Source organism: Pleurodeles waltl, chromosome 3_1 (genome assembly GCF_031143425.1).
Source record: "Pleurodeles waltl isolate 20211129_DDA chromosome 3_1, aPleWal1.hap1.20221129, whole genome shotgun sequence".
In the NCBI taxonomy this organism is placed as follows: Eukaryota; Metazoa; Chordata; class Amphibia; order Caudata; family Salamandridae; genus Pleurodeles; species Pleurodeles waltl.
The window spans coordinates 1,754,873,607-1,754,995,502 of NC_090440.1; the positions used below are offsets into that span (position 1 = coordinate 1,754,873,607).

At 46.1% G+C, this 121,896-nt stretch overlaps 1 long non-coding RNA gene across 1 annotated transcript; it reads left to right on the plus strand.

The window, feature by feature from the left end:
- The first annotated feature begins 18,568 nt into the window (after positions 1-18,568).
- LOC138283424 (uncharacterized) lies at positions 18,569-102,752 on the plus strand. Its single transcript, XR_011201251.1, has 3 exons — positions 18,569-18,644; positions 91,075-91,146; positions 102,488-102,752. It is a non-coding gene; the product is annotated as an uncharacterized lncRNA (long non-coding RNA).
- The last annotated feature ends 19,144 nt before the right edge of the window (positions 102,753-121,896 follow it).

Consider the following 121,896-nt stretch of genomic DNA (forward strand, 5'->3'; position numbering starts at 1 on the left):
CCAATGTTAACCAATGAGGAGTTGCACAGAGGTACCTGAGCACCTCCTGCAACGGTGCACAATGTCAGCGGAATTACCTCACTTCCACCTGTCCCTCCACACAGGACAGGCGGGCGCCATTTCAGGGGGAGAGGTGGCACAGGCCCTGGATAATAACTGCATCACAGTTAAAATTTGGACATACAGGACAAATCCCACTTAACCATTACAAATTGACATCATGCATCATGCCTCCAATGTTCAGTTTGTGACCGTCTCCTCACTCTTTTGTCCCTTAGATTGCTACAGCTGCGGATGAATAGGAGATGGAGACACACCCCGTGTACAGACCCCTGGTGGACTTGGCAGCAGTGGAGGACAGGCACATCATCCTCACCTATAGACTTGACAGGCCCACAATCACAGAGCGGTGTGCCCAATTGGAGCCTGACCTGATATTGGCTATCCGTCACCACACTGGGATCCCCCCTCTTTTGCAACTTCTATCTGTGCTCCATTCCCTGGCAACTGGTTCTTTCCAAGTGACAGTGGGATTGGCAGCAGGAATGTCACAGCCAATGTTCTCAATAGTGCTGACAAGAGTGTTGTCTGCCCTGAGTAAACACATGTGCAGCTACACAGTTTTCCCCCAGGTAGAGGATTTGGCCACAGTGAAGGCTGACTTCTATGCAATGGGATATATCCCCAGCATAATTGGGGTGACTGATGGAACACATATGCATTTGTCCCCCCGGTCAAAATGAACAGGTGTTGAGAAATCATAAGAGTTTCCACTCCATGAATGTACAGATGGTGTGCTTGGCGGACCAGTACATCTCCCAGTATCCTGGTTCGGTGCATGATGCCTTTATCCTGAGGAATAGCAACATCCCATATGTGATGGCTCAACTCCAGAGGCACCGGGTGTGGCTAATAGGTGAGTCCTGGCTCCCACCCAGGGGATGTTGGTGTATGGGTATGGCGTATGCCATATGGGATAGTGTGTGGCTAAATGTTGTCCCTCGATATTTGCAGGTGACTCTGGTTGCCCCAACCTATCATGGCTACTGACCCCTGTGAGGAATGCCAGGACAAGGGCAGAAGAACGTTACAATGAGAATATAATCAAAATCGAAAGAACCTTTGGTCTCTTGAAGGCCATGTTCAGGTGCCTCAATCTAATAGGTGGATCCCTATGCTACTCACCCCAGAAGGTCTGCCAGACAATCGTGGCATGCTGCATGTTGCACAACCTTGCCTTGAGACGCCATGTGCCTTTTCTAGAGGAGGCTGGAGATGCCCGTGTGGCAGCAGTGGACCCTGGGGACAGTGAGGATGAGGAGGTAGAGGATAAGGATGAGGACAAAGGAACAGCAGTGATACGACAATACTTCCAATGACACACAGCTAAGACAGTGTTACTTCACATTACATTGTCATGATCTTCAAATTCTTTGGCACTGGTATGCTGTTATTTCCCACTTCTGTGCCACTTACTGTACCCGTTGGCAATTCATTTTGCAGATTTTGGTGCCTCACTATCGCTCCTGATGTGATCACTGCAGCAAACTACAAGTCTTTCCTATGTGAACAATTACTGTACAGTTGGATTGCAATGTTTGAACCTGATTAAGCGAATACATACTTTAAAAATTTAACATACTGCATACTTGTATTTTTTCCAAGGGTGTTTATTAAAGTGCTAAGAAGAAGAGGGAAAAGTGCAATGGGATGGGGTGATGATGGAGGAAAGTCCAGGATATTGTTCCAGTCTATTTGTAGCACAGGTGCATTGTCCAAGGGGACATAGGAAGGGGACCAATTGGTAGTTCAAGGTGGACAGGGTGACTGAGTGGGACACAAGGGTGACAATCAGGAGAGTCTCATTTCCTGGTGTGGGTCTTGGCAATAGTCTCTGCCTTCTGCCTGGATCGTTGGGAACGTTTGTGGGTGGTTTACCTTCTGCGGGGGGAGGGGTGCTGGTGGCCTGTTGGTCCTGTGGCAGGTCCTCCTGTCCACTAGCGGCAGCAGAGGTGGAAGGCTGTTCAGATGTCTGGCTAGTGGCAGGGGCCGCTGGTGTGACACTGTCTCCCTCATAATGTTGGCATTGTCTGCCAGCACCCCTGCAATGGAGAGCAGGGTGGAGTTGATGACCTGCAAGTCCTCCCTGATCCCCTGGTACTGTCCCTCCTGTAGTCACCTGTTCTCCTGCACATTGTCCAGGATCTTGCCCATCTCAGTGAGTGCTTCCTGGAGAGTCGGTTCCCTGGGCCTGTCCTCCCCCTGGTGCATAGCAGTCCTCTCAGTTTCCCTGTTGTCCTGTGCCTCTGTCCCCTGAACCATGTGCCCACTGCCACTGACCCCAGGTTCCTGATTGTCTTGGGTGTGAGGTGTGGCCTGGGGTCCCTGTAGAGGTGGACACACTGCTGATTGACGTGTCCTGGGGACAGAGGTATGGGTACGCTGGGTGTGTGCTGTGGTGGTGTTTCCAGATGGGGGAGGCTCTGTGGTTGTCTGTGACTGGGCCTCGGTAACTGACTGTCCAGAGGTCCCTGATGGGCCAGGTTGGTCATCCAGATCCAGGTGACCAGAGTTGCTGTCATCACTGTGGGCCTCTTCAGTTGGGAAACTGGATATTGCTGGCACCTCCTCTCCACTGACATTGGCTGGGATACCTGTGGGGATGTAAATGCTGTGGTATTTTTTCTGTGGGTGACATATTTGCATCAGTGGGTTGCTCTATTTGGTTATATTTGCCCTTGCAGCTTTCACATGTGTAGGTTGGTATATGGTGGGCTAGCTGATTTTCTCTAGTGTACATGTTTTGCTGATAGGTGTCAATGCAGGGCTGTAAGTGATGTCTATGCATTGGTGGGGCATGCAGGGCTTGGCATTGGGATGAGTGGGATGTGATGGTGGGGTGTGTGGGAGGTGGTGGAGTGATGGGAGTGAGGGTGAGGGTGGGGGTATGTGAGGGCATGCAGGTAGGGGGGTGATAGTAGTAAAGAGTTGACTTATCAGAGTTCAGTCCTCCTCCTACTCCGGCCAGGCCCTCAGGATGCATGATTGCCAAGACTTGCTCCTCCCATGTTGTTAGTTGTGGGGGAGGAGGTGGGGGTCCACTGCCAGTCCTCTAGATAGTGAGCTGGTGTCTTGTTGTAATGGAATGTACCTTCCCCGTAGGTCGTTCCACATTTTCCTGGTGTCATCCCTAGTTCTTGGGTGCTGTCCCACGGTGTTGACCCTTTCCAGGATTCTCCACCATAGCTCCATCTTCCTAGCTATAGATATCTGCTTCACCTGTGCTCCAAATAGCTGAGGCTCTACCCGCATGATTTCCTCCACCATGACCCTTAGCTCCTCCTCTGAGAATCGGGGGTGTCTTTGTGATGCCATGGTTGTTGTGTGAGGTGTGTAGGTGAGGGTGTGTAGGGTAATGTGTTGGGGTGCGTGATGTGGGGTGCATGAGTGGTGTATAGGTGTGAGTGGTATGTGGTTCTGGTTGTGTGAGTGGTCTTGCTGTCTCTCTCTGGTGGCAATTATTGTTTTATAGTGGTGTGGGTGTGGTGTGTGTATGGGTGTCAGGTGCGGGTTGTTTGAATTGTCCAATGTGGTGTTGTTTTGTTTGTGTGTGTGTATTTTGAGCATGGCGGTATGTACCGCCAATGGTTTACCGTGGTTGAATGTCCGCTGTGGTGATTCGTGGGTCATAATGTGGTGGGCGTAGTTCTGTTGGGTTTTGATACCGCCAGTTTATCACTGACCTTTGGTGTGGCAGACTTGTGTCTGTGGCTGAATAGTGACGGATTGGTGTGTGTCATAGTATGGGGAACACATATCCGCCACCGCCGCGGTATGTTGGCGGCATTCAGCATGGCAGTAATTGGGATTTACCGCCAATGTCATAATGAGGGACAAAGTGTGCTTTGAGCTCACTCCTTTCAATTATTGGGTTTCTACAACCAGACTTTTTCAATCATATCTTGGTTCCATCCATTGTAGTATTCATCTCTAACCTAGTGCAATTGACTGGTCAGATGCACCCTTCTGCCACCTGTTAAATGCTTGCATAAAAAGCATGAGGAACTGCTTTACAACCATAGCCCTCTCTATCCACTCCAACTGGCTCCCTCTATTGAGCGTTGCTCTATTTTTCTTCTGTTCTCTCTCACTTCTCCCTTCTGCCCTTGTGCACTTTCCCTTCACCCCTTTCGGCCACCCTCTTGTATCTACTTCTTTCCCCGTATACTCTTTGTTCCCCTCCATTTTGCCCTCTCCTCCCCTCTATTCCTTGTGTGCTCTTTTTTTTTCCCAAAGAGCTGCCAGAATATGGGACTTTTTTTTTGTTTCATGGGAAGGAAAGGTAAACTATGCTGAAAACACCCTTGTCTTCAATGCCTTATTTATTCTATATCAAAAAAGGTCAGTGTCTATGATAACTTCATTAAAATTCTGTCATAGAAACTTGCCCTCCAACCTTTATTTAAAACTGAGGATGATATTGAAGGTAAGCGAGTCTTCTATATGTCCCGCCTGCCATGTCTTGTCTGGCTTTAAAGTGCTTACACTGCATGCATTAGTACTTTAAACCCCATACTACTGGCTTTCATTTTCTGTGGTGCCCCACTGGGAGGGACTAAGTGCTGGATGTGAACTCATTTGTTGGTACAGACTTTTACCAATGTTTAATTTTTTTTAGGAGAACAACAGTGGTAATTTGGGGAATCACAGATATCAGGCTTCCAGATAATTAATAGAGGCATTGAGGTTAAAGGATGCTACTGTTTGGGTACATCATTTTGGGCTTATGTATGCATTATACATCTTGTCTGAGGACAGCATAGACATTGTTTCTTGTTTTTTTCTGACTTTTGCTGTGGGTAAAAAAAATACCAAGATGAAGCGATATTGCATATGAGTACGGCATGTGGTATAAAGTTAGGAAAACTGACCTATGACATAAAACACCTACAGCAGGGAATAATAAATAGGTTTAGCCAAATCCAAGCCACGCCAAACCCATTCTAGGCAATATTATTTTATTATGTTATTGACATTTGTCCAACACACAATCTGGAATTGTTATGGCATTGCAATTTTCTTAGTAGTCCAGGGGTGACACTTTCTGAATATTTTTCAGGTTTCCTCAGTAGGACAGAGTCTAATGCAATATAGAGCCTCAACAGTCTAGACAAAGAGTGCACAGAACTTTAGAAAGCCAAGGCACATAATAATAGTGAGACATGCATGGAATATGTCAGGAGCAAGAAAATTAGATGGTGCTATCCTCGTAGTTCAATATTTGAGAAGGCCAGCTGCCAAAGCTGGTGAATTCCGAAATGTCTTTTAAGGAATTCTGTTTTGGGTTACTTTTAAAGGAAAGATTAATGTTTCCTATTGGAAATGCATCTATACAGCATTCCGTATCTTTGGAGCACTTTCAAAGCATGACTGCTTCAGGGTAGATATTTTGAATCTTTGGATGTACAGTTTAAGCAGAGCCTGAATACCTAAAGTTCTGTTGTTATCATAAAACTGAAGGTTTCAAGAAAAGTGCTTAGATTTGTTCAAACGACCATACTTGTATGTGATGCGTGAAGTCTTAAAGCAGGGTGTTAGAAATTGGTGTCTAGTTGGCAGAGGTATATACCCTTGTCCAAGTAGGGACCATAATCCTAGTCAGGGTAAGTCACCACAAAGCCTAAATTATCCTGTGCTCACCATTTGGTAGCTTGGCACAGAGCAGGCAGGCTTAACTTAGAAGGCAGTGTGTAAAGCATTTGTGCAATAACTTATACAGTGACACTGAAAATACCATAAACAATGCTCCACACCAGTTTAGGAAAATAGATAATATGTATTTGAATAAAATAAGACCAAAACGACACAAATCCAATATGCATAAGTAAGATATTACTTTTTAAAGGTTTAAAGGAGGCTCATTCCTTAAGAACCAGTGGTTGTATCCTTATAAGACACAGTACCTGGGGTGCGTCAAAGATAATGGTGCACGGGCGCTGCAGATGAGGAGATGCATTGAAAAATAAGGTACTGCATCACATTTTCCGGCACAGCACAAACAATGCATTGTTTCTTTCCATGCTGCAAGGTGATGTGTCAATTTCCAGGAGCACAGCCTTGGTTCCTGACTGTGATGCGGGGTATTTTGACGTCCAAGGATTATGCGTTAAAAATCTTTGACCCACTGGTAAGAAGCAGCAGGCACTGCTTCAATCCATTAAGTGATGTGGTGATTTTTCAGCCACAAGGCAGACACTGTGTTGATTTCTGCAGGCATTGCGTCGATTTTCTGATGCACGGGGAATTTTTTTTCTTTTGTGAAGTCTTGTGGCCCTGAGACCTCAGAACAGGAGGCAAGCTCAACCTAAGCCCTTGGAGACCACTTGTGGGTAAGGTAAAGTCCTTCCATCAGAGGCTGGGGCCAGTAGGCAGCAGGGCAACAAGCAGGGCAGCAATCCTTCCAGCAAAGCAGTTCAAATGGGTCCTTTGGGCAGCCAGGCAGCCCCTCTGACAGAGTCCAGTTATAGATCCAGAAGTGTCTGATTTGGTGGGGTCAGAGATCCAGTATACATACACAAACATTCCTTTGATGTGGGGAAAACTTCAAAGAGGTGTTTTGAAGTGCACAAGGTCCCCTTTCAACCCAGCCCTGTCTGCCAGGATCCCTGTGGGTGGTTATCAGTCCCTTGTGTGGGGTCAAGCACTAGCCTTTGAAGTGTACGTGAGAGCCCATCCACCCTTCATGCCCATGGAGACCCATTCAGTATGCAGATGTGGTTGAGCGTCCTGTGTTTATGGCTGTCTGGGCGGAATGCACAAGGAGAGCTGTCAACCAGCACAGCCCAGGCATGGACTGGACACAGGCTGTAAGGCACAGACAGCAGTAAGTGCAGAGAAAAGCCCACTTTTTAAAAGTGGCATTTCTAAAATAGTAATATTAAATCCAACTTCACCAGTTAGCCGGATTTTCTATTACCATTTTGGCCATACTAAACATGACAGGGCTACTCCTTTCAGATTAGAATCTACCACTTAAAAGTATATAAGGGCAGGTCTAATGCTGGCCTATGAGAGGAGCAGGGCTCACAGGAGAAAAAAACAAATTTGTGAGTTTTTCATCACTAGGACATGAAATACACATAAGTACTTGTCATGCCTTTTACTTACATAGCACCCTTCCCTATTCGTTACCTAGGGCCTAACTTAGAGGTGACTTATATGTAGAAAAAGGGGAATTTTAAGGCTTGGCAAGTACTTTTAAATGCCAAGACGAAGTGGCAGTGAAACTGCATACATGTGCCTTGCAATGGCAGGCCTGAGACATGGTTAAGGGGCTACTGATGTGGGTGGCACAATCAGTGTTGCAGGCCCACTAGTAGCATTTAACTTACAGGCCCTGGGACCTCTAGTGCACTTTACTAGAGGCTTACATGTAAATTAATTATGCCCATTGGGTAGGAGCCAATGTTACAATTTTTAGTGGAGAGAGCACATGCACATTAGCACTGGTTGGTAGTGGTAAAGTGCACAGAGTCCTAAAACCAACAAAAGCAGGGTCATAAAAAAGGAGAGAGGGAGTCATAAAGTTGGGGGATGACCACCCGAAGGCTATTGGGTCTAACACAGGGCAATAGTTCATGGGAATCCAAACTACTGAAGAGAGGTCTGGAGTGATATGCTGATATGTTTTTGTATTTGATACTATGCTACTAAGTGGAGGACTGCTTTGAGGGAACAAAGGCAACATTTAGTCAGACCAGTCAGCAGTGCAATTCCATAATCTACACATGTGATCACTGTAACCTGGACATCCAGTTGAAAGTCTTGTTTTCAGAAGAAAGGCAGGTGACAATGTTCTTGGATGTCTATTTGATGTGTAAATAAAAATGGAGAAGGTTGTCAAGATTGACGGCAAGAGAATTAGCTCAGGTTATAGTCTTTGACCCATGTCTTTGAGCTGGTTTGGAAATTCAACTAGAAGTTACTGTTTTTCCATTATGGAGAAAGTCAGTGTTTTATGGCTTAGCTTTAGTTTCATTTTTAACATCCACTTCTGTATATGCTAAAGGAATAAGGTAAAGGTCCTGAGGCTGTTGAAGCATTCAGTTTTCGTGTAAATTGGATTATTGTCAGCCTATTGCAAAAACAGAGTTACCATGTTTTGTTAGCATCTTGCCTAGTGGTTCCACATAGAGATTAAAGAGTAAGGGTGCATGAATGGAGCCCTGGGGTACTCCATAAGGGACTTTGACAGGCTAAAGAAAAATGTTCCTATTTTAATGAATTGTCTCCTGTGAGTGATAGAATCTAAGCCAGTCTAACACTATCCTTCAATACCCATTCTGTTTGTTAGGATTTTAAGCAAGGCATCATAATCAAAGAATGGGGATAGGTCAAGGTGAACTACCAAGCAGAAATGTCCTTCGTGAAGGATGCAGATACATAATTTTAAGGCTGGAAGTGTCCATGAAATGATTGATACAGGTGTATTTTTCTAGTCGGCTGGATTTAAATCGCTTTGAGAGGAAAGGGAGTCCATTGATGGGACTGTAGTTTTCAAACTGGGTCTGGATTGGAATAAAGCCCTGGTTTAGGGAGGAGTTGATGGTTCACAGGCAGAGAGCGGTGAGGGCATCAGAGTGATATTTGGCTAGAGGAGGTAGTAAAGGCTCTTGTAAACATGAAGCAAAATATGACCACAGGAGTCAGGACAGAAGGTGGGACCTTTATGTTAAGAAGAGTCCTTAGTACAAACCACCAGCACTTTGTTAGGGCAAAAAAAAGGCTTCTGGAAAAATGCTGGCATTGAAACCACTACACATTTCAAATAGAATGCGGTTATACAGCTAAGATTTAAAAAAAAAAGGAAACAAAAGCCCCACAGATCTGAAATAAAGTTCAGTGGCTTTGTCTTTGCAATGTCTGTTTTCAGCATATCAATGGTAGCGCAGTGAAAGCATTTCAGGTGGCCTCAGGATTTATTTGAAGAAACCTTGGATTTCTATGTCAGATGGAGGTGGTTGTTTGGTTTTCTCATCCATAATTTTCATGGTTTTATTTGAGCTAGATCATTGCATTTGGCTTCTATGTTGGGAGGATTTCACGTGGTGTGGCTTCTGTTAATCAGTTTCCTGGTCATCTTGGGTTTGAGGAGGTGGCAGTGGTGGGCAATTTCTTTTTTCATTAGCACTTGCGTTTTCTCGTGTGTTGTTCACCTCATAATTACACCAGTTTGAGGTCTGCTTGGAATTTCTTATTTTCTTGGTGGCAGGAGATAAATTGCCCTCGATAGGTAAAGCCTGTTAATATATACTGTTAAGAGTGTGAATTAGTATGTTACTCTGTTATGTGAATGTGTCAACGTCAATGATCTGTGGGAGGAAGTTCCTGGGGAGCTATTACGAAACGCCTACATATCTTCTAAATCGAGAGGCATGTTCATTGTCCGGTATATGGATATGTATACATGGAAAGTAGTGCCAGCAGGTGCTGTTGGGTGCCTTAATAGTGAGTACGTTGATTATTCTGTCAGTATTGGATGTATGTTAGCAGTGCTGTTTCAGCAACTGCATGACAGTGTATGGTGTGAACATTTAGAAATGATTTTGTGCTCCCAAAAGTATTTTTAACAAGGTCACACCATGCATGCGATAGCCAACAATATTGCATATCTGTGTGGGGTTGGATGTGTGTGCCATTTTATAATGTGTACTGTTGAATGTTATGCATTTGGCATGTGTTGAGAGGTCTGTTATAGCCAACAGGATGGAGTATCAGTTCTGTATTGGACGTGTCTGCAGTGTTCCGCCTAGAGTGCTATGCATGTGCCATGCCGTTAGAGATGCAAAGTGCTGGATGTGTGTGTTTTGACCTGCTTAACGTGCTGTTGGTCGGCTTGTAATTTGAGATGTGTGCTATTGTCATCATGGAGATACCACATCATGTGGCAAACCAGTGCTGTATCAGTTGCATGTGCAGTTTGTCCGTGTCCATATGCCTGTATGTGTCTTTTTACTGTTAAGTGCTGTTGGAAGCAAGGTGATACGCAACATTAGGTTGAACGTATGTGGTTCATTCTGCCTAAAACGTGGAGCTGGACATGCGAAGTTCGAGTGGGAGCAATGTGGAAAATATTAAACCATTCCCTTACCTATACATTTTAAGGGCACACGTCCCAACAGAAAAAGTCTAAAACAATGAATGTCTTCATAACAAATATCTATTCCCAATGTGTTTTTTTTTTTTTTTTTACAAAATATCTTCAGTCCATATTAACTTTCAACCAGAAAATGTTTTTTTGTTTCAAACCTAATTCTCGTTTCTACAAGACTCTTGATGCTTTATTGTCTTTTTATGGTGGTTTTTCCAATGGTCAAGAATGAAACGCTATCTTCATACAGTTCATAGTAGGAGTTAACTTCCCACCATAAGAGAGATTCTGACAACCCTAAAAGTTTGGGTTGATTTCCGGCCTGCCAGCACTACCTTCACACAGTCCATAGTAGGGGTTAATTTCCCACCATAAGCGAGATTCTGACAATCCAAATATTTGCAGTTGAGTTCCAGCCAACCAACACGTTTATTGTCAATCTGGGATTATCTCTGTGACTTCATCAGGGCAGAAAGAATTTACACATGCCTATGTTAACAAAATTCATAACAACATATACTATACCACCACCAAAAAGTCGCCTAGTGATGAGAAGAAGTAAAAAGTCAAATTACAGGAAAGTCCTAAGAAATTCAATTTGTGATATGATTGTTGTGTGAAATAGGGTGCAATTATATTAGGACCACATATTAGATATTATTCAATCACCAGGGGTAAACACCACTTCCCACACAAGCTGGTAGAGCCAAAAAACGAACTACTGTATGTTAGCTCAAATTGCATGCAATAACATTCTGTTGTGGCCTGTGCCCTTAAAACGTATGGTCATTTCAATCTTCTGATTGTATAAAGGGGAGGTGGGCCTGTCTTGCCTTGTACGTGCACCAATTATACATATTTGTGAAATGTAAGATGGGTTTATTGTCTGGGAACGCTGATTACCTATAATACACCCAGAGTTTGTGAACGCATTCCCTTGCCTAGTTTGGAGAGCTGTTATTATGTAGAATGTACTCTGAAAGAAAACGGTTGAGTGCATTCAACTCAGTTTCCAGAGTAATCACTCTGGAAATGTATCTGAGCCCAAAAGAATATCCAAACAAACATGCATTCAAGATGCGAAAAGAATGCTCTTACTCTGGAAGCACACTGGAAACTGGATCACATTAATCTAATCACATTTTGATCATCAGTATAAGCCATTCAAAAAAGCCGATATTCTTTTGTGTTCAGATCTCACACATCACAAGTCATCGATTTCAGTAGATAGCTTTTAGGCAATTTAATACATGTTCAAAACATATTGCCTATTTATTGAATTAGAGAAAAAAGGTTTTAAATAGATTTCCGCCAATGATTTAACGAGTATAAGGTGTTACAGTCCAATGGTCTGTTATGTGTGTGTTTAAAAGCTAAAGTGTATAATGACCAATATGCACCTGTGGAGCAAATCAGTGTGGGTGTAATATAAGCATACATGTAAAAAAAGGAAGTATCTAGTGGTGGAAGGAATGGAGGCTGTGAGGTAAAGAGGGCTGAAAGAGTTCTTTTAAGCCCGAAGATGTATTACATATCTTTCTCATTACATTAAACGTGAGGTGTAGTCTGTGTCCAAGTATGTAAAGTATCAGACTGACACGCAGAGACTCGTGCCAGAGTGCTTAAGGCCCCCACACAAGCTCCTAATCCGCAACTGAAGTTATTAAAGAAGGGGAGTGGGTAATTAGTGTCAGCGTACAGCACACCACGTGACAGAGAGGCTGCCAGTCAGGCGTGGTTCCTCTATGTGGGTGGAGGAGTGTCGCTGCCCCACTAGCAGCAACCGCTGCAAATCCTTTTACATTTGCAGCCCCTTTTTTTCCATGTAAAAGGGGCAGGACATTGGGGGTGACGAGCTGAGGGGAGTGCACCGTGCACTCCACTCAGAGTGCATGTGTGTTTGGCCAGCCTTCTTGGGCCAGCCAAACACACATGAGCACAGGGCTCTCTCCAGCCCAGCAGCCAGCCCAGCAACACAGTTGCTGGGCTGGAGAGAGCCTGCACAGGCTCCCAGTTTGCCTCGGAGCACCCAGCCAGGACGTTCCCAGCCAATCCTGATGCTGCTCTGAGCAGTGTCAGGATTGGCGCAGGGCAGGCTGGGAGCCTGTGCCTGTAGCAGCGATGGGAGAGGAGCGCGGCGCGGGAGCAAATCAGGTACTTTTTTAATTATAATTTTTTTAAAAAAATGTCACGCCCCCACCCCCGCACCTTGCGCCCCCCACTCTGCACCAGCCACGCAAGCCGCTCTTGCTGGCAGTAAAGAATAGTGGTGTCCTTGGATGGGGGTTGCAAGTGGACTTGGCAGATGGGGAGGCGGGGATCAATAGGCGCTGTGAGGTACCAGGGAGACCATGCGTGAGAGGAAATACACAGGAAGAATTGGGTCCTCTACACCCACATCACCTTCAAATACCTGAGGAAGTTTTGATCCTAAACCCAGCCAGAATTTCATCAGCAAGATAACGATGAACTTTAAGGTAGGGAAGCGGTATTAAAACAAACAGGAACAATAGTGCAACAGACTAATTCCAACAGAGATTCCCAATAAGCAAAAACACTACCAAGAAGCTCAATGATTCAGGGTAAACTGGTGCAGAGAGGTGTGGCATTGGAGTGTTTAAATGGTAGCCGTGGGCTGCACACCAAAACTGAATGATGTTAATTAATTTCGAGCTGCAACGAGAAGAATGGATTGAGAAACCAAATCCGAGTACTCATCTTGGTGTAAGAACAGGCGGCTGGCATTTCTGCAGACCAGGCAGAGGTTGTCAAGCAATAGAGACTTTATGGGTAACAGCCAATCCCAATATACCAAGGTGGTGTTCTTGAAGTTCAGATAAGGTATTTTACCTTTAGAGGCATTCACTGTTAAGTGAGACAGCAAGTAATTTACTTCTGATTGCAGCCATTACCGCAGAAAGACCCCTTTGTCTGAAGTGCATTTTGTGTTATTCTGCCCTCTTTAGTAATAAGTACAGGAAAAAATGTCTCATTCCAACCTTTTGAAATATGGGTTTTAGAAGTAACATGGCTGCATTCCGTATAGGCAAATCGGATACTCTGGCTCCATTGCTTTCAATTGTGGCCTATTACTTACCAGTCACCTACATTACTAAATCTAAATTCTTAACTCTTACACACTGGTGATCTCCTTTCAGAACTGTAGTCTTGGAATTATTATATGCTATGATTTATAACATATAGTTCGATGAATTGGGTTGCAGGATCTTATTAACTATTGGTATAGATTGTATTTACTTGCCATGTATAAGCTTTTAAATAATATTTTTTCATGTATTGCTGTGTTTCATGTGTAATAAACCCAGAGTAAACATCTTTGATTGATTGAGTGATTAACAGCCACCACAGAGGGGCACAGGTGAGAAGGAGGAGTATAACATGGGGTGCAAGAGCTTGGGAATGACATCCCTCCAACATGGAAACCTCCATGTTATTATAGCACACTGTGGATTAGCGTGTAACAATGCGACCACTAATGAACTAGTGGTTCATCTACTACCGCTCTTGTCCCCGCACTGGGATCAGTCCTCTGACAGTATAGATGGGGAGCGTGAAGAGTGTGTTTTGTAATTGTTCAGCGTAGATTCACATCTTGAGGGGAATGTTTAGTTCTATCAATGAGGTTTCCCTCAATTAAGACCTATTGTATGTGGGGTGTTACTTGGTTCCAGGAAGAACAATTACAGCGATCCACTTGGGTAGGATATGCAAGCAACACTAGGCTTGCTTCCAAAAAAAAAATACGTGTAGTGCCTGATATAGGTCAGTTGCTCTAATGTGTATTTTTGAGGTGCAGGAGAGGTACTCAGTTCTCATGGATGATTGGAACGTTTACCTGGATAATCATGTGTTAATTACAGGGAAGGATATTTGTGATTTCCACACAAGTGGCTTTATAGGAAACAGTTATTGTGTTGCTTAGAATGAGACTTGTAATTGTATTTCTGATGTTTGTGTGATTCACCCTGACGTGGTTTGCAACAAGAATAAGAATTTCCTCAGGTCCCAACAAAGCATTCATGAGGGCCTCCCAGGTACAGTTTAGATGGATCATAAAAAGTTACAGTCAGTCAATAAGGAAATTAGAAGAGGAACATGAGGGCTTACCCAGTCCTCTTTGAAGTGTTGCGAGGATCAACAAAGAAACAATATAATGAACCTGGATGCTTGCTTAGTTAGGATTAAATACTTGCATTTTTGAGTTTTCGTATTTGTGAGGTTAAACCACGCACAATCTATAGGGAACTAAGGAGTACCTTGCTTTCAGGATGGTAGTGGTAAATTCTGCTAAGTGTTCTGTCTAGTGTATTTTGCTGATTAGTTGTGTGTATTTCTATATTTTGGTGCTATTGCTGGGTGGCATAAGATGGCTGCTGCTTAGCAAATCTGAGCTGAGTTGGTATATATATGGTCTGTCTAAATAATTTGGTTGGATGACTAATAGGTGGGGCAAACTATCCCATAATGTATATCATTTCACAGAGCTGAGATGGCTATCTTTACGTTATGATCAACACTGAGAGAAAGGCCATTAGAAATGATATCACCAATATCCCATAAATAATGTAATTTTGTTGCTGTTTTGATATCAACTTATTCGATGGAATGCATCACAACTGAACGTTACATTTTCATTTGCAAAGTATTGTGCTGATAAGATTTCTTTCGGAAAGAATTGGCAGTATGCATTGTAATGCTACCCTGGCATTCTGTTGATGTATTGATCTAAAGAAAGAAATCTCATTACATTCCGGCTACGTCTCAGTGAGTATGGGTAATAACGTGTCAGCCTTAGTTTTGTATGTATAATATATTTTCCATTTTTATTGTATAAATTCAGGTGAGCCGATTACGTTCATTAGACAAGTGGGGACTGAAGGATTTTCTGGTGCATAAAAGTCAACTGAAGGAGGGTGATGTACAAAACGCTAGATGGGAAGGTCACTGGTGACCTACAGATGTAGCAGTCCTTTTTTAGGCCAGTTGAGTCATACACCAGATATCTCACCATTAAGTAAACATGAGGTAGGTTCTGAGTCCACAGCTCAGTTATAATTGGTTGGGTTAGTTTAGAGAGACTAGATCCACAGATGGGTTTTACTGATGTTAAGGAAGTGGTTCTCATTGTGGATTAAAATAACCTAGCAAATACAAGCCCCCTATAAGACTATTTGGAAGGTCTTCCCAGGAATAACATAACCAACAAAGAATGTTGTTCTGTTCCAACGAAGAATATGTCTAACGTTCTCCTAGGATCAGTTCAAGAACCTATCATCACATGGATCATACAACACATTTCAGTGGTCCACCGTGACATGACAAATAAAGGAACAAGAGAATATTCCAAAGAAGAAGAATTGTGAGATCTGCTGATCACTGACTTGTTAGGAGAACATGGGCTTACTAAGTTTTTGGGCGTCATTTGTCATATTTGCCAGGTTCACCCAAGTGTTTTTCTGGAGGATTCATGAGAAACTTAGCTGGATATTCTGTGTCAGGGCCTGGATTAAAAATGCATATGAATCAGAACTATTGTGAACCCACAGTGTTGTTGAATCCCCTGGAATCACATGGAAACTTTGCCTACCTTCACAAAGGGTGAATTTTTCATCTTCACGGTGAAGTTTAAAGGTCCGTTCACCACTAACCCTGATAACAAGGACAATTGAAGACCGATTTCTGGCCTTCCATGCAGCACCAAGAAACAGTGAACTTTTCTAAACATTCAAATCATTGATTATTTTTGCATAAATAATTGGCTTTCAAATTGGATTATTTATTTCTTGTGCAACAAAAAATGCATTGCTGAACATCAGCAAGAAGGGACCATCGACTCATAGCAAAGGCCAAACACTAATGTATTTGATATTTAATACTATCAGCCACAAGGTCATGCTCAATCATATGCCACTGATGCATTTGTAAGTGAGATGACCTTACATTGATTCACTTCTTTCCTGAATAGATGCAGGTCAAAATGCATCTCTTCTTTCTTATGCCACCACTATCTACTTCGGTGACCTGCATGAGTCAGTCGGTTTCACACAAAGCCTTTTAAAGGTCTACAAGGTCCTACTCACGGACATCTTGGAAGCCCAGTACATGATTCCCATCAAATACTGGGACAATGCCCTGATCTAGTTCAATCTAGAGTAGAAAACAGGGGAACAACATGAAGTGGAAAATGGCCCAAGACTGGACAACTGGCAATGCTTTAACAGCCAGATGATGGCTACTGCTTGCGGGCCATTTGGACTCCCCAGCACTCCCCTTTTCTTGACCAGACTGAATGAGGAGCTCGCTGACAGCAAAAGTAACGTCCCACCCGCCATGAACGCTTCCACCACCTACCCAAGCATTTAGGAAAACTCTTCCTCAAACTTGCCCTCACTCTCGCCATAGCCCACTCCTAAATGGATACAAATAAAAGGTTTTTGTTATGTAGTGCTTGCTACCACAGACCTGCTGTATTCGTAAGACAAAATTAGCAGATATTGTCATTGCCGAGCTGAAAAACATTCAATTTGGCAATGGTGGATGGATGCCTGAAAAGCTGGCCCTGTCCTGTCAGAATTCAAGCCTGTGACTTGCAAGTTGTGCATGGATCCACAGAAAAATCCCATTAATGGTGCTTAACTTACTGAGCTATCCTATCAGCAACATGGCAACAGTACCAACATGGGGCATACAGAGAGCAGATATAGGCAACTGACATAACAGATGAAAACGTGTGTTCTGACACCTTCTCTGCAATGATATAGAAAAAAGGTTGATAACTAAAAAGTAGGTCACATGATACACATGCGGGGGAATACAGAACAAAATGAAAGGACTATAATATTACCAATTCATAAAGCACACCTCACAAAACGAACGGTGCCTTGGTATTTACAGTGTGCTAATGTTATTTCTCTATATCATATACATGATCGAGTCAACCCTGCTGGCATTCGAACAAGTAGTGCCCTGCAGTTTTACACACCTCTCTCTGCAAGTATGCTATACTTGGGGCACGATTTACAAAGGAGATCGCCTAAGGAGAACAAATACCTCAATTAATAAGTGTAAATTGATACAAGATATGCAATAACACGCATACACAAATTTGTGAGTAACTACTCAGTTCACAAGCTATTAACAGGTACATTCCCGCTGTGGATATGGTTGGAGATTTGCTCCAGTAAAGTGAAGAGTAAATGCCTATGAAGTGTGGGGATGGGGAGGGAATACACAAAATTGATAAGAAATTGTTTGCTTCCAAGGAGAAACAAGAATAAGTTCGCGATTGCAACTACATTTGGGTATCACATTTACGATTGCTATATTTCATGCACGTGAAAACGCTTTAGCACGTTCGTAACTTGGATTTCACAAATAGTTCCAGCACTAATCCTGGGAATCTGCTGGAATCTGCTACTGCCCCCGCGTGTGCTGGCATTCTCTGTAAATTCCTTAAAAGTCTGACACTTACTTCGGCCAGATTATGAGTGCCCCATTACATTCTGATATAAGGCCTAACACCTGTTACTACACATGTGGAAATAATGAGCATTAACATTTACCAGTTGTAGTGAATACCCTAGCACATTCTGGGGCACTTTTAACTGGGCCTTTATGCATAAACCTTACAGAATACATTTCTGATTTCTTAAAAAAAGATGACCAGGCTATTAGCACTAATAAACCAAATTTTTGTTAGAACTATGATTTTTTTCAGGTATGCTTACTTTTTTTCACTTGTCCTCGGTGGCAGACGAGTGTTTATTTCTCAATAGTTTCATTTCCTTGTCAGGGTTTAATGCTGACGCGTAGTGAGAACCCCTCCCCCCCACACACACACACACACAAATGGGACTTGTATCAGTAGGGGATGACGTTTGTGCCAAGGCCCTATCGGTTCCAGAGGAAGGCTTCCTTGAAAAGACTGCGAGTTGTACGGGGCTGATTATATGTTTAGCCTGCACCACAGAATGAAACATTTTTGATAATTAAATACATTCCCAACTCAGTGACGTTCAGTTTCTTGATCTAGGAAGGATGACAGACAGAACGGTCCTTGCCAGAAAACATGGGAGAGCCCTGTCATACGTGAATGTCTACAATAAACGCAGAGTAAACTGGGGTTCAGTTTCTATCACCAAACCGGTCTGGCATAGATCATCACCCACTGGTTCTTGCCTAGGGCAAGGTATGCCTTCTGAGAATGTTTAGAATTGCATCCCACAGCATGGCAACAACAGACCGGACACCGGCTATGAAATGAAAAGAAGCGAAGCAAAAAGGAATGCCAAGAATGACCTATGGGGGCGTCCATACCTTGGTGGATCTCAGGAAGAGCCTGCCTGCACTTGAACTGAGGGCGCCTCAGCTTGTTACTGATATTTCACGCTGACACGACGGAGAGGACAGCTGGGATGAGGACTTCGGCAGCACCTGGCCTGACTCTGGAATACTGCAAAGCATTACCTTTAGGGTGAGGCAAAGACACAGGGTCTTATGTGTTGTGTTGTGCTACGTTGACTGTATTTTAATAACACGCTATAACCCATGAGCGTATACTGGCGCTGTAGCAAGTGTGTTAGGCTGGCCTCCGGAGAGCTTACTTGAAGAGCCAGGCCTTTAGCTTCTTTCAGAATTCAAGAAGGGAGAAGAAGGAGGATCTGATGTGTTGTGTGAGGTCATTCCATGCTTTATGAGCTAAGTATGATAAGACACCATCTCGTTTTCCGCTTTTGTGTAAGCATGGGGTATGTGCTAGTGTGAGTCCGGCAGAGCGGAGATGCCTGGAGGGATAATAGAAATTGTACATAGCTGTTCAACTAGGCGGGCCTGTGTTCTGAAGTGCTTTGTACTTGTGGGTGAGTAGCTTGAAGAGTGTACTGTTGTGTATTGTGAGACAGTTGAGTTCCTTTAGGTGAGGTGTGATTTGTGTGTGGGAGAAAAAACGTATCCAGAATATTAGACACCCAAAAAATTGAGCACTCCAAAAACTTTACCTCATATGGTTCTTCCATAAATTGAATTGCATGTCAAGGCATCTCCTCAAACACCTTCCCAAACCGCATTTAGCAGAGTAAAACAGTGCATTAAAAACGAGACCCACTCAATAACTGAGTTCTAGATCAATGATAAAGTTAAAAGGGTTTTGCTACAAGAGGGACAGTTTCAGCTGTCTGTCACCTGCGCAGGTGAGGATGTTGAAGTTGTGAGCCCGAATGACGTCTGCCAGTGAGGGCATGTATATGCTGAAAAGGGTCAGGCTGAACGATGAGGCCTGTGGGACTCCGCAAATGAGTTCATGTGATTCTGAGGAGTCTGGTGGCATGTTGACAGTTTGGGTTCTTTCAGAGAGAAACATGCAGATCCAATGGTGGGCATGTCTTTGAACGCCTGTTAAATGGAGTTGCTTAGTCAGAATTCAGTGGGAAATGCTGTGGAGAGGTCTAGAAGAATGAGGATTGCAGTTTCCCCTCTGTTATGAATCAACTGAATGTCATCTGTGGGCGGTCTCAGTGATGTGGTTTAGTCTGAAACCTGATTGTGTGGCGTTGAGAAGCAGGTTGTTGGTGAGGTGATCAGAGAGGCATCTGTTAATGACCTTCTCCAGGACTTTTGCTGGGTATGAAAGGAAGGATAGTAGTTGGTGAGTTTGGTCGCTGAGGGCTTCTTCAGGAGGGCATTGATGGTTGGGTGCTTACAGGATTCCGGAAAGGTGGCAGTATTGATGAAGGTGTTAAGGTTGGGAGTAAGGGTCTTGGTGATGGGGGTTGATCCTCTGTCGAAGACGTGATGGTGGCAAGGGTCCGATGGGGACCCGGACTGTATGGTCTTCATCGTTGTGTGGTTTCCTCCTTTCTGATAATGACCCACGTAGTTATTGTGTTGTCTTCATCCATCACCAGAAGTTCTTCGGCAAGGTACAAGGTGTCTGGCTGTAGGGTGAAGTTGTTGTATATGGGTGTGAGGTTGCTGCAGAAAAAGTCTGAGAGATTATCACACAGACCTTGAGTTCGGCTGATATTGCTAGCCACAGCAATAGGTGTGGTGAAATCCTTGACAATGGCAATGACTTATTTGCTGTTGGAGCTGGCACTGATGTGTTTGGCTAGAGCATTCCACTTGGGTTCCCAGATTTGTTTGTGGTACTGTCTCCGTGGTGGATTTGAATGCTTCTTTTTGCACGTCCCCCTGGCTAGTTCGTCATCTTTGTTCTAGTTGTTTGCATTGCCTTTTGATCATGTGTGTACCAGCTGACCTGTGTCCTGGTTTTTGCTATGTGGCTTCATTTGTGAGGGGGAGGGGCAGAGTGTCGGTGCAGATGGTGATCCATTTGCAGAATTTGTTGATGTTGCATGCTAAGTGGCCAGTGTGCTGCGGTTGATTTTTTATGGAGGATGGAATCCCAATCCACCTCAGCAAACTTACTCCCAAAATTCAGGTTCTTCTGAGGTGACAGTTGTTGATTGTGAGCTGCCTATGGCGTGCTAGGTGTAGGTGATGGGCGGGTGTGTTGACCATGATGTTATTGGTGGATGTGAAGATGGGGTCCAGGAAGTGTCCTGCGGCGTGGGTGGGATCTGAGACTCGTTAGGTTAGCTGTAAGTTTCTGAGGCTCTCTAGGAGTGTGGCTGCGCTAGCATCAATCCGGTCTGCTGGAACTAGTGTCTCCTAGGAGGTTGTATGTACTGGAGTTGATGACTAATAAGGTGATGAAGCCCACCCATGGAATTTTGACACAAACCCAGATTTCCTAAAGGCAATCATTTTTGGATTGCACCAAAGGTGCACGTACCATGGAGAGGCTTAACAAGGATAAATATCTTTATTTCTCCTTGTTATTTCCTCTTTGCAAGCATTAAGTATTCTGCAGCACAAATGGAAAGAGGAATATGCCTCCAAGAATTGTTTTTGTGCAGAAAGGTATCCCTTCCTTGCTTGCTTCACAACAACACTTTTCCTGGATATGACCCCTCTTCCTCTACTGTGCTTATGCTCAAGGTATTTAAATGTCTTTTCCATGTCGCCTATCTTTCCTTCCTTTTTTTCCAGATTTCGGAACAGAGGCATTAGTTGTGCAATTGTTTATTGATGAGGAAGGGTTTGGCAAGTAGTTAAATCTAAAATGGGTGCTTTTGACTAACTGGTTAGTTGAAAGCCACATCGAGACGGTGCCACCACGTTCTGTCAATCATCTCTATGGGGTGACTATAAACTGATAATGGCATATAGAAAAAAAGGAGCAAGCTTTGCACTCTTATGCAAGAGGGTTTGTGAAGTATGATAATTTATACCAAACAAACTCATGAAGGCAGAATATTATAAGAACAGCTTTGATGCAAACTGGTTTACTTGAGGACAGTGGGAGAAGATGATGGAAGTGATCATAAACAAGAATGACAAAGGGTTCTGGAGCCTTGTGGGGACAAGCCATGCACAGTATTTGGAGTTTCAAATGTAAAATGTTTCATAAATGGCGGCTTCACTTTGAAGCAATAGGTGGTTGTGCCACTGTTTGCTGTCACAGAGTGACATTTTTTGGACTTCTTGCTATAGGTGACATCGTTGAACCATCTACTCACTTCTAGTACATCTTCAAGGGCCCTGGACCCCAACGGGATTCTAATATGTATCTTTTAAATGTCAGGCTCATTACTTGTTCTACAGTCAATAGGTAACAAAGGTTGTAGAAAAGATCTAGTAGGTTATAAACTCCTTGTTTGGTAGAGAGAAGTAATAATTACCCTTCCCTCAACCAGTGGTTCATAAAGAGGGATCAACAGTCGATACTTATTGGCCATTTCTATTTTAGTTGAGGAAGCACAGATGCCAACCAAGAGCCTGATTTAGAGTTTGGCAGAGGGATATCTCGTCTGCCGACATATAAATTACATAGGATATATTAGGATTTATATTTCGGCTGACGGAATATCTGTCACCGTTGTGACAGAGTAACCCCTCTGCCAAACCCTGAATCAGTCCTCAAGTCTTTCTGTATGCCTCTTTAAAGACTACACTAAGGTCTTTGATAACATCAATTGCATGTTACTCTTGAGAAAGCCAGCTCAATCAGGTATAGGTTGAGCACTATTTAAGCGATTGACCTGTAATGAAATTCATGAGCCTTGTGCTTTGTTGCAAACATTTGTGCCCAAAAAATAATTCTGGGAACAGATTAAAGCAGAGTTGCATAACATCCGCTCTGCTGTCCAATAGTTTCCTAGAAGATCCGCACGATGCAGCTAAACAGTTTTGAAGCACAGTATATTGACTTTTGGATGGAGTGAACCCTCACCTTAAGCTGAGCTAAATTGACTTTGCCATTTAGTATGAGCCATTCGTGCAAGCTCCCAAGCACTGATACACGTAAACTTGGACTCCCACTTTACTAAGAGTAGATGTGACGGCAGAGGGCAAAGTTACTAGCCTCGAGTCCAGACCTGGCAAATCACACAGTACCACCGTGAGACACACGATATTGGCTCCCCTCACACGGTCTACGGGTGAGGAGTCAATATCTCACAGTGGCATGGAAAAGGAGCTGAAAATCACTGTTCACAGTTGTTTTCAGCTCGTTTTCGGAGGCTTTTAATTGTTGATGCCTATTAATGGGTGTGACAACAGCCCGAGGACATTGGCAGCACCCTCAGCAATCTTTTTTTTGTTTTTTTTTGAGGCGGGGGTTTGGGGGCAAAAGTGCCTCTTAGGTGCATCCCTTCCAAGGCCCTGGCCTCTCCTCATACTGAGAGGTTTTTGGTGAAGTTGGCAGGGATGAAAGTCTACAAGGTAAAACTCCGTTGGTTAGCGACTCCTTGGAACCTAAAGACCATTTATTGGAATCCATTATTTTCAAATATTTCAGTACTTAATACAGGAACATCACTTAAACCACTTGCAGGCCGATCCAGTATTAAGCATTTCAGTGCTTAGAGCGAAAGCTAAACAACACATTAGGCGATGTTGTTAGAGATTTTATACATGCGCGGAGATAAAAAGTGGAACACCGTAGTAGAAGGCTACGTATTTTTGTCACCACAGTAATGCTTTTGGATGTGCTTGACCCGTGTTTGAGACAGAAGTTCATATGGTTGATATCACTACAGTTCATATGGTTGATATCACTACAGTTGCCAGTGAGGTAATTCATTGCTAATTTGACTGCTAATTCAGAGATAAAAGGACGCCTTTATGTATTAATCCAAGCAATGGTTTTCTTGGCCTTCCCTCTCTATCCTAAATTACATAGGGGGTTATTCCAACCCTGGCGGTCATCGACCGCCAGGGTGGAGGACCACGGAAGCACTGCCAACAGGCTGGCAGTGCTTCCCTGCCCATTCTGACCGCGGCGGTAAAGCTGCGGTCAGAAAAGGGGATCCGGCGGTTTCCCACCGGATTTCCCCTGTCTGGGCTGAATCTCCATGGCGGCGCTTTCCGACCCCCTTCCCGCCACCCTGTTTCTGGCGGTTTTTACCGCCAGGAACAGGATGGCGGGAACGGGTGTCGTGGAGCCCCTGGGGGCCCCTGCACTGCCCATGCCACTGGCATGGGCAGTGCATGGGCCCCCTAACAGGGCCCCAGCATGATTTTCACTGTCTGCGTAGCAGACAGTGAAAATCGCGACGGGTGCAACTGCACCCGTCGCACCCCTGCAACACCGCCGGCTCCATTCGGAGCCGGCTTCTATGTTGCAGGGCCTTTCCTGCTGGGCTGGCGGGCGCTCCTTTGGCGGGCGCCCGCCGGCCCAGCGGGAAAGCCAGAATGGCCTCCGCGGTCTTTTGACCTCTGAGCGGCCAAATGGCGGTGACCACATGGCGGGCAGCTACCGTCGCCCTCCGCGGTCAGAATGACCGCCATAGTCATTTGGTAAAAGGTCTCTTCCCCACAAATTTTGGGAAACCGCAGATGCAATAGATTTGTGCTTTTTTGGTGCGACGATTTTAATGTGTGCAGGTGAAGCCAAACACAAACAAATAATTTACTAACGTCTTTCCAGGCACCTACTGCAGTTTAATGCACTTACGTTTCTCAGGTGGCTGTGGGAAAAAAAAAAACTATATTTATGTCTTGTTAATGAGGGAAAGCCTTGCACGAGAGTCCACTATAAAAAAAAAAACACACACACACACACATATATATATATATATATATATATATATATATATATATTTCTTCAATTTGATCTGACAATAACAGAAGTTATCACTTTCAAAACCTTTATTCCATTCCAGTTCTTGAATGTCTCTTCAATTCAGGTCAAAACTTTGTAAAACATAAAACAGCCACAGCCAACACATGTTTCTGCAAAGCGCTTCTTCAGAGCTGTTAAATCAGAGAATACAAGATGTTCACGAGTGTATACATTGGTGGCACAAGGAAAAAAAACTTACAAGACAATCATTAATTGGGAAATGTATACAAACTATAAAAATTGCAAATCCTGTTTACCTAAGGCCTGCAAGATACAACTCGGTGAGAGATGTGTAAATAATGTTCATACATTAGACAATAATTCCAGTTACCCACTCACATTTCTGATCAACTAAGAGAAAAAAATCTTTTTTTTGGGGTGACTCATATCTGAACAAAAAACATTACAACTTCCTAATCAAGTGTCAAAATTATCCCTTAACAACTTTAATTTGTGCAGTTATTTTCCTTAAGGGAGGGACTGATATTCTACCCTCAGTGTTATATCTGTAGGACAAAGTCCCTATATACATCCTAGACATTAGACTTCTTAAGTAGTCCCTTTATCTAGTTCATTTGGCAAAAAAAAAGCAGTAGCTATGATGTCAGTTAACTCTCCAAATCAAGAGAACTCAATAAATTCACCAATCCTCTCTCTGAAGCCACCAACAGCCCCCAATTGCAAAACCTCTGTGACAAACTGGCCACCTTCTTTCACTGCAAGATTAAGGACATTTATAACAGCTTCCTCCCACAGAACCTGCCCAGCATCAGATCCCACGACCGACCCAGCCCCCCAGAACCCACCCAAACTGCCCACAGCTGGTTCACTCTCACCACAGAAGGGACCAAAATCATCATGAACAGCGTTCACTCCGGAGCTCCCACAGACCCCTGTCCTCACCACGTCTACAACAGAGCCAGTGCATCCATTGCCCCCGATCTCCGCAAGACACTGAATTGCTCTATCAAAACAGCCACCTTCCCCAATGATTGGAAACAAGCCGAAGTCTGTCCTCTCCTGAAGAGAACCACAGCCGACCCATCAGAGCTAAAGAATTTCCAGCCCATCTCGCTACTACCTTACCCGGCCAAAGTCCTGGAAAAAGCCATAAACTCACAGCTGCGACAATTCATCGAAGGCAACAACTCTCTGGATACCTACTAGTCTGCCTTCCACAGCAACCACAGCACAGAGACATCTCTCCTTGGAGCCACCAATGACATCCGCAGACTCCTCGACTGAGGCCACACCGCAGCACTCATACTCCTCAACCTCTCAGTTGCCTTTGACATGGTCTCCCACAGCACCCTATGCACCAGACTCCACGACGTAGGAGTCGGCATAAAAGCCTTGCAATGGATTCACTCCTTCCTCACTGGAAGAACACAGAGAGTCAGGCTCCCGCCCTTCATATCCAAATCAACAGAAGTCAGCTGTGGAGTCCCTCAGGGATTCTCCCTGAGCCCAGTGCTCTGCAACATCAACATGGCCCTGCTTGCAGCCATAGTCAGAGGTGATGGAATGAACATTGTGTTATATGCCGATGACACACAACTCATCATATCCCTCACTGAAGACCCGGACAACGTCTAGAGAAATTTCACACCGGAATGAAAGCCATCGCCGCCTGGATGAGGGAGAGCTGCCTCAAACTCAACTCAGACAAGACCGAGCTCATGATCTTCAGAAACTCCACTACAGCTTGGAATGAATCCTGGTGGCCCACATCGCTCGGCATCCCACCTACTTCGACTGACCACACCCGCAAACTGGAAATCATCCTCGACTCCTACCTAACAATGACCCAACAGATAGATGCAGTCAACTCTTCCTGCTGGCACACCATCCGCCAACTCTACAGAATCTTCTAGTGGATTCCGGACAACTGCTGCAAGATAGCACACACGCCCTAGTCACAAGCAAGCTTGACTACATCAACTCACTGTACACTGGCACCATGTCAACGAACATCAGGAAACTACAACTCATCCAAAATGCCGCCGCCAGACTCATCCTAAACCTCCCCCACCAAGAACACATCTCCAAACACCTGAGACTCATCCATTGGCTCCCAGTGGATAAGCAAATCAACTTCAAACTACTCGCCTACACCTAAAAGGCCCTTCACAAAACTGGACCGGCTTACCTACCTGAATCATTGCATCTCTTTTCATAACCCCGCCAGACCCCTACGATCCACCCAGCAGACACTAGCCATAATTCCACGCATCCGGAAAACCACAGCTGGAGGAAGATCTTTCACCTACCTTGCAGCCAAGAGCTGGAACAACCTACCCACGTGCCTCAGACAAAGCCCATCACTCACCATCTTCAGGAAGAACCTCGACATAGTTCTTCAATTGAGGCCCAGACCTCCACCAGCGCCTTCAGCCCTCACAGGTGAGTAGTTGCACTTTATGAAAACTGATTGAAGTTACCTTTTCATAAAAGTGTACCTATCTCATCCCCAGCTGTAGCTTAGTGTTTATTCATTTGTTTGCCATCTCACTCTCTCATAATGTAAAAAAGCTGAAATAAAAATAGAAGGCTAAAATGAGCAGCACCGCTAGTCATCAAGTACAGAACACCATGTTGAGCCAGGTCATAATACCTACCCTAAAACGCAGGATACTATCCTCCCCTCAGTGGACCTTTGTTTAATTATCTAGTAACAATACTAGTTAAAATACTATAGGAAGTCCTTAACCAACAATACTAATCTCCTCATGACGGACCACTGTCATGTATTTGTGTAGGAGGCTGGCCTGGCTTGTAGTGGGTACCAAGGGGTACTCACACTCTGTACCAGGTCCAGTTATCCCTTATTAGTGTAGAAGAGGTGTTTCTAGAAGCTTAGGCAGGTAGAAGGTAGCTATAGCAGAGCAGCTTAGGCTGAACTAGGAGACATGCAAAGCTCCTACTATACCACTGTGTCAATATCATAAGAAAACACAATACACAGATATACTAAAAATAAAGGTACTTTATATTTATGACAATATGCCAAAAGTATCTCAGTGAGTAGCCTCAGTATGAGGATGCCAAATATACACAAGATATATGTACACAATACCAAACATATGCAGTAATAGCAAAAGGAAGTAATGCAAGCAATGTAAAGTTACACTAGATTGCAATAGGAGCACATAGGTATAAGGGCAACACAAACCATATACTCCAAAAGTGGAATGCGAACCACGAATGGACCCCAAACCTATGTGAGCTTGTAGAGGGTCGCTGGGGCTGTAAGAAAACAGTGAGGGTTAGAAAAAAAGCCCACCCCAAGACCCTGAAAAGTAGGTGTAAAGTGCACCTATATTCCCCAGAGAGCACAGAAGTCGTGATAGGGGAATTCTGCAAGGAAGACCAACACCAGCAATGCAACCAAAGTGGATTTCCGGACGAGAGTACCTGTGGAACAAGGGGACCAAGTCCAAGAGTCGCGACATAGTCGAGATTGGGCAGATGCCCAGGAAATGCCAGCTGAGGGTGCAAAGAAGCTGCCACCGGATGGTAGAAGCTGTGGTTTCTGCAAGAACGAAGAGGACTAGGAACTTCCCCTTTGGAGGATGGATGTTCCACGTCGTGAAGAAGCTTGCAGAGGTGTTCCCACCAGAAAGACCGCAAACAAGCCTTGCTAGCTGCAAGGGTCGCAGTTAGGGTTTTTGGATGCTGCTATGGCCCAGGAGGGACCAGGATGTCGCTACTTGGATGAGGAGACAGAGGGGGCACCCAGCAAGTCAGGGAGCCCTCACAAAAGCAGGCAGCACCCGCAGAAGTACCGGAACAGGCACTTGGAAGAGGAGTGAACCAGAGCTCACCCGAAGACACAAAAGGGAGTCCCACGACGCCGGAGGACAACTCAGGAGGTTGTGCACTGCAGGTTAGAGTGTCGGGGACCCAGGCTTGGCTGTGCACGAAGGAAATCCTGGAAGAGTGCACAGGAGCCAGAGCAGCTGCAAATCACGTGGTACCCAGCAATGCAGTCTAGCATGGGGAGGCAAGGACTTACCTCCACCAAACTTGAAGAGTCACTGGACTGTGGGAGTCACTTGGACAGAGTTGCTGAGTTCCAGGGACCACGCTCGTCGTGCTGAGAGGGGACCCAGACGACCGGTGATGCAGTCTTTTGTTGCCTGCGTTTGCAGGGGGAGGATTCCGTCGTCCCACTGGAGATTTCTTCAGAGCTCCTGGTGCAGAAAGGAGGCAGGCTACCCCCAGAGCATGCACCACCAGGAAACAGGCGAGAAAGCAGCAGGATCAGCGATACAAGGTTGCAGTAGTCGTCTTTGCTACTTTGTTGCGGTTTTGCAGGCGTCCTGAGCAGTCAGCGGTCGATCCTTTGGCAGAAGGTGAAGAGAGAGATGCAGAGGAACTCTGATGAGCTCTTTCATTCGTTATCTAAAGAATTCCCCAAAGCAGAGACCCTAAATAGCCAGAAAAGGAGGTTTGGCTGCCTAGGAAGGAGGATAGGCTAGCAACACAGGTAAGAGCCTATCAGAAGGAGTCTCTGACGTCACCTGCTGGCACTGGCAACTCAGAGCAGTCCAGTGTGCCAGCAGCACCTCTGTTTCCAAGATCGCAGAGGTCTGGAGCACACTGGAGGAGCTCTGGGCACCTCCCCTGGGAGGTGCAGGTCAGGGGAGTGCACAGGCAAGATGGTACTTTCCTGCAATTTGCACAACAAAATTTCAATCTAACGATGCAGAAGATCTAAAACTAGCAAAAGAACCACATAAATGGCTGCAATGTGTTTTATAATGTTCCCACTTCTCTATTTTTCAAGCAATGCTGACAATTTAAAACATGACCATAGAGTGCAAAATATCACCCTCCGCCATTCTAGACTTGCACTCCAAACTACCTGATACAATGTTTCACACCAAATATCAGTAACACGCTGTTACTCATTGGATGTAGAGTTTCATCCCCCTCCCATTGGAGACTCGCAATCCTAACCATCTGATACGATGTTATGCACCAAATATCAGTAACATGCTGTAGTACCCGAACGATGCATCACTGTCAGTGAGTTATTATTGTAGTCAAACCCAGTTACCAATTAAAAGAAAGTTTATTTCACCACCAAATTAAGAACTGCACAACCATAGGATCTCTTGATCATACACTGAAAAGTATTAATGACTCCTACTGTCACCAAATCATTTCAGCCACGCTACCTAGCTGCTCAAAGATGCATTATGCGCCATTGCGTTCGAACAGAGTACCACTATTCGTGTGCGAACCCAATTAATTTTTAAACCTGATAACAGAGAATACCACTTGAGATTACCCCCACATCGAAAAACTTCGGATATTTCATGCATACACTTCAGGCTAGCATCAACCCTGTTCATACTCAAAGTTCCTCACTGCATGTCTCAGCATTACTTATCAATTTCAAATGCATGTTGCAGCACTGGATCGATACTTTTAGGTCAGTAAACCTGTACCTACAAAACTACACCCTTAAATACAACTTCATCTGTCAAATCCACCTACAACTGTTATTTTCAAATTTTAAATCACGAAGATCATGGAGATTGCTTCTGTACCTCACAGCTATTCACACAATGTCAATATACCTTGTTCTTGAAAGAAACATAGACTACCTTCCTATTAAAACCAGCGTAAACAACCGAAAAAAATGTTAAACCTAAAAAATGAAATTATAGAAGTTTAGTATAGAACATAATGAGAATTTAACCCAAGCCAGACAGTCTATGAATCTCTCAAACGATTACAGAAGAACTGCCTCACACCAAAGAGATCTTTTTTGGTGTGTTTTCTTCCTTGCACAATATCTCTTGCATGCAAGAATAAAGTGGTTAATTTGGAACAGTATTTTCGCCAGCCAAGAGCATATTTGAGCAGTTCTTCTTCTGCAGCTAACCCCCCATAACCCACAAACCGCACGCCACGCATGGCTATTGGCCCTGGGTGGCATGGGTTGCCCATAGGGACTGGCCTGTGGCCAGGCTCTGTGGCCTACTCCCTATAACCACTCAACCGCACGCCACTCATGAAGTGCGGAAATGTGATCATATTCCTGTGCATCAAAAATGTGTCTTCTAGACGGCAGGAAATGAGTTCAGTAGGTCCTTTTAGTAAGCTGCCTATCATCCTGGGAAAATGTCGGGAAGACATTGTATACCACTAATGTTATGGGGGCCAAGAGGGTGTGGCTTCTTGGCCATTTTACATACTTGTAATTTTTAAAACGGAGAAGACGAACTCTGGACTCAGCAGAACATGACAAGAATGAACCCACTAATCGCAGTCACTACATGTGAAAAAAGCAAGGATGCAAACACCTTCATCAAGGATAAACAGATAAATTTTTAAGGTGGAAATGCAGAGAAAAAACACTTGGGGGGTCATTCTGACCCCCGCCGGTGGCGGAAGCCGCCCGCCTGGTGGGAACCGCCAGAAGACCATACCGCAGTCAAAAGACCGCGGCGGTCATTCTGACTTTCCCGCTGGGCTGGCGGGCGACCGCCAAAAGGCCGCCCGCCCGCCCGCCCGCCCGCCCGCCCAGCGGGAAAGCACCAGCAACGAGGAGTTGCTGGTGTGCGACGGGTGCAGTTGCACCCGTCGCGATTTTCAGTGTCTGCTAGGCAGACACTGAAAATCAATGTGGGGCCCCACGACACCCGTTCCTGCCAGCCTGGTTCTGGCGGTGAAAACCGCCAGAACCAGGCTGGCGGGAAGGGGGTCGGAATCCCTATGGCGGCGCTGCTTGCAGCGCCGGCGTGGAGGATTCACAGGGGCAGGGGAAAACCGGTGGGAAACCGGCGGTTTCCCTTTTCTGACCGCGGCTTTACCGCCGCGGTCAGAATTGCCCTTGATGCACCGCCAGCCTGTTGGCGGTGCATCCTCCAACCCCGGCCCTGGCGGTCCATGACCGCCAGGGTCGGAATGACCCCCTTGGTTTGCTTTGACATGTACAAGAAATTAGGATGATTAGTACTTTACAGAAGGGGAGATTGAACTTGGGCACCTGCTTTGTTTATATCTGCAAGTCCTTCCCGTTGAGGTTTGATTTCTGTCAAATGAGCATCGTGCCAGAATGTATCCTGCCCTGAATATTCATCCAAGAAGAGGTTACCATATTGTGCAGAATGTCTACCCAAACTGGAGTCCTTTTTACTGGTTAATTAATAAGTGTTACCTTGTTGGGTATATGTATAGTGCATCTCCTACACTACAGCTGCTTAAAGGACACAGTGGTAATATCGCCAGTGACTTTGTGTGTCTGTAACTTTGCCAATATTTGTGTTACTCAACCATCTTCATCAGATAACTTTTAAAGGTGGAACTGCAGAGAAAACACACTTTGTTGTCATCTATTATTTTTGGTCATATCGGGGACTACTGGAGGAGCTTCAAGGCCCCTGCTGTCCCAGCCAACTCTGCAGCTCCTGCAGGCGACAGGATTTGCTCCTTCACACAGGGAGCTGCTGAAAATGCAGCTTCCTGCGTGTGGGAGCAACATTTTCATAAGCTTCCTTGCCTGTATGTCTGCCGGCGGGGAAAGAGATGAAAACTACTCTTTCAGCAAGAAGGAGCATTTTCACAGCTCCTGCTTGCTTGAGCATAGTGTTTGCTTTTGCTTGGTGGGAGCTGTCACAGCTCCCACCAAGCGAAAGCGACCAGCTATCTCCTGAGGGTAGGCACCTCCGGATAAAGCAGGAGCCAGCCCCAGGGGTGGTGGTCCCCATGGCCTTAAATGGCTCCAGGAGGGGAGCCACAAAGCCACCCTCCTTTCTTTAGCATGGGTGGGCCCCGGGGAGGTGATGGTCCCCGGGCCGTATATGGCTTGGGAGGGAGACCATGCAGCCCCCCCCCCTATTTTATAATTTGTAATTGGCCCCAGGGAGGTGGTGGTCCCTGGGGCCAGGAGTCTGCGCAGACCCCATTCTTTACATGCATTTTTCCCTAGGGAGGTGGTGGTCACCGGGGCCTCTGTAAGCCTCAGGAGGGGGGAATCCATGTGGCCCCCACCCCTTACTTAAAAAAGGCCTCAGGGCCCCGGGGTCCGTGCAGCCATCCCCATATATTTTTTAGTATGTAGCCCCTGTTGAATGTCATTTATTGGAGCATTTTTAAGTGGTGTGTCGTACAGTACAGTGAAGGAGAGTGTTGTAGAGTGTAAGAGTTATAGAGTGGAGTATTGTATGGTGGAGTAGAGAGGAGTGTTGTAGCACAGCGTATAGTGGATAAAAGTGCTGTACAGTGAAGTGGTGTGTAATGCGTCATACACAGGAGTGGAGTATCATATAGTGAAATGGTGTGTTTTACAGTGGACTGGCACGTCGTACAGTACAGTTGAGTGTTGTACAGTGGAGTGTTATAGAATGTAGTGTGGTGGAGTGGATTGCCCTCAAGTAGAATGTTGCAGAGTTGCAGAATTCAGCAGATTTTGCAGAGTGTAGTAGTGTGTTGTACAGCGTAGTGGCATATAGTGGAGTTCAGGTGAGTAGAGTTTCATACCGTTAAGTGTTGTGGAGTGCAGTGTGGTAAAGTAGGGTGGTGGAGAGTCTTGTACAGTGTAGTGTGATATAGTGGAGTGTCATCATTTGTGAGAACACAATGCATTGTAGTGTGGCGAGTTATAATAAGTGTTTTCTGGTTAGCAAGGTGAAAACAGTGTGTATTGAGAAATTTTACTTAAAATAATGTGAAGTTGGTGCAGAAATTATAAATGTAATTTATAACAATAACTTTACCCATTCTAATGTTTGTGTAGTTTAGGTTTGGTTTGTATATAGCAAAAATGTTTTCTTAACTATAACAAAGTTTTAACCTTTGTTTTTTTCTTAGAATGTTAATTCTTTTTTTTTTTTTTGGTAATAAGATTGTGTTTCAAAATTTAGAGTCCAATATTGCTGAGTGTAGTGTTAGTATGTGGACTGTCATACATTACAGTAGAGTAGACTTTCGTTCACTGTAGTGTCATAGAGTGTATTTTCATAGAGTGGAGTGGAGTGGAGTAGAGTGGCATAGCGTATAGTGAAGTAAAGTATCAGAGTGTAGTAGCGTCTCATAAGTAGAGTCATGTGAAGTGTATTACAATTGAGTGGCGTAGAGTGCAGTCGAGTAAAGTGTCATAAATTTAGGTGACATCTTACAGAGTACAGAACAATGGTGTGTCCGAAAGTGTTGGAAAGTCTTGTAGAGTGGAGTACAGAGTAGTACAGTGGAGTGGAGTGGGATAGCATGGAGTACAGAATTGTAAAGTGGATTGTATGCTGATAGAGTGCAGTACAGGGTCGTAGAGCAGCATAGAGTGTAGTCCATTTTTGTACAGTGAAATTTTAAACAGTGGAGAAGACTGTGGTAGAGTAGAGTGGTGTGGAGTGCACAATAATAGAGTAGAGTGAAATGTAGTTGATTATAGATGTGTGGGATAGAGTGGATTAAAGTGTCATAGTGTGTAGTGTTATGTTGTAGAGTAAAGAGGCATGGTGTGGAGTACAGTGTCCTGGCATAGCAGAGTGTAGTAAAGTGTGATAGACAGGAGTGGTGTGGTGTACAGTGGAGTGGACTGGCATGTCATACAGTGTTGGAAAGCGGCATACAGTACAGTGTTGTAGAGTGGAGTGTCATGGAATAGAGGAGAGTGCAGTGAGTAGAGTGGAGTGGTGTTGAGTGGGGTAGTGGAGTACAGTAAAGTAGATTGGAGTAGTGTGTGATAGAGTTGAATGCAGTAAAGTTGGCTGGAGAGGCACTGAGGGAGCTGCTTAGAGTTTTGTACAATGGTGTAGAGTGCTGTATAGTGGCATAGAGTAAACTAGAGTGTTGCACACTTGCACAGAGTGCAGTACACTATTGTACAGTGGACTGCTATAGAGTGGAGCATCATGTGGTGAAGTGGAGGGGCGTATAGTGTCGTTCAGTAGAGTAGAGTGTTTTAGAGCAGAGTAGATTGGAGTGGTGTGGAGTGGAATTGAGTAGAGTGTTTGGCATACAGTGGGATATAGTGGAGTACAATGGAGGTCTGTAGACTGGAGTGGCATACAGTGGAGTGAGGTAGAGTGGAATAGCATACAGCAGAGTGACATGGCATCCAAAGAAATAGCGTACAACTGAGTAGCATGGAGTGGCCTACACTGGAGTGGCATAGAGTGGATTAGCAAACAGGGGAGTGGCATACATTGGAATGTCAGCAATTGGAGAGGCGTACACTGGAGTGGTTTAGACTAGAATAGCATATAGTGGAGGACGTAAAGCACAGTGGTGTACAGTGGCATGCCTTAGATTGGAGTGGTGTACAGTGGGTTTGGGTAGGATGGAAGAGCATACAGTGGAGTGCTGTAGAGCGGAGTGGCATCTGATGGAATGTAGTGGAATAGCATGCAATGTAGTGGTGTACTGTGGAGTGTCACAGAGTGCCATAGTGTATCATGGAGTAGCGTACATTGTAGTAGTATATAGTGGAGTGGAGTACATCGGAGTGGCATACAGTGGAGTGGAGTAGAGTGGAATACCATACAGAGGAGTGGCATAGAGTAGAGTGGCATAGAGTGTAATAGCATAGAGGGGAGTGGGTAGAGTGTAGTGGCATACAGTGGAATAGCATAGAGTGGAGTACAGTATAGGTGCATAGAGTGGAATATCATAAAATGGATTGGTGTACAGTGGAGTGGGGTAGAGTGGAATAACATGTCAAGTGGAGTTGCGTACAGTGTAATAGGGTAGATTGGAGCAGTATACAGTGGAATACCATAGAGTGGAGTACAGTGAAGTGGTGTACAGTTATTGTACCCCCTTCCCTTCTCTTCAGGTCACCCCCACAGTACAGGTGCTCCCATTTTGTGTGCCTACCCTCAATCCCCTGCTCCCCCACCCCTTGTGCACCATGCCGCCTCAATCCGCCAGTGTGAGTCTATTGTCTGGTGCTGTGCCAGGGACCTCCAAGTGAGTTATGCCTGCTCGCCCCTGAACTACCTCTCAACCTGTATATGTCAGATGCCGGGGAAGTACCTGCTAGGTACATGAGGTATTAATCATCCTATGGACCTGAAGGGGCCAGTGTGTCTTCCTGAAGTGTTTCTTCCAAATTCTCCAAGATACATACCAGAGTACTCCAAGCCTGGGCAATCCCCAACAGAACCTGACCCCGCCGGGCTTCTCGATATCTCACCATCTCCTCAGCTTTCACCCATCTCAGTTCCTCCCACCTCCAGGCTGCGCTCTGGGGGCCTTGCATCGCTTTCCAATATCTTGTTATCTCTCTCTCTTTGCCAATAATAGTGCTAAGTACTAGAACTAGTTATTCATTTTATGCTGAGTTGTGTGGGGATAACCTCTGAGCAAACAATGTGTGGCATCATGGGGGACTTCCCGTTCCCGTTTGATGACCTCCAGACCACTGAGTCCCACAATACCTTTGAGGCTAGACAGATCCAGAACATGTGAAAGAATTCCACCACCTCCTCACCACAGCATGGGCATCTGGCCTCCATCACACCAAAATGACTCTGAACCCTGCCCTGCGCCAAAAATGCTGTATGTAATACGTATAAGTTTATGAGCTTGAATCTAGCATTTCTAGAGACTTTAGGTATCCAAGTCAGTATGTCTCCCCATCTGTAATTAATGTACCTAAGTTCTCTTCCCATTTTCATTTAAGAGCTGTGAGGGGTCGACAAAGACCTGCCCTCATCTTCCCATATAGGCATGTCACCGCTTTATGTGTGCCAGTAGTTATTGTCAGGTATTGACAAATACTCGAAGGGGGAGGCTCTGCGCGTGCCATTTGCCAGTACTTATTGATCGCCTCAATGATCTCTTTTTGGAGGGGAAAGTGCCCTTGGGGTAAATTGTAGTGAGCTCTAAATTCCTCAAATGGTAGAAGGGTGTCAGCTTCAAATAAGGTTCCCATGGAGGTTGCCCCTGCTTCTATCTAGCTAGAGAGTCTTCTCCAGTCAGTCTCCTCCATGAGGTAGTACTGATAGAAATTGCATTGGGGTTTCAGGGGTGTAAGGTATAACACAACTCGACCTGCGGAGATATAGCATCCAACAGTTGCATAGCACCTTTAACTCAGTAGGGGAGGACGTGGCAGGAGGGTCAAGCCAGAGCACAATCCTGGCTAAGGACTGAACGTCTGGATTTAAGGGTGCTACTTCTCTGTCTGGCATTGTGTGTTTGGCTATCCATTGAGTGAGCCATTGCATTTGCCCCACCAGGTAATAGTCCTCAAAATCGGGGACGGACAGTCCCCTGTCCACCACAAGCCTCTGAAGTATTGCAAGTGCGAGCCTTCGTCTACCAGATCCCCAAAAGAAGCCAACAATCAATGAGTTCAGCTCCTTGAAGAAAGCACTCAGGATCCATAGTGGAGTGTGACAAAGAAATAAAGTAATTGGGGCAGAGTGATCATTTTCAGTGGGACAGCACATCGTCCTATTACCGAGATGGGTAACAATTCCCAGAAGGTCATGTTGCTGCAGAGCTCTCGCATTGCTCGCCCTACATTCCCCTCCATAAGGTCTGCTCTACCATGATACACATGCATCCCCAGGTAAGCAAGGCTGCATGCCATTGTAAGCCACTAAGGTCCAGAGGGGTCGCCTGGTCAGCTGTCATTGGGAAGAGACTGGACTTTCGCCAGCTGACTCAGAGCCCTGACATTGAGCCAAAACTGTCCAATAGGCTCCTTGCTCCTTGAAGGGCGTCCTCTGCATCCCTAAAAAAAAAGATCATCTGCCTATAAAGCCAATGTAATGGGTACACCCTCTCGCCCTCAGGCCTCTATAGGCATTGCCCGCCCATGCTAGACAAGCGAGCGGCTCGAAGGCGAGGGCAAAGAGAAGTGGGGAGTGCCGACATCCCTGCCTGGTTCTCCACTCCACTCGATAATCTACTGAAATGGTTGTACCCGTGTGCACTCTTGCTTGCGGCATGGTATGGAGTAACTGTGTCCAGGTTACAAAGTGCTCACCAAGGCCAAATATTCCTAACACTTCATATAAGTATGGCCATTCTAAGCTATCAAAAGCTTTCTCAAAATCTACAGCGAAAACCACTGCGCGGTTCTTTTCGTAAGTGTCATAATCGAGTGTTGAGAATAGCTGACATATATTAAAGGCTGTATGCCGCCCGGGAATGAATCCCATCTGATCTCGTTCGATTAGTTGAGGCACATGGCAGAGTAGGCATGTGGCCAGGATTTTGCTAAGTATTTTGTAATCCAATGATAGCATCAACAAAGGTCGGTAGGATGCTACATCGGTGGCTGGTTTCCCTAGTTTCAGGAGAGGAATGATAAGGGCCTCCCGAGCCGACGAGGGGATAGTCTAAATTTTCTTGGCCTCTTCATACATGTTGACCAGTCGTGGGTCTAATTTTGCCATATATATTGAATAAAATTCAAATGGAAGACCATCCAGTCCTGGGGTCTTATTTTGTGCAATACTTGTGATGACCGCTTTAACATCAGAGAGCGTGACTGCCTGTCCCTAGATCTCCGATTCTTGATTCAATATTGATGGGAGAGTGAGATGTGATAAGAAATCTTGGATGTCTGTCATTGACGGCCAAACTTGGCTTGTAGATAGGTCTGCGTAATAGCTGCAAAATTCTTGATTGATTGCAGCTTGGTGATACACTGTGTGGCCCGAGGGTGTACGCAGTTCAACTATGACCGCCCCTCTTTTCGCCGGGCTCGCCAACCACACCAAGAGGGAGCTCGCTCGATCGCCCTCCACATGTGTTCACCACTATATAAGCTTTGTGATCATAGCAGCGCAGCCCTTCAACGTCTACTACCCTTTCTCTCGGTCCTCTTTAACTAATGTCTGGAGATCAGGGTCATCTTGGAGTCCCTGCTCTGGTGTCTGCAGCTCTTGCTCCACTTTCTCTATGTCATGGAGTAGTGTGCGGAAGAGTCCCTTGGCTGCCGAAATGCATTGTTCCCTTATCACTGCCTTAAAGGCATCCCACTCTAAAAGTCTTGAGTCCATGGCTCCCTCATTTACCTCAAAATAAGCAGTTATGTCAGCACTAATGGCATCCTTAAAAACCTGTTCTTCCAGTAGATCCGGCATGAGTCGCCATGTGGGTACCAGTGGTCAGAGACATGCCCATCTAAGTCCTAATAGTAAGGGATTATGGTCCGAGATCGTTCTGGTCAGGTATTCAGTCAGGTGTGTCAGTTCATGAATGGCTGGGGAGCACAGAAAGGTGTCCATCCTCATATGTAAATCATATAATGGAGAAAAAAAGGAGTAATCTCTGCCCCCTGGGTGGTGAGTTTGCCAACAATCAACTAGTCCCCATTCCTATTGCCAGTGCCAGAATGCTCTAGCAGTTTGAATAATCGGCGAGACCTGCAGCCGGGGGTTCGATCTGTCTAAAGTTGTATCAGAGGTACAGTTAAAGTCTCCACTCAGCAGGACAGATCCCATAAAGTGTGGGGTCAGGCGCTCAGAAAGGGACATCAGAAACCCAGATTGATCAATGTTATGGCTATAAATACTCCCAATCACTATCTCCGGCCTATCTAGTCTTCTGATGATCATGACGCACCGCCCCAAGGGATCTATAATGGAAGTGATATGTTGATAAGGGACCCCGCGTTTGATTCATTTAAGGCCCCCCGTGCGTAAGCCGAGTAGGTAGTGCAGAAAACCTGACCTCTCCATCTGCATTGAAGGGCGTGCCCCTCTTTGGCATCCAGGTGTGTCTCCTGCTGCGAGGGCTACATGGATCCCTCTTCTAGTGAGATGTGAGAATACTTTATGGCGCTTGCCCACTGAATGCATCCCCCTGATGTTCCTTGTTAGTACTTTCAAATCCAGTAAGTTAGCCATCAGGAGTGTAGTGTGTGATGTACAGGCAGCTGCAGGGGTTCCAAACTCATCTCTAGGCCCCCCCATCACAGTAAATCAATATGTAGCAGGCATAGGCGGCATAAAACAGTCCCTTTTTTAACTAAAATAAACACTTCCCAACTCCCAATCCCCAGGACAATCGGAGTGACCCATTCGCCAAAACTATCGAACAAGCAATATCAAACATGTTCATGCCTTCTAATGCTCAGGTTAAGGTTTGCGGGGTGATAGTTCAGGCAGTCTGCAGCGCTTCGCTCCGGGCATCTCAGGCATCCATCCGACTCCCAATTCCACATATCATGGAAAAAGCTTTAGTAATCTAGCCATAGGGGATATCTTATTGCATTATCGACATCAGGTTGTATGGAAACAGGGTTTTCCATCAACTCCAGGGCTTCGGGGTAAGTGCCTACTGTGGCACTTGAACAGACGACTAGATGAGCTTGTCGGCAGTTCCTGGGGTGTCCACTGGGAGAATCACACTGGAGGGTAGTGAGGCAAGAGACTCACTGTCTGACTCAGATCTCTCCTTGCTCGCTTCCTGAGATGGGGACACAGGGCCTGGTGCAGCAACCACCTTCCGACCCTCTCTCTCTGCACCTCTCTTCAGTGGGAGGCCCAGTCAGTGCAGCCGGTCTCCTTCGACAAGAGTGGGGTCGGTGTTTCCTCTTCTGTGTTCGAGGTAGGTCGCACGGGCCTGGGCTAGGCTGCATCTTTGTCAAGGCCCATGCATTCTGGGGGGTAGAAAAGAATTGCACCCCGTCAGTGTCACTATTCGAAGTCGTGGAAGGAACTGCACGGAATATGCTATCCCCAGTTCATGGAAATTCCCCTTTACTGCAGTGAATGCAGCCCTTTGGCGCTGCACCTCTCTGGAAAAGTCTGGAAATATTGAAACTTTATTGTTCTCCACCACAAGGTTTCCACGTAGCCGAGCCTGCTGTGTAATGTAATCTCGATCCCTAAAGTGAAGTAACTTTGCCAAAACCGGCCTCGGGAGAGAGCCGGGGGAAAGGACCAAGCTGGTACCCTGTGGACCAGTTCCAAGGCAAACAAGGGGGATAGGCCCTCCGGGGCTACCTCACGACTGAGTCAATCTTCCATTTAGCGCACCATGTCTCATCCTTCAATTTTTTCGGGGAGCCCCACCACTCTGATATTATTGTGGCATGCCCTGTTCTCCATGTCTTACACTCTGATCTCTAGAGCTATTAGGCGAGATTCCAACAAGTCCATGCGTCCCCCCTACTATGGCCACTCCAGGGGTGATATCGGACAGCTCCCTCTCAGTCGCAGTGACTCTGCCAAGTGATGGTGGTCATCGCGCAAAAGACCCAAATCAATGCTTAGTGTGCCAATTCTGACCTCTAGGGCCTTTCTGGATGCTGCTATGGTTTATAGTTGTCACGATGCTTCTCACCTTCAGAAGGATTTGAAAAAGCACCTGGTCTTCTGTTTGAAGCGGGTTATGTATTGCAAAACGTACTGATTACCTTGCTGTATATCACATGGGACCTCCTCTGTCGCTGCTTCCAACCCAGGCCTTTCAAACATCTGCTTGAAAAGTTTCAAGAAAGCAGGATAATTATTCAGGACAGGATCTTCCGCGGAGACCAAGGGAGTCGCCCAAGCTAGTGCATTGATCAGATAACCCACCTTAGCCTTATCGGAAGAAAATTTTAGTGGGCGAAAGGGAAAGAAGACTGTTAGGGCATCCAGAAACTCTTTTATCTTCTGAGGATTCGCAGAATATATATGTGTAGCAGCAGACACAGGTGGTACATCCATTGACCGGGAGGACAGGACTTGTCTTAGTGCAGTATTTTCAGCCAGCAATTGCTGTAACTCTTGAGCTTGTTGTTGGACTGTGCAACATGGCTTGTGCGTTTTCCACTACATCTCCCTGTAGTCCTTCCTTCGTTGTCTCACAACGCAGATTATTTTGGTGTTGCATTCTGTCACGATCTGCACGTTGCTTCTCACCTTTGACTGAAGGATTTGAAAAAGCACCCGGTCTTCTGCTGGTTCTGGACTGACCAAGATAAGGGTGGCGCTTTCTAGTAGCCACGGTGCTGCTTGGCAAGAAACTCCTAGGCAGACCGTACACTCCAGAAGGAGTCCCAGAGGGAAAACCCTAATTAATGTGGGAAAAAAACTCAAAAAGGAGCTCCTGAAAGAGAAAAAAACAGAGTGAAAAAAGGAAAAATATTGGAAAAAAATCTCAATCAGAGCAACAGGAACTGGAGAAAACATGACGAACAGGAGCGAGGATCACCACCAGAAGGAAGTGTTTGCAACGCAAAGCAGATCAGGACTGAGCGACTTATATACTGGAAGACAGGAAGTGACAACACAGGAAAGAGTATACAACACCATCTTGGATTGGGAAAGGCCCATGGAAAAGAATAGGGAAAAAAGTAGTAGTATAAATGAAAAAAGGAATGCTGTGATAAAGGAACGGAAAGAAGACAACATGGAAACCAGCAAGAATACAGCATGGAAACCAGGAGAAAGAAAAGACGAAGTGTACAGAAACCAGAAGAAAAGAAGGAAAAAGACAAGAAGAGAAGTCCACCACCGACAAGCAAGAAGAAATGTCATGGAAATAGGTAAGTACGACGCGACTGGGAGCACGAAATGCGCTTCTCGAAATGCACCGTTAAAGTGGTGCAACAACCCTGAGGACAGCGCTCAGATAATCGGATTCGCAGTCCGACCGTGGCTGATAAAAGAGACACCGCAGTTAAGTGCGCGTCACAGTAGTACATCTTGGAGTGTAGGGGTAGCGGGTGCTGTCACTTTTGTTGTTGGCAGTGTTTGCTCTGAGCTTGGAGCCCCCCCAGGTTCCATTCCCTTTTTTCAGGGCCTAGCCCATGACACGCTTTTAAGTCACTTGTAGCCAAATCTCAGGTACCCTAGGTTTTTCTGGTTTGCAGCTAGTTCAGTAGGGAGCCCCAATTTCCACTGGGTTTCCTAGTGGTGGGTCATCTCCATGGCAGAGGAGAGTGGGTCAGGTCCATTCCAGTCATTTGGTGCTAATGGGGAGCTATTTGTAATTCCATGTGTCTGGGGCCCACCAACGCTGACCCGTGGTGCAGTCTACCAGGGTTCGGACCCACCTCCTTAAGTGGTCATGAAGTAAGAGAGCAAGCTGTGAAGTCAAGGTTTTTGTGCTACGTGGTAGGGATCCCCAAACCCCTTCACTCTCGCCTTCTGCCACTGCTATTCCAGTATTCTAGTCAAGAGATCCACCGAGGGGTAAATGGACAAAGCGTCTGAGATCCTCGGAGCTGCCTCAGCAGCTGCCTCTCTGCTGAACAGTCACTGTATATCAGGCACCACTCATGTGTAAGTTGGCTCTTCTCCTCCTCACCTCTGATGCCTCCATGCCATCTGCATCTCCGATGAGCAGGGGGATATGGTTGATGACATTAGGATCAGTGCGAGTCTGTCTGCAGGTTGCTATTCACTCTTCTCTGGTCGCTTCTGCCTCTCTGTGCACCCGCCAGCAGCAGGCCCAGTGCCTATCGGTCACAGGTCATGGTGCTGTACAGCTGGCAATCCATCCGCTAAGGCAGCAGTCTGAGCACCCCGGGGCCAGGGGACCGACTCCCGTCAGTCTATGAGCCCAGCTCCTCATTTACTCTGGGCCCCCAGCTCTCAGTCCATGTTTTCCATGCAGGGGGAGGAGTCCCCCCCAACAGGGTGTGCCCCCCCTCCTCTGTGCAATGCCTGTGCTCTCACAGCTCCCAGGCACTGCAGTCCCCACCTTGCTTCTGGGCTGGGCGCAGAGGCAGTGGCATGATCTCTCCAGGGCCAGAACCCTGTCTTTCCCCCTTTCAGACCCACAGCAGCCCAGGGACCCCAATGCCAATTCTATCCAGCACAGGTGTGCCAGAGAACAGCCTCCAGGGCGAGCTAGCTTCCCGGTGTGAAGTTTGTTCTTCCGCGGTCCTGGCCCTCATCTAGGTGACGGTCACCATTTTGAGTGATTGTGCAACCAACGTCCCCAGGGCCCCCCAGGTGCCTATCGCTATGTCAGATAGCCCTGGGGTCCAGCCTGGGTTCCCAGGAGGGCGTGTTGCCAGTGTGCTACCATTTCTGGGCAGTCAGGTCCCCATCTGACCTCCGGGTCGGCCGCTGAAGGCGCAGCACGATTCCTTCAGGTTCAAGGATACAGGGCACCTCACTGTTACTGCATGTGGCCCTACAGTTGTCCAGGGCCCCCAGTGTCAGTCCAACCCATATAGGCGCACCAGGGAGCAACCCCACTCTCCAGGGTTTGCTATCCCCTGGCATGGTGTCGGCTCTTCAGCAACGCCGGAACGGCCTAGGCACTGGCCGCCATTTTAGACTTTCATGCGGCAACCACCTGGGTCCCAGTTACACTGATCATCTGCATTCCCCGGCTACCATCGAGGAGGGCCCCTCTACAGTTAGAGGGGACTAGGAGGCAGCCCCCCACGGCAGCATGAGCAGGATGGGGGTATGATGGGGCCGAGCGCACCAGAGCTCCGGAGCCCTCTGTCTTACTCCATTCATTGCTAAGCCACGCCACCATCACCCCCCTTGTTATATGTATTTTTTGTCTTTATGTTGATTAGAAAGGTTTATTGAGAATAAAACTGCACCATATTAAAAAACAATATTTATAAATCCATGGTACATAGGAAGTGCCGCTTACAATTCTCAAACTCATCGCTGCCCTTAAAGACTGCGACGACGTATACAGAAAGAAATTGTATGTGTATCTATAACTTAGTTGCATGTATAATTAACAAATTGTAGCAAGAAGAAACGATTAATAAAAGCTTAAATAAAATAAATGGGTAACATGAGTGCACTCCTTTGCCCACCCCGTTTCCCAGGTACCTACAAGCAAGATTTATCGAAGGCTGCAGAAGCATCATACAATAAATAACAAGGCACACTTAGCGACCCACAACAGCCCTGAAACAAGCCAGGCACAAACCTTGCAACCATTGGATGTCTAGCATGAACGATTTCACTAACTACTACACCTCCCAAAGGTTGTCAGCATTCTCTGATTGGTTCAGTTTGAATATACATGTGCTCGAAGTGTTCCCAGAGTTATCAACGACCTTCTAGCTTCAGCCGATGCCTGCATCAACCACCCTTCCACTGCAGAGACTTCCTACGGAAGAGCACAATTGTCCATGGAAGAAGAACCTGTTGTCTCTGACTCTACCGTCCCACCCTCCCTAACACTGCACGAGCGCAAGAACGATGGACCATTGCTTCTCCCACAGTCCTGCAGAGAATGTTAGTGCTGTAAGATTGGGTTAATTTGATTATGGAGTGTTGACTGGAGACTATAGAACTAGTGCTCCTTGGTGCTGTGGGCAGGTTCTTAAGTAATGGGATATTTTATAAGTTGTAGTGTAAAAGCGAAAAAAATTTAGCGAATACAGTTGGAAAACTGTGCTGTATAATGAGTAGCGTTACCTTTTTTTCGTTTTTTTTAGAAACACTCCCTAGTCAGGAGAGCCGTTCCACCCCTCTTGGAGAAGGGCAGGCCAGCTCGGGGTAGTGCGGGCCTCTTTGAACATTATTGGCATTTTCTCTTGCCCGGCCCCGATGGGAACAGTTGTGATTTCCCCTTCATGACTAGTGAGCTCCTTGGAAGCTCATTATGTTGGTGCATGTGCAGCTGAAAAGGCATGATTGAATGTTTTGACTTTACTTTGTCAGAAACGCTGAGATTTATGTGCGCCTTGTGCTGTTATTTTCACACCTACGACCAGGTAAGAGGCTGTTTCAGGGCGCATGGCATTATAAACAACTACCAGGCATTTACATGCCTTGTACCCCTCAAGTGGGACACAGGAATGACTTCGGAGGACTGGCTGGGCATATAGGGTGAAACTTTGAAACCCCAAAGATGTCTTATTTATGTTAAAGTATTCATAAAGTGCTTTTCCAACCCAACGATGTCACAGCGTTGAACATCTTGAAAGCATACTCTGAAGGCAGGCAGAATGGAACTGGGTTCCAATTGATAATTGAAACCCGAATACACTTGTATCTCACAATAAGTGTGCTGCACAAGTCAGTTCACCAGATGTACCAGCACAAGGGTGCGCGGGGTAAGGAGTGCCCACATGTAGCAGTCTGCCAAGTAACTAACCATGTTCTTCCTTGTACAGAGCTTGACAACAAATTTAGGACCTGATTTAGAGTTTGAAGGAGGCGGTTCATTCATCACAAATGTGACGAGTATCATGTCCGCCATATTACAATCCCATAATAACCTATGGAGATCGTAATGCGGCAGACAGGATATCAGACACGTTTGTGGCAGAGTAACCTGTCCGCCAAACTCTAAATCAGACCCTTAGGGCCTGATTATATTTTGGCGGAGAGAAATACTCTGTCACAAATTCGACGGATATCCTGCCTACTTTATTACGATCCCATTATCTCCTATGGGGATCACAATATGGCGGATGGAATATCCGTTTGTGACAGAGTATTCCCTCCGCCAACACCTAACTCGTCCGCCAAACTCTGAATCAGGCCCTGAGGGCCTATTTTATGTCTTGGCGGAGGGAACTACTCTGTCACAAATGTGAATCAAATCCTGTCTGTCGTATTACGATCCCATTATCTCCTGTGGGGATCGCAATATGGCGGACGGTATAGCCTTCATGTTTGAGACGAGCCCTTTGTGTGCCCCTGCAGGATGTAGAAGGGTTGATGTCTCACATTTGCTCACAGGACGGGTTTTGCCTCACTGCCTACTTTCTTTGCATCTCAAGGGTGAGGTGACCTAAGCCCCACTTCGGTCCTCAGGTGAGAGGGGGGAGTGCCTTTGCATCTTGATGTCATACCTCATGTTAGGAACGTACGAGAGTATGATGGCTTGATATCATACAAAGGGGAGCCTGCTCCGGATATCTGGGTTGTGGTGGCATTGTTTTCTCTCTACATTTTCTTCTTCTTTATTACTGAGCCAGACTGCACATGACTTTGGGTTATGCTGATTCCTGGCCAGCAGGCCCGTAGGAGGGCAATATGCGCTCCAGGTGCCTATGTACCCAAGAATATACCTGGGCAGACCTGCACATAGCTATCCTGCCTTGCATGCATCCCCAGTTACTCCCAGACCTCGGGTAACCTGTGAGGCGCCTCCTAAAGAGGTTGGCACCAACCACTGCCACTTGTCAGCTACAGCATACGGAGGGGGGGGCGGCGGAATAAGGGGCTACACACGGGTCCCGAAGAACTGCAACTTAAAATAATTGGTAATTGCTGAATAAAAGAAGTCCACCGTTTCTGAACATGTGGTAGATAAACCCTTGTTTTCGAAAGACATTCCTCTATGGGTTTCTGCTGCAAACAAGTCTATTTTAAATTAAGACTGCCCTAGGTTGGAGACTTAGAGCAGTGCCACCCCCTGCCATTATTATGTCTAGCCTCGCGCCAGCTGAACTGCCCTGCCGCCTCCTTAGCCCTGGCTGTGCGCACTGACTTTGCAGCTAAAGGGCCAGGCTCTCTTATCACGTGCAGGGGGTATATTTGCAGCACATTACACATTTTCATTTTGTTCTTAACCGAGCTGTTAACTCGCCAAGATGCCTCGTACATTTCCGTTATCTTTTTCCTCACACTCACTGGACTCCCGGCGGCTTCCGGAGTCGTCTGTTGATCTGCGGTTGCCTCGCTGGGTCCCCTGTGTGTTTTTTATTTGGCGGAATTAATCCCAGAGCAAGTTGCTTCTTCTGCCCCAATTAATCTCTGCCCAGTCGTTTAAATTATGTTAAAATGCTAGGATGGGCTGTTCTGCGGACCTATTCAACACACCTTTCCTCCGAATGTGGAGCTATAACGAATGGAGCTAGAAAACAAAACAAACATAGTCGGGTAGACATACAAAACATCTCTGACAAGAATAACCTCCCTTTGAGAACTTCATTTTAAACGGGCAATGTTATTGAATGGTCAAACTTTTTGCACATTCAGTAAAAAGGGGACCCCTGCTAAGGATAATGTTGCCGGGGCAAAGAAAACTATATACTAGAAAGGACGAAACCACGTCTAACCGTCTATTGTATCACTGGTTATTATTTTAAAAAGTAATACATGTGAACATGGCTTAGAAGGACTAAGGCGGTCATTCTGATCGCGGCGGGCGGCGGTCGCCGCCCGCCATGCGGTCACCGCCGAATGACCGCACCGCGGTCAAAAGACCGCAGCGGCCATTCTGGCTTTCCCGCTGGGCCGGCGGGCGACTGCCAGAAGGCCGCCCGCCGGCCCAGCGGGAAACCCCCCTCAACAATGAAGCCGGCTCCGAATGGAGCCGACGGAGTTGTAGGGGTGCGACGGGTGCAGTGGCACCCGTCGCGATTTTCAGTGTCTGCAAAGCAGACACTGAAAATCATTATGGGGCCCTGTTAGGGGGCCCCTGCACTGCCCATGCCAGTGGCATGGGCAGTGCAGGGGCCCCCAGGGGCACCACGACACCCGTTCCCGCCATCCTGTTCCTGGCGGTAAAAACCGTCAGGAACAGGATGGCGGGAAGGGGGTCGGAATCCCCATGGCGGAGGATTCCCTGGGCCAGGGGTAAACCTTTCCCGCCGGTTGCCCTTTTCTGACCGCGGCTTTACCGCCGCGGTCAGAATGGCCCTGGAAGCACCGCCAGCCTGTTGGCGGTGCTTCCGCGGTCCCCGGCCCTGGCGGTCATGGACCGCCAGGGTCGGAATGACCCCCTAAGTCTGGACTGAAATCTTTTATTTGTTCAATACATGATTCCAAGATAACTTTTTAGTGTCCAAGATTCCATCTACATGGTTACATAAACAATCAACAATAGTCTTGACAGGGTCTCTTGAATAGTATAAAAAAAACATACTGACTCATCGTCTAGCATACACACCAAATCCTCATTCATTCACACAGAAGACTCTCATTAATATATATGCCATATCTATATTTACAAGGTCATTGTACTGCAGGCAAGGTCTTCTTTCTACATAGGTATCACTATAGTTCATTACATTCATTTATTTCCCAAAGCTGGTAATAGTGTATGAATCAACTTTTTTACTCAACTTGCAATATTCTTTTAATAAATTATGTAGAGGCATGCACAAAATCGACTTTTGATTAGGTGGTTACAACCCATGTCAAAATATTGTTGTTTATGTAACCATAGGGGAGGAATCTGGTATACTAAAAAGGAGTCATGTGTTGAACAAATAAAAGATTTGTGTCTAGAAAGGGGGCCTGATTTAGATAATGGAGGATGGGATACTCCGTCACAATGGCAGCAGATATCTCAACCGCCAAAATCTAAATCCCATTATTTCTTATGGGATTTATGTGAGAAAGGGCCTCTTTACATGGATAGCCCCAACTTTTTGCCTGGTATTTGATGAGGTTTCAAAGTTGTTAGTGCCAAGGGCCCCTGCTAACCAGGTTCCCTGGGCCAGGTCTCTTTCCCAAAACTGTTGTGAATAATTGGCACAATTGGAAACACATTTATAGCAATATGCCCCTACTATGTCCTTCTCAAACCTGGGACATAGTAAGTGAACAGAGCAGCCATTTTATATGCATGTGCTGGACACTGGTCAGTACGAGTTTCACAGCTACATGATGGTCACTCTGCACCATGGGTTGTTTGGTTTCAAACAACTCAGAATGATAAATCCAAACTGGTACCAGTACTAGATTTATTACAAATTGTACCCAGGGGCCACCATAGAGGTGCCACCTGCAAAATCTAACTACCCTGGCATAGATGCTGGCCGGTCACAACCATCCTGCCACCATCAGACAGGATTTTGGAACCCCTGGGTGAGAGCCTATGCTCTCTGGGCCCTGATAACAAAGCCCTACCTGGACAGAGGTATTACACTTCCTCACCTAGGAATTTGCACTTCCCTGCCAGTGAGCTTCAAAGGGCTTACTGCCTTTTGAAACTCAACCCACCACCCTGCTGGTAGCAGCAGATGGATTATCCCCCATTGCAAACCAACACTTTTGCCAGGAGCAACAGCGGGAAAACACACAAAGGACAGGAGGAGTGGCCACCATCAGCTTGCACCACCCCTAAGGTATTGCATGCGAGGTGATCTCTCCATTTCACTTTCTTCCATGATAGGAAAATAGTTTATCAGGGATAGGGAGTGAACTCTGCCCACAGGAAGTGGGTGTATCCGCCCTAAGCTAAATGACTCATTGGTCACTACTAGGTCCTCCCCTAAACACCCATTACATGCAGTATTTAGTGGGCACCATTGGACCTACAGATCAGATTCCAAGAACAAAAGAAGACCAGCAACAAAGAGGAAGACCCAAGGCATTCCTGCTGCACAAAGAAAAATGTGTCAAACCCTACCTGCTGCACCCAGGACTCGACAATCGCCACTGAGGGGTTGCTCAGACATTGGACAAACTGCAAAAATCTACAGAGGACCTCCACTCTTCTAAAAATCACTGAAGATCTCCTTGCAGAGTAGAGGCTTTACTCTCCTGCAAAAAGACCAAAAGACCAGTGAAGTCCAGTTCACTGACCGGCTGCTGACCCAAGAACCAGAAATCGCAGCCAGACCAAATTTAATCTGACAGACTGTGAGGACAAAACCTGCAAGTGTGCCAAGTTTGGTGGCACAGCGACCTCCAGTGGCTGAACCGTGCAATAGCCCCAGGTACTGGTCACTCAACATTGGACACCAGGAGGGAAAGCCTACTCCAGACTCCAAAAGGACTTGGAGGAAACCCCAGTCAAGGGACTTCAGAAACCACCAGAACCACCCACCATAATTGCCCTGCTGACCTGCAAGTGATCCTCAAACTGACCTACCTCCTGCTTCCAAGGGCACCTTTGCACACAGCTCTTGGCTCAATTATCTGCTCTGCACCCGATCTCACTGGGCCCTGCTTCAGAGAACCAGCTGTACTCTAAGGGTCCCACACCCTTTGCAACCTCTACACTCCAAAGGGACCCACCGGACTCACCTTGAAGTCCACCTGTGCATTCCTTTTCCAACTAGTCCCCCGCAGTGGTCTCGCACCAGCTCCAAGGACTCTTCAGCAGCTCGTCCCACCAAAACCAGAATCCGCCCAAACTCATCCGGCTGACACACAGGACTTCTTGATGGCCTTGACCTAAGAACAAAAGGAGCCATTGGTAAATGCATTGCCTGTTTTATATGTATTTGTTAAAGTTTTCTCCCATTTATTCTTATGGTACGCACAAAAAGACTATTTTTGCTAAACTTTGAAAAATTATAATTAAAAAAGTACTTACCCGATTTTGATGATCTTGGTCTTTCAAACTTTATTAAAATTTGAAGTTTTTTTGTTGAATTGGTTTCGAGTTATTACTTTGAATGTGTGTCTTCATTTATTGATACTGTGAGTACAGCAAATGCTTTGCACTTCTCCAAGATTGGCCTAACTGCTTGACAGAGCTACCATAAAAATTAGAGCATTAGGTGGTCTGGTTTTTACGTCTGTAAACCAATGTGTGGTTGCCCGGACTCTCTGCACAGTTTGCACAGCTTTGCACACTACATAGAGAGCTAGCCTCCTACGTTTGGTGTCTCAACGGTGGGATAAAGAGTTTACATTTTCTGATACCACTTTGTCAATTTGTGAGCACATGAATAACTCTGCAAATTGTCTTTAGCTTAATTGTATTTTTTTTAATTGGCTAACTTTTTTGCAAAATTTTAAACTAGCTGCTAGGGCCCTGGATAGGTCCCTACAACAAGAGTTAGAGTTACAAAAGTCCTTACTTTAGTTGGCTTTATCCAAAGGGTGCTCCTAATTTATAAAAGGTCCTAACTTTAGTGGTATAAGCATGTCAGATGCAGACAACCAGAGCCAGGAGCTTGACCTGGCCCCTTACAAGGCATATACCTACGCCCAGGTAAGGAAGCTCTGCAAGCTGTACAAAATTGCTACTGGAAAATATGCTAAATTGACCAGCTTAGGGCCCTGGTAGCTCAGCATGAAAAAGGCCACTCAACAGAGGAAATAGATGAAGTCTCTGATGGAGAGGTAAACACTATGGACAATGGGGATGGAGGTAGCTCTTCTTCCTTGAGCATAAATGCACCTGCAGAAGAGGACCTGGTTTTAGCCAGGTTGGCCAAAACACTTGCCCTGGAGACTCAGCTTTTGGAACATGAAACAAAAATAAAAGAGTTGGGCCTAGGACCCATCTCTGGTGGCAGCATACAAGTATTAAAGGAAAGACCCTTTAACCTCAAACTCCCAAAAGGAGTTGCCCCTTCCGTCTCAGAAGGGGTTGATATAGCGAAATGGTTTCCTGCCATTGAAAGAGCCTGTAGTGGGTGAGAAATTAAGAAAAAAAACACTGGGCACAGTGTTGTGGTAATTATGCTCAGTAAAGTGCAGGGATAGGCGGCTCCTGACAATGAATGAGGCAGAATCTAAATCCTATGACCTCATGAAGGGTACCCTGATTGAGGGTGTTGGATTTATAACTGAAGAGTACCGCTTAAAATTCAGTGAGGCTCGAAAAACCCAGATCCAGACTTGGATAGAGTTTGTGGACTATTCAGTACAAAATGCTGGATGGTTGGTTAGCTTGTAGTAAGGTACAAGATTATGATGGGCTATATAACCTATTCATGAAAGAGAGTCTGCTGAGTAACTTTTACAATGAAAAGCTACATCGATACCTGGTAGACCTAGGTTCACATTCTCCTCTAGAGTTGGGGAGGAAGGCAGACCATTGGGTCAAGACGAGGGTGACCAAGACTACCACTGTGGGGAGACCAAAATAAAGAGGCCAAAAAGCCCACCCAGCGAAAGATGGGAGCCAAAGCAAAAATAAAGAGTCTTCTCAAGGTCCCCAAAAACCTGCACAGAAGGTTTGATCCAGACACTCCTCGCAGTCTAGGGGTGGGTACAAAGGAAATAACTTTTATCCCAACAAGACTTGGTCCTATGATTGCAAGAATGGAGGGCACCAAACTGGAGATCCTAACTGTAAAATCAAGAAACATGCCTCTAGTCAACCTGCAGTAAATGCCGTTGCCAATCTCCAGATGGGATCAAAGTTGTGGCCTGACCATGTCAGTGAACCCACAGAGGTAATCCTAGTTACGGAGGGAGGGGTAGAATTATCCTGTGTTGCCTGGCTAAGTAATATGCAAAAATAGAGGTAGCACCCTTTGACAAATGGGAAAAAAGTTGAAGCCCTGAAGGACACAGGAGCTAGTGCCACCATGGTGATCTAGCACTTAGTCCACTCCCATCAATTCCTAGTTGGGAAGTCTTTTCCTGTCACCAATGCTGACAATGAGACAAAGTTCCATCCCATGGCTATGATAACATTTGATTGGGGGGAAGTAGTAGGTCAAAAAGAAGTGGTTGTTTTCCCATCCATCCCAGTAGGTTGTCTGCTTGGAAATGACCTGGAACATTCCCCATGGGCTGAAGTAAAACTGAAGACCCATGCAGCCATGCTTTGGATCCCAGAATGGGCCTGTGTTAAGACTAGGGCACAGTGCAAACTTCAGAGAGAAAACAGAGAGTTGGATCTTGAAGTAGTGGGCCAGCCCCCCAAGAGAAAAGGCAGGAAGACTGAGGAGTCAGCTTCAAAACAGATCCCAAGTCAGAACCCCTCTTCCCAGGAAGATGACTTGTTATTCCCAGAAGGAACTGAGCCTGCAGAGCTTGGGTCTTACCACCTAGAGCTCTTAGGGCCAGGGGGACGCTCCAGGGGCGATATGTGCCAAGGAAAAACAATCTGGCCCGCCCTTGAAGGCCTGAAGCAGCAAGCTGCACAGGAACTAAATGGTAGTGTCAGTGGTACCCATAGGGTTTATTGGGAGGATGGACTCCTGTTCACTAAGGCCAGAGACCTCAAGCCTGGTCCAACCAGGAGGGTGGTAGCACCTCAACAGTTCAGAGAGTTTCTCCTCACTCTAGCCCATAACATTCCCCTCACTAGGCATCTGGGCGAAAATAAAACCCAGAGTAGATTAGTAAACAGTTTTTACTGGCCTGGAATTTCTCAGAAAGTGAAGGACTTTTGCCAGGCCTGTGTCACTTGCCAAGTCAAGTCAGTGGCAAAGCAGGAGGCCACTGAAATGCCCTCTTAATTCCCCAGTGGTTGGGGTACCCTTTTACAGGGTAGGAGTTGGTATTGTTGGCCCCGTTGGCCCACAAACAGCATCAGAAAATAGATATATCCTAGTGGTAGTGGATCATGCCACAAGATATCCTGAGGTTATACCCCTCAGGACCATTACTGCTCCGGCATTATTTGTTACCAGGGTTGGGTTTCCTAAGAAGGTAGTATCAGAGGGTCAAACTTATTTCATGTCTGCATAGTTACAACACATGTGGCAGGAATGTGGAGTAACTTATAAGTTCACTACACAATACCTTCCAAAAACAAATGGCTTGGTTGAAAGATTTAACCAGACCCTAAAATGCATGATTGGCGGACTCCCTGAAAAACTCAGAAGAAAAGGGGATGTCTTAATTCCATGTCTACTTTTTGCCTACCGGAAAGTGCCACAAAATGGAGTAGGATTCTCTCCATTTGAACATTCGTTTGGTCATCCTGTTAGGGGGACCACTTAGTCTTGTAAGGGAAGGCTGGGAGAGACCTCTCAAAGAGCCCAAGCAGGACACAGTGGACTATGTACTTGGCCTATGTTCAAGGATAGCAGAGTACATGGAGAAAGCAAGCCAAAATCTTCAGGCCAGCCAGTAGCTGCAAAGGTACTGGTATGACCAAAAAGCTGCTATGGTGGAGCTCCAACCAGGGCAGAAAGTTTGGGTGTTGGAGCCTGTAGCTTCAACCGCTCTCCAAGACAAATAGTCTGGACACTATCCCGATCTTGAAAAGAAAGGGAAGTCACCTACTTGGTTGACTTAGGCAGTTGCGAAAGCCCCAAGAGAATTATCCATGGCAACCACCCAAAACCCTATTATGACCAAGCTGATGTGACGATGCTCATGGCTACAGATGAGGGACAGGAAGAAGAGAGTGAGCCTCCCCCTGATTTCCTCTCCAGCAACCCACAAGATGGTTGTGTGGATATAGTGGTTTTGTCAGACACCCTCACAGAACAACAGCAGGCTGCCTGAAGGCAAGCACACAACCAGTATGCCGCGTTGTTCTCCCTGACCCCTGGGAAGACTGGTTGGTGTACCCATGATGTGGACACTGGTGAAAGCTTGCCTGTCAAAAACAAAATTTACAGTCAGACCATGTCAGGGAGATCATACAAGCAGAAGTAAAAAAGATGTTGGAGTTGGGTGTCATTGAACCCTTAGAGAGTCCCTGTGCTAGCCCAGTAGTTTTAGTACCCAAACCTCACTCCAAAGGAGAGCAAAGGAAAATGAGGTTTGTGTGGATTGCAGGAGACTCAATTCTGTAACCAAAGCTGATGCACACCCAATCCGAAGAGGTGATGCGCTCATTGATAGACTAGGGGCAGCCAGATATCTGAGCATTTTTTATTTAATATCTGGGTACTGGCAGATAGGCCTGACCCCAGGAGCAAAAGAAAGGTCTGCATTTTCTACTCCAAGGGGGCATTATCAGTTCACTGTTAAGCCTTTGGATTGAAGAATGCACCTGCCACCTTCCAAAGGTTGGTGAACAAAGTTCTTGATGGGCCGGAATCCTTTAGTACAACTTATTCAGATATTTGGATGACATAGCTGTATACAGTTCCACCTGACAGGATCACCTGATCCCCCTTGGAAAGGTCCTTGAGGCTCTGCAAAAGGCAGGTCGCAATATCAAGGCCTCTAAGTGCCATTTAGGGCATGGTAAAGTGGTTTACTTCGACCACCTGATAGGTGGAGGCCAAGTCTAACCCCTCCAACCCAAGATCCAGACCATTATGGCTTGGGAAGCTCCCACAATGCAGCTACAGGTCAGGTCATTCTTTGGCTTGACTGGGTATTATGGGAGATTTGTGAAGGATTATGGCATCGCAGTGACCCCCTCAGAGAACTGACCTTCACAAAAATGCCCAAAAAGGTTAACTGGACAGTGAGTTGTCAAAGGACATTTGATACTCTGAAGAATGCAATGTGATCTGCTCCAGTCCTACAAGCTCAAGGCCACTCCAGGCAGTTTATTGTCCAACCAGATGCCTCAAACTGGGGGTAAGAGCGGTCCTGGCCCAGAAAAATGATGAGGGACCTGGCCAGCATGTTGCTTTTATAAGCATAAGACTACTCCCTAAGGAACAAATAATGGAGTGCCATAGATAAGGAAGCCTTTGCTGTGGTCTGGGCATTGAGGAAGCAGAGGCCATACCTGTTTGGGTCTTGCTTTATTGTTCAAACAGACCACAGGCCTCTCAGATGGTTGTAACAAATGAAAGGTGAAAACGCCAAACTGCTTAGGTTGTCTATATCCCTACATGGAATGGACTTTCAAGTGGAACACCGACCTGGGACTGCCCCTGCCAATGCAGATGGCCTTTCCAGGCTCTTCCACTTAGATGATAAAGACTCACTAGGGAAAGGGTAGACTCATCCTCTTTCATTGAAGGGGTGGCGTGTGAGAAAAGGCCTCTTTTGACATGGATAGCCCTCACTTTTTGCCTGGTATTTGATGTGGTTTCAAAGTTGTTAGTGCCCAGGGCCCCTGCTAACCAGGTTCCCTGGTCCAGATCTCTTTTCCAAAACTGTTGTTATGCAGTGGCACAATTGGAAACACATTTAGGTGCCACTGTAAGTCCCAAGTAAATGGTACTAAGGTACCCAGGGCATGAGGCACTAATGGTAGGCTGCCGAGGGCAGCAGCACAGATTGTGCTACCCTCAGAGACCATGTATCCAAGTGCACCCAGCACTGCCATTGCAGGCTGAGTGTCCTGGTGCAATCCTAAATTGCAAAACTGACATGCCACACAGCCTGTGTGCTCTGTCCACTGTCCACAAAGTAAAAAGCACCAAACCCTGCCTGCTACCTCCAGGACTTGACAATTGCTGCTGAGGGATTGCTTGGACATCGGACGGACTCTAAAAATTTCAAGAGGACCTACACTCTTCTAAAAATTGCTGAAGATCTCCCTCCAGTGTGAAACCATCACTCTCCTGCAACAAAGGACTTCTTGGTGGCCTTGGCCTAAGAACAAAAGGAGATATTAGTAAATGCATTGCCCGATTTTATATGTATTATTAGAAGCTGTTTTTGAAGTTGTCTCCCATTGATTCCTATGGTGCGCAATTACGCACTAAAAGATTATTTTTGCTCAAATTTGGAAAATCCTAACTTAGAAAGTACTTACCCAATTTTGATGATCTTGGTCTCATAACATTTCTAAAAACCTGAAGTAGTTTTGTAAATTGGTATTAGGTTCTTCCTTTGAGTGCGTGTCTTGATTTATTGATACTGTAAGTATAACAAATGCTTTGCACTTCTCCAAGATTGGCCTTACTGTTCGACCAAGCTTCCATAAAAATTAGAGCATTTAGGTGGTTTAGTTTTTATCTCTGTACACTACATAGAGAGCTAGCCTCCTACAATTTAGATTTTGGCAGATGGGACATCTGTGACAGTTGTGACGAAGTAACCCATCTCACAATATCTATATCAGGCCCTGAGACCTTCTGTGCCATGAGCACTTTTATTGCTTTTAAAAATTATAAACAGTGATACAATAGAAGGTTAGATGGGGTTTGTCCTTTCTAGCTAACATTTTGCATATTCCAGTGGAGTTGTTGTGCTGTATTGCCTTTTGCTATCTAAAGGGACATGGCTTGATTCTAACGGGGTGTGGTGTTTTCAAAGATGAATTCTCAGACCTCTTCACCACCTTAACCATCTAACACACCCAGTCTCCTCTGTGATGTCAATCTCCAAGACAACTCAAGTATATAAAAAAAGACCCCCTCCTCAACCTTTTTGTCACACTTAATGTTGTACAATATAATAACCAACCAACACGCTCCAAAGGTCAAATCCTCAACTTCGTCTTCTGCACAACACCCACCATCCAATGCAAATCTCCTATTCCACTTGATTAGATCAACCATCTAGCAGTCCCCATCACCTTTCTTGGAGTCCAAACAACACATTAAGATTGCCCTTAAGAATGCAACAAGTTTTCAGATCCTTCAAAGACTGCTCCATCAACAGCCTAGAGCTCAAATTACTCTATTGCTATGCTGTTGAAACAGCTGACATTGGCACATTTCTTAACAACGTCAATGCATTTCTGGAAAACCCTACGCCCGTTTCTAACTAAAACATTCAAATGCAACTAGAATCATTCAACATGTTGTTACTCCAAAGACCTCATCCTCAACAAATGTTCCACCTGCAGACAAAAAAGAAAATGGAAGCAAAAGAGAACCTCAATGGCTGCACACTACTGATTTCATCACATTAGTGAAAGTCAAGTACAGTACAAAGCTATCAATGGCTTTTTGTTTCAGAAGCAGAATAATCTCCAAAACAATCAAGCACTGCATCAATCCCCTGCTTTGCCTTTCAATCCCACGCTCCTGAGATATGTGTAATGCCATCTACTGATGCTTCAATGAAAAGATTTCGATGCCTTCAAATCCCTTTCATTCACAGAACATGCTGCCATCTCTTCCCACAAAGCCACCTCTTTTATGCTCCTCCTTCTTCAAAGTCCTCTCTGGAGAAGCTCTTGCACAGCTATTCACCATTTTTAACACCTCCCTCACTCAAGGCATCTTCCCAGAACCTCTCAAGATGTCAAAACTTCCTTCATGGCAACTGACTTCTGTTTCCTTTGACTGATTTATTGAGATGCTGCTATTTTATTCTTTCTGTATTACATTTTAATATTTCTATAAACCTTCCTGGTTTTCTAAATTTCTGACCTCAAACTCACTTTCTGAGTCTCTTACTTTTCAAATATAGTTTGGAATGCTCTTTGGAATCTTGTATTTAGGGACATATTGCCTCATCTATTTTATTTTAATTTTAAATCTGTTTATTGTATTTATGACATAAACAAAAACGCATCAATTTGAACAGTAGAACTGAAATACTTAGAAGAGATAGAAGCAGAGTAGGAAATTAAAATAGATAGTAGGGGTATGAAGTTTGAAGTTTGCTCGGAGAAAGATCGCGGGTCTAATGTTTGGTGGCCCGGAGGGGGGGGGTAAGGCAGCCGGGAAGGGGCCACAGGAGAGGTGAGCAGGATGTGAGTTATTAATTTTGAGTAGGGTGTGTGTCATGGGAGGAATGTACCACCGCGGGTGTTACTTCGCAGCAATTCATCTTGGGCTTATGCTTGCATGCTTATTGTCTACGTTCGAATTAAGATTCGTAGCTAAGCAGTTGTGCGTTCGGTATGTGTCGGTTGTAATGTCTTGGGTAACCATTATTCCAGCAGTCTAGGGAGGTCAGGTATCGTCTTTTTCCTTTAGTTGGTCTGCGAAGGAATCCCACATGTCTGCGCCCTTGACTACCACCCCGATGTCGCGCAATGTATGCAGTACCTGTATTTCTGCGTTGGCCCATCGCTGTAAGTCAGTTATCCAGTGGCGGGTGTCTGGGGCGCTAGGTGATTTCCACTGCGTGACAATGAGTCGTTTGAGGATGACGAATGCCAGATCTGCGCATCTATGTTTTTGTTTATCTCTGCTACGTCTATCCCGAATGCCCAATAGGCAGGACTCAGGGGAGGGTGCCAGATGTATTCCCAGCCATATCGCAGTTTGTTGTGTGGTGTCTTGACACACGCGGAGTAGTGGTGGGCAGTTCCAAGTCATATGTAAGAAATCAGCTTCTGTATTGCCACACCTTGGGCAGTCAGGGCTGGCCTGTGGGTACATGAGATGGATGCAGTATGGAATCAAGTATGTCTGATGTAGGTAGTTGAGTTGGGTATACCTAAAACGGGCATTGAGTGATACCTCGCGCGTGGTTGTGAGAGCCATGGACCATGTTTGTGTTGTAAAGGGTGTGTGTAGAGCCTTTTCCCATCTATGCTTGGCATGTATCTGTACCTCTTCTGGATTAGCCCGTAGTGTGTTGTGGATCCATGAAATTTGTGTTTGTATACCGGTATCCAGTAGCAATTCGTGTAGAATAGGTGATGACTGTGGTTCCCTGCTGCCTTATCCCCAAGTGTTATGTATTAAAGATTGCAGTGCTCCGTACATTATGAAACCGCCCTGACCTAGAGTATTTGTCATCGCAAGTGCTTCATAGGAGATAAATTGGCCCTCTGCGAATAGTTCTCCTACTGTTTGGAGACCTTTAGTGGCCCAATTAGTAAGGTACGATCGGCCATGTCGTTTGTGTATACCTGGGATATTGAGTAATGGGATCTTGGGCGAGTATGGTGGCTTTCCGGACCCCCAGGTCACATAGCGCCGCCACACACAGTCAGCCACTTTTATCAGTATATTACCGTGGCGTGGGAGGACAACGCGTCCTATAAGCCATTCCAGTGTATTTAAACTGCCCAGTTGTACGCCCAAAGTGTGGCTTTCAGGATGAGTGGGATCTTGTAGCCAAATCAGGATCCAGTGTAACTGAGCTGCTGCGTAATAAAGTTCAAATTGTGGTACTCCCATCCCGCCTCTGTCCATCGGTATACAGATCTTAGCCAAGGCCACACGACTGTGTCCGGTGCTCCATATTAATTCAATCAATAGCTTATTCAGCTGTGCAAAAAAAGTGCTAGGGAGCCAGAGTGGTAGGGCAGTGAAATAATATAGTAGCCGAGGAAGTATGATCATTTTAATTAATGCCACTCTACCCATGGGTGATAGTGGTAATGCACACCAGAAGGGTAACGATACTTTTATTGATCTAATCGCCCGGTCCAAGTTGCCCTCCTTAAGGTCAGATTCCTCATGATATATGTGCACACCTAGGTATTTAAAAGTGATATAAGTCCATTGTAAGTTGTGCTCGGTGGGTATATGGGCTTGTGGTTCGGGTAATCGGCGCATGGGGAATAGACATGATTTAGCCCAATTGATGCGTAGGCCGGATATGTCTCCGAAAGAATTCAGCAGTTGCAACAAATTTGGTAGGGATTTGGAGTGGTTGCATAGGTATATTAATGCATCGTCTGCATTTAAGGAGACGATGCGGTATTCTGTGCCGTCCGGTATGCCCCATCTTGTGGCTTCACTGCGCAATTTAGCCGCAAGGGGTTCGATGGCTAGCGCAAACAGGAGTGGTGATAGGGGGCATCCCTGGCGCGTGCCTCTGCCGATCTCGAATTTTTCCGAGATGATGGTACCAGACTTAACTCGTGCCATTGGGCCGGAGTATAGGATAGCTATCCATCGTGTGAACGCTGTGCCAAATCCCATTAGCTGCAGATTGGCCATCAGGAAGGGCCATCCTAGTGTGTCGAATGCTTTTTCGACGTCTAGTGAAACCGCCACTCTAGAATAATCTGCGCCTGGGGCTTCAGCTATCAAACGCAACAGGTTCCTGATGTTGATGGAAGTGTTGCGTCCGGGTATGAATCCGGATTGATCTGGGTGTATCAGGGAGGAGATTATTGGGAGAAGACGGTTCACCAGTACCTTGCCCAATATTTTACAGTCCATATTTAGTAGTGACATGGTACGGTAAGAGCGTACGTCTAGTGGGTCACAACCCTTTTTATGGAGGACTACAATTGTTGCTTCATGTTGTGAATCTGAGAGATGACCTGTTTCATATGCCTCCTGAGATATAGTCAGATACGGAGTGAGCGTTTGTGATGAGAAAGTCTGGAAGTACTCGATCAGTAGTCCGTCTCCCCCTGGAGCAGCCTTATTGTGGGCTAGTTGTTGCAATGCTTGCTTTATTTCGTCACTTTCTCTGGATTTGTCTAGTTCTAGTGCTTGTGCTGCCGATAGGCGATTCACAAGGGAGGTCCTGAAAAAATCTTCTAATTGGGTTGTGAGCGGGGGGTTTCAGCCTGATATAATGTTGCATAGTATTACTTAAATGCGTCATTTATTTCTGATTGTGTATTCATGATCACACCTGTATCTAGGCAACTGGCGTTTATAGGAGTGTGTCGCTGAGTCCCTTTCGCTAGCCAAGCCAGCATGCGGCTGGATCGATCACCCTCGGCATGTAGGCGCGCCGTGTAGTGTTAATAGACGAATTTTCGTAAACGGGTTTCAATGTCACCCCATTGTTTTTTGAGGTGGATCGTGGCATTGCTAGCAGCGCTGTTTGAGGCCGTTTCACATTCCGCCTTACGTAATTTCTCTTCAGTTTCATGTAGCTCTAAGAGAAAAGTGCATCGAATACCTCCTGCAGCCCCGATACACATGCCTCTGATTACCACCTTATGTCTGTCCCACTCGATCGCGCACGTTGTGGCTGTCTGGTTATTAATTGTAAAGTAGGACGCTATGGTATCAGCTAGTTGTTCCCAGAATGGCGGGTCGCGCAGTAGGGTGGGTTGTAAGCACTATGAAGGAGTTCGTGATAACTGAGTGCCCCATCTCAGTGTGGCGATTAAAGGACAGTGATCCAATAGGGTTTTGGCCAAATAATTGGCGCTGTGCATTGAGTGTGTATCGTGGCCGAGCATAGTAGTAAGTCAATCCGTGTGTGAAGGTTGTGTACCGGTGAATAAAAAGAGTATTCTTTGTCAATGGGATGGAGACTTCTCCATGCATTGTGTAGCCTCCGTTCTGTTATCCAGGACCTTAGCATCTCAGATACCCGTCTGCTAGGGGCGCTTGCTATTGGTGGGTGTGATCTGTCCATTGAGATGTCCATTACACTGTTGAAATCACCACCCCAGATAATTGGTATGGACGGGTCTTGTGAGATCTGTGCAGACGTGGCCCGCAGGAACTCCCCTTGCCCCGTATTTGGTGCATATCTACCAGCTATAATTAATTGTCTACCATACAGCTCTCCAGTGAGGCAGACATACCTGCCATCTGTTTCTATATATGTGTTTTGGACTGCGTAGGGGACCACTGAAGTGATCCAAATTAATACTCCCTTTGCATATGTTGAGACTTTAGTGCCATATACAGTGCCCGGCCAACTCTTATTAATTTCCCCTAGTTCTTGTGCAGTGGCATGGGTCTCCTGGAGTATAGCTATATGCGCCTTGTGGTGTCTGAGGTAGGCGTGTACCCTGCGTCTTTTAGTAGGATTGGCCAGGCCCCTTACATTCCAGGTTACAATGTTATATGACATTGAAACATTTAGTGGTCATACCGCTAACGGTACTCGTCTTTAGAAAGAACTCTCCGTGTCCCCTTGCCCCCCTCCCCCAAATTCGAACCACTCCCGAGTATAGAATAATTAACACATACTTTGAAGAATAGAGAGAGAAAGGAATAAGGAAAAAAGGAAGAAAAAAGAGGAAATGTGAATAACCAGGCACAACTGGTGCAAGAGTGGTCTTGAGCCGATTTGAGTCCATACGGGAATCCAACTGGGTTAGGGGGCTGCTTTAGTATATGGTCCAAGGTGACCACAGGGTCCGGCCTGATCGGATGATGCCATCTCCCGTTCAGGCTCAATGTGATTTCCGAAGGGGATTCCAATTTGCTTGGTGTGGTACGTGTTATGGTAGCGCATCTCCCCTCACAGGCAGGTTTAAGGGGGTGATGATCATTTCCGGGCTGTGGGATCTGCCCGGTTGCTGATAAGGATTGCATGAACAGGTTGAAGAGTACGCTGGTTGCAGTCACATAGTGTTTGTATCCTACAGGACAGAATGGTCAGTGCATTTTCCCATTATTTTTAAAGGTCATCCGCAGCGAGTGGCGTGAACGCCAGCCCCTAGATCAAAGGGAACGTGGGGGGGCTCTGCTGGGTCCCCGCTGAGTCGGAGTCCATGGTACAAGATTCACGGCTGTGTTGCATTCGTGAGTTCGAGAACAAGTTGACGTCCTTTAGAGCTTGGACTTGCCCGTCCGTTGCTTGTTGTCCAGTTCTGGGTTTCGATTTCCTTTTCTTGCGCGTCTGTTGTGTTAGCCATTCCTTTTGCTCCAAATGTTCATCAGTGGGGTCTGCTAAACCCTTGACGTAGATCCAAGTCCAGGCATCTTCTGAGGACAGGAAGATGTGGGCCCTGTCGCCATCCACTACGCGTAGTTTGGCGGGGTATATGAGGGAGTATGAAAAGTTCTTGTCGCGTAGTACCTGTTTTGCTTTGGCGAATGTGGCACGTTTGTGTTGGACCTCAGCTGTATAATCCGGGTAGGCCGTGACTTTTGCGTTTTCAGTATCAATAGGACCCAGCGCACGGAAGCCCTTTAGGAGTTGATCTCTGTCACGGTAATTCAATAGCCTAGCTATTAATGGATGAGGGGGGCCCCCCGGACGTGCGGGCCTGCCCGGAATCCGGTGCTCTCGCTCCACTGAAAGGAGAGGGGAGGCCTCCTGTTTCAATATGTGATCTTTTAGCCAGCGCTCTAGGAATAACTCTGCGTTAGGGAGTTCAATTCGCTCCGGGAATCCCAGGAATCTAATGTTATTACTGCATGAGCGGCCCTCCGCATCCTGCTCTCGTTTTTGGAGGTGTATTATCTCAGATTCCTGTTGTTGGATTCGGGTTTTCATATCCTCGATATTAGGTTGAGACATTTCTAGAGTTGATTCAACGGTGGTGACTGTCCGCTAGTTTTCGGTGTTCAGTGCGTAGTATAGTGACTTCCACTGCCATTGCATCTATCTTTCCTTCTAGGGATGTTTTAGTATCTAATATTGCCTGTATTACCTTGTCAATTTGTATAGAGGGAGCGGCCAGCGTTTCAGTCTCTTTATGCAGGGCAGCGGAGTGTGAGTCTGTGCTCTCTACCAGTAGCGGGTCCTCAAATCTGGCCTCCACATGACCCCTTGGTGGTTTCGGCTTCCCCATTGTGGCGCGCACTTTGAACCCACTTTGCGTTGAGTAGTGATTTAGGTGGATGATTTATACAGTTCCAATATTTGTGTTGTGCTTTGATTTCGAGGTATCGGGGGTGGTCTTTGTGTATTGCAGTTAGTCCATTTCTTAACTTTCGCTGCTGCGCTGTTTCATCTGTAAAGCGATTATTATGATAACCAGCATGATGAGCTCATAGACGGAGCACCCACAGGATCCCTGGGTCCAGGATGCGGGGTGACCGTAGAGCCAGCCCAGTGAGCGCTGGAAAGTGGTGCTCCACGGGCGCTCCCTGGCGTAGTGTTGTGCCCCCGGTGGCAGGCGAGTGAGGGTATGATGATTTCAGCAGGAGTCTTGCACCGGATATTTGCAATTGGTAATTGTGCGTTATAGCGCTCGCGTCTGTGTACTTTATGCAGGGATAGAATCAGCATTGCTCTTAATCATTACGTAAAAGGAGAAGTGTCATTGAGTCTTTCTTTGCTGATGGGTATGGTGATTAACTCTCAGGGAAAGTAGAACACGCATTGCTTGAATCCTGAACCCAGTGGCACCACCAAGTCACTTCGTTAAAAGAGTGCAGCGTAGTTTGAGTCCACCTCTGATATCCGGTGTATTTTTTGTGTAAGGAGTAGTTATCGCTTAGCGCTTCCCACTTTGCAGGACCCCATACCTCGTCCTAGGCCCGACGGCCCAAACGCGCACTCCAGCTGGGACCGAGGCCTTCATCCCACACTGCCGGATCCATCTCCGCATCGCTTCCGAGTGTGACGGCACGCAGGTGTTTAATGTGGTTGGGTATCAGCTCCAAGCGGTAAGTCACACCGGTCCGCTTCAGGCCCGCACTGCGACCCCCTCCTCATCCTCAGCTGGATCGAAACCAGGCCACGCCGCCGGGCGCGCTCTCGGCGATTGGGCCCTATCTTCCACCAATTGGGCCCATGAACTTCCCGCCAGGTTGGGCGCCACCGACACACGGCTCTGCAAGGGACGGCTCCCCCGGGATGCCCCCGCAGCTCTCCACCGGCGCCGCCCACCACGGGGGCGTTTCTCCGTACCTGCTCGCAGGGATTGGCAGCTCCGACCACCGGGCCGCTCGGCTCCGCGCTGGGTCTGCGCCCCTGTCTCTGCCCGGGCCACAAACGAGCCGCAACAGCAGTTGGGTCCAATCTTTGGGGTCCCGGGAGATTGAGGCGTACCAGACATGCAGGTTTAGTGGTTTTTAATACCTGGGGACAGAGGGATTACAGGATAATTTTAGGCCATGTGCGGAGCTCTGATTTAAGCGACCGCACTCGCCCTTGCCTCATCTATTGTTGAGGACAACACCATTCCTGATCATGTATCTGGGTGCTAAGACTGTTATGACTATCATGCAGATAATCTAAGAGATAGAGTGCCCATTTGTTGGTGGCCTGTAAAGGAAAGAATACAAATAAGATAGCAGATCTTTCCCGATATAAATTTTGCCCCATTGTAAAATCTGACTGTCATCTTCGATTTCCATGACCAGATCAAAATTGGATTGTTTGTGTTGTTTCAGCATTTCAGAATTATTCCTGATCAGAGCAGAGTGAGCATTAGTGGGGTGGAATGCATTGTGAGTGAATGCAATACCTTATTAGTACGTTGTGGAATTTGCAATTTTGATTTGTTGTTCATTAGATGAATTGAGTACTCTGATTTTGATGAATTCATCATATTTGTGAGTTAGAATCTGATTTGTGTTTTGTGTCAAAGGACACTACAGGGAGTGCAGAATTATTAGGCAAATGAGTATTTTGACCACATCATCCTCTTTATGCATGTTGTCTTACTCCAAGCTGTATAGGCTCGAAAGCCTACTACCAATTAAGCATATTAGGTGATGTGCATCTCTGTAATGAGAAGGGGTGTGGTCTAATGACATCAACACCCTATATCAGGTGTGCATAATTATTAGGCAACTTCCTTTCCTTTGGCAAAATGGGTCAAAAGAAGGACTTGACAGGCTCAGAAAAGTCAAAAATAGTGAGATATCTTGCAAAGGGATGCAGCACTCTAAAAATTGCAAAGCTTCTGAAGCGTGATCATCGAACAATCAAGCGTTTCATTCAAAATAGTCAACAGGGTCGCAAGAAGCGTGTGGAAAAACCAAGGCGCAAAATAACTGCCCATGAACTGAGAAAAGTCAAGCGTGCAGCTGCCACGATGCCACTTGCCACCAGTTTGGCCATATTTCAGAGCTGCAACATCACTGGAGTGCCCAAAAGCACAAGGTGTGCAATACTCAGAGACATGGCCAAGGTAAGAAAGGCTGAAAGACGACCACCACTGAACAAGACACACAAGCTGAAACGTCAAGACTGGGCCAATAAATATCTCAAGACTGATTTTTCTAAGGTTTTATGGACTGATGAAATGAGAGTGAGTCTTGATGGGCCAGATGGATGGGCCCGTGGCTGGATTGGTAAAGGGCAGAGAGCTCCAGTCCGACTCAGACGCCAGCAAGGTGGAGGTGGAGTACTGGTTTGGGCTGGTATCATCAAAGATGAGCTTGTGGGGCCTTTTCGGGTTGAGGATGGAGTCAAGCTCAACTCCCAGTCCTACTGCCAGTTCCTGGAAGACACCTTCTTCAAGCAGTGGTACAGGAAGAAGTCTGCATCCTTCAAGAAAAACATGATTTTCATGCAGGACAATGCTCCATCACACGCGTCCAAGTACTCCACAGCGTGGCTGGCAAGAAAGGGTATTAAAGAAGGAAATCTAATGACATGGCCTCCTTGTTCACCTGATCTGAACCCCATTGAGAACCTGTGGTCCATCATCAAATGTGAGATTTACAAGGAGGGAAAACAGTACACCTCTCTGAACAGTGTCTGGGAGGCTGTGGTTGCTGCTGCACGCAATGTTGATGGTGAACAGATCAAAACACTGACAGAATCCATGGATGGCAGGCTTTTGAGTGTCCTTGCAAAGAAAGGTGGCTATATTGGTCACTGATTTGTTTTTGTTTTGTTTTTGAATGTCAGAAATGTATATTTGTGAATGTTGAGATGTTATATTGGTTTCACTGGTAATAATAAATAATTGAAATGGGTATATATTTTTTTTTTGTTAAGTTGCCTAATAATTATGCACAGTAATAGTCACCTGCACACACAGATATCCCCCTAACATAAAACTAAAAACAAACTAAAAACTACTTCCAAAAATATTCAGCTTTGATATTAATGAGTTTTTTGGGTTCATTGAGAACATGGTTGTTGTTCAATAATAAAATTAATCCTCAAAAATACAACTTGCCTAATAATTCTGCACTCCCTGTATTGGATTTCTGTGTTTATTGTTGCTTAAGGTAATTGGATTCATCATAATCCAAGATCTACATATATTTTTGTTAAACATATCTGGAAGTTAATGTGTGTTTATGAGTGGTGCCATCACAGAGATAGAGACTTCTGAATTAACAAGAATGTTTGAGTCGAATATGTTCTAAATCAGATTAGATTGGTGCTTGTTTATTCTTTGGTGCACAGGAGTAACTCTGCTCATGAACCTATCATTGTGCGATTGTCAGTGCCGTACGGGTACTGATTCTTCAGTTTATTGGATTGATCTTTCTTTAGATTATTTTTAATTTCTTTCCTCCTATTTAGGTTGTGCAGACAGAGTTCACTTATTTGATTGTATGAGGACAAAGGCATTGTGTTGATTTTTGTTTGCAAAAAGGTTGCACTGAAATTGGTTTCAATCAGTCAATCAATCAATGAATTTGTTGAGCGTGCTGCTCACCCAGTAGGGTCTCAAGGCACTGGGGTTGGGGGGGTGCTACTGCTCAAAGAGCCAGGCCTTGAGGTGCTTCATGAAGGACAGGAGGTCCTGGGTCTTGTGTAGGTTGGTGGGGAGGGAGTTCTAGGTTTTGGCGGCGAGGTGGGAGAAGGACCTGCCACCCGATGTGGTGCGGTGAATGCGAGGGACAGTTGCGAGGGCAAGGTCGCCTGAGCGGAGCTCGCGTGTCGGGATGTGGAAGTTGAGTCGATCGTTGAGGTGGGCCGGTCTGGTATCGTGGAGGGTTTTGTGAGCGTGGATTAGGATTTTGAAGACAATCCTTTTGTTGATGGGTAGCCAGTGTAGGGCTCTGAGGTGGGCGGAGATGTGTTCATGGCGAGGGAGGTTGAGGATGACACCTGCTGAGGCATTCTGAATGCGCTGGCGTTTTCTCTGGAGCTTGGCCGTAGTTCCTGCGTAGAGGGCGTTGCCGTAGTCCAGTCTGCTGCTGATGAGGGCGTGGGTGACCGTTCTTCTGGTTTCTACGGGAATCCACCTGAAGGTCTTGCGGAGCATTCGAAGGATGTTGAAGCATGAGGATGAGATGGCGTTGACTTGCTGGGTCATGGAGAGAGAAGAGTCTAGTATGAAGCTGAGATTGCGTGCGTGGGTGGTGGGTGTCGGGCGGCCCCAGGGTGGCCGGCCACCAGGAGTCATCCCATGCTGACGTGTTGGTTTTTTCTGAGTTCAGCTTGATGTGGCTTGCTGTCATCCAGTTGGCGATGGCGAGTCCGGTGTGGAGGTTGTTCTTGGCGGTTGCAGGGTTCCTTGTGAGGGAGAGGATGATCTGGGTGTCGTCGGCATAGGAAATTATGTTGAGGCCGTGGGGTTGGACGATGCTGGCGAGCAGAGCCATGTAGATATTGAAGAGGGTGGGGCTGAGTGAGGATCCCTGGGGGACTCTACATATGGTCTTGGTGGCCTTTGACCAGAATGGCGGGAGGCGAACTCTTTGTGTTCTTTCAGAGAGGAAGGAGGTGAGCCAGTCCAGGGCTTTGTGGTGGATTCCGTCATCGAAGAGGCGTGTGTGTAGGGTTTGGTGGCATACGGTGTCAAAAGCTGCGGAAAGGTCGAGAAGGATGAGGGCAACGGTTTCACCTTTGTCAAGATGTCGTCGGTGCAGGCAATGAGGGCGGTCTCGGTGCTGTGGTTTTTGCGGAATCCTGACTGGGAGACGTCGAGTAGGCTGATGTCCTCCAGGAAGCAGAAAAGTTGGTTGTTGACTATCTTCTCTATGACCTTCATGGGTAAGGGGAGTAGGGAGATAGGTCGGTAGTTTTTGAGGTCTTTGGGGTCGGCTTTGGGTTTTTTGAGCAAGGCATTGACTTCTGCGTGTTTCCAGCTTTTTGGGAAAATGGCGTCTCGAAGGAGCTGTTGATGATGGTCTGCAGCTGGGGAGCAATGATTTGGCTGGCCTTATTAAAGACGTGGTGAGGGCAGGGGTCTGTGGGAGAGCTGGAGTGGATGGTGCTCATGGTTTTGGTGGTTTATTCATCGTTGGTGGGGGTCCAGGTGCTCAGTACGTTGGTGCAGCAGGGTGCGATGGGGTTGACCATGTCAGTGGTGGTGGGGGATGACGTTGCGAAGCTTCCATGTATGTCTGTGATCTTGCAGTGGAAGAAGATGGAGAGGGAGTCACAGAGGTCTTGTGAGTGGGGAGGGTTGATGGAGCAGGATTTGGGGTTGGTGAGTTCCTTGATGATGTTGCATAGTTCCTTTCTGTTGTTGTCACGTACTGCGCTGGACTTCTCACCTCTGGATTTCGGATTGGCGAATACACCAAGTCTTCTACAGGTCCTGGATACTCCCAGATAAGGGCGACCCTTTCTAGTAGCCACGGTGCCGCTTGACAGGCTACGCCAAAGCAGACCGTACCCTCCAGAAGGAGTCCCAGAGGGAAAAAAAACCAACACTGGGGAAAAAACCTCTAACAGGAACTCCTGAAGGAAAACAAGAAAAAACAGGACTTGACGACAGGAAACAAAAATAGGCAATATCCAGGGTAAAAGGCAGGAAAAAAGGAACAGGCAAAAATATCCCAAGGCAAAGCAGGAACAAAGAACAGGCAAAAATTTCCCAAGGCAAAAGCAGGAACAAAGAACAGGCAAAAATCTCCCAAGGCAAAAGCAGGAACAAAGAACAGGCAAAAATCTCCCAATGCAAAAGCAGGAACAAAGAACAGGAGCGAACAGCACAACTAGAAGGAAGTGTTTGCAACGCAAGGAGGAACAAGACTGACTGACTTATGTACTGAGAAAAGGGAAGTGACATCACAGGAAAGGGAAGTAACACCATCTTGGATTGGGAAAAGCCCATAGACCAGTATAGGAAAAAGGAAGTAGTATAAAAGAAAAACAGAGCATGCTGGGACAAAAACACGAAGAAGACAAGATGGACACAACATGGATAGAGACAGGCAAAAGGACCAACAAAAAACCCACCACCAACAACAAAAGAAGAAAAAAGGCTGCAAGTAAGTGTAGCGCGACCGGGAGCGAAATATATGCTTCCCAGAAAGCATAGTCAAAAAACGCTGGGAACGGCGCTCCGAATATCGGTAGCGCGTTCCACCCGCAAGGACAGAAAGAGACGCTGCGTCAGAGCGCGACGTTACAGTAGGTCCCCTCCCCGAGGCACCAGGTTTGTCAGGATGATTGTCAAAAAACAGGCGAACCAAACGGGGAGCATGGACGGAGGAAGCATCCTCCCAAGAACAGTCACTGAGGGGGTATCCTTTCCAATGGACCAAAAACTGTAGTTTGCGTCAAAAAATTCTGGAATCACAGATCTCCTGGACTTCATACTCAGGCTGTCTGTTGATAGAAAGAGGAGGTGGACGTTGGAACTGGCGATGGTAAGGATCAGGAACAAAGGGTTTTAACTGGGACACATGGAAAACAGGATGAACCCTCCAGGTATGAGGTAAGCGGAGACGCACAACTACAGGATTCAGGATGTGCGAAATTCGAAAGGGTCCATAAAAACGTGGTTTGAACTTATTGGTGGAAAACCGGGATGGTAGAAATCTGGAAGAAAGCCATACCTTGTGGCCCACTTGATACAAAGGTGCGGCTTGCCGATAACAATTCGCCTTTCGCTTCATAACTTGTTTCGAAGCTAGGAGAGTTGTGTGAAGTAGGCCCTGGATTCGACGGATCTGTCGTGAAAAAGAAGTGACTGCAGGCACAGAAGAGGATGTTCGAGAAACAGTAGTGAAAGTCGTCGGATTAAATCCATAAGTACAATAAAAGAGTGTGGTCTTGGTCGCACTATGTATTGTGTTGTTATAGGAGAACTCGGCAAGAGCAAGATATTCCGACCAATTGCTTTCTGTGGCATTACAGTAACATCTCAGATACTGCTGAAGTTCTTGATTCACTCGTTCAGTTTGCCCATTCGTTTGTGGATGGAAACCCGAGGATAAAGAAATCTCAATGTTAAAGAAGGCACAAAAGGCTCTCCAGAAATGTGATACATATTGAGGTCCTCTGTCCGAAATGACCTCTTGAGGAAGACCATGGAGGCGAAAAATATCCAGTAGAAAAATGCGACTAATTTCTGGGGACGTTGGTAGTTTCTTCAAGGCTGAAAAATGGGCCATCTTGGTGAATGAATCTACGGTTACCATGATTACTTGGTTACCAGAGGAGGTAGGTAGAGAGCATGTGAAGTCCGTGGACAGAGTGCACCAAGGAGCGGAAGGAACCGGTAAAGGTCTTAATAAACCTGCCACCTTAGTTCGGGGTGTCTTAGTCTGGGCATGCTGACACATAAGTTTCAGTGTCTGTCTTTAGCGAAGGCCACCAAAAAGATCGCTGAAGCAGCTCCTGGGTCTTCCTGATACCTCGATGACCGGCTATAGGAGAATCATGGCACATTTGCAGGGCTTCTGTCTGCACTTTCTTGGTAGGTAGGAAAAGCGCATGTTGATGATAGAAGTAGTTGTCCTTCTTCTGCAAAAAAGGAGTCACTCTATCCCATTTTGAAGCAGACAGAAACTGGTACTCGGATTGAATGCGTTCTTGAAAAGATTGAGTAGCTCCGATGATCCTGCTAGACTCAATAAGATGTGGAGAGGAGTTCTGGGCTATGTCAGGATATCGGCGGGATAAGGCGTCTGCCACTAAATTCTGGGAACCAGGTATGTACGTGATCATGAAATCGTACTGGCTAAAGAAGAAAGCCCATTGAGCCCGACGACTGTTGCGACACTGAAAGCTCCGAACCACTGGAGATTACGGTGATCAGCCCTAGCTTCAAAAGGCTCTCTGGAACCCATCAGGAAGTGCCTCCATTCCTTACAAGCTACTTTGAGAGCGAGTAGTTCTTGTTCCAGTACAGAATAATTTCGTTCAGCCTCTGATAGAATATGCGACAGATAAAAGATAGGATGTTCCAATCCATCATTGTCTTGCTTCTGCAGCAGAACGGCTCCAATAGCTCTGTCTGAGGCATCAGTCACGACGATAAATTTCTTGGTATTGTCAGGATGACGCAACACGGGTGCTTGGGTAAAGGCTGTCTTTAATTCTTGAAACGCGCGTTCAGCCTCCTTGGTCCAAATGAAACCCTTCTTCAGGTTCTCTTTCTTAATTGTTTGTGTTATGAAACTTTGTAGGTGGGCAAAGTTCTGAATAAACTGGCGATAAAAGTTTGATAAACCAAGAAAACATTGCGTTTCTTTAATGGACGTTGGAGAAGGCCAATCTAATATGGCACTGACCTTGTCAAGATCCATGGATATTCCGTGTTGATTAATACAAAACCCGAGATATCTTACTTCAGATTTATGGAACTCACACTTCTCAGGTTTACAAAACAATTGGTTTTTCTTGAGCCTTTCCAGGACTTGCAGGACATGATCTACATGGTGTTCAGGATCAGGGGAATATATCAAGATATCATCCAAATAAATGACTACATATTGATTGAGTACATCAGAGAACACTGAATCCATAAATCGTTGAAAAACAGAAGGGGCGTTGGTCAGTCCAAAGGGCATAACACGATACTCATAGTGCCCAAAAGGGGTACGGAAATTAGTCTTCCATTCATTTCCTTCCTTGATCCGAAGGAGATGATAGGCACCCCGTAAGTCTAATTTAGTAAATATCTTGGCTCCTTGAATGGCATCTGTTAGAAATTGGGTTTTTGGTTGGCAGTCAGGTTACCTCCTGTCCAAGCAAAAGCCCTCACTCTAGTCAGGTTAAGTCACACACTATCCAAGATTATCCTGTGCCCACCCTCTGGTAGCTTGGCACGAGCAGTCAGGCTTAACTTAGAAGGCAATGTGTAAAGTATTTGTGCAATAAATCATACAATACCACCATATAGCACCACAAAAATACACCACACAGTGTTTAGAAAAATATATAATATTTATCAGGATAATTGTAGGTCAAAAAGAATAAAGTTGCAATGGAAAATTGTAGAAATATCACAGGGAAGTGATATAGAGTGTCTTAAGTCCTTTAGAATGCAATACAGTGTCTTTCAAGCACAAAGTACCTGGTTTCTGGTGGAAAATCTCCTCAGAGGGCCACAGGAGAAGAGATGCGTGGAAAAAGGGGTGTGTGCGTCGATTTCTCCTCAGCACACACAGACTTGCGTCGGTCTTTTCCACGCGGGGAAGTCGGGCGTCGTTTTCCGGCGCGCAGACAGTCTCTTTTTGTGGATCGCGGGGATTACCAGATGTCCCGGGTCTGTGCGTGGATTCTCCTGCTTGTTTTCCGGCTGCGCGTCGTTCTGCGGGGCTGCGCGTCGAAGTTTCGATCTCACGGTAGGCGTCGCGTCGATTTCTCCTTGGAAGTCGGGCGGCGTTGTCCTTGCGAGGCCGTGCGTCGAAAGTTTGGTCTCACGGCAGGCGTCGCGTCGATTTCTCCTTGGAAGTCGGGCGGCGTTGTCCTTGCGAGGCCGTGCGTCAAAGTTTCGCACTCACGGTGGGCGTCGCGTCGATTTCTCCTGGAAAGTCGAGCGGCTTTGTCCTTGCGAGGTTGTGCGTCGAAGTCTCGATCGCCCCGAGGGCGTCGCGTCGATCAGCGTCGGTGTGCGGCGTTTTTCTCGCCGCGAAACAAGCTGTGCGTCGAAAGTTTCGGCGCACGGAGCGTCCAAGTGAAAGGAAGAAGTCTTTTTGGTCCTGAGACTTCAAGGAACAGGAGGCAAGCTCTATCCAAGCCCTTGGAGAGCACTTTCACAGCCAGACAAGAGTTCAGCAAGGCAGCAGGGCAACAGCAAGACAGCAGTCCTTTGTAGAAAGCAGACAGGTGAGTCCTTTGAGCAGCCAGGCAGTTCTTCTTGGCAGGATGTAGTTTCTGGTTCCGGTTTCTTCTCCAGCAAGTGTCTGATGAGGTAGGGCAGAGGCCCTGTTTTATACCCAAATGTGCCTTTGAAGTGGGGGAGACTTCAAAGAGTGGCTAAGAAGTGCACCAGGTCCCCTTTCAGTTCAATCCTGTCTGCCAGGGTCCCAGTAGGGGGTGTGGCAGTCCTTTGTGTGAGGGCAGGCCCTCCACCCTCCCAGCCCAGGAAGACCCATTCAAAATGCAGATGTATGCAAGTGAGGCTGAGTACCCTGTGTTTGGGGTGTGTCTGAGTGAATGCACAAGGAGCTGTCAACTAAACCTAGCCAGACGTGGATTGTAAGGCACAGAAGGATTTAAGTGCAAAGAAATGCTCACTTTCTAAAAGTGGCATTTCTAGAATAGTAATATTAAATCCGACTTCACCAGTCAGTAGGATTTTGTATTACCATTCTGGCCATACTAAATATGACCTCCCTGCTCCTTTCAGATCAGCAGCTGCCACTTCAACAGTGTATGAGGGCAGCCCCAATGTTAGCCTATGAAGGGAGCAGGTCTCCCAGTAGTGCAAAAACGAATTTAGGAGTTTTACACTACCAGGACATATAACTACACAGGTACATGTCCTGTCTTTTACCTACACAGCACCCTGCTCTAGGGGATACCCAGGGCACACATTAAGGGTGACTTATATGCAGAAAAAGGGGAGTTCTAGGCTTGGCAAGTACTTTTAAATGCCAAGTCGAGGTGGCAGTGAAACTGCACACACAGGCCTAGCAATGGTAGGCCTGGGACAAGGAAAAGGGGCTACTTAAGTGGATGGCACAATCCGTGCTGCGGGTCCACTAGTAGCATTTAATCTATATGCCCTAGGCACCTGGAGTGCACATGACTGGGGACTTATAAGTAGATTAAATAGTTCAATCAGGTATGATCCAAAGTTACCATGTTTACAGAGAGAGAGCATATACACTTTATCACTGGTTAGCAGTGGTAAAGTGCGCAGAGTCTAAAAACCAGCAAAAACAGTATCCAAAAACGAGGAGGGAGGCAGGCAAAAAGTTAGGGGTGACTACCCTAAGGCTGTCAGGTCTAACATGTGTCCCCCCCAGCTGAAAGTGGGGAGAGCTACCCGACCTCCTGGGAGCTCTCATCGCTAAGGCGGAAGTACCTGGAGAGACCATCAGCATTGGCGTGGTCAACCCCTGGGCGATGTTCCACCGTAAAGTCCATCCCCTGTAGGGAAATGGACCACCTCAGAAGTTTTGGATTCTCACCCCTCATCTGCATGAGCCATCTGAGGGGCCTGTGGTCTGTCTGAACTAGGAAGTGAGTCCCAAACAGGTAGGGCCTCAGCTTCTTCAGTGCCCAGACCACAGCAAAAGCTTCTCTTTCAATAGCACTCCACCTCTGTTTCCGTGGTAATAGCCTTCTGCTAATAAAGACTACCGGTTGATCTTGGCCCTCCTCATTTAGCTGTGCTAGGACTGCCCCTATGCCATGCTCTGAAGCGTCTGTCTGCACGATAAATTCCTGGGAGTAGTCAGGGGCCTTGAGCACGGGGGCCGTGCACATGGCTTCCTTTAGGGCGTCAAAGGCTTTCTGACAAGCCTCTGTCCAATTCACCAACCTAGGTTGCTTCTTGGACGTGAGTTGTGTCAAGGGGGACACAATGGTACCATAGCCCTTGACAAACCTGCGGTAGTAGCCGGTGAGGCCTAAAAAGGCCCTCACCTCAGTCTGGGTTCGAGGTGGTTGCCAGGCCTTGATAGTTTCGATCTTGGCCTGGAGTGGCTGCACCTTGCCACCACCTACTAGGTGTCCCAAGTACACCACGGAACCCTGCCCAATCTGGCACTTACTAGCCTTGATGGTCAGGCCTGCCTGTTGCAGGGCCTGAAGCACCTCCTTGAGGTGGAGCAGGTGTTCCTCCCAGCTGGAACTGTAGACAGCTATGTCATCCAGGTAGGCTGCACAGAAGGCATCCTTGCCAGCCAGGACCCCGTTAACCAACCGTTGGAAGGTAGCGGGGGCATTTTTCAATCCAAACGGCATCACCCGGAACTGGTAATGGCCGTCAGGGGTGGAAAAGGCGGACCTTTCCTTAGCCCCCTCAGTCAGGGCGATCTGCCAGTACCCTGAAGTAAGATCAAACGTACTCAGGAACTTGGCAGCGCCTAGCCTGTCCACGAGCTCATCAGCTCGGGGGATGGGGTGAGCATCAGTCCGTGTGACTGAGTTGAGACCCCGGTAGTCCACGCAGAACCGGAGTTCTGGCTTCGCGCCTGGGGCAGTAGCCTTGGGGACCAACACCACTGGGCTGGCCCAGGGACTACTGGACTTCTCAATAACCGCTAGCGTCAACATCTTGGAGACCTCCTCCTTGATGCTGGCCTTCACCTTATCTGACAACCTGTAAATTTTGTTTTTCACAGGGAGACTGTCACCGGTGTCAATATCATGAACACAGAGGTGGGTCAGTCCCGGAGTAAGGGAGAAGAGGGGGGAGAACTGCTCTAACAGCTCATAGCAGTCTCCTTTCTGGTTTAGAGTCAGGGAGTCAGACAGAATGACCCCGCTTACGGACCCATCACCTTCTTGGGCAGAGAGGAGGTCAGGGAGAGGTTCACTCTCCTCTTCCATTCCTTCATCTGTGACCAGAAGCATGTTGATCACCGACCTCTCAAAATGAGCTTTTAGTCGGTTCACGTGGAGCACCCTTAGGGGGTTCCTAGGGGTTTGGAGGTCCACTAGGTAAGTGGCCTCCCCTTTCCGCTCCTTTATTTCAAATGGGCCAGACCAGCGGTCCTGGAGAGCTCTGGGCTCTACTGGCTCCATTACCCACACTTTGTCTCCAGGTTGAAACTCTTCCAGAGTGGCCTTCTGGTCATACCATTGTTTCATCACCTCTTGACTGGCCTCCAGGTTACTTTGGGCCTCTTTCCAGAAGCGGGTCATCTGATTGCGGAGGGCCAACATGTAGCTGACCACGTCCTGAGGGGGTGTCTTTGGAGAGTTCTCCAATCCCTCCTTGACAATGCTTAAGGGTCCCCTGACGGGGTACCCATAGAGAAGCTCAAAGGGACTGAACCCTACCCCCCTCTGGGGGACCTCTCTGTAAGCAAAGAGAAGGCATGGTAAGAGGACGTCCCATTTACGCCTCATGGCCTCAGGGAGGCCACCAATCATGCCTTTCAGGGTCTTGTTGAATCTCTCCACAAGCCCATTAGACTGGGGGTGATAGGGTGTGGTGAACTTGTAGGTTACACCACACGCATCCCACAGATGCTTCATGTACGCGGACATGAAGTTAGTGCCTCTGTCAGACACTATCTCCTTGGGGAATCCCACACGGGTAAATATCCCCATCAGGGTTCTGGCTACCACCGATGCAGTTACGGTCCTCAGAGGGATTGCCTCTGGGTACCGGGTGGCATGGTCCACCAAAACCAGGATAAACCTGTTGCCTAAGGCAGTTTTGGGGTCCAAGGGGCCAACAATGTCGACGCCCACCCTTTCAAAGGGGGTGCCAACGACAGGGAGTGGAATCAGGGGGGTTTTAACCCTCTTTCCTGCTTTACCACTAGCCTGGCAGGTAGGACAAGCCCTGCAGAACTTGTCTGAGTGTGTCCTCATTTTGGGCCAGTGAAAGTGGTTGACAAGCCTGTTGAAGGTCTTGTCTTGTCCCAAATGTCCTGCCAGGGGAATGTCGTGAGCCAGACCCAGTAGGAAGGCTCGGTAACATTGGGGGACCACCAGCACACGTGCTGCCCCAAAGACCGGAACCCTAGGCTCACTGTAGAGGAGATCATTCTCCCAATATAGGTGGTGATTACCAGAGGCGTCACCTGCTGCCTGGTTTAAGGCTTGTTTCCTCAACCCTTCTAGAGTGGGACACTCTTTCTGCGCCTGGCAGAATTCCTCCCTGGTGGGTCCACCCTCAACTTGCCAGCCAGCAAGCTCCGGTAAGTCACCTAGGGTGGCAATGTCTTCCCCAGTTGGCTCGGGAGTCTCCTCCTCAGGAGCCCCGTCAGGCACTGTGGGAACTTCTGGGGCCGGTTTCCCGCGCCCCTCGTCCCTCCTCTTGGCAGCTCCCTGGGCCATCATTCCAGGCTCCAGATGCCCTTGACTTCCCTCTCGGTCAGCCATGGACCGGGTGGTCATGCAGACCCACTCAGGTAACCCTAACATCTCCAGGTGAGATCTGAGCTCTACTTCTTTCCAAGCAGTATGCTCTAGATCATTGCCTAACAGACAATCTACAGGCATGGCAGGACTCACAGCTACTTTCAGAGTACCAGAGACCCCCCCCCACTCAAAGGGAACCCGAGCCACCGGTAGGTGACTCTCGCGGTTGTCAGCGACTATGACCTGGTGGAATGTATTCGGGATTATCTGCTCTGTGGACACCAGCTGACTCTTGATAGTAGTCATACTGGCTCCTGTGTCACGCAGAGCCTCCACCTTCTGCCCATCAATGAGGACCCACTGCCGGTACTTGGAAGTATTTTTAGGCATGTGGACCTTGGACATCATTTCTCCTTCTCCCAGGGACACTAGGGAAATCTCTACCTGCTCCCCAAAGCTAGTGGGGTCCATCTCCCCCCCGAGTGCTACACTAGTCAACCCAGGCGCCTGTCCGGTAGTGGACGGTGCCCTCTTGGGGCACTGTGGATCGCCTTTGTAGTGACCATATTGGTAACACTCCATGCATTTGGGGCTAGATTTTCCTGACCTGTCAAATGTCCCTGGTTTCTTCCCAAATTTGGAAAAGGAAGGGTTGCCACCCCCTCCCTGGGAATTCTTTTGGGGGCCTTTAGAGAGTTCCTTATCTGTAAGTTTATCTCCCCCCTCTTTCTTCTGTTGGGAACCCTGACCACCTTTGTGGGAGTCCCCCCCAGGTACCTTTTTGGACACTCTGGTGCTAACCCAGAGGTCCGCCTCCTCAGCAAGCTTCCTGGGATCAGTCAGCTTACTATCCACTAGGTGCTGGCGCAAATCGGTATAAGTAACATTAAGCATATGCTCTCTCAGGATCAAGTCATATAAACCTTTATAATCTGCTACTTTGTTGCCCCGCACCCATCCATTCAGTGCCTTACTAGAGAAATCAAAGAAATCTACCCATGTTTGTGTGGTTTGTTTGGTGCTGTCCCTGAACCTCTGACGGTATCCCTCAGGGGTCAGCCCAAACTTGGCAAGTAAAGTGGCTTTCTGGAGTGGGTATGTGTTTTGATCCGGTGGATCCAATGTGAGAAGTGTGTCCCTCCCCAATGGCGGCACATAACCCCACATAGCTACCCCCCATTGCCCTTCAGGAACCTCATGAGCCCTTAGTGCAACTTCATAAGCAGCTAACCATTTATCTATGTCATCTCCCACCACAAAACTGGGCACCACATTTTTGGGTATACAAACCTTCTTTTCTCCAGCAGGTCCTGTCTGTATGCTGCCACCATTATTGCTGGATTCAGACTGTCTTGCCTTGATCTCCAGCTCCTTGAGACTCAGTTCATGAGCCAACAATAGTTTCTTTTCAGCCAACGCTCTTTCAGCTTCCACTTGTTTGGCTGTTCTTTCAGCTTCAATCTGTTTGGCTGCTCTTTCAGCCTCAGCTTGTTTGGCTTCTCTTTCTGCCCTCTTCTCCTCCTGTTGTGCCTCAATTTTCAGTTTTGCCATTTGCAATTGGAACTCCCTTTCTTCTCTCCTTTCCTCTGCGGTCAGGCTTTGCATGGAGACACTGCTCCCTGGTCTGGAAGGGTGCACAATTGCAGTGGTAACACCATCCATAGATAGTGGAAATCCTTCTGAGGGGCCATTTTCTGGCTCCTCTTCCTCATCATCCTCTAAATGGGCTTCTGCCCAGGCCCTCAGCGCCACTTGAAAGTCCTCCTTTCTGGAGGCCCCTTGGGTGGGTACCCTTAATGCCCTGCAGAATCCTCTTAGTTGTTTGACCGTGTATGTATCCAACTGGACTAGGTCAAAGTCCCCTGTCTGAGACCCAGTCAGAGACATGTTGAGTGAGGATTTAGTTTTTGAAAATTGTCAGGAAAAAAACGGATTTTCAAAAAGAGATAAAAACCAAGTTGACCTTCAACTGTGGGTATGTAGTGAAATACTTAGCTACTGTATGTCACTGCACAAATACAAGTCCTATCCTCACCGCTGATCACCAATGTTAGAAATGGGGTTTTTGGTTGGCAGTCAGGTTACCTCCTGTCCAAGCAAAAGCCCTCACTCTAGTCAGGGTAAGTCACACACTATCCAAGATTATCCTGTGCCCACCCTCTGGTAGCTTGGCACGAGCAGTCAGGCTTAACTTAGAAGGCAATGTGTAAAGTATTTGTGCAATAAATCATACAATACCACCATATAGCACCACAAAAATACACCACACAGTGTTTAGAAAAATATATAATATTTATCAGGATAATTGTAGGTCAAAAAGAATAAAGTTGCAATGGAAAATTGTAGAAATATCACAGGGAAGTGATATAGAGTGTCTTAAGTCCTTTAGAATGCAATACAGTGTCTTTCAAGCACAAAGTACCTGGTTTCTGGTGGAAAATCTCCTCAGAGGGCCACAGGAGAAGAGATGCGTGGAAAAAGGGGTGTGTGCGTCGATTTCTCCTCAGCACACACAGACTTGCGTCGGTCTTTTCCACGCGGGGAAGTCGGGCGTCGTTTTCCGGCGCGCAGACAGTCTCTTTTTGTGGATCGCGGGGATTACCAGATGTCCCGGGTCTGTGCGTGGATTCTCCTGCTTGTTTTCCGGCTGCGCGTCGTTCTGCGGGGCTGCGCGTCGAAGTTTCGATCTCACGGTAGGCGTCGCGTCGATTTCTCCTTGGAAGTCGGGCGGCGTTGTCCTTGCGAGGCCGTGCGTCGAAAGTTTGGTCTCACGGCAGGCGTCGCGTCGATTTCTCCTTGGAAGTCGGGCGGCGTTGTCCTTGCGAGGCCGTGCGTCAAAGTTTCGCACTCACGGTGGGCGTCGCGTCGATTTCTCCTGGAAAGTCGAGCGGCTTTGTCCTTGCGAGGTTGTGCGTCGAAGTCTCGATCGCCCCGAGGGCGTCGCGTCGATCAGCGTCGGTGTGCGGCGTTTTTCTCGCCGCGAAACAAGCTGTGCGTCGAAAGTTTCGGCGCACGGAGCGTCCAAGTGAAAGGAAGAAGTCTTTTTGGTCCTGAGACTTCAAGGAACAGGAGGCAAGCTCTATCCAAGCCCTTGGAGAGCACTTTCACAGCCAGACAAGAGTTCAGCAAGGCAGCAGGGCAACAGCAAGACAGCAGTCCTTTGTAGAAAGCAGACAGGTGAGTCCTTTGAGCAGCCAGGCAGTTCTTCTTGGCAGGATGTAGTTTCTGGTTCCGGTTTCTTCTCCAGCAAGTGTCTGATGAGGTAGGGCAGAGGCCCTGTTTTATACCCAAATGTGCCTTTGAAGTGGGGGAGACTTCAAAGAGTGGCTAAGAAGTGCACCAGGTCCCCTTTCAGTTCAATCCTGTCTGCCAGGGTCCCAGTAGGGGGTGTGGCAGTCCTTTGTGTGAGGGCAGGCCCTCCACCCTCCCAGCCCAGGAAGACCCATTCAAAATGCAGATGTATGCAAGTGAGGCTGAGTACCCTGTGTTTGGGGTGTGTCTGAGTGAATGCACAAGGAGCTGTCAACTAAACCTAGCCAGACGTGGATTGTAAGGCACAGAAGGATTTAAGTGCAAAGAAATGCTCACTTTCTAAAAGTGGCATTTCTAGAATAGTAATATTAAATCCGACTTCACCAGTCAGTAGGATTTTGTATTACCATTCTGGCCATACTAAATATGACCTCCCTGCTCCTTTCAGATCAGCAGCTGCCACTTCAACAGTGTATGAGGGCAGCCCCAATGTTAGCCTATGAAGGGAGCAGGTCTCCCAGTAGTGCAAAAACGAATTTAGGAGTTTTACACTACCAGGACATATAACTACACAGGTACATGTCCTGTCTTTTACCTACACAGCACCCTGCTCTAGGGGATACCCAGGGCACACATTAAGGGTGACTTATATGCAGAAAAAGGGGAGTTCTAGGCTTGGCAAGTACTTTTAAATGCCAAGTCGAGGTGGCAGTGAAACTGCACACACAGGCCTAGCAATGGTAGGCCTGGGACAAGGAAAAGGGGCTACTTAAGTGGATGGCACAATCCGTGCTGCGGGTCCACTAGTAGCATTTAATCTATATGCCCTAGGCACCTGGAGTGCACATGACTGGGGACTTATAAGTAGATTAAATAGTTCAATCAGGTATGATCCAAAGTTACCATGTTTACAGAGAGAGAGCATATACACTTTATCACTGGTTAGCAGTGGTAAAGTGCGCAGAGTCTAAAAACCAGCAAAAACAGTATCCAAAAACGAGGAGGGAGGCAGGCAAAAAGTTAGGGGTGACTACCCTAAGGCTGTCAGGTCTAACAGCATCCAATATATCTCTGATTAAAGGCAGTGGATGTCGATCCTTAATCGTTATTCTGTTGAGTTCACGAAAGTCCACACAAGGACGCAGATCCTAAGTCTTCTTTGGGACGAAGAAGAGAGGAGCCCCAGCAGGGGACGTGGAAGAAGCAATCAAACTGTTGTGTAAGTTGTCATCTAAATATTCCCTTAGCACCTTCTTTTCTTGGTCTGTCAGAGAATACATTCAACCGAAGGGGACGACTTCATCAGGAATTAAAGGAATACCACAGTCATAACTGCGATGAGGTGGCAAAATAGGATTACTAGGTTTCTTAAAAATCCTGATATATTCCTGATAACAATCTGGAACCCCCTGGATAATATTGATAGAGTTAGTGTTATCCTTAGTTGACTGACAGGACCTTTTTGGAGTCCAATAAGAAGTAGTGAAATAACGATTCTGTTGACAAAATGAAGACGTTAGGGATATAGTTTGTGTTTCCCAATTGATATAAGGGTTGTGTCGGGCTAACCAGGGAATTCCCAAAATCATGATGTGATTTGGTGAGGCTATGAGATCAAAGGCAACGTGTTCTTGATGCCCCCCAAATGTCAAACAAAGAGTAGGAGTTGAGGCCACCAGAGGTCCTAAGGTTAACGGAGAGCCATCCACCATGTGTACCTGCTCAGGAGTTTCTTTAGAAATGCGGGGAATTCCTTTACTCGTAGCCCAGGACTCATCCAGATAGAGTCCACTGGCTCCACAATCAAGGAAAGCCAGAAGATGTTCTTCTTGATCTTGTGAACTTTGTAACTTGACCGAGAGGATAAACAGGGTGGACATGGTGTCTTTGGAGGAACATATTGATGGTACTTCAGCTCCTTCGGTCTCCTTCCTCCTTACAGGGGACGGGAGCTGGCGTTTCCCGCAGGCCTTGAGGGACGTACCGGACAACTACAGATCAGGTGGCCAGCCTTACCACAGTATAGGCAAAGTCCCCTTCATCGTCGTTCCTTCCTTTCTGACTCCGTCAATGGCCCACGAACCAGATGTATCTGCATGGGCTCTTCATGGGGAGGTGGAGAGGCTTCAGATGGACTATCTTCCGTTCGACGACTGCTAGCACGAAAGGTACCGGACTGGTATGGAGCTCTAGTTCTACGTCTTTCGTCCTTGCGCTCTCGAAGTCTATACTCGATGTTCATAGATTAATCCATTAATTCTTTCAAAGAACAAGCTGGAGAAGAGTGTACAAGCTCATCTTTAATTTCTTCATGCAGGCCTCGGCGGAAAAGGGTTACGAAGGTGCGTTCTACCCAGGAGGTTTCAGCTGCCAGCTGTTTGAAGCGGGTTATATACTGCAGTACATCCTAATTACCCTTCTGAATGTCACATAAGGCTTCTTCAGCTGCTGCTTCTACCCCGGTCTCTCAAACATTTGTTTGAAAACAGTCAGGAAAGCGGAATAGTTAGCCAGGACTGGGTCATCTGCAGAAACCAGAAGAGTCGCCCAAGCAAGCGCTGAACCAGACAAGGCGCTGATCAGATAGCCCACCTTAGCCTTATCTGAAGAAAGCTGGAGTGGACGAAAGGCAAAGAAAACCGTCAGGGCGTCCAAAAATTCCTTCATCTTTAAAGGATCTCCGGAATATCGAGGAATAGTAGCAGATACGGGTGGTATGTCCATTGATCGGGAAGACAAGACCTGTCGTAGTGCAGTGTTCTCTGTCCGTAACTGTTGTAACTCTTGGGCTTGTTGTTGGACAGTCTGTAACATAGCTTGAGCATTTTCTGACTCTTCTCCCGGTGGATCTTCCATGGCGCTCTCGCAACGCAGAATCTTTTGGCGTTGCAATCTGTCAGGTACTGCGCTGGACTTCTCACCTCTGGATTTTGGATTGGCGAATACACCAAGGGGGTGATTCTAATTCTGGCGGGCGGCGGAGGCCGCCCGCCAGAATTCCGCCCCCATAATACCGCTCCGCGGTCAGAAGACCGCGGAGGGTATTATGAGTTTTTCCCTGGGCTGGCGGGCGGTCTCCAAAAGACCGCCCGCCAGCCCAGGGAAAAACTCCCTTCCCACGAGGATGCCGGCTCGTAATCGAGCCGGCGGAGTGGGAAGGTGCGACGGGTGCAGTAGCACCCGTCGCGTATTTCAGTGTCTGCAAGGCAGACACTGAAATACCTTGCGGGGCCCTCTTACGGGGGCCCCTGCCGTGCCCATGCCATTGGCATGGGCACGGCAGGGGCCCCCAGGGGCCCGCGACCCCCCCTACCGCCATCCTGTTCATGGCGGCTTTCCCGCCATGAACAGGATGGCGGTAGGGGGGGTCAGAATCCTCATGGCTGCGGAGCGCGCTCCGCAGCCATGGAGGATTCAAACGAGCAGCGGAAAGTCGGCGGGAGACCACTGACTTTCCGCTTCTGACCGCGGCTGAACCGCCGCGGTCAGAATGCTCGTTGGAGCACCGCCAGCCTGTTGGCGGTGCTCCCGTGGTCGGTGGCCCTGGCGGCCACCGGCCGCCAGGGTCAGAATGACCCCCCAAGTCTTCTACAGGTCCTGGATACTCCCAGATAAGGGCGACCCCTTCTAGTAGCCACGGTGCCGCTTGACAGGCTATGCCAAAGCAGACCGTACCCTCCAGAAGGAGTCCCAGAGGGAAAAAAACCCAACACTGGGGAAAAAACCTCTAACAAGAACTCCAGAAGGAAAACAAGAAAAAACAGGACTTGACGACAGGAAACAAAAATAGGCAATATCCAGGGTAAAAAGCAGGAAAAAAGGAACAGGCAAAAATGTCCCAAGACAAAGCAGGAACAAAGAACAGGCAAAAATTTCCCAAGGCAAAAGCAGGAACAAAGAACAGGCAAAAATCTCCCAAGGCAAAAGCAGGAACAAAGAACAGGAGCGAACAGCACAACCAGAAGGAAGTGTTTGCAACGCAAGGAGGAACAAGACTGACTGACTTATATACTGAGAAAAGAGAAGTGACATCACAGGAAAGGGAAGTAACACCATCTTGGATTGGGAAAAGCCCATAGACCAGTATAGGAAAAAGGAAGTAGTATAAAAGAAAAACAGAGCATGCTGGGACAAAAACATGAAGAAGACAAGATGGACACAACATGGATAGAGACAGGCAAAAGGACCAACAAAAAACCCACCACCAACAACAAAAGAAGAAAAAAGGCTACAAGTAAGTGTAGCGCGACCGGGAGCGAAATATATGCTTCCCAGAAAGCATAGTCAAAAAACGCGGGGAACGACGCTCCGAATATCGGTAGCGCGTTCCACCCGCGAGGACAGAAAGAGACGCCGCGTCAGAGCGCGGCGTTACAGTTGTGTGCGTTGTTGTCTATCCGCTCTTTGTACAAGGATCTTTTGGTGGTCCGGATTAGCTGGTGGTGTTTGCGCATGGCTGATTTGAGGGTGGTGAAGTTGCTCTCTGATTGTTCTTGGCGCCAGGTTTTCTCAGTCTTCCGGCATTTTCGTTTGGACGCCTGAAGTTCTGCGGTGAACCAGGGAGCTTTCTTGTTGATGCGGTGTTGTTGGTTTTCTTGAGTGGAGCGAGGGTGTTGGTGCAGTCGTCAAGCAATCATTTGAGGTTGAGAGCGGTGGTGTTGGGGTCGTTGGTTTTAGGTGGTGGGGATTGAGCGAGGTTGGAGATCAGCTGTTCCTTGGAGATCTTGTTCCACTTGCTGTGAGGGATCGGATGTTGGTGGTGGGCTTCAGGAAGGAAAAGTGAACGCAGTGGTGGTCGGTCCAATGGAGTTCGGTGGTGTGAGTGAAGGTGATGTGGCTGCTGGAGGAGAATATGGCGTCAAGCGTGTGCCCAGCTGAGTGGGTGGGCGAGGAGACCAGTTGCTTGAGGCCGAGGTTTGCGAGGTTGTCCAGTAGGGCAGTGGAGTTGCAGTCGCTGGTGCTCTCCAGGTGGAAATTTATGTCGCCGAGGAGCAGGTAGTCCGGGGAGGCGAGGGCGTAGGAGCTGATTGTGTCGGCGATGGCGTTGCAGAATTGGGGGCGGGCCTGGTGGTCTGTAGACGAGGGTTCCTATCAGGGTGGTGTTGACGTTGATGTGTATCTGATAGTGTAGGTGCTCTGCGGCATCCAGGGTGTCGTTGGTGTTAGTGGAGATCCTGATGGATCTTCTGTGTACTATGGCGATTCCTCCACCTGGTTTGTTCATACGGTCTCTTCGGGTGTTCTTGTAGCCCTCCGGGATGGCTATGGCGATGTCTGGTTCAGATGAGGGGTTCATCCATGTTTCAGTGAGGAAGGCATTGTCAGGGGAAGCTGTCGTGAGTAGGTCCCAGAGCTCGATGGCGTGCTTGTGTATGGAGCGGGTGTTGAGGAGGATGCAGCTGAGATGGTTGGGGTCTCTGGCGTTGTTGTGGTGCTTGGTGGCTTGATTGCAGGAGAAGCGGCATGAGCGGCATGAGCGGCAGGCAAAGGGTCCGTGGGTGTGCCTGGGGTCAGCCTGGGCGCAGGCGGTAGGCCGGCCGGGGTTGAGTGCGTGGAGCTCTGCGGTGGTGTAGCGGCGCCTTGAGGTGTGGGAGGTGCGTGGGCCAGGGGGACGGGCGCTGGGCATGGTACAGACGCGGACGGGAGCAGACGGGCTTGCCGCTGGCGCGCCAGTGGCGCAGCCGCGCAGTGGCCGCCATTATGAAGGGGAGGTGGGAGGGAGGAGCAGCTGGGAGGCAGGAGGGTGTGACGAACAGGGGGCACAAGGGGGGCGGGGCCACAGGGGATGCAGCCGCGGGGACGGGGAAACCGAGCAGAACCAGCAGAAAGGCAGAGACAGCAGGAAAAGTGGCAAAAGGAAAATGGAAAAAACAGAAAAACTGAGCAAAACAGAAAACAGGCACAGAAAACATAAAACACAAGATATCAAGACTAACACACAATAATTACACCTACCACTAGACACCAGGTATGAGGTGCAGGTGGGTGCCTGTGGGTGGTGGAGGTCCTCGAACTCGCGGGAGCAGCGAGGGCGGGGTCAGGAGCACAAGGGCAGTCCGGTGGAGCTGCTCGTCACGCAGAGTGGTTCCTGGCCTTAAATCAGGTCAGGGGTCACCCTGAGCAGCGCGCAGCGGGGGCCATTAAGAAGAGGAGGTGGGAGGGAGGAGCAGCTGGGAGGCAGGATGGTGTGACAAATGGAGGGGTGAGGGGGGTGGGGCCGCAAGGGACACAGCGGCGGGGATGGGGAAACCGGTCAGAACCGGCAGAAAGGCAGAGGCAGCAGGAAATGTGGCAAAAGGAAAATGGAAAAAACAGAAAAACAGAGCAAAACAGAAAACGGGCACAGAAAACAGAAAACACAAGAAAACAAGACTAACACACAATACTTATGCCTACCACTAGACACCAGGGATGAGGCGCAGACGGGTTTAATGTCATAGGAGAGCTACGCAAGGATTGGTGAGATGTCACCACTAATCATGCTGTCATTGGTCAGGTGCCATTGTGGCTTACACTATGATTGGTTGACCTTTGGCATAGCGCCACTGTGAGAAGTAGATTGTTTGTTTGTTTTTATGTCGTTGTGAATATTTGTAATTGGGAGAAATTAGGGCTAGGTTGAAAAAGCCTAACATTTCTAAAGCTGTTCTTATTATGGAAGATGAAAAGATTCTTCCTTTAGATACAGTTGCGTTTGAAATGATGACAAATGTGGGTTTTCATACGTGTGGCTGAAAAGATTGGCCTTACATTAAATCTTATGATGAGAATTTAAAAATAAAATTCTATTAAAGGGTACCTTTAATTCCAGAAAGCTTGGATAGCTGAGGCAAGTGATGTGTGATAAGAAGCTGCAACCTAGACTTACACAATTTAAAGATTTAAACAAATTGCACAGAGTGGCAACTGAGGAGGAGAGGAAAATAATGAAAAAGCAGGTCAGAGATATAGTAATCCAGCAGCTAAAGTCAAAGTGGGGTACAAAGAGAAAGGTGTGGAAAGAAGATATGATAGTTCCTTCAACACTTAGTGAATCTGACAGAACTAGAACTGAGAACAATTCTGTAAAGTCTTAAAATGAAAAACTAAAGAGACAAGGAAATTGATTATCATGAGGAAGATGATTTCTTAAATGATCTGCTGGAACCTCAACCCCCTCTCTACAGAGATAACACAGATACTACACAGACACTGAGTCTTCCACTGCATAATATGGGTGCATTGGAAAGCACAGCATTTAGAATTGCAAGCACTCCATCTGAGGATGGTTCACCTGGTCCCAGAACCTGGGAGAAGAGAAATTAATATTGCTAATGTGAACATCGATAGTAGATATTATTTACAGGGTGCCACTGATGTAGAAAGACTACTTGTCTATAATTCAGATGAATTCAAATACTTGACCAGCGAAGCAGCTGACATGCTTGAAAACTTAGCAGATCAATATGACATTCATTTATATAAATCTGGAAGCCTGTGTAAAAACTTTAGAATTTATTTGAGTGAAGCATAAGTGAAGAAAATTGGTCCACTGATTCTGCGAGCTCATAACAAATAGTTTATTGATTTAATAAAAGACTGGAGAGAGTTAAAAAAGTGTAGGGACAAGTGGAAGAAAAAAAAGAAAAGGCTTGAGTCTTAAAAGAAAGCAAATGTGGTCATGACTGAACCGGAAATGGAAATAGCTGTTTTAAATTTTCCTTGTTGAGAAGTTCATGGAGGAGCAAATTTGTATGTTCCTTGAACAGAGCTGAAAAGAAGAAGTTGAAAAACCTGTGACTTTTTCAAAAGTGCTTTGGCTGGACTTGAACACATTGTTTGATATTATTGTTCCAAAAGATGTATGGACTCTTTACAAAGTGGCTGCTACCCGGTGGGCAGATTAACCCTGAACAGTAGCTCCTAACAATGGTCTGGCTTCTCTTGTATTGGAGACGTATATAACAGTGACTGAACATTTGAAGAAGAAAGTGCAGGAGAAAGAGGTGACTTGGACAAAGATTATGAGAACTACACAAGAGCCTAGAGAGTCAGTGCAAATATATTATGGGAGACTCATGCAGATTTATTGGTAGTTCAGAGGAGTTGAAGGTCCTGTAAGTGAAGATATTACTAGTTTCCTAATCACTTTTGTTTTAGGTTTGCATCATTAGCTTAGTTCTCATGTGTTGGCGAACCAAGAATACTGATGATATACACAAGAATGCCAAATATTGCACTGATTGTTTTGACACAATGTAGAAAAGGTTATGGAGAGGTTGATGGTTGCACAGATGAATCCGCTTCAGAGAGACTGTAAAAATCAGATGGTGAGTTTGGGTTGTGATTTTGGTTAGGCTGATGGTGCAGATTATGCAAATTCTACTATGAATTTTGGAATGCAAGGAGTCAGTGTGCAAGAAAATAATATGACATCTGAACAAACTGGAAATGTTTTCCACAAGGCAGAGATAGAGGCTTTGTGAATATTTCTGGAATGAATAAAAACATATATATTCTTAAGAAAAGCTTTGTTTGTCATCTCTGCAGGAAATTTGGTTATTGAAAGCACGAGTACCGACAGAATCTAGACTGAATCCAACATGATTTTGTTCCTCAATTGCAGCAGGATGCAAATCATTCATATATACAGTTTACAGCTCCATCCTAAAAGACACTGATGCAGAATGTGCACATTCATGGCCAGTTCCATACAAGTATGCCTGTAGCCCCAGTGTTACAGCAAGCCATGGTACACAAAATGCCCCAATACCACAGTTCAGGTTTCAGCAGAATCCATTGATTTTGAATGCTAATTTCCACCAATGTTCACCTAATTTGCAATGACGGTGCCTGAGCGGGGAAGATTGTTGCATGCTTTGTGCAGTCCTAAAGATAGACTAGAGTGGCCCATATGTAGATGGTGAGGTGAATGGCCGCCATGTAACATTTTTGATCAATACTAGTGCTATCCACTTTACGGTTCATTCCATTGAGGACTAAACCTATCCCTCTTGGAAAGAAAAGTCTAGGTTGTAGGGATTAACAATAAGCAAAGTACAAATCAGGTTCCAGCCAGTGTCCAGCCAAAAATATGTTCCATTGAAAGTGATCATCAATTCATAGTGTTTGATTTGAGGTGCTGTCACAATTCAAACTCAGGATGAGTATTTAGAGTTTAATATAAAGTCAAAAGAGTAGACGGTTCAGTTATTCCCAGTTCTTACACAAAATGACCTGCCACTTGATTTAAGAAAAACAATGAAAGAAGAAGTATACAATTTTACAGGAAAAGAAATTGGAGTGATAAAAAGTGCCGTGCCAGTAAAAATTACAATGAAGCCAGATGCTGTATACCCTCCAAAGTGTCATTATAATTTGTTATGAGAAACAGATGAAGAAAAGAAGTCCTTCATAGAAAAAAAAGATAGAACAGGGACTTTTACAAGCAGTACTTGGTTGTCCATGTAACTTTCCTATGATGAGCCTTAAAAAAACGAATGTGGAGGGTAGTCCAAGATCTTCATAAAATTTATGAAATTGTAGTTGTATGTTGTCCGATGTTACTGAACCCGGCTGCGATTTTGTTTCAGATTCCTGCGAATGCATAAAGGAACATAGTCATTGACTTGTGCCAGGCGTTCATCTTCATTATTCTTCATAAGGTTAGTCAATGTCGTTTTGCATTTTGGTTCCTCAATAAAGTCCTCTTTGGTAAAAAAAGCCACAAGGATATTAAAAAGCCCCTCACTTTGTAGTCAGATCCTAAAGTAGCATTTGCAAAGTGTGCAACTGCCTTATCTCTCAGAACTGGTGCTGTATATTGATGAAATGAATAGTAAAGTCTAACACAAAAGAAGATTGCACGTTGGATATAAAAGCGCTCATGAACCGTCTTGCTGACAATGCACATAAGGTTTTACTTACAATGATGCAGTACTGTCAAAGAAACATGATTTAGCTTGCTCATCACATTGAGAAATGAGTGAGAAAAGTGTCCTCAGAACATGTTTCTGCAAATCTGAGAACTAATCCTCCAACTCCCCTGAAGGAAGTGAGAATGTTTTTGGTAATGGTTGGCAACTGTCCTCAGTGGATTCCACACTTGTGCCTGATTTTAAAGCCTTTAATAAGTCTTACTCAGAATGACATAGTGGATCTGGTCCCATGTGACGAATGCATGGGTGCCCTCCTAGAACTCAGAAACAAACTCTGCAGCACTCCAGTTCTAGGAATGGATACGTGATAAGGATTTTTATCTTTTCTGATATGAGAAAAATGGGTGTGCACTGTCCGTACTTGTGCAAGAACATGGTGGACTTAATCGGCCTGTCACTTACTTCTCTGCTACATTAGATCTAGGAGCCACAACTCTTTCTGGTTGTTTGAAATCCATAGCAGCTTCTTATGTGGCCACAGAGCAAAGTGAAGGGAATGTGATGGGCTACAAACCTATAGTGTTAGTCCCACACTCAGTTGAAGTTTTGTTGACTTGTACATGAACTCAGCCCATAACAAACAGAGCCTTACAGAGTACGAACAAATAATATTGGCTGATAACAGATCAATGTATCACAAGACCCTTACCATGACTGCACTAATGTAACAGAATTAGGTGCCAAACTAGGAACACACATTAAAGTTACTGTGCTTGATGACTCTGATCTAAAGCAGCGTGTGCACTTTGCCCTACCTCTGAAATTATTGAAGCATTATACTTGTGTAATGTAACCTCAGCACATGTAGCAGACCTGATTGCCCTGACAAGAACATGCTGGCTTAGGTAATTAATTAAGTGTAGTGATCTACACAGACAGCCAGTATGGATCTGGAGTGGTACACAATTTTGGCAATTGTTGTAACAAAGGGGTTTCAAGACATCCTCTAGCAGTCCCATTAGAAACAACACATACATTTTGAATTTGTTGGAAGCATTGCAGCAGCTTAAAGAAATATTGGTTTTAAGATGTATTGCCCATACGTTTAGTGATGGCACATACACCATGTTGCTAGGCTTTGTGCTCTTTGAACAGTGACAATTCAATAAAAAACAAAAAACTAGAGATAGAACAAGGTCAATGTAAATCTGGAACAGAAACTGATTAACCTAATAATGTGAATTGTTTTTGTTGAACCCAGTATAGACAGCACTCAGTGTACTCAGAGAACCTCAGGAGGAAGTACCAAAAAATGAAAAGAAAAAAGAATACAATGACATTTGGGTAACCCCAAAACACCAATATGTACTTCCTGATGTTAATTATGGCAAGATTGATTCACAGACAGACATATGTAGGGAGAGATGCAATGGTGAGGATTTTTAAGACGCATGGGCATAAACGTCACGTTAGAGCTGTAGCAGAAGATTGATGCCAGAGATGCATTACTTTCAGAAGCTAAATCAGTGAAAAATAACACTAATTACTATGAGTCACTGAGGCAAGTCTGAGGGACCATTCAAGTGGGTTAGACTGATATGTATTTACAACTAGTTTGGGTATACATTAGTGATTGACTGTCCGTTTTCTAAATGGCAGGAGGCTCACCCAGCTAGCAGATCTGACAGCAAGGCAGAGGCCAAACTAATATTAAGGGAAATAATTTCACACTGTGATATCACACTGTGAGATAGACAGAGGTACTCACTTTAAAAATCAGATGTACAGATTTGCAAAGTGACTAAACATTTCACTGTAGCTACAGATCTGAAATATCAGGGGTGGTAGAAAGGATAAATGGCACAAAAAAAAACATGCTAGCCAAGATATGTGCCTCAACAACTTTGAATTGGCCAGATGCACTTGTGTTAATGAGCATTAGAACCACTTCAAATAAAAAGAATGGTTCCTCACCATCAAATGTTTTGGTGGGGATGGTGATGAGAATCCTGTGCATTCTTTCAGAGCACTTGTATTAATAACTGATGACATTGTATTGTACTTCTATAAAGTAGTGAAATCTGTCTCTCAGGTGAATGAGGCAACACTGTCAACAAAATAAATTATGTATTTATTTAATTCACTTATAAAGTGCAACACCCACCCCCTCACAGATATCACGGTGCTAGAGCACTTACTACTCTACAGCCAAATTCACACACCTTTATAAGGGGAATAACCAGGTCTTCAATCCCTTCTGGAACCTGGCGTGTTCCGTACTCACGCGAAGATCAAGAGGTAATTAATTTTAATGAACGGCCGGAGTGGGCAAAAGAGTGGCCACCCATTCTGGTTTTTTGTAATGCGTTTAGCATTGACCAACGCTGTTTTAGCCAAGTGCAAAGCTAGTGCAGGCTTATAAAAATCACCTTGACTATGTAAGGTGGCCGGTCCAGTGTCATATGGTGCTTTGTGGACATGACATACCATCTTAAATGTATCTCTCTTACAGACTGGCAGCCAGAGAAGTGAAATTAAGCAAAGAGAAGCTGAAAAGGTTTGGGCACTGTTGCACATGAGTCTGGCTTCAGCATTTTGGATGGATTGCAAACGAGTAAACAAGTATTTTGCCATTCCTAAATGTAGGGCAATGCCATATTCCAACCTGCTTATAATCAATACTTGGACAACTGTCCTTCACCATTCCATTGGAATCCAGCGGAAGAACTTATGTAAAAGTCTGAACAGCCCAAGGCATTTGCCATTGGTAGCATTTGCCTGGTCCTGCATGGAAAGGGAATCACCTATCAAGAATCAAAGATTCTTTGCTACTCTCCTTGGTTCTGGTGCGATGCCCAGGGACGTCAGCCAACACAAATTGTCCCAGATGCTACGAGCTCCACTAAAAAGAGCTCTGTCTTTTTCTCATTGAGCTTCACACAATGCGCTTGCATCCATGTACCTACTTCTAAGAGCCAGCCAATATGGTTCTCCCAGGTCTCCCAGCAGCTCTCCAGTATGGAAATGATAAACTGAATGTCATCAGCATAAGAGCAGATCTCAAAGCCCCAAGCTATGACAATACCAGCCAGTGAGGAGACATAAACATTGAAAAGTGTGAGACTGAACAAGGGGCCCTGTGGGACCCCACATTTAGGTAAATGGGGAATGGATCTAAAAGTTAAATTTTGAGCTGACTGAGTTCTATTCTTGAGAAAAGATCCAAACCATTGTAAGGCTTTTGCGTGCAACCCGGTCTCATGTAGTCTCTTTATCAGCAAACTGTGAGAAACCGTGTCAAGATCAGAACCGCAGACTCCCCCTAGTCAAATTCTAATCTAATGCTGTCCAGTACTGCCAGCAAGGTGGACTCTGTGCTATTTCTGTCCCCCAAAGCCTATTTGTGACACGTCCAGTAGATTATTACTTTCCAAGAAAGATGTCAGCTGAGCATTGACTAGTCCTTCAAGTACCTCAGACATATACGGCAGCAGAGGTATTTGACCTTTGTAAAACAGGACGGAGGCATCAATAACAGCTTTCCTCACCAAAGGTAGAATCAGGGCCTGCTTCCAGTAAGCCGTATATTCCACATTGACCAAAGATAAATTGAAGACCTGGGTCAAATATGGACATAATATAGAGGCCAAGCATAACTAAATAAAGTGGGGACTTGGGTCAAAAGGTAAACCAGATTTTACCTCTAATATGACCTTTTCTACTTGTTCTGGGGTAAAAAGTCCCCAAATTACCTAGATGCGCTGACGCTTTTTAATGAGGATCAAAGTGTTCCTAAGAGATTTCTTCTAAAAGGGGTTGAGCCTCAAAGGTCAAATAGATTTTTTCTATTTCATCATTAAAGTACCTAGCCATCTCTTTGCACCGCTCAGCAGAGACACTGAGGGCCTCATTCTGACCCTGGCGGACGGCGGAGGCCGTCCGCCAGGGTACCGCCGCTGAATGACCGCACCGCGGTCAAAAGACCGCGGCGGCCATTTAGACATTTCCTCTGGGCCGGCGGGCGCTCTCCAAAAGAGCGCCCGCCGGCCCAGAGGAAATGCCCCTGCAACGAGGACGCCGGCTCAGAATTGAGCCGGCGTAGTTGCAGGGGTGCGACGGGTGCAGTTGCACCCGTCGCGTATTTCAGTGTCTGCTTAGCAGACACTGAAATACTTTTCGGGGCCCTATTACGGGGGCCCCTGCCGTGCCCATGCCATTGGCATGGGCACGGCAGGGGCCCCCAGGGGCCCCGCGGCACCCCCTACCGCCATCCTGTTCCTGGCGGGCGAACCGCCAGGAACAGGATGGCGGTAGGGGGTGTCAGAATCCCCCATGGCGGCGCAGCAAGCTGCGCCGCCATGGGGGATTCTAAGGGCAGCGGTAAACCGGTGGGAGACCGCTGGTTTGCCTCTTCTGACCGCGGCCGAACCGCCGCGGTCAGAATGCCCTGCGGGGCACCGCCGGCCTGTCGGCGGTGCTCCCGCCGACCCTGGCCCCCTGAATGTCTGATTTAAACTTGTGGGATGAGGGTGTGTCCAACATGGCGCCCATGTAGACAGGGCTTTGCTGACCGCGCATTAGATGGGGCACAGGCAGAATGTTTAGAGCTCCCACGTTGACACCCTGTGCAGCCGGGGCTTGTGAATGACTGATGGGGGCCACAAGTGGTGACCGCAACTTTGCCCCTCTTCTGCTAAAGCTGGCGGAGGATGGTGAAATATATCAGCAGCAGCCTTAAAATGACAGCCCCTATGCTGGGCTGACTCCCTGGGGGGGTTTGACACTGAAATCTGGGGAGAAGAGTGCTGCACATGATGTGGCTGAGCGCCGAATGCCTGGTGCGACCTCTGACCCCTGCTGACTTGGCTCCAGGACCTCAAGTGGCAGCACAACTTCCTACACCTGGTGAGGCCTGTGGATGTGGTGCCTGGGCACGTGAACCGTGAGATGGAGCAGAGGATGCCCTAATTGAGAGAAGGCGTTAGAGGAGGAGGCTTGACCGGGAGACGGCTGCACACCCTGACAGGAGCTTCCAGCAGCTGCGAGCAACAACAATTGAGACACTGCTTCGACCCCTGCAGACCGAGGACCCTAGTCTTAGCACCACCTCCCCCACCTAAGGGGCAGTCTACAGGTACTAGCACTAGCAGCACCTTTGAACCAGGCCTCTCTCCTGTCCTCAACAAATTTGACAACTGTGCCACATATTTTGAAGACTTCCGGGTGGTCAGTGGGTACTGCTTTGGCTTAGGTTGGGAGGGACCCCCATTCTGACGCGTGTGGACCTTGGCAGTAGGAGATGCCTGAATATCAAAGAGCATCACTACGCCTGGGAATTCTGACTACGGCCCACTTGGTGGAGCCTTTGGCTGAGTGGTAGCAGGGTGGAGCTCTGAGTGATTGACTCTGTGTGCCACACTCTGCGGGGTGCCCCTTTCATTGGCAGAGGCCTGCTGCAGCTCGGACTCCGGGTGGGCACTCATGCGCGTTGTCTCTGGGTATGGGGGAGGCAGAGGCTGGTGACGCTCGGCAGTGCCACTCATTACATCATGAATTTTGTCACCCCGGTCGCTTGATTGCCAGATCTTGAGGAGTTGATACCTCTGGGACGGGCTCACGGCACGATTTTCACTGTAAAGATGCCACTGCTGCACAGGGTGCTTGGCTCAACTTTCATTGTTGAAGGGGTTGTGCCCCTTACTACTCTCCATGCCACCTCCCTCCACCCCCAAGCCGGATCGCAAGTGGAAAATGATGCTCCAAGTACTCGGTTCTTTCTTGGACACTTGTTTGGGACCCTCAGGAAAGTGCTAGCTAATCACGAGATTAACATTGCAGCGGATAATAAAGAACTGAAAAAAGACTTCAGTGAGTTGGGTCAGAGAGTCAACGCATTGGAGCCAGCTGGGGACTCCAGTGTGGAGGAACTGGAAGCCCACAGACAGGCGTTCCTAGCGCTCAGGGACAAAAATGAGGAGCTTCTCTATCAACTTGAGGACTTGGAGAACAGGTCCCGGCACTCCAATATTCAGATTAAGGGGGTACTGCTGCAGGTGGACTCTGGAAGTGTTGAGTCCTACATTCTTCATCTGTTTCGCCATGCAGCATCCAACCGCGAGGAGAAGGAAATAGTGCTGGACTGTACACACAGGGCAGGGCACCTGGCCAAAACCCCTGAAACACCGCATGACATACTTACCTGTCTGCACTCTTGTTGCCAGAAGGAAGTGATTATAGGAGCTGACTGTGACAAGATTGCTATTGATTTTGAGGGAAATAAAGTCTGGCTGTACCAAGACTTATTCCCAGTTACACTCCAATGCCGCAGAACACCCCGTCCCATCACAGAATTCCTCAGGGAACAAGGGATCCACTACAAATTAGGTTATTGTTTTCACTGACTTTTGCCTGGAATAAAGAAACCAGGAGTGTCCGCACACTGGAGGAGGCCCGCTCACTGCTTAACTTCATTAATCAACAGGAAGAGAGAAGCACCGCCACCCCGCCAAGATCACTGGCAAAACCTTGAAGGGTTTGCGAGTCTTCCCAGACTACTAGGAAACATATTCAGAAGCATTCAGACATGGAAAGCCATAAAGAACAAGCTGCTCGCCTGCATCAGCTGCAGCAACAGGACAATGCATCAGATCACGATTCTGATTAAGGTGCTACCAGCCCTGGGTAGTCTGGCTTCTGTTGGGCCCCTGCCACTGGACCACATATGACTGCTGCTTCTCCCTTTAAGGATACTGGGCATGGCCATTGACGGAGCTCCCTGTCTCCCGCTATACCGATCGAAGGAGATGCACCTTCCTAGAGATACAGACCCTTGGATGCTTGTTGCTTCTGTCCTCCGGAGGGGACATATGTAGTTCTGTTGTTGTTTGCTCTCTCTTTTCCGTTATTCCCTCGTCTACCCTTTTCTTGCAAGACATGCACCATACACTCCTTATCACTGAGGCACCACAAGTCAACTACCTAGCCATGTCTCAAATAGCGCACACAATCACATGACTTCATGGCTAAGATTCTAAGCCTTAATGTCCGAGGCCTTAATGCACCACAGAAACTGGTGGGGCTTCTTACCTTTCTTTGGGAATCCGCATGCGACATCTGTCTCCTTTAGGAAACCCACCTCACCCGCACTGACTGAAAATGGATGAGGTCTCATTGATTTAACTGCCAATATTTCTTCCCAGGGCCGGGGTTGCCATTTTGCTGGCTACTCATTTCCCAGGGAAGGTGTTGCAGACACTAGCTGAGCTCCTTGGCAGGCTGCAGTCTCAAAGCACAGCAGCTTCGGGCACAAATTCTACAGAAAAGGACCCCTGAAACAGAAAGTCCACAGGGTATTCAAGTCCATCAGGACGAACAAAAAGCGCATGACTTTGTTTCTACTCTGGCCTACACTCAGGGGAAGCGCTTGACATGAGAGCAACTGAGGATTACCTAGCCCAGGTGCCTGTCCCCAGCCCCCCCAGGATGAGTCTTCCAAATAGACATACAACCTTCCGAGGTACTTGTGCCTATACAATACATGCCGCAGGGAAAGGCGCCTGGTCAAGACAGGTTTAATTCCAATTTCTACAAAACCTTTGCAACCATCCTCGCCCCTCTCCTGGCTTTTCTGTTTAACTCATTTAGCGATACAGGTGATCTTACAGACTCCATGAAACTGCCCATCATAAGCATTCTTCCTAAACCCGGTAAGGACCCATGCACTGCCCACCATACCAACCTATATCTAAAATAAATATGGATGCAAACATTTTCACCAGCATATTGAACGTCTTGCCTAGCCCCCTATATTTGAGGTCTCATTGACCCAGACCAATCCGGGTTTATACCTGAGAGGGGTTGCAGTGACAACACCAAACACCTCTGCCATCTTTTAGACAAAGAACACGTCGACGCTTACCCATGATGCTTCTGTCTGATGCCAAAAAGGCCTTCAACCGTGTCCTTGCCAGATTTGGGATCAGCCCATGGTTCAGACAATGGGCTGGATGTAGCTATGCCCACCCTCAAGCACAGATCAGGGTCAATGCGTTGTTGTCCTAGTCCTTTGAGATAGCTCGGGGCACACGTCAGGGATGTCCGCTGTCCCCAATTCTATTTGTCCTCTATATGGAACCATTCACTGAAAGAGTGAGGCAACACCCACATATAACGGGCATTTCCACTGGAAGACAGGACCATAAGTTAGCCTTATACACTGACAATGTGATTATCTTAGTGACTACACCTCCTGCTTCCTTGCCACCTTATAGGCGAGATGGAGAAATTTTGACATACATCGGGCTCTAAAATTAATTTTCACAGGCACTTAATGTAACAATCCTGATGGTGGATCAGGCAGTCCTAGAGAATCTCTTCATGTTTGACTGAACCTCCCAGGGGGTGGAGTACCTGGGACTCCAAATGTATTCCACCCCGGTGCATACTGCTCCTGAAAACTATGCCTTGCTTCTCTCTAAAGCTAGAGCAGATTTATCTGCCTGGAAGAAATACATCTTGTCGTGATAGGGGTGTTTGGCCGTGGTTAAGATGGCCATGATCCCCAGAGTTCTTTACACCATGCACACATTACCCCTACTACCGCCTGAGCATGCCCTTGACAAACACCTGATAAGTGACTTCTTCTGGCCTGGAAAAAAGACAAGAATGGCATAGAAATGGACATACTTGCGTCAGGCCAAGGGGGGTTTGGGTGTGCTGCAATTATTGAGCTACTATCAAGCTGCTTAGCTCCGGTACATGGTGGACTGGGTTAGGGTGAGAACTGAAAAGCAATAGTGCTTCATAGATCAGACCGTCAGCGGGATACATATCTGGAAAATCCTGTGGCTTCCTAAATTACATTGCCCACCGGGAGTATGCATCTCCCCAGTGGTTCAAGCAACAGTAGGGGTGTGAGATAGTGCAAGGACAACACCATCTCTCCTCCTGTGTATCTCCTTTATCTCTGCTACGGGATAACCCAGACTTTCCGGCGGTGGCCCAGGGGAATGCATTCCTATGTTGACAGGAAGCCGGTAGTAAGATGGTGGGAGACCTCTTTGATCTAGAGGGGTTCATGGACTTCACCTAACTCCAGATTGGCTATGGCCTTCCCTCTTCGGCATCCTGGCAATACATTACCGTTCGCCATTGGATGATGCAGCCTCATATGCAACCTCACACCAGCCGGTCTTTAACACCATTTGAAAAATGGCTCTTTACACGCCAACCAGACAAACAAATCATCTTTAATATTTATACATTTGTACTCAACCCTACCAATCCTACCAAAACTCCAGCACAACAGAGATGGGAATGGGAACAGGAATGTGGACGAGAATCCCTCCCGTGAATGGCAGAACATTGTGTACCAAGCACGTGCCTCAGCCTGCAGTACGTCAGGTAGGGAAATGTTCCTAAAAATAGCTCTTTACTGGTATTACACACTGGCTCGGATGGCCCAATGGAGGCCGGGTGGGATCCTAACTGCTGGAGACACTGTGACCAAGTTCGTACTTTAACAAATCTACTCTGGCACTGTCCCAAAATACAGAAGTTCTGGACGGATGTCTTAGCAGTGGTTGACAAAATGTGTGACACTGAATTACCTTAATTTCCTAACTATATTCTGTTAGGCCTCCCAAATGTTTTGACCTATCCACATAAATCTGCAAGAGGACAGGTTATTACATTAGTCCTTGGTGCAGCTAAGCAGGTTCTGCTATCCCATTAGGGTATGATTGCTGTACTGATGCACTTAGATTGGCTTCACTAATTGTGGGAACTAGGGCCAGATGTATCATCACTGCCCTTTGCGATTCGAAAAAAGAGATTTTTAAGAAATCGCTATTTCCAACTCTCAAGGTGCCATGTATCACATTTGCGAATCGGTAATAGCGATTTCTTAAAAATCGCAAATGCTATTACTGAATCGCAAATTGCGATACCGGCCCCATTCGCAGCTATGGGCCTGTTGGCCCATATCTGGGAATTTTTTGCATTTCCAAAATTGCGATTTCTGAACCAGAAATCGCAATTTTGGAAATGCAAAACCCCAGGGTGCTGGGGGGCTAAGGCCCCCTCTGCTGCACCCCAAAAAAAAATGGGGGACATGTAAGGTGCACACATGCCAAAAGGGCATGTGTGCTTTATATGTACAATTTAAAAATGCATTTTAAATGCATTTTTAAATTTTGCACATGGTTACCACCAAGTTCAACTTGATGGTAATTAACGATTCCTAAATGCCAACATCGCATTTAGGAATTGCTTCATACATGTGCTAAGAAATCGCAAATAAGGAGTCCTTATTTGCGATTTCTAATTTAGAGAGTCGCAATTTGCGACTCTCTAAACAGGGTCGCAATTTGAAGGAATCGCTATTTTAGCGATTCCTTAAAATTGCGTTCAGAATGTATTTCATACATTCCGAACTGGCATTTTGCATTTGCAAATCGGCATTCGCACCGTTTGCGAATGCAAAATGCTTTCATACATCTGGCCCCTAGTGCGGATGGAGAAACTCACTTCAGTGGCTAACCACACCCTTCAACAATTTGATAAAACTTTGGGTCCCTGTATACAGTTCCTATACAGGGAGTTCCAGGAGTTAACATGCCCCATCTATTTTTGCATACTGCTACTCTCACACTCAGCCCCCCCCCCCCAAGCAACTGATCCCTTCAAGAGTTGCTCACTTTGGTCTCTCCATGGGGAGTAGTGGGTGCCCTATCACACATCTCTTGGGTCTGTCGAGCCTATCCTTCCTTCCTCCTTGCCCATCCCTTCCTTCCTCTTCAACCCTCTTGACTATGTTACTCAGGGTTGTTATTGTTTTTCTTTGTTCCCCACCGGCCAGTGGATGTAGGTAGGATCTGTTGTACTTTTCTCTAGCTAAAATCAATAAAACCTAAACTTGTTGGGTTAGCTAGTTCCTTTACAATTTTAAATAATGCTTTAGAGGAGTCACTGTTTTCTTCCATTCCCTTCACAAAATAGCCTTTTTTGCCTTCCTGAGCAGTTTATGATAGCATTTCAGCACAGTTCTATACGCCAGGTGATCTTCAATGTTCTTCAAATGCCACCATATATGCTTTAGCCCTTTGCATTTCCTCTTTTCTACCCTCAGATTTCAACATTTCATTGGATGAACTTACGGCAATTGAAGATCCTGGGAGTTGTTTAACATTTTCTAAATATCTGAAAGCGGTTGCACAAAGTTGAACATTAATCAGTCTAAAATGAATTTGTGTGCAGTCTAAATTGAGAAAAGTGTGAATTTATTACAGAATACAATGACATAAGGGTGAACTTTGGGCGGATGTGAGTGTGATTAAAATGCAGATTGAATCTGAAGAGAAATTTAGAAGTTCAAAAATACAGCCTCGTTTGAGATTGGGCATATGAAAAAAGGAAATTCTTTACATGTTGCGTTATAAATTCACAGAATGCTTGTACAATAGAATTAGTTGGAATGAGTGTGAAAGAAGTTATGTTGTTAATGAGTTTTTGGCTGATGAGGGGTCTATATGTAGAGGAATTTAATATATTTATGAATAGACTGCCTATTTTAACCTATCACGCAATTGTGTAGGGAGTTGATATCTTGTATTGGCATTCTCACAGATTTAGCATGTGAATGAAATAAATTATGCTGTTGGCTTGCAAAGACATAAAAGTGGATTTAGACAGATTCTGTTAGATGCTACGATTCCGTCAACTAGTGGGGAACTTATTGACATGAAGATTAGAAGACTGTCAACACTGGTTGATAGCCTTGTTTCAAACACTGCTGAAACATTGATTGAAATAAATGAGGAATGAATGGCTATGTTTGCAATGATTATGTAAAACTACTTTGCATTAGTTATCCTTCTCGCACAGGAGGGCAGAGTCTGTAGAATGTTGAAGGTGCAACAGTGCTGCACTTTTATTTCTGATAACAGTAAGCCTATTAATGTTTATACAATAAGTGTAATTAACATCTCCCTTGAAGCAGAAGATCTTGAGGAGTGTGGATGGTGGGAATCAGTTGGTACCTGGATTGGTGAGAATGCAAAGGGATTTAGGAAGGTTGGTGAGTAGTTTGACAGTTGAGGAGGAAGTGTACTCCCCTTTGTACTAACCCCCAAATATACTTTTTTATTTGAGCAATTGGTTTTGTTCATTTGCTGAAGTTGTTTGATGTAATCGTTTCAAACTGAGACTAATTTGTGGGTGTAAGAAGAAAGTGCCAACAATGTCAATAAATAAAAGGAAAAGAGAGATTTTCAAAATGGAAGACTTAAAAGCATAAGCCTATGACGTCAAAAAGATGAAAGAATCCAGATGAGAAAAGTAGAAAATGATGCATGGTGTATTATGAAATGTAATAATGGGATATTGGTGATGATCATAATCATTGGAGGACGTTTGTTCGATTTTTCTTTAATTAGAAACATATATGTGCTTAATAATATGAAATGCGTGCAGATGAAACGAAAAAGGTATGATGTGTGGAACTGTTTTCATAACCTTTTTTGTAGCCTACTTTTATCTAGGATTCAAGTAGACATGGCTGCTGACTTCATAATATTCATTGTGTGTTTATTTTACTCATTGACACCACATACAGCAAAACGTGCACTGTTTCTTTTGTATGAAATGTTGTTCTCGAAGAACTCCCTGGAGGAAGCCATTAGATATTTTCCAAGGCTCTTCCTGATAGAGCACTGTATTACATTCACTGAAGAAACGTTGTATTGATCATGTAGCTATTTTGTTCTGAAAGCCTCCGGATGACATTAGATAAGAAGGGGCGAATTGCACCATACTGACATAACAGTTTCTATGATTTTCGATAATAAAATTGGCTATATAAAACCCTCAGTTCTGGGTTGTGTCAGATCTCTCTGGGTTTCTACTAGGCTTGCTGCCCAAATCTGTGTCAATTTGCTGCACATTTAGGTATTAGTCTGTTTTGCAGATGTTGCTTAGTGTTGCATTTATTTTAAACTCTGACTCATTGTGAAAATTGTTTGACATTTCCTTGTTTGAATTCTTGAGATGCTGCTATTTTATTTTATTTTTCATACTTTAATATTTTAATAAACCTTCCTGGTTTTCTAAATTTCTGATTGATCTTGATCTCACTTTTTGAGTTTATTCCTACTTTTCAATTATATTGTCAAATGCTGCTTAGTCTTTAGGGACATATTGTGTCATCTATTCTTGAGGACAGCATCATCCCCGACCCCTCATCTGAGTGCTAAGAGTATTATGACTATCATACAGATTATTTAAAAAAAAAACAAGGTGGTGGACGGAATACTTGAATTAATCGCAGCCTTTGCCAATTGCTTGGGCTGCATCCCAATCCATTGTTTTTTGGCCACCATGCCACCTCAGTTTGGAGCCTGCCACATGCAAATCAGTCTTGACCCTACTCCCCATGAGTACAGTGCAGCAAAAACTGCCAGGCCATTTCCTCCCTGGACCAGAAACAACGATTCTGGGACTGGTTTTTGGGTATCAACCCTCATCAGCCAAGATAGCCTAAATACAGTGGTGCATTGAGCCCGGGACCCATGTCTGGGCATAGCTGCCACGGCAAATGCAAAAACAACAAGGTGATAGATAAAATGCTTGAATGAGTCTCTGTCACTGGCAATTGTGCGGGCCTCATCCCAATCCGTTTGTTTTTGTGCACAATACCACCCCAGTTTGGACCACGCCATATGCAAATCAGACTTGACCCTGCTCCCCATGGGAAAAGGCCAGCCCAGGATTCTTGTTTTTGGTCCAAGGAGGACCTGGACTGGTAGTTTGGGCTGGATTGTTCCCATGGGGAGCAGGGTAAATTTGCATGTGGCTGTGTCCAAACTGGAATGGGGTGGTGAGTAAAACAACTATGGATTCCGGCCCAGATCTGTGACTGGGGTTGAATGTTTGACCTTGTTCAGCATTCCGTTCATCATATTTTCTTTTTGTATTTATCATGCAGAACATGACATGTGACAAGATGGCATACTGTGATAGCTACCTTACAAATCATATACAATGCCCTCCTGATTACAGATAAAGATGCCCTCTGCTTCAGTCACCTTCAACACCATGGCTCAACCCACCCTCGTTCACACCGTGAAGTCTAGAATATGATTCACTGGAAATGTTCTCCATTGCCTCTCCTATCTATCCAACCAACACCAATGTCTGCACATTGGCCACCGCCAAGTTCCAAAATATCCCTAATACCAACAAGTTCCCCCTTTTTTAGGCTTGCTCCTGTCACCTTCAGCCTTGTTATGGACACCGTTGGTAGTTGTCCAACATCTCAAACATGGCCTGCACCTCCTACAAGCTTGGATGTCTAACACCATCCTGAAGCTCATCCTAACCAAAACAGAATTTCTATTATTCAATAAGGACACCAATCAGGAACTAGTCTAAATCCTGTTTATTGACATGTACCTGGACGTGTGCAAACTCCAACTTTCAATTGAATTTTAACTTTCATCACCAATCTCACCCTGAAGGGTAACGCCATCAAGAAAACTAAAATGACCTAGTGCAAGCTCTCTCTACTAAATAAAGTGAAATCCTTCCACCTAGCAAACAACTTCAGAACCGCATTTTAAGCCCTCAAATGCCTGTATTTGGGTTGTGATAACGTCCTGCTTAATTGCCTCCAGCTTTCCACTCTGGCCCACCAAAAGGGCATCCTACATGCTGCAGCACACCTCTGATGGAGCTCCACAGTTCCTCTCAGCAGGCCTGCATCATCTTCAAATGACATCCACATATCCAGTGAGAATTACCATAGCTTGCTCCAAGTTAGGAAAGAGCTGAAGACATACCTTTTAAAAAAACACTACATCATGACAAAGTAACAGTTCATTTTCCCTCTCACTACCCACTCCATTGACTTTTTCTTTTCAGTGACTATGTACAATACTAATGGGCATGCACAGGCCATGGTATCCTTTGTATAAAAATACAGGCAATAAATGTTGGAACAGGAATGTCCCAGGGTTGATGTATGGTCATATTCCCTGCCGTGGGTGCCCATACTGCATGTTCCTGTTAACCTGGTTTTTGATTTTTGGTCATGTCACATACTAATCCTATGTGCATGCATTGACCTTTTGTGAAGATGATATGTTCTGGTCCTTGTCCTAAACCTGGAGGGGCGCACCAAGAGAATTCTCTTAGTGACAGAGGATTACCAACCATGTTAAGGGTTTCATACGTGGTCTTGGCCACACACCATGTTTAGGGAATTATACTGACAGGCCTTTTATCTATGATGCATGAATATGTGCTTTCAAACCCATTCATCTAAGGCTCCCCAGCTCGATTAACCCGTAACTAGGCCACCAACATCATGTACATGGGGGCTAGCACCAATATTGAGGCGTGCACGATTGATACAGGCCTGTGGGTTCCAAGACCACAGCCTGGACAACAGTAAAAAATGGAGGATGGGTTGATTTTCCCAGACAGCATATGTGTATTGTTGGCATCTACAAGATGGGAGGTGAGAACACCATACGCTATTGTGAGGAAAGAGGAGACAGGCTTTCTTTAGAAATGCCAGCCCCCTTTTATGACACATTGGGTTGCAAATGACTCTGACTGTGGCTGCCATTAGGCAGATAGTGGGGCTGTACAATGAGGCCTACGGTATCTGATATAAGGGAAAGGATTCATTTGAAAGAGAACCAATTCCTGTCTCTCTTCCTAATCTCCGTGGGAGGGAGTTAATACCTCTTTGTACGTTTGTGGTTGGCACTCTGCCTGAAGACTGTCCTGCTGGGCAGAGCACCATTGCACAAAAGGGCCAGGGCAGAACAAATGAAAGGGAAACTGACCCAAGCCAGTTCCAAGAAAGCAGACCTGAACTACACATCCTTCATCTGTGAAATCGGTATAAAGGAGGTAGCCCAAGACCTATGGGAGTTTGTTGTTGAGGTCTCTTCTACCGAGGAGGGTTTACCCTCCAGGGTATTCAGGGAGGAGGGTTTACTCTCCAGGGTACTCAGGGGCTACTAACTAGCCAAGAGTAGTGTCAGGCTGGCAGCCAAGTCGCCAAAGGTGAGGAAACATCACCTAGTGTCCAATCTCAAGAAGGAATTACTGGACTATCGTGGGAGTGAATACATCCGGTCTGTGAGTGAGGGAAGAAAGTGCCAACCCCCCAGGAGTTGCTGATCATGGAAAGGACTGCCGTGATTCACCTTAGCAAAAGATCCATCCAGCAGTGACGCGCTAAACAGCTGTGCTGAAGAAATCACAGTACTGCTGGAGTTGGCAGTGCAGTGTTTGTCATTTATCCTTACTGGAATAACTGCCTACAGCAGCCCATGTGCCCCAGAAGTGGGCTGCATGATAGTGATGAAGCAGAAAATGAAGGTTTTGATTTATTAACGCTTAAACGTAGTGCTGAAATAATCATGTGTGATATTAACCGAACTAATTAAGATTGTACGGGGACAAAATGTGCCCTCAGAGTAGTTTGCCATCATTTATATGCGTGCTTTATATAACGTGGTGTATTAGAATTGCACTAATCCGACATAATCATAAACGTGTGCTACGATTTGCTTGTTTGAAATGTTTTAGCTTAGCATTACTTTAGCGGAGGCTTCGGCCTAGTTGCCTGGTCTCACGGTTTAGATGCTCGTATTTTTCCACTGTGCTAATAAACGTGTATTCTTGCTTGAAGCTGTACTTTTCCACAGAAACTGTTCACATGCTTATCTTAAAGTTAGTGCCAGCCTGGCATATTTTCTCTTTAATTCAAGGTTGACTTGCAGGTGCGGACAATGGAGGCTCTGAGAGTAAGCTAATTGGGAGACAATGTTGCAACTTGCGTACCCATCTCCAAGGATAATGTATGCTTAAGTAAAAGCTTGAGAACTGTCGTTTTTGATTGGTCAATTTGAAGCTAACCTATGAACCCTCCAATGGAGACCCTACTGGACTCGAACTGTTGTCTATAAAAACCAGGTGCACGAGGAGAAAGTAGCCATTACCAGCTCGATACCCGCCATTTTACAGACTTCGTAGCTATTATGGCCCACTTTGCTGCGACGCCATTTTGAGAGACTTTGATTCTTTCTCTAATCGAGAGAAAGAGACTTTAAATGATTCTTGCCCTAGAGACTGTAACTTTGATTTGGTCCCTTTGCATGAAGTAGTAGTTTTACCTTGCCGCCGTGAGGCATTTGCCCCGTTCACCCCTGCCCCTTTGTCCCGTCCCATGCTGATCGAGAAACGGTACCCATGATGACCGAAGAACGGTACCTGTGAGACGAAGACTTCCTTGTATGCTGATCGTAATTGGTAAATATGAAAGGAAATTGTAAAATTGCATTGTGTTTCTTTTAGGTAACCAACTGCTGATTTTTGGTAAGATCCCTAGTTAAGAGTTTTGCTAAATTAATGTTGTTTTTGCATGAAGTCCCACATGCCGATGCTAATTTGAGGTTAGACGAGGATTCCATATGTCGCACGATGCAATTTGAGATCTTGTTATGCTGACTAAATGTATGCTATTAGTTCATTACAGATTATCGTATTAGTGATTTGCATTGCCATTATCGAATGCCTTGTGATTCAAATGCTTCATAGATTACACTTGTTTCGACGTTATGGACAGCTATTAATGTTCATATATGTTTATCATTTGGTGTTGAGACACATCTATATTGTGCTAGCTTTGTTAATATAGGGAAATAAATTCACTAACTTTGCAATAAACTGGTGTGGTTATTCCTGACTGAAAGGTCAGGGTTCGCCGAAATGTATTCTGGATTAATTGTAAAGTGTTATGTTGTTCAAGGTGTTGCTTATGTTCGTTATTGATTATTGATTTTGATGAGATTGACCGGGTTAAGAGTACAGAGAGTTCCCACTAAGTCAAAAGATTCATCGGCCTAAAGAGCGTCCAAAACATGTAAAATTATTAGTACGGACCGCTCTATCAGTAGATGGTAGCAGAGGATGGTTACGTCTTTTGGGACCCTGTACTATTAAAGTACATGGTGTCGAATTAATGGTTACGTCTTTTGGGACCCTGTACTATTAAAGTACATGGTGTCGAATTAATGGTTACGTCTTTTGGGACCCTGTACTATTAAAGTACATGGTGTCGAATTAATGGTTACGTCTTTTGGGACCTTGTACTCTTAAAGTACATGGTGTTGAATTAACGGTTACGCATTTTGAGACCCATTCGAAAAGTTGAATTAGATTTTCTTGGATAAAACAGATTGACAAGATGATGATGGGCTAGGTCCACCGCGACTTTCCCGGGATCTCGGAGCTTGCGAATGGAGAGAACGGAGGTGTGGGATCAGCGTTGGCGGTACTAGTGATGGTATGAGTGAAGTTAGGGTTTTGCGCTTGCACAGCTTATTGCCGCAGGGTGTGTGAAAAGGTTGCGAGGATTTTCTTTTTTAAGGATAGCGGAGGTGCGACTCCGAGTGTGAGAGTAGGGAAGTCGTCGAACTTCATGTGCGTGTGGCGCTTTGTGCATAAAAAGGTCCACGTGGTTGTTGTTGTTGAGACGGGCCCTGCGAGGTCAAGAGACTCCGGAGTATGTTGATCCATGTTGTGGTCTGGGCGGTTTAGTAGGTTGATCGGGCGTGGTCAACGAGTTGGTACGTGCGTTAGGGAGTGAAAGAAACTTCGACTTCGGGCTTTGACAAGATTCTAAGTGCACTAGAACAGATCATTGACAAGTTGAGAGTAGGTCTGCGGGTCAGATTTGCTTGCGAATGTGGGGACTGAGAAAGACGGAATAGCGGCCAGAGGCTAGTGAAAAGTCCCGAGGCTAGTGAAAGGTCCCTAAGGTCCTGAAGCGACTGTGTTACCCTTCCTGTAGTAAACCGACAGATCTGTTTTATTTTTTGGTAGCTCGCAATATATGCAAGAAGTTGTTACGAAAAGAGGTGAGTGAAGGAGGACTAGCCGCGAGGCTTTGTCAGCTGCAGTGTGTGTGAGTGTGACGTCACTAAGAGCCGCGCTGGGATAGGTTGGTTGCAGAGAAGGGTCGCGCACGGATTGGACGCAGTCCGTGGGACTCGATTGGAAGGGGAAAGGCAGGTGAAGAGTATTCCGGGAATTAAAGTCACCTATTGATTACAAACTTTGTGAAATAAAAGCGACCTATTAATTATATTAATTATAAACTTTGTGAAATAAAAGACGAGAAAATGAAATTCCTTAAAGCATTTAGGAGTGCGATGAAGGGGGAGTCTTACATTAAAGCGAGCGTAGGAGAAGAGACGCCGCCTGAGGGTACACCAGCTTACATTGTAATGGAAGAAAAGGGGGTAGCTCCGTGCCTTTGGCTAAAGCAATGGCACAAGTTGACAGAGAAACATGGGAGCGTAGCGTTCCCGATACATGGGACATTCAATATAAGGATTTTAGAGAATTTGAGATTCACTATGTACGACATGAAGGTGCCTCCAAGGCCAGCACAGTTTGAGGCTCTAGCAATTTGGGAACTAATGGCCAGACAGCAACAGCAAAAGAAGTTCGAGACCAGAATGAGGAAGGTAGAGAAGACACTAGCGGATGCTAGGTGGGATAATGCACAGAAGGTGTGGAGATCAGATGTATTGCAGGGGATAAAATTATTCCCCGCAATTACTAAGGAAGGAGAAGAGACAGGTAAGAAAGCCACCTGTAAGACAGACAGAAAGTGTTCCAAGGATAGAGAGGACGAGGAAAAGTTGAGAAGAGAAGAGGAGTTAGAGGATGAGGAGTTGATAATGCAATTGCTGAACGACCGTCCACCACCTTATGCGGAGAATGGACAAGGTCTAAGTACCAGTTCTGCCCCTCCGGCACCAGTACAGAACAGTGAAACCCAGAGTTCAGGAGCGTCATCGGGATCTAAGGACCCGAGTCTGCTGTTCACCCCGCAGATACCGCAGGTTAGGAGAATATATCCAGATGTGCCCGTGTTGAAACCAGCAGAAAATTATCAGCCGCAGATGCCAGGGTACTACAACAGTGATAACAGTGCAAGAATGATTCTAGATCCAACAGTAAGGGGAGTACAGAATGGTTACAACCAAACAATGGCACAAGCTGAATGAACTCAGTTTTTGATGCCTCAAAAGCAGATGCAGGGAGGAAACGCATATGCTCAAATGACGGGGAGCCAGATGGGCATGCCGGCAATGATGACCCATGGTGTGGGAATGAACATGCCTCAGAACATGGGGAATGGACAGAACCCAGACGCGATATCCTTACCAATTACCGTAGGTCCAGCGGTACCTCTGTATAGTCAGCCTAATTCGGGTCTGAACAGTCAGGGATCAATGCTGCAGAATGGGACAGAAAGAAGGTGCATAGAAAACACTCCAGGGATAACTCCGATAGCGGCTCAGCCAACTGGGTCTGGGTCCTTGATGGAGTTTAGTCCCATATGTGCTCAGTCAACACTGGTGAGGTCGAGCCCCCCACTGATAATACCTCTCACATCGAACACTGAAAAGCTGCCGCAGCCATCGATGGCAGTCGATGTAAACGCTACCCTGATGGGGGTGAATGCGCAACAGCTGACACAGTGGTTCAACAGTCTGAATTCTACACAAAGTTCAGCTAGTGGGAAAGGAGAAGACTATATGAATAGGGTCAGGTTGAACATGGAAGCACAAGAATTGGTGGAAGGGACAATGGGTGTGAACAGGTTAGAGTCCTACACGGAAGAAGAGCTGAGGTATCTATGTCCCAGGATTACGAAGGAAGTGAACAAGATACATAAGAGCTTGCAGGAAGCAGCTGACAGAAACGGGGTTGACATAGACAAGACGAAACACTTGAGCAGGAGCTACAGGTTAGATTTTGTGACCACAGATTTTGAACACATGAGGTCAGCAGGCATGAAGACCCACCTTAGAGAATTGCTGCAGAGTGCACAAGTGTGGAGGTGCTTAGACAAATGGGAAAGCAGGTGGGTAAAGAGGAAGGAAAAGAGGAGGGACAGTGCTACAGAACACAATGAGAAAAGACCGCAGAGTAGTGATACAGTAACAATGTTACCAATGAGGGAGACAGCAGGGGGAAAATTAGTACATGTACCATGGCACAGAAGCGACATTCAGTCCTTTACGGACGATTTTCCCAAACTAAGAGAGAAGCCGATTGAATGGTATCAGCAGACTGATAGGTTTGTGAAGCTTGCAAAATGTCTCTGGGAAGACCTGAACACTCTCTTTGAGATTGTGGTTCCGGCGGATTTGTGGGAGGATTGCAAAAGAGCTGTAGGTTGGCCGACAAGTGAACCTGAAAGGGACAGGGAGACAGGTGCACCGTCACCTTTGGTGATGAGCTTGTACTATAAGGTGATTGAGCATTTGAAAACGAAGGTACCCGCGAAGAATGTGGATTGGCAGAAGATTGATCGAACTGCCCAAGAGACTAAGGAATCGATTCATAGTTATTATGAGAGGTTGTTGAAGGCGTTCAAGAATTACAGTGGCACGGAAACAATAGAGGCGAAGGACATGCTCCATTTTGTGTTCAGATTTGTGGAAGGGCTGAGGCCAGAGATAAGTCAGATGATAAAGTCGCATTTGATTTGTTGGCAGTCTAAACCGATTGATGAGGTCTTGACTTATGCGAAATACTGTAGAGACGAAATTGAAGTGAAACAGAAAAAGCTGAAAGAGAAGGTGATGATGATGCAGCTTAAGGCAGCTCAAACAGGTTTGCAAGGTCTGCAAGGTTTGCAAGGTTTGCAAGGGATGCAAGGGTTCCAACAGCAGGTACCACAACAGCAGTTGCAGTTGCAGGGAAACATGGCGTTTCAGCCACAGGCCAGAGGCAGAGGCAGAGGAGGTTTTGTGAATAATGGTCCGGATTTGAACACTGTTGTGACGGGTGTGCAGGCGATGAAGAAGGTGATGCCGTGTCACGTGTGCGGAATCGTCGGTCATTGGAAACGCGAGTGCCCGATGGTGGTGCAGGAAGGTGCAGGTGTAGGTGCAGGTGTAGGTGCAGGTGCAGGTGTAGGTGTTGGTCAGCAAAACAATGATGTCAATGCATTTCAGACAATGAGGGGACCGAAACTGAGAGGTCCAAGCCCAAATTTTCAGACTGTAAATCAATTGCAGGGATTACAACCTATGCAGCCGCAGCAGATGCAGATGCCTCGTATGCAGATGACGCAAATGCAGCCGATACAACAGCAGTTACCTATGGTACCTAATCAGCAAATGCAAATACCCTTGGCACCAATGAGTCAGCAGCAAGTGATGGTTCCTCCACAGGTAACGGGTCAGGTAATGAGTACAAATGGCACCGTACAACAGTTCCCATTACACAGTGAGAGTGGAATAAACAACGTATGGGAGAGTGAAAGTTCAGGAGAAGAAGGAGATTGTGTGCTTGCGGCATCCTTGGAAGTTGATCAAAGGGGTCCGTACGTAGAGGGAAGAGTAATGGGTCATCGTGTCTCATTCTTGGTTGACACGGGAGCCACACGTTCAACAGTTAAGAGCAGTGAAGTACCAAATTTGCCACTCTCAGGGAGGACAGTTCAAGTGGTGGGAGTAGCAAACAGACACCTGACGAACCCAATTACAGATCCGGTTCCAGTCAGTATCGGTAACTACCAAGGGGTACATCAGTTTGTGGTATGTGACTCAAGCCCGATAGCACTGTTAGGGAGAGACCTATTGTGCAAATTGGGTTGTTCGATCATGTGTTCGAACGAAGGAATAACAATCCAGTCGAGCAGTGATGGGGAAGAAGAGGACAGTGTAGAGGGGGATGAGATGGAAACTGTAGATGAAGAGTATCCTCTAATTTGTCTTTTCCCGATGATAACTGAAGAAGATATCCCAGCCGAATTACGGGAGACAGTCGGAAGGGAAGTGTGGGACATGACAGGGAAAGAGGTGGGATTGATGAAAGGAGTGGAACCAGTGAAAGTGACTGTAAAGCCCAATGCAATCTTTCCCCAGACCCCACAATACCACATGCCACAAGATACCCTTATGAAAGTTGCTCAACTTATTGACGAATTTGTAAAACAGGGGGTACTGAAAGAAGTGTTAAGCAGTCCATGTAATTCACCAATAATGGGACTAATAAAGCCGAGTGGAAAGGTCCGACTCGTGCAGGATTTGAGGAAAATAAATGACATCATAGTCAAGTGCTGCCCTGTCGTACCGAATCCAGCTGTGATAATGTTTCAAATTCCTTGCGATGCTGAATGGTTCTCAGTCATCGATTTGTCACAAGCATTCTTTTCTGTGCCTCTTCATGAGGACAGCCAATTCCTCTTTTGTTTCAAATTCCTAGACAGAGTGTATAGTTGGTGTCGAATCCCTCAAGGGTTTTCTGAGTCACCGTCAATATTCAATCAGATCTTAAAGAAAGATTTGGAAGAATTAGAATTGCCATTTGAGTCAATTCTAGTACAGTACATTGATGACCTACTGGTTGCATCAAAGACAGAAAGTGGCTGCACAGCCGATACCATTGCTCTGTTGAACCATTTGGGAAGGAATGGACATAAGGTGTCTCCTTCCAAATTACAGTTCTGTCAGAAGAAAGTGAAATACTTGGGTCACCAAATAGAGAAAGGGTCACGGAGAATAATGAAGGAAAGGATTACAAGTATACTCCAAATGAGTCCACCAAAGACAAGGAAGGAAGTGAGGAAGTTTTTGGGAATGGTGGGATATTGTCGCCAGTGGATTCCCAACTTCTCGTCTCTAGCAAAGCCCCTACTGAAATTGACCCAAAAGGATGCCTTGGATGAAATTGAGCTGAAAGGGGACGAGATGGATGCTTTTGTTGAATTGAAAGAGTGCATGTGCAGGGCTCCAGCTTTAGGTATGCCTGATTACACGAAGCCATTCACATTGTTTTGCCATGAACGTGATGCATGTTCTTTGTCTGTCTTGACTCAAGCCCATGGTGGCGTGAACAGACCAGTAGCGTATTTTTCAGCTACTTTGGATCCGGTTGCAGCAGCACTCCCAGGGTGTTTGCGCGCCGTAGCAGCAGTTGGTATCAGCCTCACTCAGAGTGAGGGAATAGTGATGGGACATCCAGTAACAGTCATGGTCCCTCACTCAGTTGAGATACTTTTGACCCGCTCACGAACGCAACACATGACTGGAGCAAGACTCACAAGGTATGAAACGATAATTCTGGGCTCACCGAATGTGCAGCTGAAAAGGTGCACTACGTTGAATCCAGCAACCTTGCTTCCTGGAGAAAATGTCGAAATTGAGAACGCTGAAGACGTCGAGCATGACTGCCTTCAGGTGACTGAATTTTGCACAAAACCCCGACCGGACATCAAGGATACCAAGCTTGATGAAAATGACCAAATTCTTTTTGTTGAAGGTTCATGTCTAAGAGATGGGATGGGGATTTTGAAAGCAGGATATGCTGTATGTACTGTAACAGGTGTCTTGGAAGCGGGATGGCTTCAAGGAGTCTATTCTGCACAAGTAGCGGAACTTGTAGCCCTTACCAGAGCATGTCAACTGTCTGCATTGATGAAAGTCACCATTTATACAGATAGTCAATACGGGTTTGGGATTGTGCATGACTTTGGACAACTATGGTCGCAGAGAGGTTTCCTGACTTCTTCAGGATCCCCAGTGAAGAATGGGGAGAGGATAAGGGAATTGTTACATGCCATTCAAGTGCCAGCCGAAGTTGCAGTGGTAAAGTGTAGTGCTCACACGAAAGGACAAGACTATGGGCCTGATTCTAACTTTGGAGGACGGTGTTAAACCGTCCCAAAAGTGGCGGATATACCACCTACCGTATTACGAGTTCCATAGGATATAATGGACTCGTAATACGGTAGGTGGTATATCCGCCACTTTTGGGACGGTTTAACACCGTCCTCCAAAGTTAGAATCAGGCCCTATGTGTCTCTGGGAAATGCATATGTGGATCAAGTCGCAAGATTTTGTGCCTTGAACTGTATATTGCTAAGGGATGATTGGAATTCAATAAGTGAACCAGAACTCGAACCAGCTGAAGCATTTGCCTTGAAGGTCGTAGATACAATAGAGGAACTAAAAGCACTACAGAATAATGTCAGGGAGGATGAAAAAGATTCCTGGATTAAATCACAATGTATAAAGAGACAAGACGAGTTATGGGTTTCACATGAGGGAAAATATGTTTTGCCAAATAGTCTCTTATCGCAGCTTGCGCGGTTCTATCATGGGCAGGCTCACCTAGGGAGAGATGCCATGATAAGATTGTTAAAAACTGATTGGTTTAACCCCAGATTTCGTCAAGCTGCAGAAGCAGTTTGCCATCGATGTGTCACTTGCCAGCAGATGAACCCAGGAAAGGGAACAGTTGTGAACGCGAGCCACATTGGTAGGGCAAGCGGACCTTTTAGTCGAATGCAGATGGATTTCATTGAGATGCCTGTGCATGGGGGTCTGAAATATGTGTTGGTGATTGTGTGCATTTTTAGTCACTGGATTGAGGCATACCCCACACGTAGAAACGACAGCCTTACAGTTGCCAAGCTATTGTTGAGGGAGTTGATACCACGTTTCGGATTCCCGATCTCTTTAGAATCAGATAGGGGAAGTCACTTCAATAACGAGGTGATAAAGTTACTTTGCGAAGCGCTGAACATTGAGCAAAAGCTGCACTGTAGCTATCGCCCTGAAGCCTCAGGACTGGTGGAGCAGATGAATGGTACGCTGAAATCGAGAATGGCAAAAATATGTGCATCGACAAATTTGAAATGGCCTGACGCATTGCCCTGAGTGCTAATGTCAATGAGAAACACTCCTGATAGAAAAACTGGATTGTCTCCGCACGAAATTCTCATGGGCAGGGCTATGAGACTTCCTGCAGTTCCCGCAAACATGCTTTTGAATATTACAGATGATATGGTGTTAGACTACTGCAAAGGACTGGCTGACGTGGTTCGCTCTTTCTCTCACCAGGTGGAAGCGACCACCTTGCCACCGATCCAAGGTCCAGGACACGCACTGAAAGCAGGTGACTGGGTCGTGGTAAAGAAGCACGTGAGAAAGTCGTGTCTGGAACCCCGTTGGAAAGGCCCTTTCCAAGTGATCCTGACGACAACTACTGCTGTGAAGTGTGCGGGGGTTCCCAACTGGATTCACGCCAGTCACACAAAGAAGGTGCTGTGTCCCACAGATGAGGAAGTTGAAGCGCTGAAACTACCAGTGCCTGACAAAGCAGTGCCGAGTGCTGAGACAGAACAAAAGCGAACTGAAAGCGAACAGGCAGAAGCAGGAGAGAAAGAGATATTCTCCGACGACGAAGACACCAACTCACTTGGGGGAGACCAAGGAGAAAGTTCAGACAGCGACGAAGAAGCTGCAGGTGACAAAGAGCCTGAAGCAGCTGAGGGTAGCAAAAAGCCTGAAGCAGCTGAAGGTGACAAGGAGCCTGAAGCAGCTGAAAGTGATAAAGAGCCTGAAGAAAGTAACGGTGACGAAGGGCTCGAAAAAGGTGAAAAAGCAGGAGAGCCTGATCAGAGGAGGGCTTTCCCAGAAGCAGACGATACAGAAAAAGAAAAAGAGAACGTGATCGATTCCCCGGAAGAAGGGGACAAGGCAGAACAGAACGAGAAGGTTCAAGCTTCCACAGAAAAGACTGCAGGTCCATCAAATGGACACGGCGCAAAGAGAAGACTAAGTATCTCACCAATAAAAGAAAAGGGTAAAGAAAGTTTGAACGACGGAGGAAGGCCAAAAGTGAAAGAGAAAAGAAAGGAAGTGACTGTCGTGGAACAATCGTCAAGTGAGGAAAAGGACTTGACAAAAGAGGAGAGTACCAGCGAAGCAGAATCGAAAAGAGAAGCAAAATTGAAAAGAAAAAGGATACCAAATAGGAGGTATTCCGGTCCTGAATGGGCATATGCAGTCAATGATGATTGGACTGACGAGTTTGTATCTCTAAGCATCGAGAACGAAGAAGAAGAAGAGATACCAATAGAAAAGAAAAGTTTCATAGACTCTGTCGATTGAAAGAGTAAATGATATTGCTCGCTACAATATAACGTGAAAGAAACAACCAGCTGAGACATTGTTAAACCGGATGAGACATTTGCTAAACAGATAAAGACTGAGTTATTGCCGAATTGAGACAAATGCTGCTAACCGATAAGTGACTGGCCTTTTGAAGAAGACGGTGTGAACATTGCGCTTGTTCAGCTTTGTAACTGAATTGCTAAATAGTTTCATTTATAAGTGCTTCTAGCTCTCTGATTCTATACAGATCATGACTAGGTACGCTACGCAAAATAACAGAAAGAAATATTGTAAATATGTGTGTATAGGCTTGGTAATTACATGTGTAATAATAATAATGGCAATTGTGATTGGAATGCATGGAAAGGGTGAAAGTGAGAATATCGAGGCTTCTACTATTGCTCCTGTTACTGTCACTGAACTAACACCATTGAAAAGACTAGCATTGGATGAGAGGCTCTTGCACGATAAGAAAGAGCTTTCGTATAACGTTTTCTATCGCTTACTAACAGAGTATGTTGAGACTATGGATGCGAAGGATTGTTATGTGTGTACACAGATACCGACATCAGTAAAGGAAGGGGTAACTTATCACCACATGCCTCTTACATATGGGATTACATGTAGTATAGTAATGTCTAGGTTTTATGGTCAAACTAACATACAGTATTTTTACTCGAATTATGATGTTACCTTTGCTTATGTTCCTATAATAGCGCAGCTTAGCCAGACTGCTAAAGATTGGGATGCAAAAATAATGAGGGAATTTTTCGAGCCAATGCAACCTTTTGAAACGGCTCATGCTCATAGGGAGAACCTTACTTGCTCAGTCTCTGCTGTAGAAATAAGCTTTTTAGATCGCACAGATGATAGAAGGGCACAAATGAATGCGAAATTAGAAAAGGAGCTAAGTAAGAGGACTTCAGTAGATAATTATGATTTTGCCGCTATAAAGACACAAGGGAAAATAGCTTTAGATGCTTGGCATGTAGGGAAATTTTGTATCTATCGAGGTGAATCTTATTATGACAATATTTTTGTAGGAGCGAGTGAATGCAAACATACGTTTATTTTTAAGGCCAAATGGACATTCATGATGAACGGACTTGACCCTGTCATTCCAGGTGTATATTACATTTGTGGGCATAATGCTTATTATCGTCTTCCAAAGGGATGGTGGGGGAGATGTTATTTGGGTATAGTGTTCCCAAAGGTTTATCAACTGGATGACGTATCGATGATTCAAAAGACATCTGGATCCCATCGTATCCAGAAAAGAGAGACCGCAGCTGCTGTGGTAGGTGATATATTTGGAGCCATGATTCCTTCATTAGGAGTTGTGTTGAATTCCATCAAGATACGAAAGTTGTCTACTATAGTGGATAACATGTTGACAAAGTTTTCAGGTGCTATAATCCTGATAGATGCTGAGCTTGCAGCGGAAAGAGCCATGACTCTTCAAAATAGGCTTGCTTTAGACATTCTTTTAGCAAAGGATGGAGGCGTTTGCAAAATGATTGGTGCACGTCACTGCTGTACCTATATACCTGATAATAGTGTGAAGATTAAAACTATGCTTGCTAATCTAACAAAAGAAAGTGCAGATTTGAAGGAATTGAAAGAACCAGGAGTGTGGGAGAAGGTTGGAAAGGGACTTGCTTCAGTGGGACATTGGATTGGGGGAATTTGGAATGGAATATTATTGAAAATAATAGAAGGAATATTAATAGTAATAATTTGTGTGTTTGGAATTTGGGGAATAAAAAGGGGAATAATAATGATTATGGAAAGAATTAAAAGAAGAAAAGAAGAGAAAATTATGAAAAGAATGGCAGAAGAATACAAAGCGCAAACTAGGGGTACTAAAAGGAAAAGGGAACTGACAGAATTTTAATGGAATAAAATTTGTGGGCGTGATTTGGTGTGATGACAAGTAGTCATCAGAGGAGGGATTGATGAAGCAGAAAATGAAGGTTTTGATTTATTAACGCTTAAACGTAGTGCTGAAATAATCATGTGTGATATTAACCGAACTAATTAAGATTGTACGGGGACAAAATGTGCCCTCAGAGTAGTTTGCCATCATTTATATGCGTGCTTTATATAACGTGGTGTATTAGAATTGCACTAATCCGACATAATCATAAACGTGTGCTACGATTTGCTTGTTTGAAATGTTTTAGCTTAGCATTACTTTAGCGGAGGCTTCGGCCTAGTTGCCTGGTCTCACGGTTTAGATGCTCGTATTTTTCCACTGTGCTAATAAACGTGTATTCTTGCTTGAAGCTGTACTTTTCCACAGAAACTGTTCACATGCTTATCTTAAAGTTAGTGCCAGCCTGGCATATTTTCTCTTTAATTCAAGGTTGACTTGCAGGTGCGGACAATGGAGGCTCTGAGAGTAAGCTAATTGGGAGACAATGTTGCAACTTGCGTACCCATCTCCAAGGATAATGTATGCTTAAGTAAAAGCTTGAGAACTGTCGTTTTTGATTGGTCAATTTGAAGCTAACCTATGAACCCTCCAATGGAGACCCTACTGGACTCGAACTGTTGTCTATAAAAACCAGGTGCACGAGGAGAAAGTAGCCATTACCAGCTCGATACCCGCCATTTTACAGACTTTGTAGCTATTATGGCCCACTTTGCTGCGACGCCATTTTGAGAGACTTTGATTCTTTCTCTAATCGAGAGAAAGAGACTTTAAATGATTCTTGCCCTAGAGACTGTAACTTTGATTTGGTCCCTTTGCATGAAGTAGTAGTTTTACCTTGCCGCCGTGAGGCATTTGCCCCGTTCACCCCTGCCCCTTTGTCCCGTCCCATGCTGATCGAGAAACGGTACCCATGATGACCGAAGAACGGTACCTGTGAGACGAAGACTTCCTTGTATGCTGATCGTAATTGGTAAATATGAAAGGAAATTGTAAAATTGCATTGTGTTTCTTTTAGGTAACCAACTGCTGATTTTTGGTAAGATCCCTAGTTAAGAGTTTTGCTAAATTAATGTTGCTAAATTGTTTTTGCATGAAGTCCCACATGCCGATGCTAATTTGAGGTTAGACGAGGATTCCATATGTCGCACGATGCAATTTGAGATCTTGTTATGCTGACTAAATGTATGCTATTAGTTCATTACAGATTATCGTATTAGTGATTTGCATTGCCATTATCGAATGCCTTGTGATTCAAATGCTTCATAGATTACACTTGTTTCGACGTTATGGACAGCTATTAATGTTCATATATGTTTATCATTTGGTGTTGAGACACATCTATATTGTGCTAGCTTTGTTAATATAGGGAAATAAATTCACTAACTTTGCAATAAACTGGTGTGGTTATTCCTGACTGAAAGGTCAGGGTTCGCCGAAATGTATTCTGGATTAATTGTAAAGTGTTATGTTGTTCAAGGTGTTGCTTATGTTCGTTATTGATTATTGATTTTGATGAGATTGACCGGGTTAAGAGTACAGAGAGTTCCCACTAAGTCAAAAGATTCATCGGCCTAAAGACGTCCAAAACATGTAAAATTA